Raw genomic sequence first — 121,896 nt, 5'->3', positions numbered from 1 at the left:
TGTAGATCCTTGTTTAACTTTCACACTTTGACTGTTGTAAGTTGTAAATTGTAAATCAGGGTTGCCAGATGATTTTTTTAATTCCCTAGAATGTTTGTCATAATTTCCCTAGATTTCCCTAACAACAACTTGACTTTGACTTGACCACAGATCACCTACCTCCTAACGGCCGGTTTCACAATCTGTGGTTAACCCTAGCGGTCAACTAACCTTTACCCACAGTCTAACTGACAGTTGCTGTTTCACAACCACAGATTCAATCATGGTTAGTTGACCCTAAGTTTTGTTTTATTTTTCTTATGTTGGTAGGAAATTATGGACAATGATCACCAGAAATAACATTTTTATGGAAGAATTATCAAATCAGCTGATCAGTCAGATGAGTTTCCATTGATTTTTATTAGGATAAATTCAATAAATTGTTATATTCCTTTATGTCTATTAATTTGTTGTATATATTTTTTAAGGATTTTATATTTAGTTGTGGAGTTTATTTTGCAGATTAAGGAAAAATAAATGTGTGTATATGTGTGGTTAGGATATTCAGTCAGACTTGTGGTTGATTTGCATAATCATATTTTTGATGTTGATTCTTGCTACCTTGCTTGCTTTAAAAATTCATATATTTTAACATACCTCCTATGGGATTAATAAAATTTCATACATGATGGTTGCATCTTAGATTTTGGACCATAAAAATTACTATGCAAAACTTTTTTGAAGTATCTTTTTTTCGTAAAATTAATATTAAAAATGCTTCCCATACGTGGCCAACTAAAGTACACATACTGTATATTACATGCACATTATACATTTTAAGTTTTGTTTAAGAATAATATTTGTTTTAAGGTCTTTCGCCAATATTGTTAAAATTAAATTGTTAATATAAAAACATGTAGCAAGCAAGAGAATATAGTATGTATTAATAATTACCCCAGAAAGCAAATCATTTAAAAATCGAACAATTATTGGCCGCTGAAATGCTAAACGCATTTAAGTACATCATATAAATTCATATCTGTAATTAATAATTTACGTGTATACACTCTGTCCTGTCAATAAAACGAAATTAGGTTAGGATAACCTCTGGTTAAGAGCTTAACCATCACTCCAAGCTCTGGTTAAAAATTCTGTCGGTTAACCACAACTTCGCCGTTGACCTGATATTGTGAAACACATATTTCGGGGTAACTTCTGGTTATCTCTTAACCACAAGTTAACTTCGACTTGTGAAACCGGCTTAGAGAGTTAAGTGATCTGTGACTTTGACTTCCCTAATCTACATCTACCTCACCTCAACATATTTTTATTTTGGAGAGTTGGAGATTTGAAGAATGAACCAGATGAATATGAATATACCTATCTCGGGTAAGAAAAAAGAAAAAATGATAAAAATTAGTACACTAAACAAATTGATGTAATTCCTATTTTTTATTAGCTATGGAAATAAAAGCTGAAATTAAGAGTGAGTCCCCTGAGGATGACCAACAATACATTATAGAGAGCCAGCTATCCACGTCCCTAGATCTGGAAAATTTCAAGAATGAACTGGAGGAAGACTCAGGTGAGAGAAATAGTAAAAATGTGTAGGTAGGACTTACAATAAAGTAAATAACTTCTTTTTATTAGCTATGGAAATAAAAACTGAGATTAAGAAAGAGTCCATTGAGGATGACCAACAATATATAGAGAGTCAGCTATCCACATCACTAGATGTGGAAGACTTGAAGAATGAACCAGAGGAAGACTCAGGTGAGGAAATAGTAAAAATGTGTAGGTAGAACCAACGAATATAAACTGTCAGCGTTTTTAGCACCTATATTTGTTGGTAGAACTTATAATGAAGTAAACTACTTCTTTTTATTAGGTATGGAAATAAAAACTGAAATTAAGAAAGAGTCCCTTGAGGGTGACCAACAATATATTGAGAGTCAGCCATCTACATCTGTAGATCTGGAAAACTTAAAGAATGAACCGAAGGAAGAGTCAGGTGAGGGAATTAGTAAATATATGTATGTGTAGTTGAAATTCAATAGCATTGTCAGAGTATCGCTTAGCACGTTGACAAACAGTGCATCAAATGTAAAAGCTACATCAATGGAAATTAGATGTTCTGTCCGTCAACGTGATAAAAATGATAGACTCTGGAGGGGTATAGGACAAGAGACAAGTGTAGTTCAATAGTGGTGTGTAATTTTTAAAATAAGGGCAAATAAACACAAATATATACAGTTTGTCTAATTTACTTACTGTTGCATGTCATTATCTACGTTGGAGATCTAAGTTGACATAGTTGCCAAAGTATAAAAAAATCCTGAATCCATTTTAAATCAAATAGGTCACATAATTATTGTGATGTGGATTATACAACAAACAAATTAATATTCGATGTAAATAAATAAAAACTTCACAGATAGAAAACAAGAATTAAGTTATAATCTTATGTTAAAGTAAATAATAAAAACCATAAATATACCTAATAAAACAAATACTTATAGTAAAGAATACAAACAAATAAGAAGTGTCATCACCGCAACTGTCAAATAAATGTTACCAATTTATGCCAAAATGTCAGCTTTGTTCGACTGCAGTTATAGTGTAATCCAAACAAGTGTGCTTTATAAAAACGCTTTATATTCCACTTATACAAATTAAATGAAACAAGTTAGGGTATGTTTCTTAACATGTACATTAATAGCAATCTTCATAAATCAGGTCGAAAATCAGATATAGGTAACTATCTTCCCCTTTCTATTCTTAGTGCTATTTCTAAAGTTTTTGAGAGCATTATTTCCGATTACTTAAGTTATGACTGCTCGCCAATTATAGTGGCCCAACAATTTGGATTTACATCAAAAAAATCAGCAGAATTGGGTCTCATAACATATGTTGATTTTTTGACAGATGCTCTTGCAAGACTCTGTGTATACTGACTTTTCCAAAGCTTTCGACAAAGTTAATCATGAGCTCTTAATTCATAAACTTTATTTATATGGAGTTGATGGCCTTATATTGAAGTGGCTCAAGAGCTATCTTACGCAAAGATCGCAAATTGTCAGGGTTAATCATTACTATTCTCATACCATCTCTGTTGCCTCAGGTGTACCACAAGGATCACACTTGGGATCTCTGTTGTTTAATATATTTATCAATGATCTAATACCCTGTTTCCAAGTAAGTGAAACTTTGTTATTCGCTGATGATTTAAAATGTTTTAAAATAATCACCACTTAGTCTACATGGTGTTATTGATCGCCTATCTAACTTTTATGCAAAATGGTATGTGTTTGAATGCATCCAAATGCCATAGTCTTCTTTTTCATTGAACTTATCATCCAATCATCTTCGAATATAGTATAAATAATCTGACCTTACATTCTGCCTCTGAAACTAAGGATCTAGGTGTGATCCTTGACTCCGCCCTTAGTTATAAATCACACATTTTCAGTACAATACAGAAGTCTATGAAGATGCTTGGCTTTATAAAGAGAACCACTAGAGACTTTACTAACATCTCAGCTATTAAATCCCTTTATTTCTCCCTGGTTAGATCTCATTTTGATTACTGTTCCACAATTTGGTCCCCCTATTACTTTACTCATAAACTGAAACTTGAGGCTGTCCAACACAATTTTCGGAGATATACTGCCACTAAGATGCATGTATACTACGACTATTCTGCATTAGATCGCATACTGAACTTATCCTCTTGAGGTACGCAGAAAACAAAGAGACTTAATACTTTTATTTAAAATTATCAACAGGCTGTGTAACTGCCCCGAACTTCTCTCCAAAATATCTCTATTTGTCCCCAGTCGTTCGATTAGGCAGGTGCAAACCTTTTATGTTTCTTTTCATAGATTCAATTATTCTTACAACACATTTATTCCTAGAACTCTTCGATTAGCTAACTCATTAAATAACCTCGAAATTTTTAATACATCAGTTTCCCGCTTTAAAAATCATATTTCTTCCCTAACTTTTTAATACTTTCGGCCAGAGCTTTTGCATTGTGATTAGTGTTACATGACCTGTATGTATTAGATAACTCAAAACCGTTATACCTTGGAACATTTCTGAATTGATTTATGTGTTATATTTTGTTTGTAATTGTACTATATGTAGGGTTACCATAATTTATTAAAGCCAAATCCGGACAGGGGTAGTCCAAGGAAAAAACATATCCTTGCCCTTGCCTTTTGACACCCCCAAAGTTAGTATTAGTATTATCAGCACAAAGGCAAACTTCTTTTGAATCAATAGAGTACTTCTTAATACATTTTTAAACATGTTCTACTAAAAGATCAGATGTTTTACCCGGAAGTTCATCAAAAAATAAAAGTTTCACGTTGACCGTTAACACCTTCATTTTGATTAAAATAACGAACACATACCGGAGTCAGTTTGATTTCGTTTCTGTTTGAACTATCAATTAATTGTAACCGTAATAAAATTTGCATCTTTGAGATCTTCGAGTAAATTTGTTAAATATGTTTTATTAAATATTTTTTTGGTAAAGAAAAAAATCCGGACATTTCTCATATACTTTCAAATCCGGACTGTCCGGACCAAATCCGGACGTATGGTAACCCTAACTATATGTTATCTTATTCTTTTTTCTTTTTTGTAACTGTACTACTCATAGAATTATTTTTTCTCAAACCATTTTGTTATGTTATATTATGATAATTTAGAACACTGTAACATTTATATCTGAATAGGGCTTGCCCGTGAATAAATAAATAAAATATATAGAACTTTAAAAAATATAGCGAATTTAAAGATTTAGTGATGCATCTGCAATGAGAGTCATTATATTTAATTAAAAGCGTTAAACAGCAGAGGAATCTTTAACAATGTAGTAACACTTCAACCAATACAACATTTTATTCACCAAAGTTCCTCACTGAAGTTTTATGCACAACTGACGGAAGGTATAAAGTGGCACTATTTTCTGCACAAAATGGCTCAGATCCGTGCCAAAATTTAACAAGCCTAAACTTTCACCGCGTCCTGTCGGTATATTTTTAAAGTAACAGAAGTGTCGTTATCATATAAAAATAGAGCAAATAATTACGAAAATTTTGATACCAAAAACTAAAAAATTGATTTTTGCAGTTACATCGGTATCTTTATAAACCGTCGAATTATGTCCTAGTTAATATTAATACAAAGAGGAAATATGCTGACTGTTAAACTGAAAGAATATGGTAAATACTTACAACATTAGTAATTGAAAATACCTGTCTACAGTATTTCTCATGATCATCTTTCAGTGCGTCACAGTTTTTCGATTTCTTTGTAACGCATTAAATTGTATGTGACAAAAAAAGGCACGTCGGTGATTACATTTCGTCGGTGACATTTTTATAACATTTATTCTAGTTATTCTAGCTGTCGATAGATGGCGCCATAATAAAAAAATATTTTTTTTTTAATTAGATAATAATATTACAAATATAATCTGTATAATTTATAAGACTATACAAATCAAAGAAAATACCATTTTATAAATGCAAGAAACACATTTGATTTGTTTTTATTCCAAATTGAAAATAAAATGTGACAACTGTCAGATTTAACTAAAATGTCATGATAGAATAAATGTCATAAATATGTATTATCACGGACTTACCCTTTTTCCTATCATTTGTTACGCACTGAAAAATGATCATGAAAAGGACAATACATACAGTCCATTCGATATATGCTTTTTCTCATGAGGATCTTTCAGTGCGTCACAGTTTTTCGATTTCTTTCTAATGCATTAAATTGCATGTGACAAAAAAACGCACGTCGGTGATTACATTTCGTCGGTGCCATTTATAACATTTATTCTAGTTGTCAATAGATGGCGCTATAATCGAAAAAAAATATTTACTAATTATATAATATATCTACGAATAAAATCTGTTCAATTTATAAGACTGTACAAATAAAAGAAAATACCATTTTATAAATGCAATAAACACAATTGATTTGATTTTATGCCAAATTGCAAATAAAATGTGACAACTGTCAGATTTAACTAAAATGTATATTATCACGGACTTACCTTTTTCTCTATCATTTGTGACGCCCTGAAAAATGCTCATGAAAAGAAGTATACCTAGATACCGTTACTGCACTTCATTTGCGTCATAGCATGTGACGTCACATGGTACCAACACGAAATATTTAAGTGGCAGATCTGTTTATTTTTAGAATCGTTTAGCCTAGTACACTGGAATTACAGCCACTAGACATATTTTATTATACATATAGGTACACTTAGAAATAATATTGGAAGATTTCTATTAATGTAAAAAGAAACATCCCAACTTGTTTCATTTAATTTGTATAAGTGGAATATAAAGAGTGTTTATTAAACACACTTGTTTGGATTATACTCTAACTACTTACTTACTTTCCGTGTCCGGAACACCAACAACTTTAAATTCTGTATTTCCAATGGTTGGCCACATAGATGGCCCTGTCATTTGCTATAATTAAGTCTTGTTCTGTGCAGGTCTCTCTCATCTCTGTGCATGATAGTAGATGCCGGCTGGTCTGAACCGCGCCACAGTCGCAGGTATCGTCCTCCTGGTATCCCCATTTTTTCAGGTTACTAGCACAACGTGAAACGCCGGTTCTTAGTCTGTTTAGCGCTTTCCAAGTCGGATACGGTAAATTGTGTCCAGCAGCCATTTCCTCCGAGGGAGGAAAATGTGTCGCGGTAGCTGACGCTTGCCATAGGTGTATTCGGCGCGTCTCTGGCGCTTCGGGGATGGATCTTGATGTTTTCAGGAAGCTTTTCCGAGATCTTAGTCTGCTTGGCTGAGTTTGGTGGTCATATAAGGGGTGTCTTCGGTCCGTCTCCTGCTTTTTCCGTTCTACCTCTGACGCGACCTTCCTCCTGATAGGTGGTGGAGCAATTCCAGCAATGGGGTATACCTCTTCGATAGGTGTCGGTTTCAGGCAACCCGAGATTATACGGACCGTTTCATTTAGAGCCACGTCGACGTTCTTTGCGTGAGCAGAGTTTGCCCATACTGGTGCTCCAAACTCCGCGGCCGAAAAACATAATGCCAAGGCAGAAGTGCGGAGAGTGTGTGGTTGTGCTCCCCATTTTGTATTAGTTAGCTTGCGGATGATATTATTTCTGGCACTTACTTTCTTCTTGACATCTTGACAGTAGTATCGGTAAGACAGAGTTCTATCCAGACGGACGCCAAGGTATTTTGGCGTCTTGTTGTGTTCCAGCATCTGACCACGCCATTCCACCTCCAGCGAACTTCGGGCATGCTTGTTTCTCAGGTGGAAAGCACATACCTGGGTTTTTGTGGGATTGGGTTTCAGATGGTTTTTATCATAGTATAGTGCTAAGTCTCCCAGGGCATCTGTCAGTTTCACTTCGACTTCATTGAAGGTTCTTCCCTGAGCTGCCACCGCTGTATCATCAGGGTAAATAAATTGCCTTGTTTGTTGGTGTATGGGTTGGTCGTTGGTGTATATGTTGTATAGAATCGGCGCGAGGACACTTCCCTGTGGTAGCCCATTTTTTTAGTCCCTCCACCGACTGTTCTTGGACTGGAGCGTTACGTAGAAGCGTCTATTCTGGAGGAGACATTTCACTAACCTTGTTAGTCGGAAATCCTTTGTAGTTTCGTAGAGTTTTGCGAGTAGCCGTTGATGGTTAACTGTATCATAGGCGGCAGTTAGGTCTATGAACGCTACTCCTGTTATTTCCTTCCGTTCAAAACCATCTTCAATATGTTGGGTGAGATTAAGAATTTGACTGCAGCAGCACTTTCCGGGCCTGAATCCTGCTTGTTCTGGAATAATTTTAGTCTCCACATATTCTGCGATCCGGTTCAGTATCATTCTTTCAAAGGCCTTGAAAAGGTGGCACAAGAGAGATACAGGTCTAAAACTCTTTGTATCCGCCGGATCCTTCCCTGGTTTTAAGAGGGCTACCACTCTAGCTTTTCTCCAGATTTTGGGGATTTGTAATGTACGGATGCAGCAATTCATCATTTTTACGAGCCACTCTACGGTTTTTAGTCCAAAGTTCTTTATTTGCTCTGTTCGTATGTCGTCCAGGCCAGCCGCTTTATTATCTTTCATTTGATGGATCGCGCCTCTCATCCCCTCTAGACAAAAAGAGGTACCTAGAACATCTCTTTCTTCGTCGATATTCCGTTGAGCTCTCACCTTGTTCTTTCTTGATGTCGTCTTACCGTTCATTAGAAGATGATGGGCTATCTGATCGGGTGTGACTTCTGTCATGTTGACTGCCGGAGCAGCGGGATCGTTGCCAAGATTCCGAATCAGCTTCCAGGCACGTCTGCTATTTTGTTTCATGTCCAGACTCGTGACCAGCTTGCACCACCTTTCCGTTCTGTTGGCGGATATCGCATGTAACATTTCCTCCCCAGCCTGTATTATCGCTTCCGAGAAAGGGTCTTCTTCATATAGCTGTTCGTATCTTTTAAGTAGGGGTTTAGATTCCTCATTGAGCCCCGCTATGTACTCAGTTCGACAACCTCTAGGGATAAATTTCCGTGATACTTGCTTTACGATTTCTACAAATTTATCGTAACTCTCTTATACTCTATCGTATATTCTAACTGCGATCGAACAAAGGTGACGTATTGGCATAAATTGGTAACATTTATTTGAAAGTTCATATTTGTTTTTATTCTTTACTATAAGTATTTGTTTTATTATATTTATTCTTTTTATTATTTACTTCAACGTAAGATACACAGTAAACAGATAACAGTAAAACCTCTGTTAACCGAAATAATTGGTGGGGATGCCGTTTTGGATAACAGTTAAAAATAACATTGTTTTTTGTATTCTTCTTGTATCAAATTACATAGTATTGGAGAGATATAGCTACAAAACATCGTTATCAAAGGAAAACACAAAAGAAAATAGAATATTTCTTAAAAAAACACTCTAAACATGTTCATTTTTTCTCAATTCAAGATTTTTTTGTAATTTGACAACAATGTCAACTTAGATCTCTGACGTAGATAATGAGGTGCATCAGTATTTTGACGTGACGTATATTGTACGGACTGAGATCTAAGAAACCTTAGATTACATATTGGATTTATTAAATTTTAAAATAGATGTGACAAGAGGTTGATGTTAAAAGATTTCATTCTAAGGAAACATACAGATCTCTAGTTGAAACAAGGATGTGTGTGTGTGTGTGTGTGTGTTCTGAGAAATATACCAGATAACGGACTGTAAGATCAGGAAGTGGAATTAATTACAATTAACAAGGCCTTCAAGACAGGTGATAGTAAATTTGATCTTGTTTTAACACCGACCACTTTCCACATCAGTTTTAAAGTTTAATAGATACTGTTGTTCTCCTTGTGGCATTTTTTTAATGAACTATTATAAGTGGGAAATAAGCCACAGTTTAACTAAAAAATGATTTTATTAACATTTCGTTTATTTTATTTATTTTAATATACAGTAGAACCCCGATTATCCGTGCTTCTTGGGACCGAAGGGTGGCACGGATAATCCGAACATGTATTTCTTATGTATAATACGTACATATGTACCTACCATAAAAAATAACAAAAAAAAAATAAATCTTTCATTATGAGTCTCTCTTTCGTCATATAGAGTTTCCGTCAAGTGATTTACGATGACGCTATTTTGATAAAACCTCAAAAACGTAACTTGAGTAATAGAAAATCATAGCACGGATAATCCACAGCACGGATAATCCGCACCCGGATAATCGGGGTTCTACTGTATACAATATTTTATTACCGTAATGATGGCGGTCTGATAAGGTTATCACTGATGACAGTCTAATAAGACCAAAACATTCTGAAATTTTTTCAGTTGTTTGGATAATTTTCATTTTATATATATATTTTTTTAAATAATATATGCCATTAAGTATACATTAGAAGTAGTGTTGCCCAAATGCAAGACCAAGACGAGACTTAGACAGTCTTGGTCTTGGTCTTGCGCCAGTACACCTGGTCTTGGTCTTGGTATTGCGCTCCCGGTCTTGGTCTTGGTCTTGCAGCAAGAGTCTTGCAGGTCTCGCAGTTGCCCACTAGCCTATTGCATATCTTAGAACAACGTAACAGAGAGGTACAGGGTTTCTCATTATATTTTGACTCCCACTTATTTTCCTTAATTTCGAGAATACAAAAAAAAAGTTTCAAATAAAAGTTGTATTATTTTTATCTGTACCGACCAACAGTGTAGCAACAGACCAAATTTTGTATACAGGGAGTGCCCAATAAAATGCATCTTCAATATTTCAAATGGGACACCCTGTATTTTTTTATAGTTTTGAGTAGCCCTGCATTTCCTGATTACAAATATATAACATAGTGTAGCATTAGTTTTGTTCTATAATGGCGTATGGTACTACAAAAGGGTAACCATAGGCTATGCAACTGACATTTCAAAATGAAACAATTATTAATTTGTTATAAACTGTCAGTCCTCATACCGAAATGGGTTATACTGCAGATGAAAAAGTAGATATATTCTCAATTTATGTAAAAAATAATAAAAACAAGCAAGCGACAAAAAGAGAATATAGGCTGATTTATCCAGATCGATAGACTCCTGTAAATACATTTTTATATAATTATCGTCATGTCATAAATGAAAAAATGTTTGAACGGAAGAAATGTACTATCGTAGGAAATGATGATGAAGATCTTAATAGTTTGTTTTACTTTGAAGGAAAAAAATTAAATACTTAAATAATAGATGGAATCCATAATAACATTTTTATTTTAGAAAATTCCGAAACTAGTCTAAACAATGCTACTAATGCATTAGAGAAAACCCGTGCGACGATACATAGAGTTTTAAAAAAGCACAACTATAAGCCGTACAAAATATTACCCGTACAAGAACTTACCGATGTTCATAAGAAACAGCGTTTACAGTTCTGTCAAGACATGCTTACAAATTTGAACAATGATCCCAATTATTTTTATAACATTTTATGGACAGATGAATCAAATTTTTCAACTTCAGGCATTTTTAGTAGAAGAAATAGGTATTCGTGGGAACAGAAAAATAATAGAAAAAGAAAAATTAAGCAAATAAAAAAGTCAGGAAGAAAGTCAATAAATGTGTGGTGCGGAATATTTCAAAACAAAATAGTTGGACCATTGTTTTATGATTATAAATTAACTGGGGAATCATATTTGGACACAGTCATTACAGAAGTGGATAAGTTATTAAATCAAAATTATACACAAAATCAATTAAATAGGCAACAAGATGGAGCACCGCCACATAATGTCGTAGCCGTTCAAGAACATTTAAATAATCAAATTAATGTGTGGATCGGCAATAAGGGTACCATTACATGGCCACCAAATAGTCCCGACTTAACACCATGTGATAGCTTTTTATGGGGGTTTTTAAAAGAAAAAGTGTATTTTGATTCAAATACAAAATATTAACACTATCACGATAAAATTCGCGCGGAAATTGAAAATTTAAATGGTCATAATAACACAATATCTGACGCATTAGAAAATTTGAGACGAAGATATTACTTGTGCATTGATAACAATGGAGGGCACTTTGAGCATCTATTGTAATCTTGTATTGTAATGTAGTATCAAAAGCAGTATTGTAATGTAGCATCTATTGTATTGTAATGTAGTATTGTATCTTAAATGTAGTATTGTAAGTCATTAATTTTGTTGACTTTCTAAATAATATTATTTCTAAATAATAATAATAATAATATTTTCTAAATAATAATAATATATTATATTTTTTTCTTATCTTAGTATAGTATAGTAGTACCATACGCCATTATAGAACAAAACTAATCCTACATTATGTTATATATTTGTAATCAGGAAATGCAGGGCTACTCAAAACTATAAAAAAATACAGGGTGTCCCATTTGAAATATTAAAGATGCATTTTATTGGGCACTCCCTGTATACAAAATTTGGTCTGTTGCTACACTGTTGGTCGGTACAAATAAAAATAATACAACTTTTATTTGAAACTTTTTTTTTTGCATTACCGAAATTAAGGAAAATAAGTGGGGGTCAAAATATAATGAAAAACCCTGTACATTTTAAGCTTAAATATCATAGCCATAGTAAAGACTAGCCAAATTAATAAATATCTAAACAACTGACCCCGGGTGGGGTTTGAACCCACGATCTAAGTGATACCTGCCTATGTTAACTAACTAAAGTTAACTAAAACTACCTCTTAAAACCCACAAAATCTCATTTGCATATCTCAACCGGTTTTAGAGCAATAAATAAATAGTCAGTTTGTAAGAAAAATTTCAACACCCCCTATTTGGGAAACGAAACATTTATAAAGTAAACGTTTATGAAGCAAACTGTCATTACTTTTTCGCGCAGAATTACCCATTAAAGTTTGCCATACTTATTTAAAGACATCCTGTATTGATGAAAAAGGTGGCTAGTTAAAAGAGTACCTAACTTTTTTATTATCCAATATACGTGAATGAATAAAAAACATAACGCTAAGAACATATGAGGCTATAGTTGGGTTTTAATTTCAGTATGCTATTGCATGCTTGAAAAATAAGTTAGCATAATGCTAGATTATTCCACAGAGTGTGAAAAAACACAGTTTGATTGGTACACCCGGCATACAATGACAATAATTGATCTGTCTAGCAACAATATTATTACAGCAATATTTATAAAGAATAAGACTACAATATCAAAAAAATCACTTAAATCGGACAACAGGTTTAGGAAATTTGAGACATTAAAATGACCTGTTTTTAAGGTGGTTCGTTAATTTCTTGTAGAAGAGTATATCGTTAAAATAATATTTCGGTATTTTGTTAACACGATATCCGGCATTATCTGTACTTTTGTCTCATATCATTATCTTATGATACTTTTAAATAATAGCCGCGCTGTTTCGGCAAATTTTGTTTAGCAGAGTGACCTCATAGCACAGTCAGTATAAACAATACATAATAGTCTTACTATAATAATATGTATACTGATAATATTTCTGGTGTTTGGATTCCTAGAAAACTAATAATGAAAAAAATTAATTACTTATATACTTATTAAGCATATTTTATATTAGCTAAGGTGACACATTTTTAAAAAGTTTGTATACGATATTTGATATTACTGTAGGCCTCGCAGCGCAGAAATGTTATGTTATGATTAGAAGACGACTATTCTCAAATCGTGGACAATTCATTTCAGAGCGAAGAAGTCGGCTGCTGGGAAAGATTGTACAAAATATTTTATTTTTACAATATAAAAATGACCTCTGAGTACATGCCAAATGTGTCAAGTGTTTTTAATGGATATTTTGATTCGCTATGTATGTTTATGATATTATTCGTAATGCGTATAAATCCAATTTTCAAAAATTTTTTTACAATTTTTATTGTTTCTCATAGAGTATCTAAGAATATAGCCGAACTTATATACTCCCTAAAACGACCCTCAGTTCTAACTGCAAGACCCAAGAGTCTCGCAGGCTTAGTCTTGTTCTTGCTCAAGTCTTGCACGGTAAGTCTTGGTCTTGGTCTTGATCTTGCGAAAACGCAAGAACAAGACCAAGACCGATTTTGGGCAACACTAATTAGAAATCATTTACTTCATTGTAATATTTTTAAGCAATGATATTTTCATGGTACGGCCAACCACTGGGATTTTCCTTTTTATTAGTTATTTTGTTTTATTTGTTTATTTTCATGACACTTGACAAGTTATTGGATAAGTGCAGAGTAAAAAAAATCAGAAGGCAACTCACAAATGCTGTCTCTTAGAAATTTTGACAAACGGTCACTTGACCATCAGCCATCATATTGTATTCTTCTAAATATTATATGTTGTGCTTTGATTATTAAGAGAAAACATATTTATGACATATGACACCCCAAACACAGAATGTTAATACGTTTGTACATATTGTTCGTATTTTATTTATTTAATGTAATACTTTGTACATTACAAAATAGTAAAGGCTATATGAAAATAATTTGTTTTATACAATGTGATGAAAAATGTACTTGATGCCCAGAATATGAGCTATGTAAGACCAAAGAGATAGAGAACACATTTGAAGATGAACAAGTAGTGAAAAGTATAGGCAGAGTTGTAGCTAATGAAAAATCGGTTCCTATTCGTAAAATTCCAAATACAATATTCCAACGTGAAAGATTCAAAAAATGAAGGACTTTTGGAGAAAACTCATTTTAACTTTTTTAAAGTGTTTAAAAACGATTTATTTTTGTTTTTTAAAATAGTTTCTATCATCAAAAGTAAGCAAGTTACACTCTTGTAAAGTAAAATAAAGTTGGCCCCTTTTTTTCATAAGAAAAAATCGGGAAAATCATCCTTAATTAGCATCCCAAATGAAATTAATCATTACCGCTTTATAAGTTGCTTTACTTATGTTTTATTTGTATGATATCGTCGCCTTAGTACTAGTAGAGGATCCGATATAAGGTCGATTTGCACCGATCTGTTTAATAGATAAAAATGATTGGATATGTAATTTAGCATGTTTTTTTTTCTCTCTGATTCTGGCTTTGGTTTAGAACTAGAACCTTTAGCCAAGTAATTGTATAACTTATCGCTAAGTCAGGGGAGTAATGTGTAGTGTGTGTGTTGAGTAAGTGTCTTGTTACTTTGTAAAGTCGACGTCATTGTCTTTGCAAAGAGACGCTAATTGTTTCCGAACGTCTGCGGTCCCTCCGGTGAGTAATTTAGCATGTTAACAATTACAAAAAACAAGGGTTGCCCGATCTAATCTTGTTCTAACTATAATTAATTAATAATTAAAAAATAACATTTTTTTATGAATTTTAAAATAAAATTTTCGACCCGGGCAGATTTCATATTTTTTGGATCATTCTAAATAAAAAACGTCTTTTATATTTTTGCTCTAAAGTTGATCGTTTTTAATTATAAACAATGTAAAACTGAAAAAAGAACGAAAGATGACAATTTTCAAGGCTCAAAAACATAATTAAAAAATATCATTTTTGTAATCATCAAGTACACAAATTCAAGTTCAAACCTTTTTCTATCAGGTCTCGATAAGAATTTTAGCCATGTTTTAGTCTAAAATATATATATTTTTTAATTGTTAATGAGGAAGGTTTCTTATGGGTAGACGGGCATTAACAACTAAAAAACAATGTTTCAAAATGAAATAAGTCCAAAAGACTTATCAAGAACTGATTGAGTAAGGTTTGAACTTGAATTAAGGTACTTCGTAATTTCAAAAATGATATTTTATACTTATGTTTTTGAGCCATGAAAATCGTCATCTTTCGTTCTTTTTTCAGTTTTAAATTATTTATAACTTGAAAACGATAAACTTTAGAGAAAAATTACAAAAGACATTTTTTGTTTAGAATTACCTAAAAAATCTGAAATAATATCTGCCCGGATCGATTTTTTTTTAAATTCATAAAAAATGTCATTTTTTAATTATTAATTAATTATAGTTACAACAAGATTAGATCGGGCAACTCTTGTTTTTTGTAATTGGAACATGCTAAATTACATATCCAATCATTTTTATCGTATATAATATCACAAGAGAGAAAATTTTGCCGGCAATATTTTAGACTGGTATGAAAGTTTGTTGCCTGGCAATTTTCGCGAATTAAATTTTGACTTAAATCACGATTAAATCACAATTAAAAGACGTCAGTCGAGTGATTTTGTCAAAATTTCATAAGCGAAAATTACCAAAAGGCAACGAACTTGAATGAAACCAGGAGAAAATTTTGCCGGTAAATAATTTTCTCTCGAATGATATTCGACAAGACTATTTCACGAGACAATTAATGCACCATATCAATGAAATATAATCTTTATTTATTTGTTATTACCAGACACTTTCGTGACGGATCTGTCATAATTTTGCCGCTGAGAAATCCCGTCGGTAAGGTGTTTTGTCAGTAGGAAACGATGCGTTGCTATGAAGTTTTATCAGTTAAAAACAGTCTAGTGAAATAGTCCATTAAACAGATCGGTGCAAATCGACCTTATATTGTATCTTAGACTATACTATAACTTGTTAACTTCAAAATTGACGTTTTTGAGATAACTAGTTCACAAGATGTATTTTATTTGGCTCCATATTGTGTAAAAACTTGATAACTCGCTCCAAACGGGTTAAATATTTATTTATCATTGACGAAAGTTGATAAAACTCAAATGCCCCTAATATTCAGTGCTAAAACTTGACAAGATAATTTATCAAGTTATTGTTTAATCGAAATAACCGTAAATAGTCCGTTCTTTAACGGTAAAATATTGCAAAACCTCTAAATTTTAAAGAACCGCTTGGATTGACATGAAATTTGGCATACACATAGCTAATAAGTCAAAGAAAAAAAGTGATATTGTGCCGATATGTGCTTTTGCCCCGGCGGTGCTTTTCACCCCCTCTTGGGGGTGAAAAAGTATTCGTCCAAAGTAAGTCCGGAAATTGATAAACTGACTAATTTTAAGTAACTTTTGTTCTATAGGGTTTTTTTTACTAAGTCAATACTTTTCGAGTTATTTGCCAGTGAATATGTTCATTTTTTTCAACAAAATAACCACACCTTTAGACGGTTTTTTGCAAATAACTTAAATAGTACGTATTTTGTCGAAAAAACATTATTAGTAAAAACATAGCCTGTAAGAATTTTTAAAAAATGGTGTATATATCACGTTTCTATACCTAGCAGAAGCAGAGTTATAGCTAATTAAAAATAGGTTCATATTCGACAAATTCCAAATGGAATACTTTTGGATTCGTGAATACGTGAAATAACCAAAAATGAAGCACGTTTCGGGGAAAACTCATTACAACTTATTTAAAGTGTTTAATAAAAGCTTCATTTTTGTTTTTTAAAAAAAATTTCTAGCATCAAAAGTAAACAAGTTACGCTCAAAATAAAGTTAGTCCCTTTTTTTTTGGTAAAAAAATCGGGAAAATCACCCCCTAATTAGTATCTCAAATGAACTTAATCGTTACGACTTTACAAGTTTCTTGACCCGTGTATGTATTGTTTATATGATCTGTAAGTTTCATCAGTTCAAAGTCCTTATTTTTGAAAGGGCTGTAGTTAAAAGGGGTTGAACGAGTCACTCATCACGAATGTACGCAAATTTAGAAACACCAAATCTCAATCAATTTTTGTCTAACAGAAAAACAAAAAATACATGATATTTAGAAAAGCAATGCTGACTTTTGTTGTTTTGCGAGATTTTTGGTATCTCTAACAATTTTTAAGTTATTTTGAAAAAAAGGATTTTTTTCAAAATTAAAATTTTTAAAAATTTTATTTAAAACCAAATTTTTTCCAAAATAAGCACTTTGAATCGATGAAACTTACAGATCATATAAACACAACATAAGTAAAATAATTTATGGAGCGGTAACGATTAATTTCATTTAAGTTGCTAATTAGGGGGTGGTCTTCCCGTTTTTTTTTGCCAAAAAACAAAAGGCACCAACTTTATTTTGAACGTAACTTGCTTAAATTTAATGCTAGAAACTTTTTATAAAAACAGAAATAAAGATTTTTTTAAACACTTTAAAAAAGTTATAATGGGTTTTCCCCTAAAAGTGCTTAATTTTTTGGATATTTCACTTCGAAGTATTCCATTTGAAATTTGGTGAATATGAATCTATTTTTCACTGGCTACAACTCTGGTTTTACGAGGTCCAGAGACCTAACGCGTACAACATTTTTTTCGACAAAATACTTTCTTTTTGGGTTATTTGCGAAAAACCGTCTAAAAATGTAGTTATTTTGTTGAAAAATGAACATATTCACTCGCAAATACCTCGAAAAGTGTTGACTTGGCGAAAAAGCTCTATAAAACAAAAGTTACTTAAAATTAGTCAGTTTATCCATTTTCGGACTTATTTTGGACTTATATTTTTTCACCCCCAAGAGGGGGTGAAAGTCACCCCCAGGGCAAAAGCACACATCGGCACAATATCACTTTTTTTCTTTGACATGTAAGCTATGCGTATGCCAAATTTCATGTCAATCCAAGCGGTTCTTTAAAATTCAGAGCAAAAACCGTGAAATAATGGACTAAAATACGACATACCGCTGGTACCTATGATTAATGTGATTCCTAATACATTTCCAGTGAAAATAATAACTCTTTGATAAGTGTTAGCGATACAATTCTTTTTTATATGCGTGTCCGCGAAGATTATAACTCCCAAAATATTTATAACGAAAAGATTTAGTTCATAATAGATGCCGACGAAAACAATTATTTCCTTTTCTGTTTCTGCCGACGAAAACAATTATTTCTGAGAACTTTTTAGTATTATTAGTCTAAGAGCTAGTGAACCCTCCGACTAACGGTCGTCCTGTAAGGCTAGAAATTTTTCTAGTGATAATTCATAGTACACCAAGGCTAAAAACCATGACCTGGCAGGGATCAGCGGTGCACGTGTATCTACCAGGTGAATCGAAAAGTGCAAATTTAGGGGGTAAAATAAACTTTCTCCTGTAAGGTTTAAATTTAAGTATGTGTTTGAGTAAGTCATGTAGAAGAAATGTGTACAATGACAGGCGATTCTGAAGAGCATAAGACCTTGCCAGGCGAGGGGAAAGATTTGGGGTTTTTCCTAAAATTATTCTTTTTGCGTCGAACAATTTTTTTAAGGTTTTTTGAATCATTCCAAACAGAAAAGGTCTTTAGTGATTTTTCTCTTAAGTTAATAGTTTTTGTTATATAAGCGATTGAAAATTGCGAAATCGGCCATTTTAACCCTAAATCGGACATTTATCTAAAAATTTCAAAGTTGCCAAGGTAGGTAGATATTCTTTAAACATTGATTGATGAAATCCCAAAGAGTTTTTTGCAATACAATATCGGAAACGCCTTTGTTTTTTAATTGCTAAGCAAGCGGGCGCGACACTGTAACACAGTATATAGAGGTTCCACAGTAAAATCACTCTTCTTTCGGCGCTTTGATCTCAGGAAGTAATACCGGCAGTACGCAATTGGTAATTCACCAGTGGTGGATGCGGGTTTTCCCTGTTAAAAGCCGTACGTTTCTATGCGAATAGAAATGCGAGAGTGGGGCAAAAGCGACTGCCAACATTGCGCGGTCGCCATGCGCGAATACAGATTTTACTTCCAATTTTTCGGAAAGTGGTTCTACTGTCCCTCTTTATACTGTGACTGTAGTATAAGTGAGGACGTTTGAGTTGCTATAAATTCATTATCTCGAGAATGGGCAAATTTCAAGAGAAATCCTCAGACAGGTCGATTTTTATTTTTAAATTAGGACTTTTTGGCATATATATAATACTAGTGACGTCATCCATCTGAGCGTGATGACGTAATCGATAATTTTTTTAAATGAGAGTAGGGGTTGGGTGATAGCTCATTTGAAAGGTTATTCAATTCTCTATTCACTAATATAAACATTAACATAATTATTTATACAGGGTGTACAAAAAATTTTTGTTTATTAAATTAACTTTGATTAAATTTGACAAATAAAAGAAAAAAATTTTTTGTAGACCCTGTATAAATAATTATGTTAATGTTTATATTACTGAATAGAGAATTAAATAACCTTTCAAATGAGCTATCACACAACCCCTACTCTTATTTAAAAAAACCATCGATTACGTCATCACGCCAAGATGGATGACGTCACTAGTATTATATATATGCCAAAAAGTCCTAATTCAAAAATAAAAATCGACCTGTCTGAGGATTTCTCTTGAAATTTGCCCATACTCGAGATAATGAATTTATGCAAACTCAAACGTCCTCACTTATACTACAGTGTCGCGCCCGCTTGATTAGCAATTAAAAAAACAAAGGGGTTTTCGATATTTTATTGCAAAAAACTCTTCGGGATTTCATCCATCAATGTTTAAAGAATATCTACGTACCTTGGCAACATTGAAATTTTTAGATAAATGTCCGATTTAGGGTTAAAAATGGCCGATTTCGCAATTTTCAAAATTTTCAATCGCTTATATAACAAAAACTATTAACTTAAGAGAAAAATCACTAAAGACGTTTTCTGCTTGGAATGATTCAAAAAACCTAAAAAAAATTTGTTCGATGCAAAAAAAATAATTTTAGGTAAAACCCCTAATCTTTCCCCTCGCCTGGCAAGGTCTTATGCTCTTCAGAATCGCCTGTCATTGTACACATTTCTTCTAAATGACTAACTCAAACACATACTTAAATTTAAACCGTACAGGAGAAAGTATATTTTACCCCCTAAATTTGCACTTTTCGATTCACCTGGTAGATACACGTGCACCGCTGAGGCCTGCCAGGTCATGGTTTTTAGCCTTGGTGTGCTAGGGATTATCACTAGAAAAATTTCTAGTCTTACAGGACGACCGTTCACTAGCTCTTAGACTATATAATTTTCGTGGACCTACAAACAGAAATGATGTTTTTTGCTGATACTCCTCAAAAAATAATATTTTTCGCTAATACTTTATTAGGGATTATAATTTTCACAATCATATAATCGAAAATAATATTTTTCGCGGCGTTCATTGAAAGTTCTACTCTTCGCCGCATTTTTCGGAGTTATACTTTTCATAGGCGGCGGCAATACACTGAATGCTACAACTAGCTAACTCTAGTTGTAGCACGTGTTTTTCTGAAACCATTAAACTTACCACGTAATTGCTATTTGTTTATTCGGTTCATATTAATGCAAAAATTCGAGAATTGTTAGCAGATCTGGTAACCCTTATGGCAGAGGGCTAATTTTCACCAAAATAATGCTTAAAATATTAGGTTTGTTAAAAAGTTTACTTATATGCAACTTGGCACGACATGCGACATTACCAAATGTTAACATTATGGTAGTGCTAAAAGTTGATAACTTTAATTTTTTGTTATTTTCCATATTGGAAAATAAATTTGCACCGTATTCCTAAATAGATCAGTAGCCAACAAGTTAAGGAACAGTTTTTTAGAGCTGCAGAGTGAATTCCGTATTTACCAACATCATGGTAGCAACACAAATATCTTTAAAATCTTTAAACCCGTTTATCTCAGAACTACTAATTTCGAGTTATCAAGTTATAGGTAGTATTAAGGCGACGATATGTAAGTTTCATCCTTTCAAAATTTTTGAATAAATTTGGTTTTAAAATAAATATTTTTTCATCTGTCAGTTATCACTTTTGAATACTTCCGTTAAATAATGAATGCTTCATTGTACCTCCATCTTCAAAGTGTAGAAGTATACCGGCACTCAAAATCTGTTTGTCCTTCGTGTACTGTATTTGTTAGATACGTCGTCGTTGTAAAGGTAAAACTCACTATGTGACATTTTGTAGTTTTGAGATATTGAGGATTTAAATTTATTTGGACTTATTTTATTTTATAACAAATAGGAACATTTTAAGAATTTGAAATAATTCATAGTAACTTAAACTGTTGCTTTGAATGGTACATTTATGTAAGTAATAGATTATATTATTACCGTCTGATCAAGAGAAATTTTTTTTTCACACTTAATGAGTTTCACCCCTGATGTTCCTAGAGCTTTCACCTATAATTCGAGGAATGTAATAATAAGAAAAAGTACTAAAATTTTATTAAAAAGAGAAATATAACACCAAAACAACATAAAATATTGTAATCATAGTCAAAGTTTAGTCACTCTCACTTTCTTCAGATTCTTGTTCATGCAGAGTCGGCTCTGGAACTCTTTCTTCCTGGAGAGAAGTTACAGAGGGAAATTTCGATACCACTCTTGTAATTCTTCAGGGATTATACCTGTGTCACACAATTTTAAAAGATCTAGTTTCTTCAATTTACTAATAAGGAGTATACTTGTATAAACTTGTTTCATAATAATAGATGTGCTATAATTACCCTTACGTTTTACATACATTTTTTTTTAAATCTGCTTGATGACTATGTTTATAGAATATGACATCTGGGTTTTTCTTCTCGTACTTAAAACATTTTCTTTTAAGCCAGTTTACTGTTCTACCATCTTTGTCTACATTTCTGTTCTTTATTATTTCCTTTGACAGATCATGAAGATAAAAAAAATCGTTAATTCCATTACTTCATAAGAATTCTTTTTGGTAGTTCTTTGAGATCTTGCACTTTTGAATACTTCTTTCCAATCATTCATGAGAAATAGAGATCTGTTCTTTTTAACACTTTCAATAGCAGAATGCATTGAATCACATTCCATAAATGATTGACCGGATTCAAGAAATTTTTGCTCAATACCCTCAACAGTTGGATGATTTTCAACACAACGTAAAAGGGCTGCTGCTACGTGCTTATTGCAGTTTTACATAGTTACGTGCGTTATAGAGCTGTCAATACCCTCCAAATATTTAAGAAGAATGGTTCCTATTTCATTTGTACCTCTCTGTCCGTTAATTTCATTCCAGCATAAACAAAATCCTTTGTTTCCTTTACCTCCTTCGTATACTGCGAGATTGTATACGTATAATTTTCGGCTATAGTACAGTTGCCGTATATTTGAAGGACACTGTAAATCATAATTGTCTAAATACTCTGGGCTAATTAGCAAAATTCATGGAAAAGTTATTTACCAGCAATTTTATTGCTGGAATCGAATTATAAGTTCCTATTTATTAATAATATAGGTACGCAAAGTCCTCAGATAGTGTGCTACTTTTTTTATAAACAAAATGGCGCCGACAAATCGTAATTTTTCATTTATTTCTCTATAACTCCGAAGATTTTAACTTTACAACAAAAACACCCAAATAAAAATTCACCGCAATTAAATTCTGCATAGAGATATGTTTTTCACGGTTTGCTCCGACGAAAATTTTCCTCGGAAAATGCGGGTTTTCCTAACAAAAACTCTAATTTTCAAATAAAGTTTTAGGTAAGTAATTATTAATCAATAATTAAATAACTTGGTGACATCAAAGCTTTCTTGGTATAGATTGTAATGCCAGAAGCCGGTGAAAATTAAACGAATATTTTAGCAACAATTCAATTGTTAATTAACAAATTACGATCGCAATAATAACCAAAATAATCATGATACATTGATCAAACTTATAAAGATTATAAAGATGAGATGCTTATTTAATATTTTATCGACAAAATATAAATTTTTCTTTTTTTTGCATAATCTTTAAATTTTGAAAAAAAAAAGAGTTATAATACGCTGGTCTAATTAGTAAAGTACAAAGAAAGGTTATTTACCAGCAATTTTATTGCTGGAATCGAATTATAAGATCCTATATATTATTAATATAGGTATGCAAAGTCCGCATATAGTGTGCTACTTTTTTTATAAACAAAATGAAGCCGACAAATCGTATTTTTTTCAATTATTGCTCTATAACTCCGAAGATTTTAACTTTACACCAAAAACACTTAAATAAAAATTCACCCCAATTTAATTCTGCATAGAGGCATGTTTTTCCGATTTGCTCCGACGAAAATTTTCCTCGGAAAATGTGGGTTTTCCCAACAAAATCTCGAATTTTCAAATAAATTTTTTGGGCCAGTAATTATTTATCAATAAAATTATATAGCTTGGTGAAATAAAAGCTTTCTTGTTATAGATTATAAATTCAGAAGCCGGTGAAAATGAAACGAATATTTTAGCAACAATTCAATTGTTAATTAACAATTTACAGTCGCAATAACAACCAAAATAATCATGAGACATTGATCAAACTTAGAAAGATTATAAAGGTGTGATGCCTATTTAATATTTTGTCGACAAAATATAAATTTTTCATTTTTTTTGCATAATCTTTAAATGTTTAAAAAAATTGTTATAAACAAATTAACATTTCTCAGAAATTGTTTATTATATTCTAATTTTAAAAAATACTTAAAATGCGTATTTCATAGGTCTTGAAAATGAATGCTTTAAAAAAATTTTCCAACCATTTGCAAAAAAGTTATGAAACAGCAAAGTAAATATACGAATTCTCCGTTGTTTATAATTTGTTTTAATTGTTTCAAAGCTTAAAAGTGAGTCTATGGTACAACCTAATTACTCACAAAGAATGTCGAAAATTAGTGCAATGGTTATATTTTAATCAAAGATTAAAAATATTTTATTTTGTAATTTTTAGCGCAAACGTAGGCCTGATACAGAGTCGGAGCTAAAATGTTCACTCGAAGCGACTGACACGCAGCATACATTATTTATTAAAAGTGTACATCACGCGGCCGGTCGTCGCTCCGAGTGAAAATTTTAGCTACAGTACTGTGTTACTCCACTTTCGCGCGTGTAAATTACAAAAAAATATATTTATAATCTTTAATTAAAATATAACCATTAAACTGATAATCGATATTTTTTTGTAAACAATTAGCTTGTACTTTAAACTCACTTCTACGCTTTGAAAGAATTAAAAAAAATTATAAACACAGTAGTAATCGTATGTTTACTTTGCTGTTTCATAACTTTTTTACAAATGGTTGCAAAAAAGTTTTAAAGCATTCATTTTCAAGATATTTGAAATGCGCATTTTAGCTATTTTTTAAAATTATAATATAATAAAAACTTTCTGAGAAACGTTAATTTGTTTATAACCATTTTTTTAAACATTTAAAGATTATGCAAAAAAATAAAAAATTCATATTTTGTCGACAAAATGTTAAATAGGCATCTCATCTTTATAAGATTTCAAAGCTTGATCAGTGTATCATAATTATTTTGGTTATTATTGCGACCGTAAATTATTAATTAACAATTGAATTGTTGCTAAAATATTCGTTTAATTTTCATCAGCTTCTGGAACTATAATCTAAACCAAAAAGGCTTTTAAGTCACCAAATTATTTAATTATTGGTAGATAATTACTTATCTAAAACTTTATTTGAAAATTAAAGATTTTGTTGGGAAAACCCGCATTTTCCGAGGAAAATTTTCGTCGGAGCAGATCGGGAAAAACGCGTCTCTATGCAGAATTTAATCACGGTGAATTTTTATTTGGGAGTTTTTGTTGTAAAGTTAAAATCTTCGGAGTTATAGAGCAATAATTGAAAAAAACACAATTTTCGTGCGCCATTTTGTTTATAAAAAAAGTAACACACTATTTAAGGACTTTGCATACCTATATTATTAATATATAGGATCTTATAATTCGATTCCAGCAATAAAATTGCTGGTAAATAACTTTTCCCAAAAATGGCCTATTCTCCGATAATCAGCCCAGACTAAAAAAGATTCAATTTCTTTAGCTTTCCTTTTATCAGCATCTTTCTCTCGGTTACTTTCTTCTTTTCTTTTGATATGATCATCATAATTGTCTTTCAATAATTGATCATCTTTGTTGTTAACATATTATGTTAATTTAAGTTGACAACAATCATATAATAAATGACATTCGAGGATACCTTCCTTTTCTTGACGAAGTAAGTCTAAAACATTATTGAACTTTTTATACACATCATCTTCGATTTTTTGTCGAAATTTTCCAACTTTTTCTTGCTTTACAACGGCGTTTTTTCTTTACTTATTTCAGATGCTCCTGAAGATTCTCTAGGAGCGAAAGTATACTTGGACAATAGGGTGGGCCGAAAAATTTTTTTCTGTAAAATAACAACACCTGAGGTCAAAAAAGTTGCGTTGTACTAAAACACAAATTTTAAGCCCAAAATGAGTAGCTAAAAATATTTTTCTCCACTGCCACAAAGGCTCTATATCATTTTAATATAAAACGTCATTGTCTTCTTCTTCTTCAGCCTGTGTTCGTCCACTGCTGGACATAGGCCTCTTCCATTTGCTTCCATCGATTTATACTCTTGGCAATTCTTATCCACTGTTTGCCCGCGACTTGTTTGATATCATCTGCCCACCTCTTCTGCGGTCTGCCTACTCCTCGCCTGTTCTCTCTCGTCATTGTGGTAGTGGAAAAAATAAAAAAAATAAACTTTTTCAAACACAGATCTTCATATATTTTTTATTATCTAATTTTTGAAACATCAGGGTTATTTATTTTGTACCCCAAAAAAAGTTTAAATAAAATCTGTATTGTTGTGGCTGGTTCATGTGTATACGTTATATACTATCACAGTGTTTCCCAAAGTGTGGGTCGCGACCCCCTGGGGGTCGCAATGAGGTACTAGGGGGGTCGCCGGAAATTTCCAAAATAAGACAAAAACACTACTTTGTTAAATCATGTATTTTTATTTTAATAAAGCCGTAAATAAAAATTAACAATTAATTATCAAACGAAACATAAAACTAAATATTAAAAGTCCTTAAAAGTAAAAGAAAAAAATAAAGTCAAATATTACAATGTTAATGAGACCCATGCGCCTGTTTTTTTGAAACTAGTCTTTCAAATCTAGGCTGTGTATTTGAGACACACACAATTACATCGTTTTCAAGTACGAGACGATTTCTCACTTTTGTTTTAATGGCAGTCATAGACGAGAAACTTAACTCACATAAATATGTTACAAATGGAACCAAACATTTTACAGCTTCATTCGCCAACTGAGGGTATTCCTGCATCTTTTTGGTCCAAAATTCGTCCGGGTTCTGGGAAAAAAATTGGAGCTTCAACATTCCATCACTTGATATTTCAATAAGTTGTTCTTTCATGTTTATTGGTATTTCAGCATGTTGAAAGGAATCGGCTAAAAACGGATTCAGTATCCATCTGCAACTGTCGTAACTGTTTTGAATTTCTTCGGGGAAATAATCACAGAGCTGTTGTTTTAAATTAAGCAAAGTAACTTGCATGTCTGCATAAACTTGTTCAAAATTTGTAGCACTGTAACATACATTTTCTATAATTTCCTGAACGCACTGGAATGAATCGAGCTGCTTTTTGCCAAGTGAAGTTGACCATAAATCGATTTTTCTTATAAACCCCTTAATTTTATCTATGGCTGTAATTATATTAATGTCGCGACCTTGCAAATTACTGTTCAAAATATTTAATTGTTCGAATATATCAGCAAGGAAACCTAGTTTCAAAAGCCAAATAGGATCGGAAAATTGATTTTCATATGGGGACTTCTCATCTTTCAAATACATTAAAAGCTCTGCTCTTAAGTTAAATACTCTTTTTAAGACGTTGCCCCTTGAAAGCCACCTTACTTCGGTGTGATAAAGAAGATTTTGAAATATAGCACCTATGTCTTCGCAGATTTTTCGAAAAATACGGGTCTGTAAAGCTTTTCCTTTAATGGAATTTACAACTTTAATGGTGGATTTCATAACACAGTCCATTTCAGGAGGTAAAGCTTTTGACGCCAGAGCTTCTCGATGTAAAAAACAATGTCTCCATGTGGCATTAGGCATTATTTCTTGTAATCTGACGACAAGACCAGATTGATGTCCTGTCATAGCTTTAGCGCCATCTGTGCATATATCAATACATTTTCCCCAGTCAATAACATATTTACTTGTGTGTTTCACAAAACTGTCGAATAAACATTTTCCAGTGGTATTGGTCTCCAATGGGGAACAAAATAAAATATCTTCTTGAATGCCATTATTTGTATCATATCTTACAAACGTAATAAATTGGGCACAGTTAGATATATCCGTGGATTCGTCCATTTGAGGAGAGAAGTACGTGCATTTATTAAGATTTTCCACAACTTGCGCTTGAATATCTTCTGCCATATCACTAATTCTTCTTTGGATAGTATTATTTGACAGAGGTATTGTTTTTAACTTTGCAGACTCTTTTTCACCAATCATTATATGTACCATTTCAACAGCTGCTGGCAAAATCAGATTTTCAGCAATTGTGTGCGGATTACTAGTTTTGGCAACGCGATAAGCAACTTTATAACTTGCTAATAATGCTTTTTCGTTAGTAGTGGTTGCCAATTGAAAAGTATCTTGCTGTTTGTGAAGGACGTTCAGCTTTCTTTCAAAGAATTCTACGGGTTTGTCTTTTTTATCTGGATGTTTGCTATTTAAATGTCGAAGTAACTTTGATGGCTTCATGCTTTCGTTTGACAATACTTCTCCACAAATAACACATTGTGGTTTATTGGAAATAATGGTAAAACCATATGTAAGATATTCATCACTGTAAAGTCTGTTTTTCTTTTTATTACTGCCACTTTCAGACGTAGATGGTTCTGCACTTCTTTTTAAAAACTTATCCATAATTTGTAATTTATCGTAGACGTAAATACGTAAACGGGAATACGTAAGTCGCAAAATATTTACTCATTACTTAATGGACAGCCTAAGTCTGACGTCACAAAATTGGGAGGAGCTTATATTGGCTCCAAACAATTTTGTTTGTAACGTTAAATTGTCATAAGGAATTTTTCATGTATGTGCTTTGTGTGGCATAATAAGACTTCATTTAGGTATTTCGTTAAAGAAACGTGTTAATTAAGAGATTGTTATTCGTTTTTGCTTAGGTAGTTTTTATTTCTTAGTGGTTGAAAATAAACATAACCTCAAAACTGTTTACGTTCTTATCATTGCATTAAATTAACTCACCTGGGCAAAAACGAATAAAAATCTCTTAACTGACACGTTTCTTTAACTAAATACCTAAATGAAAAGTCTTATTTTGGCACACAAACCACGTAAACAATAAATGAAAAATTCCTTATGAGTGTTTAACATTATAAACAAAATTGTTTGGAGCCAAATATAAGCTCCTCCCAATTTTGTGACGTCAAGACTTAGGATGTCCATACCGCTGCATTCGCCACAACGTGCTGTTTCGAACTGAGGTCTCATTGCACATCGCCGCTTATATAAAGCCAAAACGAGGCTACGAGAACGTTCCAGAGTGCCATCTAGTAGCGAAGTAAGGAGTAGAGCCTTCGCGAATATCATGGAAAAGTATTGCGATGTAGACACAAAGATGTCGCGGTGTACAATGTGCAGTCGACTTTTTATTATTTATTTTTATTGTAAATGCTAGTCTGGCAGAAGTACTACTAGTGTACTAGTGGGACAGATCGCAATTATTAAAATAATTGTTGAATTTTTTAAATGTATTTAGTTTGAATTTAAACAGTAAAGTAAAATAAAATTTTAGAAACCATCAGTTGTAAATTAGGCACGCTATTTTTGTCGCTATTTTGGTTTGGGTGATGAGTAGGGGGTCGTGAACAATTTTTTTAACAAAAAGGGGTCGCGCTTTAGATAAGTTTGGGAAACACTGTACTATCGTATACTTTATTTGGCTATGTCGCCACTAAATAATAAATAGACAAAAATTAATTTAGAAACTTACTTAAAAAAATGTGATGATATACTCAAATAAAATATACGATAGTGTAATAAAGTTAACATTACCAATCGTTTTTTCACTTCTAAAATAACGTAACCTTGGACGTCAACGCTTCTGTACTGAACGGTACTGTCGCAAATACAGGCGTAAAGGAGGCATTATATTGTTACCTACTGGAGAATAAAATCGAAAGGTCCTTGCAGTGGTTTGTCTGCCAACAAGTTGCCTATAATACATCTATTTAAACAACTGGATAGCAGTACCAGTGGACCACGTGCATTTTCGTGCCTCTTGGAGAACGACTGTATGTTTGCGAAACTCTATCTTAGCTTCATTTTCAAAAGTAGAATCATCAGCTGACGATTTTCGCAGTGACGATCTTAGTACAGATCAAGAATTTCTGTACGATATTTGACAAAACAGAAAGTGGTGTTTGTTCAGAACAACTTTCTAAGAGACAGCCTGGGAAAATTTACAAATACTAAGCCATTTTAGAATAAAAGTGTATGCGCCCATGTGGTTTTGCATTAAGACTCAACCATCATGACTTTATGGTGCAAGACATATATTGAAGACAATATAACTCTGCGAGCAGACCTCTTCTTAATACCAGAATTAAAAGATATAGTCTACAGAAATATTTAAGGAAAGGGATACTTTGGCAGTCCAGAGAATATTATTTTCGTAAAATAAGATACGGGAACCCCATACTGGGATTTTAAACAATTTTAAAGAGGAAATAATTAAATTACAAAGATAAGCGATATTTCATAGTAGCAGAATTATTTTTTTTGCGCTAAGGAATACTTCGAGATTATCGACTGTCAGAAAGTGTCAGAAAGAAAGAACAGAGCCTCGTGTAGCTACGAAGCTATCAAAAGACCAACTAAGGGAAGTTGTTGAAAATCTCGACACCAGTCTTTTGGCATATGTAACAGCATACCATTGTCACACATAAGCGGTTGAGAGGGCGTATTTTCGTTTACTTTTTGTGTTCAAACTAAAGTTAGTTTTAGCTCAATTTATTTTTTTTGTATCCAAAAAGATCTACCATGCAAAAAAATATAGTTTTTTTGAAAAGTCCTTATTTTTATATAGCTCTGTGGTAGTGGAAAAAATTATTTATCGGCCAAAATACATACTGTGATGGCAGAAATCTTATCAAACACGTTTTTTGGCTCAGGCGACCATAATAAATTAAAAAAAAAACGAATTTGACATTTATTAGATGAGCAGATTTTTTCGAAAAAATGTCATTCTTATACAGCTCTGTGGCAGTGGAAAAAAATAAAATTAATTATAAAACAAAACACTGTGAAGTAAGTTATCTTATCATACATCTTTTCTAGGGTCAGGAAACTTAATTAAAAAAACAAAATAAAAACACATTACTCAACGGCCCACCCTATTGGACAAGATTAAATAAAATTCAGTGCTCGATATGTTAGGCCTAGATCCCGCGTACCAAAAAAAAATTGATTAAAAGCAAGCTAAAAATTTGTAAATAGCTTAACGGTGTCTAGTCGGATAAACTTTGAAGTATGGAAACACTATAACAGGGAAGTTTTAAATGTGGAACGGTATTTTAATTGTGGAACGTGTCATCCTGACAAGTTTAGGATTGTGAAAACTAGCAGGTTGTTTTTTCAGTTTATTCAATAGCAAACTTTATATAACATATGAAAAAATTTTTGTCCGACAAATATATTGTTCGTTTTAATAAGTCCGACACGTAGAACAGTGCAAATGACAGGAATTGTGTTGGTGATAAATAGCAGTCTGATTTTCGCTTGAGAGTTTAATGAAAGGGTAACAAATCAGGGGTGTCATTTCACATTTTGATTTTGGGGCTAGGGGGAGGGGGCAAGCAGTAGAAGTTCTGTTGGTAATGAAATTACTGTATGGTACTATACGGTATTGTACTCTTTTAATTTACAAATTGATACTGTAGTTATTTTGTTCCATAGGTAATGAAATCATTAGTATATATTATAAAGTTTATATTCCTAATTATTACTAATAAATCATTATAGTAATAAAATTTTGTAAATTCCAATATTCTAGGGGGGTGGGGCAAATGCCCCTCCTGACCCTATCAAATGATGCCCCTGTACATTGGATGTTTTCGTAGTCTGACGTTCGAAACCTTTAACCCGTTCCACAATTAAAACTACCCCTGTTCCAGTGTTCCCCTTCATCAAAGTTTGTCCGACTAGACACCGTTAAGCTATTAACAAATTTTCAGCTTGCTATTAATCAACTTTTTTTTGGTACGCGGGATCCAGGCCTATCTGCCTTTTTTTCGTAAAATTTAAATATTTTTTAATTTTTAATTTGTTATTATGATTTAATTTTTATTTCTTAATCAGCTACCTTTGTTGTACTTAACTGATTATCTCTTATTTTGTAAGCCAATTTCTTTATTATAATAATATATTGCTTACGTCAGTTATTTTCTATTTTAGATTTTTCCCAGAAGAACCGAGTGGAAATTCTGAAAACGTTACCTGCATTTTTATGTACTAAAAAACAGCAAACTATTAAGAAGCTTAAACAAAGTCTAAACTGTGAAAAAGCAACATTAAAATATTCTGCTTGTTTTAAAGATGTCTCTAGCATAAATAATTTAAACAAAAATACAATCATTCAGACTGAAGAAGGGCTTTACAAATGTGAAATTTGTTTTAAGCAGTTTAGCGTTGCAGATGGTTTAAAAACGCATTTGAGAGAGCATACTGAAGAAAAGCCTTGCCAGTGTGAAATTTGTTTTAAGCAGTTTAGTAAAGCAAGTGGCTTGAAAAGACATTTGAGAGTGCACACTGGAGAAAAACAGTATAAGTGTGAAATTTGTTTTAAGCAGTTTAGTCAATCGTCTTATTTGAAAAAACATTTGAGATTGCATACTGGAGAAAAGCCTTGTAGGTGTGAAATTTGTTTTAAGCAGTTTGGGAGAGTAGATGAGTTGAAAACACATTTGATAGTGCACACCGGGGAAAAACCTTACAAGTGTGAAATTTGTTTAAGACATTATAATACCACAAATAATTTAAAAAGACATTTGAGAACACATACTGGAGAAAAACCTTATAAGTGTGAAGTTTGTTCTAAGCAGTTTAACTTTATAGATGGATTGAAAACGCATTTGAGAATACACACTGGAGAAAAGCCTTACAAGTGCCAAATTTGTTTTAAGCAGTTTAGTCAAGCGTGTCATTTGAAAAAGCATTTGAGTTTGCATGCTGGCGAAAAGCCTTATAAATGTGAAATTTGTTTTAAACATTTTAGTCAAGCAGTTCATTTGAAAACTCATTTGAGGGTGCATACTGGAGAAAAGCCTTACAAGTGCAAAATTTGTATGACGCAGTTTAGTGAAGCAGGCAGTTTGAAAAATCATTTTAAAGTACACACTGGAGAAAAGCCTCACAAGTGTGAAATTTGTTTTAAGCAATTTAGAATAGGAAGCTATTTGAAAAGGCATTTGAGAGTGCATACTGGAGAAAAGCCTTACAAGTGCGAAATTTGTATGGCGCAGTTTAGTGAAGCAGGCAGTTTGAAAAATCATTTTAAAGTACACACTGGAGAAAAGCCTAACAAGTGTCAAATTTGTTTTAAGCAGTTTAGCGTAGTAAGCTATTTGAAAAGGCATTTGAGAGTGCATACTGGAGAAAAGCCTTACAAGTGTGAAATTTGTTTTAAGCAGTTTAGTCAAGCGTGTCATTTGAAAAAGCATTTGACTTTGCATGCTGGCGAAAAGCCTTATAAGTGTGAAATTTGTTTTAAGCAGTTTAGCATAGTAAGCTATTTGAAAAGGCATTTGAGAGTGCATACTGGAGAAAAGCCTTATAAGTGTGAAGTTTGTTTTAAGCAGTTTAGCTCTGTAGATGGTTTTAAAACGCATTTGAGGTTGCATACTGGAGAAAAGCCTTACAAGTGTGAAATGTGTTTTAAACAGTTTACTAAAGCAAATTATTTGAAAGAACATTTGAAGGTGCACACTGGAGAAAAGCGTTATAAGTGCGAAGTTTGTTTTAAGCATTTTAGTCAAGCAAGTCATTTGAAAAGGCATTTGAGAGTGCATACTGGAAAAAAGCCTTAAGCTTCAGTCGGGCGCAATACAAATCCTAACATGTTCGGCCGCATCTCATCCAGGGTTGAAAAAAGACATGTATTTTTTAATTTTATACAAAACACATCGACGGTTGAAAGGCAAAAGTTACCAAACGCCAATTTGGGCGATATTGAGATATATATATATATATATATATATATATATATATATATATATATATATATATATATATATATATATATATATATATATATATATATATATATATATATATATAAATATAACAAAGGAGCACTCGTAAGTGTAGGGTTTTATCGGTCAAGTGGGTGAAAAAAGAGACAAAGAATTCAGCTACTTCATCTATTTATTGAAGACGTTTCGTCTACTGCTCAGTAGACATCATCAGTTCATCTACAAAAAGAGTGTTATAAGAAACAACATCCAAAAGAGAGGTAAAAAAGCACTAGCGTTACCTTAAAAAGACATGTAGCAAAAGATAAGATGTACATAGTAAAAAAAAACCTTATCCATGAACCAATGTAATGTATAAGTATGTAACATTTAAGTGTATAGTTAATATTTAAAAACTTTAGTACAGCCAAAGACAAGACCATGTGGTAACAGTCACATATAAAAAACAAGTGGAAAAAAGCTGGCTTGCTTTTTTTTCCAAAGTCAAGAATGAACCAAGAAAAAACCAGATTCACACTTCCAAAAATTTAGTAGTGTTTAAGCATACTTCATTTTAACCTTAGGCAACATCATTAAATGAATATAGTGCTAATATGCAACTTCGAAAATTTAAAGTTGAATAGTTACCAGCAGGTCATCCTAGCCCAACGGACACACAAAAGAAAATGGAGTTTGAATTATCAGGTGTAAACTGACATCTCGCCACGAGGCAGGCAACCTTTAAAAAATTTTATAACAAAGAGTGACTGACAACTGCAGCGCAGCGCGGTAAAATTTAAATTGATGTATTTAAAACAGTTATAAAAGTGTTTAAAAAGTGAAAGTAATATCAAGAAGTAATCAAGGGATGTACCTTATACCTCGTAGACAAGAATCACAGTTTATTTTAAACAAGTGAGGGCACTTCACACAATTATATGGAAAAGTGCCTACGTTAGTACTGGTCATCCAGTTACTAACGAATATATAAGATAGTACAATAGTATAACTCCCATATATCGCAGCTCAAAATGCAAGAAAAAATATGCAATAATTTAAGAAAATTTATAAATCAGTTTAGCAAATTGTAATTTATAATTAATATCAATAATGCAAAATTTTATCCTATGGAAAATTTTAAATTGTTCAATCTATTAAGTAACTGTTATTATCAAAAAAAAAAAGTGGGAAAAGCTTGAAAAAACCACCAAAAACTTTTTTACAATAAAATAATTTAAGTGTAATAACATCTACTGATTCCGCAAGATCAATATTAAAAGAAGTGGGAAAAGCCTGAAAACCACAAAAACTTTTTTACAATATAATAATTTGAGTGTAATAATACCAACTAATTCTGCAAAATCAATGCATGGTATATTTGACTCAAGTTACTGATGTCAGTTCTCTTGTTAAGTACATTAGAGGTTTTTAATATGAAACACATCTCTAAGAACTGTCTTTTCGACAGGTTGCGTTCATTGCAAAGGATCTTGGCTTCATCAAAGTCCACCTTATGTTTTGTATCTATTGCATGTTGGGCTAAGGCACAAGTTGGTTTTTTCAAATTGATATCACTACGGTGTGAAATTAAACGTGATTTTAAAGCTCGCTTTGTTTGCCCTACATAACATGCGTCACATTCAGCACAAGGTATGTGGTAGACCACATTAACCTGTTCCAAAGGGGACAAGGGTGTTTTAGTCTTAGAGAACAAATTTCTGACTGATCTTGCGTTCTTAATTGCAATCTTAACAGGAATATTATTATTTTTATATAGTTTAATAAGTTTATCAGTAACCTGAGGAAAATAAGGAAGTGAAGAAAACTGGGAAACAGGAGTCCCAAGATTAGTAGTAGGCAGAATTGTGATGTTAACAGTATTATTCGATATTGATCTAAGTTGGTCACCATTGGGTATGTCGTTCAGAGAAGAACCGTAACTTTGGGAAAAAAGAAATTTATTGATAAGGGATGAAGGGTAGGAATTATCTACCAATATACTTCTGAGTAACAGAAGGGATTCCCTTCGATTAACCGGATGTGTCAACCTATGTAGCCTGCAGCTTAAAGCTTTAATAAGATTTATTTTATATTTAAAAGGATGACAAGAATGGTAGTTGAGAAACCTATTAGAGGCCATTGGTTTCCTATACCAGCTTGTACAGAGTGTGTTATCTCCACTTCTAGTGACACGCATGTCCAAGAAGGGGATACTCTGGTTGTTGGGGTCCTCGAGTTCACATGTGAACTGCAAGTGAGGATCAAACCCATTGAAGATGGACAAGGTGGCCTGAGTCTTGTCTGGTGGTAAGGCTAGTAATAGGTCGTCCACATAACGTTTAACAAAAGGAACTTGAAAATCTAAATAACCCAGCCGGTCAGAAACTAAATCATCCAAAACATAATTCACTAGGATGGGTGAAATCGAGGAACCCATTGGTGTCCCAAAAATTTGTAAATAAAATTTGTCGTTGAAGACCAAAAAATTAGTGTCAAACACTAATTGGAGCAATTCTGCAAACACTTCCCAGGAAACTGGAGAATTAGGTTGGATAATATTCCAATGATTTCTTAGTGAAGTAAGGACACTAGCCAAGGGAAGGTTAGTAAAAAGTGAAACTACATCAAAACTCACCAAAATATAACCATGTGGTAGCTTCAAGTCATTAATAAATTCACTAAATTGAAAAGAGTCAACAATGTTGTAATCATTATTGTAATTATAAGATTTTGACAAGATATCAGTCAAAAATTTAGCAATATGTATATTAGGTGAATTAATTGATGCAATAGATACAAAACATAAGGTGGACTTTGATGAAGCCAAGATCCTTTGCAATGAACGCAACCTGTCGAAAAGACAGTTCTTAGAGATGTGTTTCATATTAAAAACCTCTAATGTACTTAACAAGAGAACTGACATCAGTAACTTGAGTCAAATATACCATGCATTGATTTTGCAGAATTAGTTGGTATTATTACACTCAAATTATTATATTGTAAAAAAGTTTTTGTGGTTTTCAGGCTTTTCCCACTTCTTTTAATATTGATCTTGCGGAATCAGTAGATGTTATTACACTTAAATTATTTTATTGTAAAAAAGTTTTTGGTGGTTTTTTCAAGCTTTTCCCACTTTTTTTTTTTTGATAATAACAGTTACTTAATAGATTGAACAATTTAAAATTTTCCATAGGATAAAATTTTGCATTATTGATATTAATTATAAATTACAATTTGCTAAACTGATTTATAAATTTTCTTAAATTATTGCATATTTTTTCTTGCATTTTGAGCTGCGATATATGGGAGTTATACTATTGTACTATCTTATATATTCGTTAGTAACTGGATGACCAGTACTAACGTAGGCACTTTTCCATATAATTGTGTGAAGTGCCCTCACTTGTTTAAAATAAACTGTGATTCTTGTCTACGAGGTATAAGGTACATCCCTTGATTACTTCTTGATATTACTTTCACTTTTTAAACACTTTTATAACTGTTTTAAATACATCAATTTAAATTTTACCGCGCTGCGCTGCAGTTGTCAGTCACTCTTTGTTATAAAATTTTTTAAAGGTTGCCTGCCTCGTGGCGAGATGTCAGTTTACACCTGATAATTCAAACTCCATTTTCTTTTGTGTGTCCGTTGGGCTAGGATGACCTGCTGGTAACTATTCAACTTTAAATTTTCGAAGTTGCATATTAGCACTATATTCATTTAATGATGTTGCCTAAGGTTAAAATGAAGTATGCTTAAACACTACTAAATTTTTGGAAGTGTGAATCTGGTTTTTTCTTGGTTCATTCTTGACTTTGGAAAAAAAAGCAAGCCAGCTTTTTTCCACTTGTTTTTTATATGTGACTGTTACCACATGGTCTTGTCTTTGGCTGTACTAAAGTTTTTAAATATTAACTATACACTTAAATGTTACATACTTATACATTACATTGGTTCATGGATAAGGTTTTTTTTTACTATGTACATCTTATCTTTTGCTACATGTCTTTTTAAGGTAACGCTAGTGCTTTTTTACCTCTCTTTTGGATGTTGTTTCTTATAACACTCTTTTTGTAGATGAACTGATGATGTCTACTGAGCAGTAGACGAAACGTCTTCAATAAATAGATGAAGTAGCTGAATTCTTTGTCTCTTTTTTCACCCACTTGACCGATAAAACCCTACACTTACGAGTGCTCCTTTGTTATATTGGAATTGACGGTCGTACTCCTTTATGATATATATATATATATATATATATATATATATATATATATATATATATATATATATAATATATATATACAGCGTGATTGATTAGTGCGAGGAAGCTCAGTAGATCTGTTATAGTAAAAATTACAAAAAAAAGTTATTAACAAAAATTGTAGGCAGCTTTAAACTCCACATTTTAAAATTAGTTACAATCTTACAGGGTGTTCCATAAGATGGTGGCAGACCAAACTTATGTTTTTTTAAATGGAACACCCTGTATTTTATTTTAAATTTGAAATCTGCTTCATTTCCACATCACAAAAATGTAAAGTTTTATTATGTTATACCGGGTATTTAAAAAGTTATAACCAATATTACCTGAAAATCGTATCAAGTTTAACTCCCTGTATAATTAAAAAGGAGTATAGGAACATTGATCTATTGCAACCATAGTTTTTTAATAATTGTTAAAAAATATATAAAACATATTCGTTTTCATAATATTCGTTAAATCAAATACAGGGTAAGTCAAAATGCAAGTACATTATTTTCTTGGTAATTTTAAATAGAACACCCTGTATTTTATATTCCTATCAAAAAGTACTACTATCGAACTTCAAATTTTATGAAGTACTCCCTATACCTAAAGTTATCAGTTTTCTAGATATTTTTATTTTTCCATCAAAGTATTAATTTGGTAGATATTTTAACTACGTATTTTTTATGGGAAATAAGCCACAATTTTACTAAAAAATGAATTTATTAACGTTTCGAAGCCCAAATCGGGTTTCGTTGTCAAAATACAAAATACTATTAAAATAAAACAAACATGTTGTTGCTAAGTAAAAAAATTCTTCTAATAATTTATTTAATCTGACTCATTTATATTGGCAATTTAGACGTATATTATACATTTTAAAGTAGAAGACTTTAAAATGATATCGCCAATATTTATGAGTTGCGTTCCTGGGACGACTTTACTAAAAGATAGTTCATTCGATTACATGAAATCAATCCCAACTCAAGAATATCCGTCGCAAAAAAAATCATAGCATGTGATCTGTCTTTAAAAAGACAACCAAATGCAACGATGACAGTAAAATTCTCGCGTTAGAGATTCCATAGTAAATCACGAGGGAAAACCAGGAAAAAACCTCGTGATACTATCCCGGCATCGTAATTTAGTTATTAGTTATTATGTCATCGTTGCATTTGGTTGTCTTTTTAAAGACAGATCACATGCTATGATTTTTTTTGCGACGGATATTCTTGAGTTGGGATTGATTTCATGTAATCGAATGAACTATCTTTTAGTAAAGTCGTCCCAGGAACGCAACTCATAAATATTGGCGATATCATTTTAAAGTCTTCTACTTTAAAATGTATAATATACGTCTAAATTGCCAATATAAATGAGTCAGATTAAATAAATTATTAGAAGAATTTTTTTACTTAGCAACAACATGTTTGTTTTATTTTAATAGTATTTTGTATTTTGACAACGAAACCCGATTTGGGCTTCGAAACGTTAATAAATTCATTTTTTAGTAAAATTGTGGCTTATTTCCCATAAAAAATACGTAATTATAAAAATGCCACAAGGAAATAGCTTCAGATATTTTAACGTTTACCAATAATTCTTGTGAGTTGGCCATTATTGATTTGTCAGAAACTGACAGTTTGACATTATTATTTATTAATTCAGGAACGAAATAACGATACAGAAAAGAAAACAATTTATTTCAAATAAAATTTATAAAAAATAACCGACGGAAAAAAAAATAACACATAGAAAAATAAAAAACAACAGTAATTTTAACTTATCTTACTTAAGTAAGGTGTTCAAAATGACATCCCAAAACATCTATGCATACTTGAAAGCGGTCATTGAAAGAGTTGCTTACATTATTAAGCATTTGTAAAGAAATATTTTGAAAGGCAATTCGGATTCTATTTTTCATATCATCCCTTGTTGTTGGAGGTATTTTGCATACTTCGTTATTAACGTAACCCCAAAAAAATGACTCCATTTTATTGAAATCTGGTGACAATGGAGGCCACCTTACCGGTCCATCCCTTCCGATCCACCTTTCACCAAACTGATCATTAAGTTCACCACGTACTAATTCATTGTGGTACGCAGGAGCGCCGTCATGTGGAAACCACATTTGTTCACGTATATTAAGTGGAACCTCTTCTAGTAATATCGGTAACTGATTTACGATAAAATCTAAGTAAATCTCACCATTTAAGTTATCTTCAAAAAAAAATATGGTCCTACTACATGGTTACCGACAATACCTCCCCGCACATTTAGAGACCATCTTGTTTGACTATGTGTTACTATGTGGTATGGATTACTTGTTGAATCTTAGTGAAAGTTATGTCTATTAACAGAACCGTTTCGATGGAATGTAGCTTCATCACCAAATAGGACATAATCAAAAAAATCTCTGCTCATTAATTTTTTCTAAGTCCCATTCACAAAATACTATTCATTTGTGCTATTCTTGGTGCTTTTGAATATGATAAGGGTGCATCTTGTTTTTAGATAGAACGTTTTGAACAGAGTAGTAACTAAGTTCTTGTTCATTGGAAATACTCCTTATACTTGTGTGTGGGTTTTCTGTATCTGCCATCAACACACTCATTTCATTTTCCTCTGTCACACTAGTTTTTGTTCGTTCATGTTTTTCATAATTCACTGAACCAGTGCGGTTAAATCGATCTTTCAATTTTTCAAATGTATCTTGTCTAAGTTGTCGCCTATCTGGAAACCGTTCTTGATCAAAGTTCATCAAGGTTTTCTGTATCTGCCATCAACACACTCATTTCATTTTCCTCTGTCACACTAGTTTTTGTTCGTTCATGTTTTTCATAATTCACTGAACCAGTGCGGTTAAATCGATCTTTCAATTTTTCAAATGTATCTTGTCTAAGTTGTCGCCTATCTGGAAACCGTTCTTGATCAATTCTAGCTGATAGTAATGCATTTTTATTGCATTCCCCCAAAATCCAGATCATATCTACCATTTTTTCATCAGTAGTAAAATTCATTATTGCTAATTTAAATTAAATTAATTACTGAATTACTAAATAATAATTGTTGCTAATTTACGGTGTAGCCCAATACTGAATTAATAAACAATAATGTCAAACTGTCAGTTTCTGACAAATCAATCATGGCCAACTCACAATAATTATTTGTAAACGTTAAAATATCTACCAAATTAATACTTTGATGGAAAAATAAAAATATCTAGAAAACTGATAACTTTAGGTATAGGGAATACTTCATAAAATTTGAAGTATGATATTAGTACTTTTCGATAGAGATATAAAATACAGGGTGTTCTATTTAAAATTACCAAGAAAATAATGTACTTGCATTTTGACTTACCCTGTATTTGATTTAACGAATATTATGAAAACGAATATGATTTATAATTTTTAACAATTATTAAAAAACTATGGTTGCAATAGATCAATGTTCCTATACTCCTTTTTAATTATACAGGGAGTTAAACTTGATACGATTTTCAGGTAATATTGGTTATAACTTTTTAAATACCCGGTATAACATAATAAAACTTTATATTGTTGTGATGTGGAAGTAAATCAAATTTAAAATTTAAAATAAAATACAGGGTCTTCCATTTAAAAAAACATAAGTTTGGTCTGCCACCATCTTATGGAACACCCTGTAAGATTGTAACTAATTTTAAAATGGGGAGTTTAAAGCTGCCTACAATTTTTGTCAATAACTTTTTTTTGTAATTTTTACTATAACAGATCTACTGAGCTTCCTCACACTAATCAATCACCCTGTATATATATATATATATATATATATATATATATATATATATATATATATTTTATGCTTTTATATACAATGTACTTTATCTCTAATTTCATTGTATTTATCATATACTTATTTTAGCTTATCTTGAAAAAGCAAATAAATTTTGCGAAAGCTCGATAATAACAAAGAGTTTTATTTATCCTGCCCCTAAAAAATAAGTGACTGCAACCCCAAAACAAAACTATTATATATAGTATCAGTCAATATTACCAAACTACTTTATATATATATATATATATATATATATATATATATATATATATATATATATATATATATATATATATATATATATATACACTGTGTCCGTAAAGTATGGAACAAATTCTATTTTAGCTAAACAGAGCATTTTAAGAAATAATCCTGAAACACGTCGATTTTTGATTTTAATTTACCGTATTTTAAAATAATATTCTAATATACAGGGTGAATTACTTTGGAGTAATGACGTCACCGTCATTTTTTTTAAATGGAACACCCCCATTTTGTCTTAATTTTCGGATTACTCTAGCTGAGTTGATTCCAAAAATGTATCACATGTTGATTCAAATTGGTACAGGGTGGACAAAAATACAAAAGTTTTGTGTGTGCTCATATTATTAAATTTTAATTAGATTTCGATATTAAATTAAAATTTTAAATTGAACAATATCAAAAATTAATTAAAATCAAAAATTAAGTAAAATATCAAAAATACAATAAGTATTTTTGATAATATTGTTAATTTAACTAACGCGTTACTTTAAGAACACACACAAAGCTATTGTATTTTTGTCCACCCTCTACCAATTTGAATCAACATGTGATACATTTTTGGAATCAGCTCAGCTAGAGTAATCCGAAAATTGAGACAAAATGGGGGGTTTTCCATTAAAAAAAAATGACGGTGACGTCATTACTCGAAAGTAATTCACCCTGTATATTAGAATATTATTTTAAAATACGGTAAATTAAAAGCAAAAATCGACGTGTTTCAGGATTATTTCTTAAAATGCTCTGTTTAGCTAAAAAAGAATTTGTTCCATACTTTACGGACACAGTGTATATATATGTATATATATATATATATATATATATATATATATATATATATATATATATATATATATATATATATATATATTATAAATACTACAGCATAGGAACTTGCTGAACAACTTCACACAGCTTTTGCATCTTCTGCCCACATAGAAAGGACTCTTCTCATCATTCAATAAGTGTTTTAACCCATTAATGTACACATTTTGAAGTTTTGGTCAAAAAATGATGGAATTTTTTTAAAGTGAATATGTTATGTTTATGTATAATTAAATTGAAAAAAAGTATTTTCAGTGTCGTAGCAGCTTTACCTGGAAATAAGGCGAGTTAATAAATTATATTTTCTTCATAACATATAGGTACAAATAATCTATATAAAATCTCTATAATACAATGCGCGTCAGAGAAAACGAGCACCCCACAAAAATTGATCATTTTTGATGTCTCATATCTCCTAAACCTGTTGTTTGATTTAAGTAATTTTTTAATAACAATATCGCTGTAACAATATTGTTGCTAAACAGGTAAGTTTTCATTGTATATCGTATGTACGAATCAAACTGTGTTTTTTTTCAAAGTTCGCAACACCCTGTGGAATATTCTAGCATTTGTAAAATACTGAAATTAAAACCCAACTATAGTCTCAGATTTTCTTAACATTTTTTTTTGCATTAATCAGTCTATGTTGAATTATACAAAAGTTAGGTACTTTAACACCCAGTCATGTTCTTCATCAGTATGTGTTTCTAAGTCGGCGAACACAGTGGAGGCGGTTTCCGCTTACGGTTAAACCGCGCGGACCCGCTTTTAAACGTTTTCAAAAAGAATGCACGTCTTTAAATGTACACGAACATAGTCAAAGCAGGTCGGCGCGGGCCAACCGCTTCAACCCGCCTGACTGCTTTTACTAGAATGAGCATTTAGTTTTTTCCGCGCGGTTTTATTGTTTACTCGAATGAGAATTTAGTGTATTCCCTCTTTTTGTCGCGCGAGTTCATTGATTTTGCAATGAATATGTAATGTAAATATGTAATTATGTAAATTACACCAGTTTTTAGTTAAACGATACTCCACTTTCTCCAAAATATAATTAAAAGTCTCTTGAGTCATTCTCATATACTGGAATAATCGTTCATTATCTTCTTTTAATTTTTGAACTAGATGATGATATTCTCCATAAATTAATCTTTCTCGATTAATAGGATGTACACCAACTCTCTTTCTTTTCAGTTTAGTCAAAATAGAATCTAAAGCAATTATATCGTCATCGGAAGACGGCATTTTGCCACAAGCAGTAGACGCAACTAACAAATTTGAACGATCTCTCTCGCTTTTACCCGTCTTCACTCTGTTACCATACCCGCGCGCGAGAACCGCGCGGTTTGCCCGTGAGCAGGAACCCGCTTCCACTATGTGTGCCGCCTAAATAAGTGCGACAAACTTTAAGGGGTAATTCTGCATTAAAAATAATGACAGTTTGCTTTATAATCGTATGTCCGCAAATGCTTCGTTTCCGAGATACGGGATGTTAAATTTTTTCTTACAAAATGACGATTTATTTATTGCCCTAAAACCGGTTGAGATATGCAAATGAAATTTGGTATGTTTTAAGAGAGTTATTGCGCGCCATTGGTGGATATACAATTTTTAATTGCATGTCAAAAAATGCGCAATAACTATCTCTTAAAACATACCAAATTTCATTTGCATGTCTCAACCGGTTTTAGGGCAATAAATAAATCGTCATTTTGTAAGAAAAAAATCAACATCCCGTATCTCGGAAACCAAGCATTTGCGGATATATGTTTATAGAGCAAATGGTGATTATTTTTTCATGCAGAGTTACCTCTTAAAAGTTTGTCGCACTTTTTTAGAAACACCCTGTACTGATGAAGAAAATCGTTAGTTGTTAAAGTACCTAACTTTTGTACTATCCAACCTAAGCGAATGAATCAGAAAAGAGAATGTTAAGAAACCCTGAGGCTATAGTTGGGTTTTAATTTCAGTATTTTATAAATGCTAGAATATTCCACAGGGTGTTGCTTACTTTGAGAGAAAAACACAGTTTGATTCGTACACCCGGTATACAATGAAAGTTTACCTGTTTAGCAACAATATTATTATAGCGATATTGTTAAAGAATATAACATATTAAAGAAAAGGCTATAAGGCGTTTTCTTTGACGCGCAGTTTATATAAGGCATAAAATAGTTCTAAGAATAAGAAAACACGATTCTCTTCAGACTGCTTCAAAAGCACTATAACGCTTTGTATAAAAACAAAATACTGAAAATTCTACAAAATTCAATTTGTAGATATCGATTGTCAATGGTTCGGACTTCAAGTTATTAGAAAATAAATCTCATTTTACAATGTCTTATCACTGGCTGGGCAATAAAAAAAGGTATCCATTTACCGTTGTTTAGTACACTAACGTTTCGAATAAAAACAGATTTTTAACAATTCAATAAAATTCAAAGTACCAATTGTCAATGGTTGCTATTGTAAGTTATTAGATAAATAAGTAATATCATTTTACAACGACAACACAGTCTTGGCAATAAAAAAAGTATATATTATGTAAAAGAAGAAGAAGAAATGTAAAAAAGATTTTACCTTTATATACGCTTTTATACAAATACCAACTTCGCAAGTGGTTGAAAAATTGAAAGATTAAAATTTAATGGTCGCTCGTGTCAGAGTCGAGCTTGTACAAAATTGCCAGTAAGGTACGATCGTGTCATAGTCGAGCGCGTACATTAGGGGGTTAAACACGTTTTAAACTGTTCTAAACAAAAACTGTTTTAAACGTAAACGAATGTTTAAAACATATTTAAACAGTTGATTAAAACAAAATGTTTAAAACGAAACAACCCTGATCTCATCTGTGAGATTAAAAATATGTAAATGTCTGCCCTAAACTTAACAAAAATTAGCGAACTGGACTATGCAATTAAAAATGGTTATATTTTTATTTTGAACTGACATTTTTAAATAACCACATAAATAATTAACACAAAAAAACATTTAGACCTCATGATCAGGCGCAAAATTAATCTCACAGATGACTTAGAAAATAATAACAAATGTCATTGAATTAGGGACAGAAACATTGGTAACTATAATATGTTGAAGTGGTAAGCATAGTAAACACCGCAAACAAAATCGGAAGAGATAAACTTAATAATATCGCTTGTAAGTAGAAGTGTAAGAAAACATTATTAATATTGATGATTATGATAGAATAATGAGAGTTTCATTCATTATTATAATTTGCAACAGCTACCTTTGTTGTACTTAACTGATAAGCTCTTATTTTTAAGCCAATTTCTCTCTCTCTCTCTCTCTCTCTCTATATATATATATATATATATATATATATATATATATATATATATATATATATATATATATATATATATATAAAGAAGAAAGATTAATCTTTGCAGATAAGTTAAACAGTAAAGTTTTGAATATTGGGGAAATCTGCAAACCAAAACTCAATGCGTATCAATTGTACGGCCTAACGTTTTCGTGAATGATTATTCACTTCTTCAGGGCTGAAATAAAGAAAATGTTAATTAGCCATATATATTCCATGCAAAATGTTAGTTTTCATTACCAATACGTAGAATTGTAGAGTTACGTTGTTAAGTAATAAAAAAGACGATATGTATAAAAACATATCTCTTTTTGTTTGAAGTAAAAAGAAAACACAACACTTCAACTTGGAAAACCATGGCTATATGGTTACAATCAATGAATTATTTACTCAAGGAACCAATTACACTAGCATATAACTACATTTTATGTTGGAAGTAACTTTACATGTAGATGAGAACAATGAATGTTTAAATATGTCCTTCTTTTTTTGAACTTTCCCGTTCGGTGTTAACTATATTGAGCGCATGCTCATGAATAGACATGTAGGTTCATTTGACCTACGCATAGAAGTACCAAACACCCAATCGGTACGGACAAATATCCAATTTACTATAGAGAAAGAGGATACTAACTTTTCAGTACCCTTTCTAGACATCAGAATGATAAGGGATGCAAACAATATAATTAAAATTGATTGGTATCAGAAACCTACTCATTCGGGCAGGTATTTAAACTACCATTCATATCACAAACATTCCACCAAAGTTAATTTAGTAAAACAGATGAAAAGCAGAGTCATCAAATTATCAGATCCTTCCTTCCATAACAAAAACCTGCAAATACTAACTAAATTGTTCATCTCAAATTCTTATCCAACCACACTAATAAATAAGATCTTGTTTAACACAGTCCATAATGAAGACTTAACACCTTCCCCCGCGACTAACAATGTTGACCTTGATGGCTTAGGCAATGACAGGGTCTCTAATACTCCAACTTTAAATAGATATTTTTCAATACCTTATATCAAAGATATTACTCCGGGGTTGACTAGGATATTTAATAATTTAGAAAGTAACAATAACAACAATGATAATCATTTTAAAATCAATGTGGCTTTCAGATCAGCTTTAACAATTAACAACCTTTTTTCAAAAGTTAAGGATAAAACAGAAATAGGTAAGCTTAGTAATATTGTCTACAAAGTTCCCTGTTCTTCTTGTAACAAATCGTACATTGGTCAAACTTCTCAACTTCTTAAATTTAGGATCACTTTACACAAAAGTGATTCACGTCTTCAGCCCGACCGTTGTGCATTGGCTAAACACGTCCATACCACAGGTCATTCCATGGACTTTGAAAACACCCTCGTTCTTCATCAAGAGAACAATAAATTTAAAAGGGAATTTATTGAAATGTCCTATATCTTCCTTAATGATTCCTCTATTAATGTTAAAGGTGACTTCAAAAATCTGAGTGATATTTATCATCTTTTACTCAGATCAGATACAGCCATAGATCGAATTTGCATGACTCCAACTTGACTGATAATACGTAATTGTCAATATTAATAGTTCTTAGAATAAAAAGTAATTTTTGTTTGCCAATAATCAACAATAATTTTAAAATTTTTAAAAAAAAAAAACCTTTAAATAAATAGAATATGTAATTATGTAACATGACACTTATGTTGCGGTACATCCTCTTGTAATATTTAGATAAATAAACCTTAATATTTTTGTTTAATAATACCTTTTGTCCGTACCGATTGGGTGTTTGGTACTTCTATGCGTAGGTCAAATGAACCTACATGTCTATTCATGAGCATGCGCTCAATATAGTTAACACCGAACGGGAAAGTTCAAAAAAAGAAGGACATATTTAAACATTCATTGTTCTCATCTACATGTAAAGTTACTTCCAACATAAAATGTAGTTATATGCTAGTGTAATTGGTTCCTTGAGTAAATAATTCATTGATTGTAACCATATAGCCATGGTTTTCCAAGTTGAAGTGTTGTGTTTTCTTTTTACTTCAAACAAAAAGAGATATGTTTTTATACATATCGTCTTTTTTATTACTTAACAACGTAACTCTACAATTCTACGTATTGGTAATGAAAACTAACATTTTGCATGGAATATATATGGCTAATTAACATTTTCTTTATTTCAGCCCTGAAGAAGTGAATAATCATTCACGAAAACGTTAGGCCGTACAATTGATACGCATTGAGTTTTGGTTTGCAGATTTCCCCAATATTCAAAACTTTACTATATATATATATATATATATATATATATATATATATATATATATATATATATATATATATATATATATATATATATATTGCTTACGCCAGTTATTTTCTATTTTAGATTTTTCCCAGAAGAGCCGAGTGGAAATTATGAAAACGTTACCTGCATCTGTATATACTAAAAAACGGCAAACTATGAAGAAGCCTAAACAAAGTCTAATCTGTGAAAAAGCAACATTAAAATATTTTGCTTGTTTTAAAGATGTCTTTAGCATAAATAATTTAAACAAAAATACAATCGTTCAGACTGAAGAAGGGCTTTACAAATGTGAAATTTGTTTTAAGCAGTTTAGCGTTGCAGATGGTTTGAAAACGCATTTGAGAGAGCATACTGAAGAAAAGCCTTGCCAGTGTGAAATTTGTTTTAAGCAGTTTAGTAAAGCAAGTGGCTTGAAAAGACATTTGAGAGTGCACACTGGAGAAAAACCGTATAAGTGTGAAGTTTGTTTTAAGCAGTTTAGTCAATCGTCTTATTTGAAAAAGCATTTGAGATTGCATACTGGAGAAAAGCCTTGTAGGTGTGAATTTTGTTTTAAGCAGTTTAGCGTAGCAAGCAAGTTGAAAAGGCATTTGAGAGTGCATACTGGAGAAAAGCCTTACAAGTGTGAAATTTGTTTTAAGCAGTTTGGGAGAGTAGATGAGTTGAAAACACATTTGATAGTGCACACCGGGGAAAAACCTTACAAGTGTGAAATTTGTTTAACACATTATAATAGTACAAGTAATTTGAAAAGACATTCGAGAACACATACTGGAGAAAAGCCTTATAAGTGTGAAGTTTGTTCTAAGCAGTTTAGCTTTATAGATCGATTGAAAACGCATTTGAGAGTGCATACTGGAGAAAAGCCTTATAAGTGTGAAATTTGTTTTAAGCAGTTTAGAAAATCGTGTCAATTGAAAACACATTTGGGAGTGCATACTGGAGAAAAGCCTTACAAGTGCAAAATTTGTATGACGCAGTTTAGTGAAGCAGGTAGTTTGAAAAATCATTTTAAAGTACACACTGGAGAAAAGCCTCACAAGTGTGAAATTTGTTTTAAGCAGTTTAGCATAGTAAGCTATTTGAAAAGGCATTTGAGAATGCATACTGGAGAAAAGCCTTATAAGTGTGAAGTTTGTTTTAAGCAGTTTAGCTTTGGAGGTAGTTTAAAAAAGCATTTGAGAACGCACACTAAAGAAAAGCCTCACAGATGTGAAATTTGTTTGACGCAGTTTAGTGAGACAGCAACTTAAAAAGTCATTTAAGAATACACACTGGAGAAAAGCCTTACAGGTGTGAAATGAAACAGTTTCAGTTTACTAAAGCAAATAATTTGAAAAAACATTTTGAAAGTGCACACTGGAAATCCTAACACGTTCGGGCGCATCTCATATGTGAGATTAAAAATGAATGTCTGCCCTAAACTAAACAACAAAAATTACCAAACTGGACTATGCAATTAAAAATATTTTTATTTTGAACTCACATTTTTAAATAACCACGTAAATAATTAACACAAAAAACATTTAGACCACATGATCGGGCGCAAAATTAATCTCACAGATCTCTTCTCTTCTTCTTTTTGTGTTGACATGACTCTGCATGTTTTTCAATGTGCCTCCAGTTTATCATTCCATCTTTTTCGTGGTCTTCCCACTTATCGTCTTCCTTTTGGGAAACCGTCTCTCGCCGTCCTTACTACTCTATTTGTTGTCATTCGGCGTATGTGGTTGTTCCATTCTACTCTTCTGTTTTTCATCTAGTTAATGTTGTCGTAGTTGCATCTCCGTCGTTTATCTGCACTTCTAGCTCTATCCCATAGTGTCTTACCGTCGATTTTTCGAAGTGTTTTCATATCTGCTGTTTCTAGCATTATTTTTGCCCTTTCTGTATCAGGTCGTGTTTCTGCTGCGTATGTCATTATTGTTGTGATGACTGTTTTGTAAATTCTGTCATTCACTTCTTTTCCGATATTTTTATTTCTCCATATTGTGTTATTCAGGCAACCTGCGGCTCTGTTTGCTTTATTCACCTGATCTTCCACTTCTGTTTCGAGCTAGATAGTGTGATGCCTAGATATTTAAACTCCATCACTTGTTCTGTTATTATCTGACCCTCCAGCTCTAATTTACACCTTATTAGATTTGCTGTTATAACCATGCATTTAGTCTTTTTTTTTTTGGGAAATTAACATGTTAAATTTTCTAGCGGTTATACTAAATTGGTGCAGCATACGTTGTAAATTATCTTCACTTTGAAAGATTAGTATTGCGTCGTCTGCATAGCAGATTATTTTAAGTTGCTTTTCTCCCATTTGGTATCCTCTGTTTGTTCTTACTTTTTTATTATTTCATCCATGATCAGGTTGAACAATAGAGGACTCAGGGAGTCTCCCTGTCTTATCCCATTGCCAGCTTCAATTGGGTCAGTTAGTTCTTTATCTACTTTTACTTTTATTGTGTTGTTCTGGTAGATAACGACCAAAGTGATAACAAACAAACTGAATAAAATTATAACATTAGCAGAAGAACAACAAGCTTTTAGGTCGGGAAGATCATGTACCGACGCTATGTTTATAATGAGGCATGTTCAATAAAAATCGCTAGAATACAACAAACCAGCATACTTATGTTTCGTGGACCTTAAGAAGGCACGTGACAGGGTCAAATTAAAGGACGTTACCGATTTATTGTACGCAAGAGAGGTACCTCTAGGAATCTCACAGATGACTTCGGAAATAATAAAAAATATCAGTGAATTAGGGACAGGAACATTTTTGTCTAATAGAAGACAAGGGTAATTGAGTTCCAGCATGTAAGAGTGTATTGTGTTTGTATTTAATTATGAGGTGTGATAATGGGTGCTTTGAACAAGAACTGTATTTATCGTGGTTCAAATAACATAATCTGTCTTCATTGTACTTGAACGTTTATTTTACTTTAACACGTTAACGGACAGTGCGTCAAATGTATCAGCAAGTGTTGTGACACTATATTTTTTTTGCAAAGTAGAATAGCTCAATTTTTGCTCATTCAATCATTGCTCAATTTTTTTTAGCGCTTATAGTTTATGGAAACAAAGAGCTTTTTAAGATTTTTTGTAAACATATGGACGACGACCATGGACATCGTGTCACATTTAATATGCATCTGTAGATGTAATGTGACATTTTTGATACCGACTTTTTGTCACAACTCGTTATTTTAACAATGCCGTCTATAGACGTTGTGTCACATTACATCAATGGAAATTACAAAATATAAAAATACAAAAATGGTTTTTTAACGATGGTGTAAGGGTAAGGGTTTATCAACATCAAAAATTGAGATCAACACATATTCATTTAATTCTTAAATGTACTAGAAACGAAAACCAAAACATACACATTTGTTTACATTTTTACTGCGTCACCTAGTTTTGTAGAAGCACCAGTCGACGATATTGCATAGTAAACTAATTCATATTTTCGTATGTCATGGCCACGCTGAGTCGACAATATAAACAAACTAGATGTTATAAGTTTGTTTATATAAACACGAAGGTAGGGTGATTCATTCTAGTTCATTCGTATTATTAAAAAAGAACATTCTTAATCCAGATGCTCTAGCAGATGGTTTTACCGCGAGCACATCAACTATTTACTGTGGTCTTTATAGTTGGTAATAAATAAGCAGTTATACATATTGTTTACTTCAGCAACCCCTATTGGTAGGGGGTAACTACCCCCAACTACCCTAAGATGTTTCCCGAGGGTGCATACCCGCATATGGCGATCTAAGACCAGGGACGAACACGGAAACTAGCAGTTTGGAACGAGTATGGGAGGAAAGTCGTCCAAGGATGAACTCCAGGAGAATGGAGTAGTGAACAGCAACTTTATCGTCAAGAGTAAGGAGGTCAAACCCGATACGGAGCTGAAGGTGCTGCTTTACATAATTACGGCTGTTCTGATTCTTAGATTGGCGTGGTCACTATGGAAGGCCCACAGAAAGAACCTCAAAAGGAACATTCACCGTGGACTGGCGAGATCAACAGCGAACATTGACGTTTAAAGTGGTGAGTCCCTATTATCTGTTCTTATGGTATTTCCATGATATAGTCGTAATTCACAATATAATAATAATATAATCATAATTTAAGATACACATAATATAAGTTTTACCTATTTTTATCTACCAATTCTATTTTAATTACCTTATTGGTATTATAGGAATTTTTTTTTTACAAATATCATGGTTATTTATAGGACGCAATGATACATTTTTATATGATTTTTATATATTTATTAGCATATATTTTTATCTTTACCGACTTTTTATCCAATTATTATTTTACCTACTGATTTTTATGACATTTTGATTTGACTACTGATTTTTATGGTGATCTATATTGATTGATATAATGATTTTTATTGCAATTTACTACATTTTTACTATTTTTGACATAATATTTTATATTATGTATTTACTATACCTCGTAAGACTGTCAAATTTATGCGTTCGTTACGAGTACAGGAATAAGGATAGGAAAATTATGAATAAATGAGTAGCAACAAAGTTACTTGGGAAGACTTCGTCAAAATAGTTGAGGAGATTACGCAAGAAGTAATAAGACAAAGTAGAAGAGTCTTGAAGAAGAAAGTACCTAAATCTAAGGATATACAAGAAGAAGTAACGACACAGTTAATTAAATTGTATAACAAATTCACACACTTAACGAAGATAAATTGGGAAGCGCTATCGGAGAAACAAAGAGAAGCGTGCAACAAATATTTTGGAAGAATCAGACACAAAGTTATACGCTCATTTCAAGCTGTAAACTTAAGAACAGTAGTTCCAAGTTCAATACATTAGCCTATCGACAAGGAAATAGAAGAAGAACAAAGCGACGAGGAAGTAGAAGAGGAAAAAAGTGACGAGGAGATAGAAGAGGAAAAAATTGACGAGGAAATAGAAGAGGGAAAAAGCGACATAAAACAAGATATAAAAATATTAAACATGGCTCTGACAATCAACGAATTTTTGAATATTGCAAGCAAGGTATTGCCCAACGAGTTTGATGGAAGCGCAGGGAAACTACAACCATTTTTAGATGCACTAGAACTACTGGGAAAAATAGCAGAAGGACATGAAGAAACAGCGATAACATTAATAAAGACAAGATTGGCCAATAAGGCTAGAAACCTGATAACTACAGAGGATACGATCCCACTTATAGCCGCGGCACTGACGAAAGAATTAAGAGGCGACAATCCGAAAACGATAATAGACAAGTTAGCAAAGAAAGGGCAAGGAAACAAAGATGCAGCAGTGTACGCATCTGAAGTAGAGGAACTAGCGGAACAGTTAAAGGTAGCATACATAGCGGAAGGAATGCCATTGGAATTAGCGAAAAAATACACAACGGAAACAGTTGTAGCAACAATGAAACGAAATGTTAATACGGATAGAGCTAAGTTAATACTGGAGGCAGGTAATTTCACAACACCGCAGGAAGTAGTATCTAAATTTTTATCGATTGATACGACAGAGGAGAACACACAGGGAAGAGTATTCAATTATAGGACGAATTATGAAAATAGGAGAGGACAGCAGCAATACCGAAGAGGATACCATAACAAATACGATAGAGGAAGAAGAAATAACTTCGGACAACGGAACGAAGGAGAAGCAACAGAAAACCAACGGAATTATTCGAACAGAGGATATAGACAATTTAACAACCAAACGTACAGAGGGAACCAGAGAGGAGGACGTAACAGAAACGTAAGGCTACTGGAGTTAGAGGACAGCCATGGGGAACCAGAAAACCAGCAGTTGGGGTTTTGAATGAACGAAGCAAGGAAAGTACACAGTCAGAAGTGGAATATAATATTTACAACTTCGACTTAAACCTTACGAATTTTGTACGAATGAAAACAGGAATCCTAGAAAACACAAATACATTTATCATAGACACAGGAGCTGATACACAGGAGCTGATATTTCAATACTGAAATGTTCACAAGATTTTATGAAGGAACATGTGAAACCAAACACAAAGGCGAAAATAAAAGGAGTAACTAAAGGAGAATTACAAACAATGGGAGAAGTTGAAACAACACTAGAAGTAAAAGGATCTCGATTTGAGCATATCTTTCAATTAGTTGAACCTAGCTTTCCTATTCCAACCGACGGAATCATTGGGAGAGACTTTATTTCAAACTTTCAATGCATACTAGACTATGCTAACCTTAAAATGCACATTAAAGAGGACAACGATCGTTACATTAGTACGAACATTTTGGATAATATAGATAATGACACGATAATAATACCGCGTAGATGTGAAATTTACAGAGTCGTAAAAATTTTTCAAACGCTGAAGAACGACCGGATAGTGGAACAACAGGAAATACAACCAGGAATATTCATAGCGAGAGCAATTATTTCAAGTAATAATCCGTACATCAAAATTTTGAACACAACCTACGAAACAGTAAAAGTAGAGACAAACGCAATCAAAACATTAGACATTAAATTATTCAACATATATAGACTGATCAACGACAGCAAGGATAGGAAAAAGGAATTACGGGAATCATTGAAGTTAGACATTCCAGAGTACATACGCGATAAATTAGTATCTTTATGCGAAGATTATTCAGATATATTCGCCCTAAACATGTAACAACTTCTACGAACAGAAACTGAGAGTTAAAGACCAAACTCCGGTATATATTAAAAATTATAGGACACCTCATGCACAAACAGAGGAATTAAACCGTCAAGTACAAAAACTGAGAGACCAAGGAATAATAGAACCGTCCACATCAGAATACAACAGCCCAGTAGTGCTGGTACTGAAAAAAGCGATAGATGGAAATAAAGCATGGAGATTATGAATAGATTTTAGACAACTGAACAAGAAAATAGTCACAGACAAATTTCCTTTACCAAGAATAGACTCGATATTAGATCAACTAGGAAGAGCAAAATGGTTTTCAGTTATAGACTTAATGTCAGGTTTTCACCAAATACCATTAGAAAAATCATCTAGGAAATACACATCGTTTAGCACAGAAAATGGAGCATTTCAATTTACCAGATTACCTTTTGGATTAAATGTAAGCCCAAATAGATTTTCAAGGATGATGTCAATAGCATTTTCAGGATTAACACCAGACAAAGCATTTCTTTACATGGACGATATAGTAGTAATAGGAATATCCGAAAAACATCACCTAGACAACCTGAAAAAGACATTCGAGACATGTCGAAAATTCAATTTGAAACTTAACCCAGGAAAATGTCAATTTGTTAGAAGAGAAGTAACATATTTAGGACATGATCTTTCTCAGGAAGGAGTATCACCGGACAAAGCGAAATATGCAACGATTGAACAATACCCGACACCTAAGACAGCGGAAGAAACAAAAAGATTTGTAGCATTTTGTAACTATTATAGACGTTTTATTCAAAATTTTGCTGAAATATGCAGACTACTCAACAGATTATCGAGAAAAGGAGTAGAATTTTTTTGGTCAGAAGAATGTGAAAAAGCATTCAATAAGCTTAAATCACCTCTAATGAAGCCACCGATCCTAAAATATCCAGATTTCAATAAACAATTCATCCTAACAACAGACGCATCCAACGAGAGTTGTTCAGCAATTTTAAGTCAAGATTATAACGGAATAGACCTACCAATAGCATACGCATCAAGAAGTTTCAATAAAGGAGAATGTAATAAACCTATAATCGTTAAGGAATTACTAGCGATTCATTGGGGAATTAATCATTTCAAATGTTATTTATATGGAGCACCAACATTTTTAGTCAAAACGGATCATAAACCACTAACACATTTATTTGCAATGAAAGAACCAACTTCGAAACTTACAAGGATCAGATTAGATTTAGAGGAATACGATTTCGAAATAGAGTATATAACAGGGAAAAATAACTATGCAGACAGTCTTTCAAGAATAACATTACATCAACTAAAGAACCTATACATAGACAATACCCATATATTAGCTATAACACGAGCTCAAGCAAGAGAAAAGAAGAAGGAAGCAAGGCAAACGAAGGCAGAAAGTGAACTCGCACTACAGCCAGAAGCCCCCAGACAGACAGTAAGAAAGGTACTAAATAATTTAGAGGCGCATAGACTACCAATTTTGTCCTTTGGAGCAGAACTAATCTCACCAAGGCTGAGCATTAGGGTCAAAAACAAAATAAAATGCAGCAAGAGCATAGCCGCAGGATTCAATCATTTCGATTTAAACCAAATGTTGGCACAGCTTGATAAGCTGGCGGTAGAGAATGCAGTACGTAAAGTAAAAATATACGTAAACGATATTATTTTTAAAGTGTGCACAATTGAGGAACTTATTAAACAAGGAAACAAAATATTGAAGAATGTAGAAATATACATATGTGAAGTACCAGAAACAATAGAAGATGACAAAGAAAAACACAGATTAATAGAAGAATACCATAACCACCCGATGTTTGGAGGACACGTAGGAAATAATAGGCTAATAAAGAAGCTAAAAGCAAGATTTAGATGGAAAAATTTGGAAAAAGACGTAAGAAAATACGTTAAACAATGTCATAAATGTCAAATTAACAAACCGAAAAGAACACATGTCGAAGAATTCGTGATATCGGACACTTCTTCCAAACCATGGGACATAGTATACATAGATACGATAGGTCCATTCACTACGGTGAGTCACGAAATAAATATTTAATTTTGTATCGATTAAAACACAGTAACCAGTTGGTGGCGCTATTAAACAACAATTTTCTTCCTTGCATGTAGTCAGAAAATTTCCCGAAGGGGATGGATGTAAGGGTTTATCAACATCCAAAATTGAGATCAACACATATTCATTTAATTCTTAAATGTACTAGAAACGAAAACCAAAACATACACATTTGTTTACATTTTTACTGGGTCACCTAGTTTTGTTAGAAGCACCAGTCGACGATATTGCATAGTCAACTAATTCATATTTTCGTATGTCATGGCCACGCTGAGTCGACAATATAAACAAACTAGATGTTATAAGTTTGTTTATAACATCTAGTTTGTTTATATAGACACGAAGGTAGGGTGATTCATTCTAGTTCATTCGTATTTTTAAAAAAGAACATTCTTAATCCAGATGCTCCAGCAGATGGTTTTACCGCGAGCACATCAACTATTTACGGTGGTCTTTATAGTTGGTAATAAGTAAGCAGTTATACATATTGTTTAATTCAGCAACCCCTATTGGTAGGGGGTAACTACCCCCAACTACCCTAAGATGTTTCCCGAGGGTGCATACCCGCATATACTTAACAAAAATTAAATTATTATATCTGTCATGCTGACCATCGGCATCTTATAAAAAAATAATAGGTTTGTTCTAGCATCAGTTTCAAACGGTTTGAAACCATCAGCGAATAGTGGACCAGCGCGAGTAGAGGGGATAGCACTGGTGTGGGGGCAGACGGTTTCTGACTAGTTTGACTGTTTGCTAGAACAAACCTATTGTACATTGCCCCATTGCCGCCAATATATCCCTGTAAGTTGGAACTATTAGTCCAGAGAAATAAGGTTTTTGTCGGGACACTTGAGCAGCCAGGTTGCAAATGGATTTTTTGGGTACTTTATACCTAATTCATTATAAATACAAAAATGCCTGTCACAGTTCGAACGAGAATTTTAGTTATTAACAAATAAGGGTCAAAAATGGCAGTTTTTTCGTTTAAATCGCTACAGGTAAAAATAGGGTAATTATATATATTATTTAGAGTATTCGCATTTTAGTAGATCAGCTAAGGTTTAAAATGACACTTTTTGAATTTTGGTCCGATCATTTTTTGCTTCGGAAATTGCAATATAAGACTAAAATTTCAAAAATAAAAAATGTGCTATAACTTTTGCAAAAATGGCCTTAAGACTTTCATATTGCACAAAAAGTTGAGTCAAATATTCCATATATGTAAGGCAGAAAAAATTTTAAGACGATTCGTCAATTAATTTAAATTTTATTCAATTTATTTATCGCAAAGAGTTTTTCGCAATGTTATTGTTCCGAAAATAATAATGATATAGCAATTCTGTGGAAACCACGTGCAAGAAGAATAGTTATATTTTCAAAGTGTTGAAAACAAATAATTAAAAAATCGTTTTTATCACTCCGAAAAAAGTTTAGTAAAATAGAGTCATTTTTGGCTTATAAACAATTTGAATAGCTTTGTTAATATTGACTATAGAGTAAATCTACTTTAGGATTTCAAAAGTTGGAATTTTTACACGAATTTTCAGAAAAAAATTTTTTGCCTAGGTTAGTTAGCCATCAACAAGCTCCGGCGATATTAATCGCAGCATATGTTTGCAGAATCAGTTTCATTTTTTGAGTGCACGGATTTTATTAATTCCCCTCCACCGACCACAAATTAATTCCGTTGGGACGCCATTTTTAAAACTTTATTAACCACTCTGTTGAGGTTTAAAGTTTACTCAAACTTTTACACATAAACTATATATATATCTTCAACTTCAAAATAGCTCAAGTTAGGTTGCTTAATTGTTATAAACAAAGTAGCCGTCAATTAAATAAAAAAGTGGCTAACTTTGACCGTAATTATCTAGGCGAAAAGTTTTTCTTTGAAAATTTGTATAAAAATAACAATTTTTCAAATCCCATTGTAGTTTTAGCCTACAGTCAATATTAACAAAGTTATTCAAATTGTTTATAAGCCAAAAAGTCTATATTTCAGTAAAATATTTTCTTAGTGATAAAAATGACTTTTTTCTAAGGATGCTATACAATGTGCAACTTCTCTCACTACTTACATACATTCAAAACGAACAATTTCTCAGGCTGTGACAAAAGTCGGCCATTGCAGTGAGAAATATTTTTTCTCACGGGTTCCATACGTAGAATCGCGGTTTCCATGGTAACATGCACAATACAAACACAAATATTTTTGCCAAATAAATGTGTCAAATCAAAACTTATTAGAAATTATTTTTCAAAACTGTTCAAATATAACTGGTAACTATAATTTTAAATAAATAAAAGTATATAAGGGATTCCAGACCTGATCCTGCTACCAGCAACTGGTTTTATAAACAGCTCTGAAATATTATTAGTAAAAATCGATAATTAACAAGTTAAAATTACTACTAAAGTGATAATAGTGATTGTTTAAGTGCAGGAAATCATACGTGAGTAAAGAAAACTCTCATTTTGTTTGATTGCATGATAATTAACTGATCATTGTTCTGACTAACCTAACAATTTGGTTAGAATAAAAAGAGCAATTATCAAAATCTGGTTGTTCGTCAACATTTAAATAAAGCAGGTCCGTACTCAGCCAAATTAATGAAACCGAAAAATCGAAAACGACCAAAATGAATAATAATAACAGCAATGGTATTATTGATACTGATAACTCACCAAACACTAAAAAAATATTCCACAGCATTGACTCATTCACCAATAACTTTTCCAAGCAAAGAACAGGGAATTATCTTTTCTGCAATAGAGGGCCTCAAATTACAAGATTACTTATTAGAACTCGGACCAATTGTAGATCCAAAAAACATATTTTCATCCAAGATTTCAAACAACCGTGTTTCTGTATACTTATCAAGTAAATCAGTGGTAAACAAATTTTTAAAAGAACCTAATTCTATTAAAATTAATAACAGTAATACCAGTAAGAAAGCTAGTTACCCCGTCACAAAGACTTGTTCTATCCAACGTAAGTCCCACAATTCCACATAATTTATTGGAAACCAAGTTAAAAACTATTGGATTGCAGCTAATGTCACCCATCACATTCTTACGAATTGGAGCACCTGATCCAGCGTATAGTCACATACTTAGTTTTCGAAGGCAGGTGTACATATCTCCTCCAGAAGATAATTTCCAAATTCCCGAAGTATTAGAAATTAATCATGATGACTCAACATATATCACACATATCTTACAACAGATACATTATGCTATAAGTGCAAGCAACCAGGTCATTTGGCATCACAATGTGCCAGCCTCCAACTCCAAACTCCTACTTCTCCATATACTAAATCACAACAACAAAGTTCCTCTCTAGACAATCCCTCAGACAGCAATAATTCTAGTGAGTCTATATCAAATACTACTAACCTTGAAATGATATGTGAACAAACACCAATTACTCCTATACTCAATGAGCCTAATCACGACATACCCACTTCTTTTGAAGTTCAAACAACTTCAATAACTAATCCTACGACCTCTAAACGAAATGCAACATCTAGTCCAGAAGATACACCAGATATTACTAATTCCTCAGAAGCAAACTCTTACTTTCCAAAACCTGTTCCAAAAGCTCCAAAGAAAAAGTTGAAGTCGGAAGACAAACCCTCATTAGAATTTCGAGAATTGTCCCAAAACATAATCAATTTCATTGACAACTACAATCCAAAGTTCCCACTCGATAGTCAACAATTCACTGATCTGTTAGAGAATACTCACGGTAACAGTGATGCATTAACCATTGCTAAAGACTATACCCAAAATATTCCATCTCTTATAGACATGATAAATGCAATACATTCGCAGGCTGAAGATCGAAAAATGAAAATCAAATGTACTAGACTAACTAATAAATTAACTAAACAAGTGCCCCGACTTTCTGTTTCATCTGACTTAGACAGTGATGTATCACAAAACTAATTATTTAAATAAAAATATAAGTCATGTATAATAAATATTTTACAGTTGAATTTAAACAGTTTTCACACCCGCCTACCCTTATTTCAGGTATTAATTAGGAAATATTCTCCTGATATTATATGTCTTCAAGAAACTAATTTTAAAGACAACAATGTGTGTGACTTGAAGTCATATATCCGTGGCTCTCGGGTAAAAGGGCATATCTATGCAAAATGAAATTGTTCAGGAGACGAAATTGAAAGTTCAACATTTTTCTAAAATCAAATGTGTTACTTTAGCCATTGTTTGGCATATTATAATGAAAGAGAATCTAATAAACTAACTTTTGCTGCATATAAACAATTCATACCTTACTCTAATTTGAAGTTATTAGTAGTTTTCTTCATCAGGGTACTCAGATATATCCTTTTACTCAAATGTAAATGTTATTATGTATGACATATACAATAGTTTGTACTACCTTAATGGTGAAAGGCTGATATTAATAAAACGGATTATTTACTGTTAATGGTTTTTATTGTAATAAAAAATGGAAAAGAAGGTGAATATTATAATTAAATTATTGTGCGCTGCAGAAAGGGGCCATTCATCAATTTCTTCTCCATCCAGTAAGACGTCTTCAACGTTTTCATCCGATGGAATAGACCTATAGTAGTCGTGGAAGACATCGGGTATTAGCGGCAGCATGTCAATGAGGTCCTTCTTCTTATTCGCTGAGATTGCCAGAGGACCAACGTAGGACAGTTCAGGGTTCAGATGGCTGCGGAAACGGCCTCTACGGCGATAGTTTATTGTCTTGAACGACGAATCCGGATCCAGTGCCTCCTTGTAGAGGACTTTTCCTGCCTCTTTTATGTAACGGAGCCACTTTATTTTCCTCCATGTAACTTTTTCCCCGTCTTCGTTTACTTTTTTATTTTGAAGTGCCGACTTGTACAAATCAGAGAATTGGAAAAAGTCTGACTGCTTCATTTCTGTCACAACAAATGGGTTTTTCTTCCCCGTCTGACGAACCAACTGCATCCAGTCGTGCGGGTGATAGATTGGGATATTTGATTTTTTTTTTTTCATTTTTTCTATCAGAGCATGATCAGAGTCACACTCCATATGAGTGTGACCAGGAACTAGAAATTTGTGGTCAATCACCTCTAGAGTTGGATGGTCGTTTATGACAGACATGAACATGGCAGCTACATGCGAGTTCTTATTCTGTCCTCCACATGTGTCTGACCACAAGATTACCCTCTTCACATGTGGTGGAAGATTCAAGAGATGCTTCTGTAAACATGAAGCAATTTGGTTGCCTCCTCTTGCAGCTACTACTTCATTCCACATGTAGCAGTGCACTTGATTATCCGTGCAATCATGCACAATTAAATTAAATACCCACAGTTGCCTTTTGTAGAAAACGACTGAAGTTTCTAGTTGGGGAGTCGGCAAGCATTGCTGCAAATCAAATACAAGTGTTTTAATACACTCATCAACCAAACTTTTATCATTCCGTTTTGCCTCATGTGCTTGATCTGCCATATCGTGGTGCTGCTGTAGCTGGATGTCAAGAGCATCTTTTTCTTTATCCAGTGTTAAAGATATCTTCATTTTTAGTTTGTCACAGGTGTTGCATGTGTCTTTGCTAGGAGATTTAATTGCCAAGTTCAGCCCGTGAAATATCCTTGTGTAAATTGATAGGCTAACTGGTTTGAACATTGCATCTATCTTTGGCTTATATTCGGCATAGCATTTTATTACATATAGTGTAATGCGATGGCAAATACTTTTTTTCTGTGTCCCTTCGGGAATAGTGACTGCGATACGATGGTATCGAGAGTAGGTGACTTTTTACCCTTTCAATTTCGTCATCACATATTTTGTTTGGAGGTGCATGTTTATACCACGCTGGTCATCCTTGGGTATTCCTGATGTACTTCTTCTTCGTCTTCTTCTTCGCGCGACTAGGATTACTCCTGTTTGTCTGCCTCTTATTCCGTTTCAGTTGTTGTTGACTGTACATTGTCTTTCCACCTTTTCGGCGGCCTTCCAACGGGTCTTCTGCTATACGGCTTGTTGTTTTTACACATGTTCGCTAATCTATCGGGTTCCATTCGATTTACATGTTCGTTCCAGTTTTTCTTTCTTGTTTTTATCCACCTGTTAATATTTTGAATTTTGCAACGTTCTCGTATACTTCTGTGCTTTGTCTGTCTCTTAATGATATGCCCGCTATTGATCTTAATACTTTCATTTCGATATTGTTGATTTGTTGTTTCGTCTTTCTTGTATCGGTCCTTGTCTCCGCTGCATATGTTAGGATAGGTCTTACTGTTGTCTTGTATACTTTTATTTTGCTTTCCGTGGTCAGATATTTGTTTCTCCATATGGTTTCTCGGACGCAACCACTTACTCTTGCCGCTGTTGTTGCTTGTGTTGTGGTCTCTGTTCTTATATTCCTGTCAGTAGTGATCTCTACTCCTAGGTAATTGAATTTCATTACTTGTTCTACAATTTTGCCGTCTATTTCTAACTTGCATCTACGCGGCTCTTTACTTATCACTATACATTTAGTTTTTTTCTACCGATATTCTCATATTAAATTTATTTGCTGTGAGATTGAAAGTGTGGAGCTGCCTTTGTAGGTCATCCTCGTTATCAGCAATTAGTACTGCATCATCGGCATAGCATAGTATCGTGATTTTATGCGCTCCCATGTGGTATCCATGTCGTTTTCTGACTTCGTGAATTATTTGATTCATCATCATATTGAATAACAATGGGCTGAGCGAGTCTCCTTGGCGGATTCCTCCTTTTAGTTCTATGCGTTCTGTTTCTCCTGTTGACATTATAACTCTGGTCTTGTTGTTCTTGTTAATTTCCTTAATTAGCCTTATTATCTGGTGGTCTATTTGTTCAGCTTGTAATAAATTTAAGATATCATTTCGCCTCACCCTGTCAAAAGCACTTTTTAAATCTACAAAGCACATGTATGCTGGTTTTCCATATTCAATAGACTTTTCTACTATTTGCCTGATAATAAAAATTGCATCTATTGTGCTGCGGTTCTTCCGCAAGCCTTGCTGTTCATCTGCCATATTCGCTTTTTCCTCGATTTTATCTTTTATGACTGCCGTCAACAATTTTAATGTGCTGTTCATCAGACTAATGCCTCTGATGTACTTTCGGCTACTTTTTTTATAGCGCTTGTTAAAAACTTCGCCGTTTCACCAAAGGTATATAGAAAGCATTTCTTACAAACAGGCTGAAGATTTGGCGGCCTGGTATGATTACCAGGCAACCAAATCGTCGTTGGGATGTAGGTTTTCTGCCAGTGGCCGTTCTGAAAATACTCAACAAACGATAAAATACAACGTGTTTGAGAGATTAATAAGATTAAGTAAAACAAAAATTAATGAAATTACCTTTATTACATTTGAGTAAATGAACGTAAGCCGTGATATCTTCGTTTTTTCACATATATTAAACACTTTATGCTGATTAAATTTGGGTAAATGAAATTATGTCCAAATATCTCCTTTTACTCTAATCATGATTAGTAAATTTTGTGCATCTGATTCCAGTAAACGAAAATATCTCTAAATATCCCTTTTTACCCAAACGTAATTCTTGCATTCTTGGTTAAATATGATTCAGGTAAAGAGAATTATCTACTAATATAACATTTTACCCGAATTTATTTTGTAAATACATTTGCAAACTAAAGCATATCTGGAATTATTCCTCTTTACTCCATTGTAAACGTTAATTTTGTTCAATGACTCCCTTTTCACATGTCAAAATCTAATGGAATTATTTAGATTGTAGAATATATCTTTTACCCAAATGAAGAGCACAAAATTTACTTTATTTTCAAATTTTTACCTCATTTCGGGAAAAATTCGAGATATGCCCTTTTACCCGAGAGCCACGGATATAATGTCTACTATCAAAATAGACAGAAAAATCATGCCAGTGGTGGTGTTGCAATATATACTAAAATCGATTTACAAGTAAACAGAATTACAATTAATACAAACTTAGAAGCAATAGCAGTAACAGTAACAACAGGTACTAATCAAAAAATGAACATATGTAACATTTATATTCCCCTGAACCATAAAATCCAAGGAAATGAACTTTCCGACTTAATTATGCAAATTCCATCACCAACATTAATTCTTGGTGACTTTAACAGCCATAATCTTCTGAGGGGTTCCGAAAAAACTACTAAAAATGGAAAGTTATTAGCAAACACAATCAATAGCCTGGATGTAACAATAATAAACGATGGAGCTAAAACTCGTTTCGACGCAGCTTCTGGAAATTTTTCAGCAATTTACTTGTCTATTTCTGACCCATCGACGTTACTAAATCACACATGGCAAACCGTAGACGATTTATATGGAAGTGATCATTATCCAATAATAGTAACAAAAATTTCCAACCCCACAACAAAAACCAATCCTTTTCAGAAGTGGAAAATTAAGCAAGCCAACTGGAACATCTTTAAAACAAAAATTACCGAAGAAATATCAAATATCTCTCTATAAGTGAAGAAGACATAAACTTAATAGTCCAGGGTAATGAGGTTTTTTTCCATGACACCCGAGCAGCCAGGGTACTGAAGCGTTTTTTCGACAGGTAATACCTATGAGAACAAATTGTAACTATTTCCTGCGTAGGATCTGGCGGCCATTTTTATTTATAAACAATTAACTGTCAAAAAATGGCATTTTTCCCTTTTTTTTCAAATCAATGGAAAACAGTGAAACTTATGGTTTTTTTAGTATAAATATCTTTGAGATTATGGAAAAAGCTTTAAAATTACGTATTACAAAGTTTGATATACGCATTTATTGTTAATATAATTGCGAAAAAAGGTCGGAATTGCAAAAAAAATTAATTTCGCAATATCTATTGTAAAAATTAGTGTACTGGTTTGAAATTTTTTTCAAAAAAGGGTTCTTTGGTGCTTAATGTGTGATAAAAATTTCAAAGCGATTCATTCAATTGTTTTAATTTTATTCAAATTGTTTATCCCAGAGAGCATTTTTTTGCAATAACAAAGTCAGAAAAAAATGACATTAGAACCATTCCACAGGTGTCAAATGAAAGAGCATGAGCTATATTTTCAACTTGGTTAAAAAAAGCGAATAAAAAATGCATTTATTAGTAATACCTAAATAATTATGCAAAAGTATCGTAAATCTTTCCTTATAAACTTTTAATTTTTTATATAAGAAATTATTTATATTATTATGTATCACTTTATCAATCAAAGATAGAGTAAAAATTTTAATTTTTTAATTATAACGCGGGCACATAAATTTGATACACCCTGTATATTGATTTGTAACTATTTAGTAGAAGGTAGCTTTTACGCAATGGGTTTATCCTTAATGAGTTTTTCCCTGAAGACTTAAAGACATTTGTAAATAAAGTGAAGTGAAAAGACAATTTATTTAGGATTATAATTTAAAAAGATTGTTTGTTACGTGAAAGGTAAAATCCACAGGTAGCTGTAATTATTAGTTTTTAGAAAAATAAAGGTAGAGAGATTTGGAATTTTAAGTCTGTTTGTTTAAGCACAAGAATATTTGTATAATTTCCGAAAAGTGATAGTTTGAGTAGAAGTATTGATTGAAAGAATGCCTGGGTTTTTCGAATGAAAATAGGAATGTGGAAAGAGAAATGTTTCTGATTGGCTTGGCAATTTGGAATGGGGAAAGAGAAGTTTGAATGTTGAGACAGTTTGGAAAAGAAAGATCATTGTGTGGCCGGCATCCGAGAAGGGCAGTCGAAAAGTTTTCGCGGATAGTTCAGAAGCAAGTACTAGTGGTTGTTTGATAGTGGAGACTAGCTGAAAAGTGGAACGAGAGACAAATCAAATTAAGAAGAAATACCTCTTTGATTCTGTAAAGTCCAAGAGAGTAAGTTACAAGAATTATAGTATAAAAATTATTTGTGACACCAAGTAAAAAAGACACTTGGGTCTCAGGAGATTATTATTGAGAGAAAGAGAGGAGAGAGTTTTGGAGTTTATTGAACGAGTACTGGTCAAAAGAGGCCTGGCTTGTGTTTTGGAGAAATAGTTGCTGGTATTCTGCTGGATTGATGCTGAGAACGGAGAGGGCTTTGATTGGTAGCCTAACATAATCAACAAGGAAGAGCTGTTTGGGTCAAGAGGAGACATCATTGTGTGTGAATCAAAAAGGTCAGTCAATAACTTATGTGATAGATGTTCTTTATAATCAGAAGTTAAAATTTTTGCGTAAAATCATATGAATTAAGATTCCAACATTTCAAAAATTTAATAGGAAGTATAAGTAGTTTTGCAAATACCTAAATTTGTTTGTTTTATTTTATTTTATTAATGTTATCAGGAACAAAGCGATAAATATTTGTTTGAATTAGATTAATTATATGGTAAAAGTTTCATTTGGACGATTATGCCCACAGGATTTAATTGGTAGACTTTCAGAGCATTGCTTTTGATAATAAAGGTATTTGTATGTGCTTATTTATGGTTTTTCTATTTATTTCCTTTTCCTATTTCATCCCGATAAGGATCAACTAAGAGATACTGAAGCCACGAGAAAGGATAAGTATAACCTAAGATAATTTAGTTATTTTTTATGACAAAAAGGCACCCTGAGATTTTTTCTTCATTTTTTATGTATGATTTGAGTCAATTCAATAATTAATTAAATAAATACTAATTAATATAAAAGTAATAGAAAGCAGATCATAACAATATTTATTACAATTTTTTATCAATTATGATATAAATAACATTACTTGGTAGTTTTGCACTTAAAACAGGGTAAAAAAGTTAATTTTTTTGGAAAAGTTTATTCAAAAAGTTTATAAGGAAAGATTTACGATACTTTTGCATAATTATTTATTACTAATAAATGCATTTTTTATTTGCTTTCTTTAAACCAAGTTGGAAATATAGCTCATGCTCTTCCATTTGACACCTGTGGAATGGTTCTAACGTCATTTTTTCTGACTTATGTTATTGCAAAAAAAATGCTCTCTGGGATAAACAATTCGAATAAAATTTAAACAATTGAATGAATCGCTTTGAAATTTTTATCACATATTAAGCACTAAAAAATCCTCATTTGACAAAAATTTCAAACCTGTACACTAATTTTTACAACAGTTATTGCGAAAATATTTTTTTTTTGCAATTCCGACCTTTTTTCGCAATTATATCAACAATAAATGAGTATATCAAACTTTGTAATATGTCATTTTAAAGCTTTTTCCATAATCTCAAAGATATTTGTACTAAAAAAAATCATGTTTCACTGTTTTCCATTGATTTGAAAAAAAAGGAAAATGCCATTTTTTGACAGTTAATTGTCTATAAATAAAAATGGCCGCCAGATCCTACGCAGGAAATAGTTACAATTTGTTCCTATAGGTATTACTTGTCGAAAAAACGCTTCAGTACCCTGGCTGCTGAAGTGTCACGAACAGGGTATATTTTTGTCTTATTACCTTGGCCTATAACTTTAAAATTGTTTAATAACTTAATCACTGAAGCAGCCACAATTGCAATGGGAAAAACAAAGTACATAAAAAAAAACAAAGTTGTTCCCTGGTGGAATGAAGAGTGTGAATTGGCAATAAAGCAAAGTAAAAAAGCATTAAATACTTTCAAAAGACATAAAACTAATGAGAACTTGATAGAGCTTAGGAAAAAAGGGCATATGCAAAATTAATTACTACCAGATCTAAAAAAGAGTCTTGGAAAAATACGTTTAAAGTATTAACAGGAATACTAACATGTCATCCGCATGGAAAAAAGTAAAGAAAATAGCTGGCGTCAATACACAAAATGGAATAAAATACCTAGAACGAAATGGAAACCTAATTATTCAAAACAAAAAAATTGTAGAAGAATTAGCTGAAACATACAGACAAGAGTCTACAAATGAAAATTACAACAATACTTTTTTACGTTATCGGGAAGAAGAAGAAGCAAATCCAATTGAAATTGTAGCCAGTAACGATGATATAAATACTCCAATTAATAAAACAGAACTGTTAGAAGCTGTCCAAATGTTAAAAAACACATCACCCGGCCCAGATGACTTACCCGCAATATTCCTACAACAGTTACCTAACGAAGCTTTAGACTTCCTATTGAATCTTTTTAACATAATCTGGTGTAAACAAAAATTTCCCGACTTATGGAGACAAGCTATTGTCATCTCTATTCTTAAACCTAACAATCCGGCAACAGCAGCAGAATCATATAGGCCAATATCACTTACATGTTCTACTTGCAAACTGCTAGAGAAAATAATAAATAATAGACTTATGTGGCATTTGGAACATCACAATTTACTCATACCGGAACAAGCTGGATTTCGTCCCTTAAGATCCACTACAGATAATGTTTTACATTTAGAAAGTCAAATTAATGAAGCCTTCTGTAACAAACAGAAATGCATAGCTGATATCCACAAAGCATTTGATTTAGCATGGCGATACAGAATATTAACAAAGCTACAGACTTAGGGAATTCTAGGAAACATGTTGGCATTTTTGAATAACTTTCTAAATCAACGCAAATTTTCAGTACGAAGTAATGGAGAACATCCTACTATTAAGTCTCAGGACAGTGGAATACCACAAGGATCTGTAATTAGCCCTACACTGTTTTTAATTGCAATGAATGATGTTATAAAAAATCTCAAGAGACCTGCACAGGTTAGATTATATGCTGATGATATGATAATGTTCGTCAAAGAAAAAAATATTACTTCCATGGTCAAATTTTTACAAGAAGAACTAAACAAATCAAAAGTTGGTCTAATACGAGTGGATTCAATTTTTCAGCTGACAAGACACAATATTTATTTTTTCCAAAAAGCCTATTCACACTAACATACCTGCCTTAAAATTCGGCACAAAGTTTTTGAAGCGATGTACAGAGATAAAATATTTAGGTTGAACCAGTGGCGACTCGTGATGTTTACAATAGGGGAGGCTATACCTAACTGTAAAATATCTAGACCAATTTGCACTAGCAAAAAAAAATCCGCCAAAAAAATCTAATTTAAGGCCCCATTTTTTTGACCATTTTCTATTTACATTTTATATCATCATAATTTCATAATATCATATCATTTTAAAAATAGTTAGTATAATTGTAAAAGTGTATTACCAGTTTGTGTCGTTTATATTTGTTAACAATTCTATCTCTGTAAGTAGATATGCATATCAAAATAAATACAGATTTGAAGTTTTGCAGTCCATACAGGTTGAAGGTTCACATTGTTTAAGATACTCAACTGAATTTTTTTAATTCTTAAAGCGGCTTAATCTGCGAATCCAAAAACACGGTAAATTACCGATATTTTGCTTTGCATTACAGATATCGGAAAAAGTTATTTAAACAAGTTGTTCCAAATATTATTCTAATCCCACATACCAAATTTCATCACAAAATTCGCACTTTTAGTTTTTTCATTATTTGTAGTCAGGATCCTAAAATCCGCAGAGGAGGCTGCTGGCCGTAAAATCTCACTTGCTCGATCTCCGGGCAGCGTGTGAGTTAAGCGATGCAGCTCCTAAGGGTCTCCTTAAACCATCCTTAACGCTCGCTCTGGGCTACGCGAAGCATTGGCAAGTGAGATTTTCCGGCCAGCAGCCTCCTCTGCGATTTTAGGATCCCGACTACAAATAATGAAAAAACTAAAAGTGCGAATTTTGTGCTGAAATTTGGTATGTGGGGTTAGAATATTATTTGGAACAACTTGTTCAAATAACTTTTTGCGATATCTCTAACGCGAAGCAAAATAACAAAGTAAACAAAACAGTGTAGTGTGTGTAAAAAATTTATGGGGAGGCTAAGCCTCCCTTGCCTCCTCTGACCAGCCGCCACTGGGTTGAACATTCGACCAGACTTTAAGTTGGAAATCACATATTAAGCAGTTGGCGATATCATGTCAAAATGGTATAAATCTTCGTAAATGCTTAGCCAACAAACAATGGGGTGCTGACGGAGATACATTACTATACTGTTGTATAGAAGCCTAATCCGATCAAAATTGGACTACGGATGTATTGCATATTCTTCATCGTCAAAGTCAAATTTAAAAATCTTGACATTATACACAACAATGCATTACGCATAATATCTGGAACTTACAGAACAACTCCTGTTTGCAAGCCTTGAGTGGGAACTTGGAGAGACATCATTACATGAACGACGAAAATTACTTAGTTTATCTTACGTTTCAAAACAATCATTATTACAACCTGACAACCCTTTTCTTATTCAGTCATCGTTATCTAATATCAACATAAGGACACATTTACCATTTCAATTAGGGATCAAAAACATTTTAAACTCTATTGAAATTTTTAACTTTCCCTCAACACATTCAGCAAACGTAAACACGGCATGCGGCACCTTCCTGGTTAATACCTTTGCCTACTTTAGATTTACAACTATTATCATACCATAAATCTGAAACCAATCCACGAATATTTATAAGCAATTATAATAGAATACTTTCTTTTTTCCCTGAATATATCCAAGTTTACACAGATGCATCTAAAACAACTTCTGGTGTAGGATCGTCATTTGATATAAGAGACATAATAAAAAGCTTCAAATTTCCCACAGAATCCACTGTGATAACTGGAGAAATGTATGCAATATACAGAGCTCTAAATCATATACAAACAGTCGAATCAGATAAATTCCTTATTATTACTGACTCAATCAATTCCCTGAAGAACAAAACATTAGTCTTCGTGTGGGTACAGTCACATATAGGCATTAAAGGAAACGAACTAGCTGATAAAAATGTTCGAGAAATAGCAAATTCTCCAAATATCAGACCGATAATGAAACCACTAGCAGAAGATCTCAAACCGTATTTTAAACAAAAGCTTATATGTAATTGGACTAAATGTTGGGAAGAAAAATCTTCAAAGTTGAAAGAAATAAAACCAAATTTTGGACGATGGAATAATAACTCCCCTAGCCGTTTCTTTCAGGTAGTATTAACCAGGCTTCGATTAGGACACAGCAAACTTACACATGAATATCTAATGAAGAAGGAACCTCAACCAAAATGTACGAGTTGTGATGTGCCGTTAACAGTGAAACATGTATTAACAGAGTGTCCCAAATATAGTGCTGAAAGACTAACTTATAACATCCCATCAGTTATAACGGAGATTTTTAGTGTCTGTGCCAGTGAAAATATTGTGAAATTTTTAAGAGACGTAATATTGTACCACATAATTATGTTATTGATGCGGCTTACTTTAAATAAAAAAAGTATATAAATATTAACAATATTAAATACCTACATATATTATGTGTATAATAAGTATTTTATTTCAATTTTGGCATATAATCTACATAAAAGCACCTAAATTATTTAATTTTGAAGTTTGAACTCTTGACAAAAACTCGTCCATAGAAAAAGTACAGTGTACAACACGTGAGAAAACGACATATTTCTCCCTCGCTTGATTCGCGGCACTCGCCTCGTACCTCGGCTCGTGCCAACAAACTTCTGCGCTCGTGAGAAATATGTCTTTTTTTCTCTCTTGTTGTACAATATACTATTTAATGATTTTTTAAATGCGTCGAAAATATGACTTCTTCTTTCATATTGTTTTCACGGAATTGCTATATTATTATTATTTTCTGAACAATAACATTGCAAAAAAGCTCTTTGCGATAAACAAATTGAATAAAATTTAAACTAATTGACGAATCGTCTTAAAAATTTTTGTTCGTTGTGTGGACTGTTTGACTCAACTTTTCACGCAATATGAAAGTCTTAAATTCATTTTCGCAAAAGTTATAGCAAATTTTTTATTTTCGAAATTTTAGTTTTATTTTGCAATATCCGAAGCAACAAATGATCGGACCAAAATTCAAAAAGCGCTATTTTAAACCTTGGCTCATCTACTAAAAGAAAAATATTATAAATAAGATATTTAATTACTCTATTTTTACCTGTAGCAATTTAAACGAAAAAACTCCCATGTTTGACCCTTATTTGTTAATAACTAAATTTCTCGTCCAAACTGTGACGGGCATTTTTGTATTTATAATGTATTAGGTATATAGTACCAAAAAACCCGTTTGCAACCTGGCTGCTCAAGTGTCCCGAACATAGTATATTTTTGCCTTATTTTCCTGGTGTACATAATATGGAAAACTTTTTATTATTAATTTTACGAAAAAAAGTTACTCCTCATAAAAAGTTCTGCATGGTCTAAAACCTAAGATTCAACTATTAAATATCAAATTTTATGAATATTATACGAGTTATGTAAAAAAATACGAATTTCGCTCAGTAGCTTTTATTTTTCACAATATTGAAAATTGTTATTATGAAAAGTTGTTTGAAATTAAGAACTATATTCTAATATGCAATTACACCCTTTTAATTATTTTTTTAAATTGTGCCTTAAATTATAGATACTAGATATATTTTTGAAAAATATTGAACATGTATTTTTTATTTTTTCGATCTGAGGTTCGTTTCAAAAATTTTGCTTTTTTGTGAAACTTTGTGTCTCGCCTATTTCCTGACGCCCCGCTCAAGTTGTCAGATTTTTGAAATACACACTGTTTTGCATGTATTTAACTTACCTTATCTTAATCTAACGATTTCGAGTTTTTCCAAGGATAGAACCCCATGTGATAATCTGACGCGCTCAAGTAACTGCAAAAATCCCCGCTTGCGTTCCCCAAACATTATGAAGTTGGTTTGTAATGATGTTTTATTATACAGCGTGTCTACTTAAGTTGGAAACATATGGGAAACTTTTTTGTTATTCATTTTACGAAAAAAAGTTATTCGTTATAAAAAGTTCTGCACGCTCTTAAACCTAAGATTTAATCACCAGATATCAAATTTTGTCAATATTATACGAGGTATGTCAAAAAATATAAACTTCGTTCAAGAGTAAAGTACCTTTATTTCTCTCAATATCGAAAATTCTTATTATGAAAAGTTGTTTGGAAATAAAAACTAAGATCAAATATGCAATTACATGCTTCTAATTGGAAAAAAATATTTTCCAAATTTTTCTCAAATTTATTGATACTAACTTCGTTTTTATTTATTACACATACCATAACTCTTTTATTATTACTTTTACGAAAAAAAGGTATTCTTTATAAAAAGCTCTATATGTCCTAAGACCGAAGATGCAACCATCAGATATCACATTTTATTAATTTTATACGAGGTATGTCAAAAAATATGAATTTCACTCCTTTATTTACCTTTATTTTTCACAATATTGAAAAGCGTTATTAAAAAAGTTGTTTAGAATTAAAAACTATGTTTCAATATGCAATTACATCCTTCTAATTGAAATATTGTGAAATATAAAGGTACTATAATCTTGAGAGAATTTCATATTTTTTGACACACCTCGTATAAAATTAATAAAAGTTGATATATCATGGTTGTGTCTTAGGTTTTAGATCATGCAAAGCTTTTTATGAAGAATAACTTTTTTTCGTAAAATGAATAATAAACGAGTTATCATATTTGTAATATTTAAAAACGATGTTGGGTATCCATAAGTTCGAGAAAATTTTTTTATTTCAATTAGAAGCATGTAATTGCATATTTGATCTTAGTTTTTAATTCCAAACAACTTTCTATCATAAGAATTTTCGATATTGAGAGAAATAAAGGTACTTTACCCTTGACCGAAATTAATATTTTTTGACATACCTCGTATAATATTGAGAAAACTTGATATCTGATGATTGAATCTTAGGTTTTGGGACATGCAGAACTTTTTATAAAGAATAACTTTTTTTCGTAAAATTAATAATAAAAAAGTTTCCCATATGTTTCCAACTTAAGTAGACACGCTGTATATAATATAATTTATATTTATATATATATATATATATATATATATATATATATATATATATATAATGATTAATAATTATTTTAAAATTAATAAACTTAGAAAATAGTAAATCCGTTTAAGTTTAGGGACATCTAGAACTGGAAAAACTTTAGTGTAAATTTCTTAGCTATTCATTTTTTTGGAAAAATATTTACTGATGTTAATACGTTTTGAAAATAAAAGTGGACCCTGTTGTGTTTTTGTATAAGTAAGAATAATTGTTGATAATATTTGACAAGAGATTATGTAATATAATGATATATGATGAACACCAATAAAATGTTTAAATAAAATGTTACACTTCCCCACGTTGTATTACAATGCTGCAGTATCGACTTGCTCAATATAAGAGCTAGAGCCGAAAAATCATCGTCATAAATAATATGGAGTTTGCCATGTGAAATGTGTCTATTGTATATTGATAATTATGACCCCTTACAGGCTGACACCTCAGTGGATACAGCAAGTGGCAATAAGGGATGAAAGGGGAAAGTTAGTGCAGTCATTAAAGGTTTTCACCTCCTATTTTGTTAAACCTCCATCGATTTGCATGAAAATTGGTGACTAGTTATAGCATACCCCAAGAAATAAAAATGTGAAATGTGTCTATTGTGTATTGATAATTATGACTCCTTTCAGGCTGACACCTCAGTGGATACAGGAAGTAGCAATAAGGGATGAAAAGGGAAAGTTAGTGTAGTCTTTAAAGGTTTTCACCTCCTATTTTGTTAAACCTCCATCGATTTGCATAAAAATTGGTGACTAGTTAGAGCATACCTCAAGAAACAAAACTGATTTGGTGCCAACTTGCACTTTTGCCCTGGGGGTGAATACCACCCCTTTTCGGAGGTGAAAACTATTTTATTAAAAATAACCCCACAAATCGATAGAGGGACAAATTTTAAGCAAAATTTGTTATATCATGAGATCAGAAGAATATAGAAAGTGGGGACTAGAAATTAATACAGAAAAAACAAAATACCTGCCAATAGGTACCGAACTATCGAACATCACATTAGAAAATAATGAAATCATCATGCCCTGCGACCATTACACATATCTAGGAATCGTTTTTGACACAACGGGGAAAGATGATGAAGAAATAAAGAGAAGAATAACACAATCCAGAAAAACAATTGGTTGTCTAAACATCTTACTGTGGAATCATGAAATAGGAAAAAGAAGAAAACACAATATCTACGAATCTCTTAATAAAAGCAGTGTATTGTACGGAGCAGAAACTTGGCGGATAACCGAAAACAACAGAAGAAAACTGGAGGCAGTAGAAATGGACGCTTTTAGAAGATCAGTAGGAGTGTCACGCAGAGAGAGAATACGTAATGATGAGATAAGACAGCGAATGGGGGTTGACGGCTCTCTAACAACAGACATAGAAAGAAAACAGCTGATATGGTACGGACACGTCCAGAGGATGGATAACTCAAGACTCCCTAAAATAATTATGCAATGGGTACCACCAAACCGCAGAAAGAGAGGAAGACCCAAGAAATCTTGGAGAGAGGGAGTAACGAAGGCGATGAGCGCAAGAGATCTTAGAGAGGGTCAATGGGATGATAGAGTGTCATGGAAATTAGGCATCGGACAACGTCGCAAGACGTTTTAAAACCGATTGATATATGTGTTATATCATGTTAAAATAAATCAATACTTTATGAGTTAATAAAGATCAAAGATTTTAATTTTTCGTGAAAAAATGCATGGTGTAAAGTTTTCACAAATAACTCAAAAACTAAGTTTTATCAAAAGAGTTATAATTATCAAAATTAAAGATAATAAAAAACAAAATAGATTTCTTATTCGAAAAACCTTTGAGAATTAATTAAAAGTGAGTTATAGGTGATTGAATGTATATTTTTTTCGGCTAGTACTCAAATCTTAAATTTAAGTATTTACGGAAAAACGATATATTTTATAAAATATATTTACTAAGCACTTGTCAAAGTACTCAGAAATAAGTATTAAGTGAACTCCCGAAGAAGTTGATACCATTAAACATTATGCTACAAACATTTTTCAAAGTTTAGGCTCCAAAAATTGGAGCTTAATTATTATATTATTTATATACGTTTTTTTATGTAAAATTTAGCAAAAATGTATTCGAATATGTGTGAAATGTACCCATTATTGGACACCCCCCAGTTTCTGGACATATTCAGTTTATATTGATAGAAAAGATTCAATTAAATATCGAGATAATATAAAAATAATATTTTACTAACATACAATTAATTAATATGTTCTTTTTATCATCCGTAACTTCACGCATGTGCTCTTAAATAGACGCTATTGTATAGGTACTAGCTACTGTCTTTTCTGAGTCGGCGTTTGTATTGTTTATATATGTATGAGGCCATGAGAGCCAGAGTGGCCTAACTGATTTTAACATTACTTTACATAATCAAAGAAAATCATCAGAAGCTAAAAATGTCCGATTGTTTTAGTAGTTTTATGTTGACCAAGAATCATTATTGGTAAACATATAATTACTAAAACAATCGGACATTGATAGCTTCTGATCATTTTCTTTGATTATGTAAAGTAATGTTAAAATCAGTTAGGCCACTCTAGCTCTCATGGCTTCATATTATATACTCCAAAAAATATAACGGTTTTCAACATGGCAACAGAATACCCTTGCGTGCTTAAAATAAATTGTACAATTGATACAGATACCTACTGCTGTGAAATTAATTAGTGAAAAAAACATTGAAAACTGCAAAAGAAAAATTAAATATTATTAAAAATTGAAATTAAAATTTAATTATTAAATTATAATCCTAACATCATTCTCGAAATTTCTTTGAAAATTATTCTGTTAACTAATTTCAAAATAAATACATAAATAGGGTTTTTTAATTTTCACTTTTTCCTAAAAAATTCTAAAGGTTCCTCTTATTTTCATCATCACTTACTTAGCTTTGATGTTATCAACTTCATCTAGAGCTCACTGGTTAGCTATTCTTGAGTACTTTGACAATTTAAGTATGTATATTTTATATAATGCATCGTTTTCCCGTTATTTAACGATCGATATGCATATCGTACGTATGGATTTGTTACTCGTAATTGTAAAAATTTTCATAACCTGTTTGTACTAACCTCACTATATTATAGTTTAATAAGACCGAAATTAGAATATGGATCAATTATTTGGAACCCAATATACATTCAATATGCATCCACTATTGAGAAAGTTCAAAAGAAATTTTTAAAACATTTAAGCTTTAAACTGACAGGAGTTTATCCTCCTAGAGGTTGTAATTACTTGAACTTACTCAATCAGTTTGACTTTGTCTCGTTAGAAAAGCGTAGAAATCAAGCTTCTGTCATATTTCTTCATAAATTGTTAAACAATAAGGTAGATTGTGCTAAGTTAGTTTCACAAGTTAATATATGGGTTCCTAGATTAACATCCAGACAACAAAATAATATATTTTTATGTAACAGAGCACAAACTAATATTTTGTACAAATCACCATTAAATCTAATGTGCCGTAATGCTAATAAATTAGTAGGTGTTTGTGATATATTCACGTGCAGCGAATGTGAACTTAAAAATAAATCACGGGCACATATTTTGAATGTGTGAAAGTAAGTTATAAATTTATGTATTTTATTTTTTCTGTTTCTTTCTTTATTTTAGTATTCTTTTATTTTTCTTTACTTTAGTATCTTTATTCGTATGTGCTGTTATAAAAATCATTGTAAAATTTGCTCTGTAAATGGGAAACTGTTGGGCAATAAAGGCTATTATTATTATTATTATTATTATTATTATTTAAGCTTTGAATACTCGTACTTAGATTTGAGTACTAGCCGAAAAAAATATATATTCAATCAACTATAACTCAAAGACAATGACGTCGACTTTGCAAAGTAACAAGACACTTATTACTCAACACACACACTACACATTACTCCCCTGACTTAGTGATAAGTTATACAATTACGTGGCTAAAGGTTCTAGTTCTAAACCAAAGCCAAAATCAGAGAGAAAAAAAAAACTATAACTCACTTTTAATTAATTATTCTAAAAGGTTTTTCACGTAAAGAATCTATTCGATTTTTATCATCTTCAATTTTGGTCATCGTAAGTATTTTGTTAAACTTACAGTTTTTGAATTTTATATGAAAAACCGCTTTCCACCATGCATTTGTTTCACGAAAAATTCAAATCTTTGATCTTTAATAACTCAAAAAGTATTGATTTATTGTAATAACTTGATATAACAAATTTTGCTTAAAATTTGTCCCTCTATCGATTTGTGGGGTTATTTTTAATAAAATAGTTTTCACCCACTATAAGGGGTGGTATCTGGTATCCACCCCCAGGGTAAAAGTGCAAGTTGGCACCAAATCAGTTTTGTTTCTTGAGGTATGCTCTAACTAGTCACCAATTTTAATGCAAATGGATGGAGGTTTAACAAAATAGGAGTTAAAAACCTTTAATGACTGCACTAACTTTCCCCTTTCATCCCTTATTGCTACTTCTTGTATCCACCGAGGTGTCAGCCTGAAAGGGGTCATAATTGTCAATATACATACAATGGACACATTTCACAGAAAAACGCCATATTACTTATGACGGTGATTTTTCGGCTCTAGCTCTCCGTCTACAAGCACATTTTTTAATAATCTTAATACAAACAATCAATTACAAACAACGGACATTAAGCTTCGAACATATACAGGTGAGATCATTGAGCCTCTTGGTGAATGCAAAGTAAAATCTACGCTACAAAAATCAGCAGGATACAGGAAGATTGTTTGTCCTACCTATTTTCGTCAGAGAATGGTTACGTTTGTTCGAAATTAATTGGAAACAAATTAACAATTTGGAAACTAACTTCCAGTATTCTGAAGAAATTTTAAAAATAAGCTGACCAAAGCTCTTAAAGATTATAATGATTTGTTTTCTCAAGAAATTGGACTAATTACAAATTATACATATTCTTTTCAACTTCTAGAAAATGCACAACCTGTTTATGATGGAGCTCGACCAGTTCCTTTTGTCCTTATAGAGAAAGCGTTGAAGAAGAAATTGATCGATTAGAAAGAATAGGTATCATTGAAAGAATAACCTCTAAATGGGGAACCCCTGTAGTTCCGATTGTTAAGGGTATAGTGTAAAAGTACGAAATTCATATACTTTTTTTGGGAATTTCTAAAATAAAAAGTACTGTACCAATTGTTTTGAAAATTTGCATGAGCATTTATTATAAAACGAAGTATATGTAAAACAATTTTCACAAAAAAATATTGAAAATAAATGATTTATGCGCCATCTACTGGCATTGTGAAAATAAAAACGTGGCCTCACTGCTGCAGTGATTGGAACTATGTAATAGAGATCATGAAACATAAAATTTCAAAGTGATTATTGAAATATTAGTTATTTCATATACCGTCAACTAGGATTTTTAAAAAAATATTAAAATTTGGATTAATGACGAAGTGTTGAAATTTTTTTTTTTAAATTAGCTAAAACATTTTCAGTTTCAAAAACCGCCAAACTGACATTTTTTATCCGAACAAGAAACCCCTAGTTGATGGTACAGAAAATAACTTATATTTCAATAATAACTTTGAAATTGTATGTTTCAAGATCTCTATTAGTCCCAATCACTGCAGCACTGGAGCTATGTTTTTATTTTCACGGTGCCAACAAATCGTTTAATTTTCAATATTTTTTTATGGAAATTGTTTTACATGTATGTACTTCTTTTTATAATAAATGCTCACGCAAATTTTCAAAACAATTGGTACAGTACTTTTTATTTTAGAAATTTCCAAAAAAGTATGTGAATTTCGTACTTCTACACTAGGATAGCCCAGGGCCGCTTTATCCATTAGGTAATATAGGCAGTTGCATAGGGCGTCAAAAATACTGTACAAAAAAATATTTGTATATAAAATTTAAAATCGAATAACATTTAAGTACATCCATCGATGGAATAGAAGTGGGCATTCATTTCTAGAAGACTCTCCCAGTGCAAAGTTAACGACGTTCTACACCTTCGTTGCGGGGTATGATCTCAGAGGAAAGGGGGGGAAACTTATATGCAAGCGAAAGTTAGTAACAATGCATTTATAGCAGAATACTCAAATCATATGTTTCAGTATTAAATACTTTATGAAAATAAATTATAATAAATTACGGAAATTACGGAATAAATCACGGAATTAATTATAATAAATAAATTAAAAAGAAATGGTACGGTAAACAATTCTCATTTTTTCATATGTTATTCCTTACAAAAAACCTTTAATGTAAGCACAAATAATTAAAAATCGTAAATTTGGGTCAAAAGTTATTAACTTTTTAAGAATTCCCATAAGAGCCCATGTTAAAACTTAACTTTGACCCTTAATAGTAATTAAACGGCACGGTAAAACAATTTTTAAAAAATCAAGTCTTAGTTTTTTGAAGTAAAGTATAACATACTAAAATTTCATGCAAATCCTTAATTCTTTACCGAAGGTGTAGAACGTCGTTAATACCACCTGAAGAATTTTTTGTATCTACCGATCCTGCTGATTGGACAAAGATGACTGAATAATAGAATATTTAATTATGAATCCTCCACAACAGGACCTGAATATTGACTTGTTATGTTCCGCCATTAGAGAGCGTTTGACTGGAATAAACAGATCCATAACAAGGAATCATTTTTTCAGAAAAATGTTGAACGGTGAAATGAAGTTCAGGAATTGGCTACTTTATTCTACATCGAAAAAGAGTGTATATATTTTGTATTCCTTGCCGTCTATATCAGGCGCAACCGACTTCTTTCACTACGAGGTTTCAATGACTGGAAGAATGCTGGCTTCAGATTAAAACAACATGAAGAATCATGTTGACAGAAAACAAAGGACCACCCGGCAAATGTCTTAAGTTTACTCAATCGAGGTAAATTAAAAAACAGAATAGACTGTTCCATAACAAGTAGGTTCAGAAGCGAAATACAATACTGGCGCAACGTGTTGTTGCAACAAGAATTACACTGACCACAGGGGACTTGTCATTAGAGGAGATAATTTAGTTTTAGGATCAGTTCAAAATGGCAACTTTTTAGGTTGTTTAGAACTCGTAGCAGAATTTGATCCTTTTTTACGTAAGCACCTTACTAAATTTAGTCAAGGGCACTGTAATTATCTGTCAAACACTATATATGCGAGGAACTAATAGTTTTGATGGGAAGAAAAGTAAGAAGAACGATTGTTGGCGAATTAAAGCAAGAAAAATACTATTCTATAATAGTTGATTCGTCACCAGACTTGGCTTATGTTGATTTTTTCTGTTATATGTATATAAACATTATGCAGTGCATTGGAATAAGTGTTACCCCTCCCTATTAACTTATATATTTTTATCACATAAGCAAGTATGGTGGTATTTGTATATTGAACTATACTGGAATGGGGTTTGTTTAACAGGAAGGCACTATGTACTCATAACTTCTTTATTTGGTTAAACTAATACCGTATAAATGTATTCAGTTGATAGGTGACATTATTCTGCTCTAACGGCAGCAACCTCTCAAACCTAACTAACTAATTCGACTGACCCACTAATGACTCAAATCTGATCGTGTTCCCATATTTATCAAATATTTCGTTTTGTAAATATGTTTGTATATATTCTCGTTAGTGTGTCAAAATGAATAATCACAACCTTGTTGAGTAAGCAAAACGTGGACTTTAACTAAGGTGTTCTACTTTGCAATTATTATAACAAATATGCGTAATGTTTATTGTTTTATAAATAAATATCTAACGACTACTTTAGTTAATTTAAGGATTTCTAAAATATCTAAATAATGAGATAAATCCCATTATATCATCCCCCTTAGAAAAGAAAATTTTCTGAGCCATGTACCGTGCTTCCTTTTTCCTCCCCGAAGAGAAGAAAATTTTCTTATTATCGTTGTTCTGAAGCTATTTCCTTGTAGCATTTTTATAATTACGTATTTTTTATGGGAAATAAGCCACAATTTTATCATTAAATATTCTTATTATCATCATCAACTGACTACGTTATATGTATAGATTTATACAAATTTTTACAAAAAAATATATAAACAAAATTTACATATATATACAATTTATTTCACTAATTACCAAACATCGTCTATTCTTAGTTATTTCTTTCCTTATGACTCGCGAAAATCTATATTCAGAAATTGCATATTATACTTTACTTTGATTTCAGAGGTTTAAAAAAAATTACAACTCCTTCATTTGAACTTACTTGTTAATTCTACTTCTTTACTAGACCCTTAAGACAAATCTTTTGATGTTCTCCAATTTTTAATATTCTTCTATTAGAAATTATCTCTTTTTCTTATTCTTCTTCTTGTCTGGTACTTCACAATAACTACATATTTCTTCATTTTCTTTATACCTAGTACTTTCTTCATCGTGTACTATTAAACAAAAATCTTCTTCTTCTTTATATTTCTTCATTATTTCTTTATCATTTACTTTATATTTCATATATCTTCCTTCCTATATTTGTATTATTTTCATAGTTCTTCATTTATATATCATTTGCTTCATAAATTCTTCATTTTCTAACCCTTACCTACTTGGTGGGTAGTTTTTCGCAACTTTATATCCTTGCATTTGCTTCCGGTCCTTTTGCACGTCGTTAGTCGTGAGAAGGTTAGTTCCAAAAAGACAAAATTGATAGTTGTGCGCTTAAATAAATCTTCTACATCTTGCATCCCTAACTTCCTGTCTGATCTGATATACTCAGTCTAGGTGAGATCCAGTTAGTTTCAAAACACGAAATGGGTATGCTAATATCTTCTAATTTTCATTTTGTACCTTTTCCTTGACAAGAGTTGGTTTTTATTGTCTAAATTGTCTTTAATTGTATTTTATTATAAAATATTTATACTAAAATTCGACCGATATTTAAAAAATTAAAAAAAAAGTCGGTATCAAAAAAAAATTCAGCATTCAATTATGAAAAAAAATCGAAAGAAAGTGTGAATAAAAATAGACCATATTCTGTTAAAAAAATATCATGAAAATCTCCTACTAATGAAAATCTCCTGAAATATCATGAAAATCTCCTTACATAAAGAAAATTTCAGCTTGCAATTGCTGAGTAATTAATATTAAGTCTGGACGTCCATTAAAATATTTACATAAAAACTACTAATGAGAAAAACCTACAAGAGCTAAATAGTTAATCTAATTTTTTTTTACTAGCTAAATAGAAGTTCAGTTTCTTCACGCGAATAGTCACTTTTACGTCACAAAAATAATCTCTATTTCTTTAATTGAAATACAGTCTTACATGACCTCATTCGAATAAAATAAGTATATCTATATTATAGAAATTTAAAGTTATTTTATATATTATACTAATAATTATATTACTGGAAGCCATACAAAGTATTCTTCTTAAATAGTACTTTAGGGTAGGTAAAGGTAAAGGTACTGTAACTTTTTGTACTGCAGGTACAAAATTCTCTTCAATTATTCTATTTTTCCAGATCTTTTGACATTAATCTTCTTCAAATTATCCTTAATACTTGTCTTTCTCTAGGGTAACTTTTTAAATCTTAATATTTAATCTTCTTTTGTCTTTTTCCTCCGATGGGATTTTCTTTTCCTTTATAAACTCCGTTACTTCAACATATTTTTATAACTTGTTTTGTCTTTATTTTTCTTCTTATATCAGTTCATCATCATTTCTTAACTGACTTTCTTTTCGTCACAAAATCATTGTATATAAATAATTCACTCTCTCACGAGGAAATTCGTTTATTCAATAAAAAACTCCATATGCCATTATGGCAGTAGTTGTGGGCTCTCTCACGAGGACGAATTTTATTAGTCCTATGTACGTGGTATAATCACCTTGTATAAAAAATTATTTCTTTTCCGTAGTCATTTTTAATTTTTCCTTTTCAGGGTATGTTCCTTTGTCTTGTCATATTTATCATAAGTAAAAATCTTTGCATTTACGTGCATTTCTCAACAAAAATTTCCATTGATTGAGACATTTCCGTCTCTAATATAAGTCCTTTATGCTGGATTTTCCAATTTCTGTCCAACATCTTAAAATATTTTCTTTTATCTTTCCTTATAAACATAATATATTGATCGAATACTAATATGTTATATTTTTCAGGCTAATTTTATTTATCATAATAACTTTCTTCGTAAAAATTCGTCGCTTTAGCGAATTCATATGTAGTTCATTCGTTTCAATTTTCAATGTCAAACACGTCATATCATCATAATATTATACTCGAAATACTTAGTTTAAAAATAGTAAATACTGTTATAAACAAAATAACTTCCTTATGCAAAAAGTGCAGAAAAAGCAGAAATACATCAATCGAAATAAACTTATTTACGTACTCGTATGGTTAAAAATAATTATATTATTTCTTACCATATAAAATATAAGAATTGTTATATTTCTATTAAAATAAAACTATCGATTAAGATTATCTAGATATGATATGTATTTCTCAAAAAAAAAATCTTCTAAATTAGTGAAATACTTTTAAAACTTAATAATATACGAAAAAAATTTTACCTAATTTACTTATATTTAAGTGAAAATTAATAATTCTAGTTCTTCTTAAATGATTATATTTATATTATATTAATAAAAAAATTATTCATATCTGTGAGACTGTATATGCAACTTAAAAATAGCTAAAAGTTACTCACGATTAGGTACACATTTGTCCACTAGGCATTGTCCATTTCTTTCCATTTGTCCTCTTGACGTTTGGGCGTGGTCCCAAGTCTCCAAACCTTCGTCCATGTCGACGTCTACCATTTGGACTCGCTTATCGTTGGTCTCTCCAGCTCCATATAGTCCGTCCTATTCCATCTATCGATACCAATTAGTTTGGGGATTGGTACTTTACCCCAAATTTTCTTCGTTTCCTCCAGTTTTTTGCCATATTTGTTCCTGTTGTCTACTGCCTCAGAAGTCCAGTCCGTCTCTCAGGTCGCCATATGGTGGTAACTGATGATTTAACTATACTGGAATGGGGTTTGTTTAACAGGAAGGCACTATGTACTCATAACTTCTTTATTTGGTTAAACTAATACCGTATAAATGTATTCAGTTGATAGGTGACATTATTCTGCTCTAACGGCAGCAACCTCTCAAACCTAACTAACTAATTCGACTGACCCACTAATGACTCAAATCTGATCGTGTTCCCATATTTATCAAATATTTCGTTTTGTAAATATGTTTGTATATATTCTCGTTAGTGTGTCAAAATGAATAATCACAACCTTGTTGAGTAAGCAAAACGTGGACTTTAACTAAGGTGTTCTACTTTGCAATTATTATAACAAATATGCGTAATGTTTATTGTTTTATAAATAAATATCTAACGACTACTTTAGTTAATTTAAGGATTTCTAAAATATCTAAATAATGAGATAAATCCCATTATACTCGGACACTTCGATTTTTAAAATAATCATAGTATATTATAGCATCAATGTTTCGAACTATGCAATCCCTCTTCAGGTGACAGTCATAACTTTGATTTTTTGAGAAAGCTTTTGAGATAGTGATTACAAAAATGTATAATAATTTAATACTTTTTAAGAGCGCAGGCGCAAAATTTCCGTTCTAATGCTTTTTAAGTGACATAAATTTTTTCTAATCCTGAAAAAAATAATAAGTATTTTTTAAAAATTTAAACGCAGTATTAAAGATTACAGTATTATCGATTGTCGAAAGTCTCTGAGAAGATCTATGTTCATTTTAATAAATTACAGGGGTGAAAAACAAAAGAGAAAATTTAGTGGTATGCGTTTAAATTTTTCAAAAATACTTACTAGTTTTGTCAGAATTCGAAAAAAAAAATGAATGCATTTAAAAATAATTCGGCCAAAATTTTGAGCCTACGCTGTCAAAAAGGATTCAAGTATTATATATTTTTGTAATCAGTATTTCAAAAGCTTTTAAATTAGGTGTCACATGATTTACTTTCCCATTTAACAAAAATCAAAGTTATGCCTGTCACCTGAAGAGGGATCGCATAAAGTTCGAAACATTGATGCTACAATATACTATGATTATTTTAAAATCTACCTGTCCGAGTGTTTTACTTATGTGCTAAAAATAAATAAGGTAATAGGGAGGGGCAACACTTACTCCAGCGCACTGTATGTAGTTGTTCCATTTTATCTTTGCCCGTGCGTCGATGTATATAGTATACAGTATACACAATGTATTGTTATGATTTACTTTTTATTACTTTAATATCAATAAATCTTTATTTGATTACTCCAATTAATTATTTAATCAATTATCCAATTGTCGAAAATCATACAAAAAAATTAAGAAAAAATCTCAGGGTGCCTTTTTATAATACAAAAAAAAATATCTAAATTTTCTTATGTTATACTTATCTTCTCTCGTGGTTTCAGTATCTCTTAGTTGGTTCTAATCTGGAAAAAATATTAGGAAAGGGAATTAATAGAAATATAAAATAAGCATACAGAATTGTCTTTTATTATCAAAATCAATACTCTAAAAATCGATCAAATTTAAAACCTGTGGACACAGCTGTCCGAATGAAATTTTTACCACTTAAATTTATTCTAGTTAAAAAAAACAATTTATCGGTTTGTTCGCGTTGACTTTGATAAAACAAGCTAAACAAACAAATTTAGGTATTCGCAAAATTACCTATACTTCCTATTTACTTTTTGAAATATTGGAATCTTAATTCATATGCTTTTACTCAAAATTTTAGTTTCCGAACATAAAAATATCTTTCACATAAATCGACTGACCTTTTGCTTCACTCACTCTGATGTCTTCTCTTGACCCAAAACAGCTCTCCCTCGTTGACTATGTTAGGCTACCCATCAAAGCCCTCTCCGTTCTCAAGCTTCAAATCTATCAGCATACCAGCACCAATTCTCCAACGAGCCAGGCCTTTTTTTTAAACAGTACTCGATTCAAACAGACTCCAAAAATTCTCTCCTCTCCTTCTCACAATAATACAGAATCAAAGAGGTATTTCGTCTCAATTTGATCTGTCTCTCGTTCCACTTTTCAACTCTATTCTCCACTATCAAACAACCACTGGTAATACTTGCTATCTAACTATCCACGAAAACGTTGACTGCTCTTCAGTGATGCCAATAACATACCTACTGAATTCCTCTTTCCAAAACTATCTCAACATTCAAACAAAACTTTCCCCATTCCAAATTCCCAAACCAATCAGAGACATTTCTTCTTCCCCACTTTTTTTTTCATTCGAAAAATCCAGTCATTCTATCAAACAATACTTCTACTCAAAACTTACGACTTTTCGGAAATTATCTAAATATTCCTATCATTAAACAAACATATTTAAAATTCTAAACTTTCTTTACCTTAATTTTCTAAGAACTAATTACTGTGGCTTTTGGCTTCGTGCATAACAAAACACCGTTATAATCTCCAAATACCCTGAACAAGAACAATTATTGTCTATTCATATCACTTTTTTTCTTAATGTGTTTTATTTTTCAGGGAAAAAACTTACTAACGATAAATCACTTCTTAAAAACTACTTATAATAAATAGTTACAAAACAATATACAGGGTGTATCAAATTTATGTGCCCGCGTTATATTAAAAAATATATAATTTTTATTCTATCTTTGATTGATAAATTGATACACAATAGTATATACACATCGACGTACGTTTCTCTTTATGTTTTGACTTTATTTGTTTGAAAATGAATCGTGATGCATATGGGCAAAGATAAAATGAAACAACTATAAGCAACATTTTTCGCAAAAATGGTACATGCTTGACGGGCGGCTACTAGAGAATTGCCTAAGGCGTCAATTGACCTAAATGCGGCCCTGGGATAGCCCCTTAAGAAAGATGGTAGGATTCGTTTGTGTGCAGATTACAAAGTGACTCTAAATCGCTTTATTATAAATGATAATTATCCTTATCCCATCCTCTTCGCCAATTATGTTGTGTTTTTGTATGGAATTTAATACGAATAATTGTTCATAATATTTGACAAGAGATTATGTAATATAGTGATTAATATCTGACAACAATTTCTGAAACATCAAAACAATATTTACATAAAAACACTAATAAAATATTTAAATAAAATGATATTGAACACGCCCAACTGGGTAAACATTCCTTTTTTTGTTGCAATAATTTTTTCTTCCCAGTAAAATAGTTATTTGTATTTCAGGTTTTTCCGGGGAGGAGAATAAAATGAAAACTTTACCTGCACATTCATCTCGTAAAGGAAGCTGTAAGAATGTACCCTCTGAACCAGAAATCATGAATAAAAATATAAAAGTTACGCCTGGACAAAAACCTTACAAATGTGAAATTTGTTTCAAGCAATTTTCCCAAACAAATAATTTGAAGCAACATACGATAGTACACACTAGAGAAAAACTACATACGTGTGAAAGTTGTTTTAAACAGTTTAGCGTAGCAAGCAATTTGAAAACGCATTTGAGGGTGCATACTAACGAAAAGCCTTATAAGTGTGTAATTTGTTTTAAGCAGTTTTCTCGGAAAGACCATTTGGAAAAACATTTGCTAGTGTACACTGGAGAAACGCGATATAAGTGTGAAATTTGTTTTAAGCAGTTTAGCGTAGCAAGCAATTTGAAAACACATTTGAGAGTGCACACTGGAGAAACGCCTTATAAGTGTGAAATTTGTTTTAAGCGGTTTTCTCAAGCAGTTCATATGAAACGACATATGAGATTGCATACTGGGGAGAAACGTTATAAGTGTGAAATTTGTTTTAAGCAATCCTGTCTAGCAGTTATAGTAAAAAGACAGGTTTTTTTGGTGAAATTTTCAAATTTTCCAAACAAATTACGCGTGCATATAAATGAAAACCGCTATAAGTAAGCAGCAGTGTGAGAAAGAGCGTATACCGATAGCTATTTGTGTCCTCTGTTGTAGTTGAGTGAGTCCGTTCGCTCGAGAAAATCAAGTGACCTGGCGATATCCATGTTATTGTGCCTCGAAACGTTAGAGTAATTATTATATATATTATAGTTTTTTAAGTAATTTTTCTTAATTAAAGGAAAATAATACGTACTATACAATAGATTTTGCAAATATGACAAACTTATTATTATAAATATATAGGTAGAAAATGGATAGCACAAAAAAGAAAAGGCCCCCAGTCCCCAGCAATTCCCAAAGTCTTAATCAAGGCAGCGATCAAACAACAGACGGAAGAGGGGGTGCCAAGAATCCCTGGGCAGGACCCGGCTGCCATAAGATGACAATTTGGCTATGTTCTTACAATATTCGAACTTTGTGATCCAAGTATACGCCCCAACCAAAAGCCACGATGAAGAAGAAGTAGAAATATTTTATGATGAAATAAGAACAGCTATAGAAATAAATAAAGCAAACTACGAAATACTATTAGGAGATTTTAATGCTAAATTGGGCAAAAAAGAAGAATATTATGAACATGTAATTGGCAATTATGGCTACGAACAAAGAAACGATAGAGGAGAAATGCTTCTCAATTTCATGAATGACCATAACATGTACTCAATTAACTCCTTTTTCAATAAAAAACCAAGCAGAAAATGGACATGGATGAGCCCCGATAAAAAGACAAAGAATGAAATAGATTATATCTTAACGAAAAATAGAAACCTAGTAAAAGACGTATCGGTATTAAATCAATTTGACCTAGGACGCGACCATAGACTAATAAGAACAAAACTAGTAATAAACAAAAAACTAGAAAGAAAAAGAATACATGAAAAAAGATACAAATGGACATCTGAAGAAATAAAAAATAGTGAATTTAATAAAAAGATAATGCATGCATTAAATCAAGTTAACATGCAACAGATAAACTCCAATGATATTGATGATTTGAATAACCTTATAACCGAAACAGTGAACAAAAGCATTCTGCAACTGAAAAAAACAAAAACAACACAATGAATTAGATAAAGAAATATTACAACAAATAGAAAAAAGGAAGATCTTAAATAAATCTAACAAAAAGGGAACCGCAGAATATAGAGAACTTAATAGGCAGATTAGAAAAGGAATCAGAAAACAACAAAGAAAAGAAGAAGAAAAATTAATAACAACTATTGAAAAAAATAAGAGCCGACCAATGAACTGTCAATACGGATGGAATGGCCATGTCACGGTTCTTAGACATTACCAAATACTATGGACGTTTATTATGGACATTACCAAATACTATAGAAGGGTATTATAACGTCCAACTCCCACAGAAAACTGGCAGCACGTTGCCACTAGCGCCACTATCGGCTTGGATTGTAACTACGTTTTGACAACGTCAAATTTGATGTAAACATTCAAATTTTATTAATTTTTGGATAACGAGCTAATTTTTCTAAATTGTGTTTGTACTTTTACACAAAAATGTCTTGCAAAATGAGTGTGGTGTGTGCTTTGTACGGTTGTAACAATTATAAACAGCAAAAAGAGTACAAATCATTTTTTAGAATGCCAAATGACCCTTCTATAGTATTTGACATTACTACGGTTGCCTAAATCGACTAACCAATGAACATTAAGGGTGAAATTACGTCACGAGAGTTTACTGTCATTTGAATCGTAATATGATTTTTTTCGAATCCTGAGAAAACCAAGTATTTTAGAAAAATTTAAACGCAGGATGCAAGATTACATTATTACCGAGGGCGGAAAGCCCCTTAGAATAAACAAGCAGATTCTATTGAATGAAATATTTGAAATTAAATATCACACTTCTCTTTTATTTTCAGCCCCGTAACTTATTAAAATAAACATTATATAAGTTTTCAGGGACTTTAAGCCCTCGGTAATAATATAGTCTTTCATTCTGAGTTTAAATTTTTCAAAGATATTTATTAGTTTTCTCAGGATTCGAAAAAAATTAATACAATTAAAACACATTGAGAATTTTGACATGCGTCAAAATTTTGCATTAACTCATTGGGTGCATTCAGCAGACGCAATCGCTAACTAATCGATTAGTAATCGATTTGTGATTTACATGCTGAATGCCACAATTTATGTGGCATTCAGCAGAAAATCACTAATCGATTAGTTAGCGATTGCGTCTGCTGAATGCACCCAATGTAAAATTCTGAACTGTTGAATTCCAGCTTCCCTAATAATTATTGTACATCAAAAGACATTAGAAACTATTTGTAGAGGATTGAAATCTGTATTGGAAATAACTGTTAAAATTGGTCTACGTAATTAAACATATTCCAAAATTTTGTAAAAATGTAATACATTTTAGTTTTCAGCCCAAACTTAGGCCACACACAATGCAATAATGTTCACATTTTTGAACTGTCAATATTTTTATTTTATCATCTATTGTTTAAAAACAATACAGTTGATAAGATACCCTCAGTTGCGGAGAAAGGATTAATAATAAAGATTGTTTTATTTAGTCAATGGTGTGAGCACTGTCAGTTAAATAGTAACGTGTGGCCTTACTTTTACACGCATACCTATTGTGGCAAATGTATCAAATTTTTCAAAATTTTGGAATGCATTTAAATCGTAGAACAATTTTAACTTTTGATTTTAATACAGATTTTAATTCTCTACAAGTATTCTCTCATTACTTTTGATGTAAAATAATTAGGGAAGCAGGAATTCAACAATTCAGAATTTTACATTGAGTTTCCTATATAGGGCCCTTTTTACGATTCACCACCCGGTATAAGATAAAATGTGTACTATTTGTCTTATTATTTCATAATAACACAAATAATACACATATATACAATAACACACATTCAATGATCGAAAATCATTTAAAAATATGGGAATGTAAACTCTTGTGACGTAAAGTAAGAAATATAAGTCTCCCCACCACCGTCGGACAAGACGACCGTAATAAAGTCTAATAACCGTGTGGCCATGTCCCATTCAAATAGTGAAGCAAGATTGACACCAACATACAAGAGAGAGGTCCTAGAGAGAGACAGACAAGGTGTTGGAGAATTTGACAGGCCGTGTAATTTGAGTTGCCTATATAAATGGACCCGATTGAATCAGTATTTACAGTTCGTTGAATATTTTAACTTATATTTTAACTTGGCTAAGGCCTAATGCTGATTGGCAGTACATATTTCAAAATTTAACCACTTTTTTGTATTTAGGGGATAAATAGAGTACACAGTGCCATACTTGGTGTTTAGATACTTTTCAGAATTGTTATTTGTATTTATCAAAACAAATACCTACTTTCCTAAAGTATTTGGGAGTGAAATAATTTTAAAACTATTTAAATACTAAATTAGTGACTGTTTTATACAAAGTGAAGAAGTCCTTGATTATGTTTTTATGTTACTTTTATCTTTAGACTTTTATATTTCCCCGATTTAAGTTGATATAGACAACTCAAATTACACGGCCTGTCAAAGTTTCCACCACCTTGTCTGTCTCTCTCTAGGACCTCTCACTTGTATCGTGGCTGCATTAGTAGTTGTCTTTGTGACTCGAGTCTAGATCCTGACCCGAGGATTAGCGGCGTGTAATTTGTGTTGCCTATATAAACTTAAATCGCGAAACGGATCTGTTTATTATTCAGAAAATATTACAACTGTACAAAGCAATGTAACTAATACTACCTACTACTAACTTTGAAACTTGTCTGTGCCTGAAATTTCATCTCTCAGTTCATCTAAAACCGCTTCAAATGGAATTTTTGCAGCTAGTTTTCGCACTTATAGACGTTGCCTTTAGGGCAGATTGCAATTGCGCGCAGCGGTCAGAAAGGAGAGAGACCTAACCCTTCGGTCCAAACCTAACTTGCGGGTATTAGAGTGAGAGAACCGCAGGAGGTATTGACCGCTGCGCGCAATCACAACCCACCCTGCCTTTAAGCACTTTTAAAGGGGCAATTGCATCCAATTTGTCGGGATGCGAACTTTTTACATGTCTTTTTAAATCATGTTTACGTTTATACACCTTTCCGAATTCCACGCACTTATTAATTCTTTCCACACCGAACATTTTCGTTGTCAAGAAAATGAAATACCTACTCAAAAGCAAACACAAACACAGAACTGTGAACAGTAGAAATGATTGAATCCGAAAATTGATCTAACAGCTTCACTGTTTAATTGGTAATTATACAAAGAGTCTACATTCTACCACATCTACTACTATTTTAATATTAAATATCATGCAACCGCAGTAAATATTGGTTTTTATTATCGCTAAATGGTCTTTTCAGCGTTTTAAATAACTCAAAAGGCCCATTTCGTTGATTCAAGTTTATATAGGCAACCCAAATTACACGCCGCTAATCCTCGGGTTGGGATTTAGACAGAATATCTTTGTGCCTATTCCATCCGTATTGATAGTTCATTGGAGCCGACACTAGGACGACGTCAGATAATATCATTAATGGGAAAAGACGAAAATGAAATCACAACTAGAGAAAGCATACTGAAACGAATAGAAGAATTTTACACGGAACTCTACAGAACACATCAACAAGACGATGAAATGAGACCAGCACGGAAATTAATAAGAAATGTTGGATCGGAAATAATGCCAAAAGTAACAATTTCAGAGGTAACTACAGCATTGGGAAACATGAAGAGAAATAAAGCTGCAGGAGAAGATAGTATTACTACAGATATGATATTAGAAGGAGGTAAGGAACTCATTGCAATTGTAACTAAGCTTATAGACAGTTGTTTACACCAGGGCAAAGTCCCTATCTGGAACAACTCTAAAGTAATCTTATTACACAAGAAAGGTGATAATCGAAAGTTGGAAAACTACAGGTCCATCAGTCTATTGTCATACCTATTTAAAATACTGACCAAAGTCATAACTACCCGACTAACAAGAAAATTAGATGAATACCAACCATATGAACAAGCAGGTTTTAGAAAAGGCTATTCAACTTCAGATCACCTGTTAACCACAAAAATATTAATAGAAAAATGTAACGAATACAAGTTTCCAGTTTTTATAGCATTTGTAGACTACGAAAAAGCTTTCGACACTATAGAACACACGGCCGTAATAAACGCAATGCAAAATTGTAGAATAGACGGCAGATATATTAACTTAAAAGAAACTATGAACCAAGCTACAGCTACATACTACCTAAATGAACATGAATACACGAATCCTGTACCATTAAACAGGGGAGTCAAACAGGGAGACACTCTATCACCCAAACTGTTCACCTTAGTTTTGGAGGATGTTTTTAAAAATCTAAATTGGAAATATAAGGGAATAAACATCAATGGCCGCTACCTCAGTAATCTACGATTTGCGGATGACATATTCCTGATAGCTACTGACCTACACGAACTGCAAACCATGCTTTCAGAACTACACACAGAATCTTCTAAAATAGGACTGAAAATGAATTTAAACAAAACAAAAGTCATGCACTCCGAAGAAACGATGACAATAATAAACAACAAAGTTATAGAAAAAGTTGAAGAATATAATATATACTTAGGACAAAAAATAATACTAAATAGGGAAATTCAAACGGAAGAAATAAAAAGAAGAAGAAAGTTAGCATGGGCAGCATTCGGCAAACTGAACTATATACTCAGAAATCAGCAAATTCAACTACATCTTAGATCTAAAGTTTTTGATGCATGCATTATTCCGATATTAACATATGGGGCACAAACATGGACAATCACAAAAAAGAATATGAACATACTCAGAGTCACTCAATACGCGATGGAAAGAGCAATGCTTGGTATATCACTTAAGGACAGGAAAACAAACACATGGATAAGACAGAAAACCAAAGTCACCGATGTGGTACAAAAATCACTAAAATTGAAATAGGAATACGCTGGACATGTAGCTAGGAGCGATCTTAACAAATGGCACAGAACAATTCTAACCTGGAGACCATACGAACACAATAGACCCAGAGGCAGACCTCCTATGAGATGGACAGATGATCTGAAACGAACTGCCGGGAAAAATTGGCTACAAGTAGCGTACAACAAAAAACAATGGAAAGGAAAACTTGAAGAGGTTTATGTTCAGATGTGGACGTGAATGGCTAGAAGAAGAAGAAAAAGAAGGTAGAAAATATAAAACTATAAACTAAATTAATTCGGTGTCCGAATCTTGTACTTCTTCTTCAAACTCCTTATCTGAGCTTAAATGTTCATTCTGTTCTTCTTCGTCAGACTCCCCTCGAGACTCAGATTCCTCTTCTACATGATCTGTAAATAGTTATTATATGGATTTCAAATTAATTAAAGATTAATCAGTGATTAATTAATTGAGTTGCTACGTATTCTCTGTCCTTTTATACGGAGTCGAAGTCTGGACAATTACATGCGCATCTGAAGGAATACTTACCATTGTTGAGATGTGGTGTTATCGAATAATGTAAAAAATATCATGGACGCAACACTTAACAAACACGGAAACATTAAGAAAGATGAAAAAGGCAAAAGAAATACTCAACACTATGAAGGAAAGAAAAATGAGCTAAAATAAATATTCATTCTCTTCTCCTTCGTCAGACTCCTCTCGAGACTCAGTAAATAGTTGTAATATGTATTTATAATTAATGAAAAATTACCAATGCTTAATACTTTTCCTTATATATCCAATCACATCACGTTTTTTATTTCTTAGTGTAGGTATGACCAAAGTAGCTCATGTTTATTTCCTTCGTAGTGTTGAGTATTTCTTTTGTTTTTTCATCTTTATTAATGTTTCCGTGTTTGTTACGTGTTTCGATGATATATTTAACATTATTCGATAACTCCACATCTCAACAACGGCAAGTCATTTTTTAGAAGCGCCCGTGATTGTCCAGGCTTCGACTTCGTATAAAAGGACGGAGAATACGTAGCAACTCAACTAGTTAATCACTAATTAACTTTTAATTAATTCTAAATACATATTACAACTATTTACAGATCATGTAGAAGAGGAATCTGAGTCTCGAGGGGAGTCTGACGAGGAAGAAGAGAATGAATATTTAAGCTCAGCTGAGGAGTTTGAAGAAGAAGTACAAGATTCGGACACAGAATTAATTTAGTTTATAGTTTTATACTTTTCTACCTATATTTTTATAATAATAAATTTGTCTTTTTCTATCATATTTGCAAAATCTATTGTATAGTACGTATTATTTTTCTTTAACTAAGAAAAAGTTACTTAAAAAACTATAATATATTATAATAAATACTCTAACGTTTCGAGGAACACTAACATGGATATCGCCAGGTCACGTGATTTTTCTCGAGCGAACGCACTCGCTCAGGTACAACAGGGGACGCAAACAGCTATCGGTATACGCTCTTTCTCACACTGCTGCTTACCTATAGCGCCTTTCATTCACATGCACGCATAATTTGTTTGATCACATGGCAGTTGGAAAATTTCACCAAAAAAAACTGTCTTTTAGAATATTTATTTTTAATATTAAAAAATACCCTGTCAAAATAACAATTGCACCTCCATGTCCGGAAGGAATGTACATAGTTATGCATGTATAGTTGTGTATTTTATACTCGTTAATAGTATGTATACTAGTACAGATTCAGATGAAATCTTCTGAAGTTCAGATGCATCGCCTGAAAATAATCCTGGGGCGCCCATGCAGTATCTTGCAAAGTTAAAATCGCCCTCAAATCGCCTGGCCTGTTTATTTTCTTTATATTTGAATATTTAAATTTACTTTAAAGTCACGTCAATGATATTTTTTGTAATAACAATTTTTACCCTTTTGTTTAACTTTGGGGGGATTTTTGGGGAAAATAACCGCTGCCCTCCAGCCAGACCGGCATTTTTGTATTAGGCTATCATAGAAGAGTCACCTGAAAAATTTTCAGGTCGCCTAAAATACCTACTCAAAAATGTCTCACAGCTCTTGGGCCATTAATATGAAACGGCATATGAGATGTCATACAGGAGAGAAACCTTATAAGTGTGAAATTTGTTTTAAGCAGTTTGCTAGAAAAGATGGTCTAAATGAACACATAAAAGTTCACACTGGAGTAAAACCTTATAAGTGTGAAATTTGTTTTAAGCAGTTTACTAGAAATAATACTTTGAAAAATCATTTGAGAACGCATACTAGAGAAAAACCGTAAAAGTGTGAAAATTGTTTTAGGGAGTTTGCTAGACAAAGTTATTTACCTAAACACATGAAAGTTCACACTGGAGGAAAACCTTAGAGTGTGAAATTTGTTTGAAGCAATTTTCTCACATAATTACGAGGGTGAATCAAATATAAACCCACCTTTTCGTCCCCGCTTAGCTGAACTGACAATTTGTCTAAATTGTTGGATATAGATAAATAAATTAAATATTTTTATAGCGGTCCTATCTACTGGCCGCTTTACTAGTTACTGTATTGTGTGTTGCGTTCAACGTTTGTTTCAACAAGTAGTTCTTAAAATACAGCCATTGAGTTAACAACGTTTTATTTGTTACTTAAATCTCCCATTTTTGTTCCTCAACTCTACAGTTTACGAACAGGTTATGGGCTCGAAACGATTTAGTGGAAGATTTTCTGGTCGTTCAAATCAAAACAGTGTGTGTTCATTCGATAAAAAGTTAGTCGGTTTGTTGGTTAACAACGTGGTTATTAACAGTATCGAAAATGGCGGTTAACTATCTCGCAAGTGTGCCGCGTTCAACCGGTAGAGACAACTACCAGGACTGGTCGTTCGCGGTTGAGAATGTCTTTGTTCTAGAAGGACTATCAAAGAGTATTGAGGGAACTGAAAAAGACACAACGCTTGTTGCCAATGCCAAAGCTAAGTTAATATTGACTTTGGATCCATCCATATATTTGCATGTGAAAGAAGCTGAAACGGCGAAAGATGTATGGGATAAGCTGAAACAGTTATTCGAAGACTCAGGTTTTTCGAGGAAAATAGGATTGCTTCGAAGACTCATATCGCTAAGGTTAGAAAATTGCAATTCCATAGAATCCTACGTAAATCAGGTGATCGAAACTGCGCAGAAGTTGAATAGGACTGGCTTCCAAATTGATGACATGTGGTTGGGATCGCTTCTCCTAGAGGGACTTCGGGAATAGTATAATCCAATGCTGCTTGCAATTAAACATTAGGGAATATCTATTACCACTGATGTAATAAAATCTAAATTGCTAGATATGCAGATAGACGGCACTAACAGTGAAAAGCAGACAGCTTTTATGTCAAAGTCGAGTGAAGTTAGCACTAAGCATGCCAAAAAAGCTAACAAGAAAGACAAGAAAAACATAACCTGTTTTCGGTGTAAACAAAAAGGTGATTATATGAATAAGTGCCCTAGTGCTAATAATAATGCGTTTAGTGCAACATTCTTAAGTGGAAACTTTAAATCTACAGATTTTTATGTCGATTCTGGATGCAGCACGCATCTTACAGCGAGAAAAGATTGGTTGACAAATATCCGAGATGCAAGTTCGTCGAATATAACAGTGGCTAACAGTGAAAGTTTGGAAGTGAAATGTGCTGGTGATATGATGGTAACCACAATTGTCGATAAAAACAGATTATTAGAGGTTAGCATCAATATAATATATGTTCCTGATCTGACAACAAATCTTTTATCTGTTTCTCAATTGATTAAAAATGGAAATGAAGTTATATTTGAAAATGCAGGTTGCAAAATATACAATAAAAATGGAATTATTGCAACAGCTGAATTGATAGATGGTGTTTATAAATTGAATACTGAATGTATTTCAGATTGTAAAAATTGTTTATTTGTAACTGAGGATACCTGGCATAGACGTTTCGGTCATTTAAATAGCATATATCTAAATAAAATGAAAGATGGAATAGTAGATGGACTGAATGTGACTGGGAAAATTGATATTAACAAGCAAAACTATAGTTTGTTGTGAGGGGAAACAAACGAGATTACCATTTCCAGAAAAAGGTCACAGAGCCAATAGCTTAGTACAGATTATTCACAGCGATGTATGCGGGCCAATGGAAAACAAATCATTAGGTGGCTCCAGATATTTTGTTACTTTCCAAGATGATTTTAGTAAAATCGTATTCATTTATTTTATTAAAACAAAAAAAGAATGTGTGTGTAATTTGTACGCACGTAAGAAGTTATTCTTCAATTATATAATTTCAACGAAGTAAATATACTTAACAGGTTATTTGTATTTCATTTAAATATTAAACTAACTTTCTTATCTACCACTTTCAAAAATTTTTTATTAAAACAACCAAAAGTTAAAAAAAATATGAATCGTCCAGGATTGGAACCCGCGACCTTCTGTGTGCTTCCGTTCTCTGACCCACCGCTCTACCAACTACGCCACGGAGCTTCTTTTAAGTGACACGTAAGTTTCGGATATAATTAACAACACGGTGACAAATAGACATATAAAAATGTTATACCTACATAATATTTTATTATCTTACTACAGAGAAAGACAAATCCAAAAATTATAATAAATAATAAATTGACTAAAAACACTAATATATTCTTTTAATGACTTATTTGCGCTGATACATAATATACATACATACCTATCTTACAAGATTAGCAACTAAACGCCATACTGTCTGTGTGCGCATGCGCGCAGATTTATGAAATTTTACTCTCAATCGCGCCAAAAGAAGAATAACTTCAAAAAGTGAAGTTTTTAATTGTTTTAGGAATTTTAAAGGTATGGCAGAAAACCAGAAGGGTGTCCATATAAAAACTTTGCGAAGTGACAATGGTGGAGAGTTTTGTTCAAAAGAATTTGAAGAATATTTAACTTTAAATGGTATTATACATCAAAAAACGAATCCCTACACTTCTGAACAAAATGGTGTAGCCGAACGTTTAAATCGGACAATCATAGAAAAGGCAAAATATCTGTTGTTTGATGCTAATCTTGAAAACGCTGGACGGAAGGGCCGCCCGAGAACTTTATCGTACCGATCTATTATCGTTATCGTACTAGATACTGGCATTCTATAAAAATAACAAAGTTACTCGTTATTTTGATATTTTAGAAACACCTTGTATACTTTATAGGTACACATTGTAATATTTTATGGTTCTACGCATCATTAATTCCCGCATTTGAGAAAATGTTCGGGGACACACTATAGATTATTGCATAAATCAATAGAATATTAGTCATACTTTCATTTCAAATTAGTCCATTTTTCTGAGAAATTAATAGTTTACAATATTTGCATTTTACTGCATGGATTGTAATGAAATTTTGGGAGTAGCCCAAAGCCCTAATCTCCTAATTCAAAGTCTATCCTATATACTATGGCGCTTTTATCATGGGGGCGGTTCTCACCACTTCTCGGGGATAGAACATTTTTATTTTCGAATTGCATGGAGCAAAAGGAAGAATTTTAAGAAAATTTAAAAATGCGCTCTATAATTTGATCTTATTTTTTTCACCCGTCCAACTTTTTGAAAGTAGAAATAACACTATATTAAGAGGTATTGCAAAAGAAAAACAATGCATTTAAATTCTGGTGAATGAGGGGTTAAATGTATGTACTTCTCATTTTTCCTTAAAATACATTAGTCATATATTTTTTGCACCATATCTCGCTTAGTTTGAATGTAACCGACATTTAAAGGTGCTCGTTTTAAAGACCTTTTCAAACACTACAAAAGCATGAGCACTTTGAGCATGCACCAAAAAACAAACTCTTTTTACCTACCATATCTCTTTTTGTATTATAAATAGAAAATTTACGAAGGAACGAATCTCTTTATTTATAATTAAAAAAAAAATTTATATAGTGTTTTTAGTTTGATGCATAGTTTTTAAGGTATTCACAAAAAACCGTCCGAAAACGTGTCATTTTTAAATGAAAATGGCCAATTTTCAACTACGCATAACTCAAAAAGTATTGAGTTCTCAAAAAAAAGTATAGATCAGTTTTTGCTTAAAAATAGGTTCTCTAGCCACTTCCATGATTATTTTGACCAATAAATTTTCCACCCCCTTGAAGGGGTGGGAATTGCCCCAAGATAAAAGCGCCATAGTATATAGTATATAGGGTAGATTTTGTTTCTTGAGCTATTCCCTACTTACTGTGAAAATATCAAGTACATCGATGTAGTAGGATGGAATTCGGAGCCAAATACCCTCATTGACTGCCCTATAACAGGGGTCACCAATTAGATTTCCTGAGGGTCCGTTTCGAAAACCTATGACACTTCAGGGGTCCGGAGTTAACACTGCCTGTCTGGTTGTTCCAATTCGGTAAACAAATCGGAAGGGTGCAGTGCGAAATTTTTAGGCAGAAATTTTTAACAGTTTTTTAATAAATCCAAAACATGACCTTTTTTGCTCCAGAAAATATGTTTTTAGCATTTTTGGGTCATCTTAAACAAAAAAGATTTTCTGTAATTTTTCTCAAAACTTGATAGATTTCAAGTTTTAAGCGATTTATAAACTGAAAAATGCGAAAATAAGCATTTTCGAAGCTTGAAAATTTATGTGTACATTATTATTTTTGCGGTTGTTAAGTGCCTAAATTGAAGTTTAAACATTCAATTTCAAGATTCTGATAAGTTTTCGGGGTTTATTTCAATTTCGATCATTTGTTATTATTGGCGTATTTAATTATCACATTGGCAATAATTAATTGAATAAATAAATAAATCATTAAGAAAAAAATATGTTAATAATAAATTATAAAACTTTAATAAATGTGGAGTATTTGTTGGGCATTTTTTGCATAAGTACTTATAATATGTATAATAAATGCGACAGAGACGCCCATAAATTTCGATGTGTGGTGTGGCGACTTAAAAGTCGAGTGGATTCGCATAATTAACAATTAAAAAACAACGGTCTATATTTAAGTAAGTCCCGATTACTCGTTAGAATCTTGAAATTGAATTTATAAACTTCAATTTAGGCACTTGGCAACCTGAAAACTAATAATTTACATATGACTTTTCAAACCTGGTAAATGCGTAGCTATTTTCACATTTTTCAGATTTTAAATCGCTTATAACTCGAAAACCATCAACTTTTGAAAAAAATGATTAGAGACCTTTTTTTTTTAAATACAATTTTCGGGCTAAAAGGTAATTTTGAATTTGTATAAAAAGATTGTTTTGGCCGGCATCCCGGGCCCCTTTCGATTTGTTTAAGGGAACATTTTTGAACAGGAATCCACAAAAAACAAACGAATCAGGAAATTTGTCATTCTTTACAAAATTAAATTATCAGTGAGAAAAATGACATTTTTATTATGTACAACCTGTCTGAAGTTTGGAGTGAGTTTGGTGCAACTGATTCTCATTCGGGAGTTGAGATATTCACCTGTTAGCTGAGATCTGTACTGATTTTTAATAAAGTTCATTCTTGATAAAGCGGCTTCTCACACATAAGTTAAGTCAAACATGACAATTTCATGGCCAATCATTTTCAAAATTGCCAAACGCTATATTCTGAATTTAATGACGGTCCGCACAAAAGTAGCTCACGGTCCGGATGCGGACCGCGGTCCGCTAATTGGTGACCCCTGCCCTATAATAATTCTCTGCTATGATCGCGTGAGAGAGGACACACACAAGATTCTAGCAAAATTTCAATTTTCTGTAACTTTTCGAGTTTTTGAGTAATAGCAACGAGTTTTATGTCATTGGAAAGATAATTTTACATTCTTTCAAAATATGTAAAAATATACAGGGCGTATGTAAAATATTAAGATTTTTTTTCATTTCCGGTTAAACCGGAAGCCATATTGTGGGTAAAATGTATTGTGCTAATAGATAACAAAGTACTATATATGTCTGCCAAATTTCAAATTTTAGTTTCTATTACAGAGGTAGTTACGGACACTCGAATATTTTTTTATAAAAAATTCATAACTCCCCTCCTATGAGGAGTTAAGAAATTTGACCAATGTTATTCAATTTACCGATAGGATATCAAAAATATATCAAAAAATAAACAAATTCCTTGGAGTCATTTTTGAGAAAATTTAGTTCAAATTTATGTCAAATTTTGATCCCTTAAGTATAGGCAACCCATAACTTTTTCTGAAAAACGATAATATTCTTGTTATAGCCCCATCTTTAGGCTATATAAATGTTTTTTCAAATTAAATTTATCTTAAACAAGTTTTTAGATTGGTAGGGAAATGTATCGGGTGGGCGGTCGGCCATGCTGGCCGCCATTTTGGATTTGGAAATGTCAAATTCCGTATTTCTATTTACCTATCGATGAGCTAACTTTAAGTTAAATTTCATTCGTTTCGGTCAAAATTTGCAAAAATTGGCCCCAAATAACCCCCCTATTTTGGCCCCCCTTTGAGAGATTTTTTCAAAAGCTTAGTTTCTCGACAAAATTCTCTTAAACTTACTCATACCGAATTTCATCGAAATCGGTCCAGTAGTTTTTGCTGGGCGGTGGCAACATACGTACGTACATACGTACGTACATACTTCCGACATGTTTTTTTATTTGCTTTTTAGACTTAGGGGGACTCAAAACGTCGAAAAAAAGTGAAATCTGAAAAAATTTTTTTTGCACGATCCTATAACTATCTATTATACTCATACTGCGTATGTAGTACGATAAAGTAAAAAATGTTTTGGGCTGAAGCTGTAAACACAGCTGTTTATCTAAAAAATAGATCGCTGGCTTCCGGCTTAAAGAAAACACCGTTTGAAATGTGGACAGATAGCAAACCTGATGTTAGTGGTTTTAGAATATTTGGCAGCAAGGTGGTGGTACATGTTCCAAAAGAAAAAAGATCAAAATGGGAGAAAAAGGCTATTCTACACATTTTAGTAGGATACTCTAAGACTACGAAAGGATACAGGGTGTATAATCCGACCACCAAAGAAATAATAGTAAGTAGAGACATACAAATTATGGAAGACACAAAAAGGTTTGGAGTGAGTCATGTTGATTTAGAAGGTGAACATGGGGCAAGAGAAACGTTAGATTCAGTGGGACATAATACATCATGTCAGGATCAGAATCATCAGGTTGAAGAGAACACATCGACTGATCAAATTGATGAGAGCAATGATCCCGATTATGTATGTGACTTGCCGAATTTGCCAGTGGATGAAATCAGGAAATCAACAAGAATACCTAAGCCAAAAAGGTTCGATGAGTTTGTGACTTATTTGTGCTAGGATAGTGACTGTGATCCGGTTAGTGTCGAGTATGCCATGTCCAGACCAGATAGTAACATATAGTTAGGGGCAGGCGCGGATACAGAGGGGGGTCAACGGATCCATGGACCCCCCTATTGTATTTAGTCTATAAGTATTTTTTAATATTTATTATTTTTTTCTGTCAACCAGAGCTCAATTCTTTTGATACCATAGGTATCTGAGATGACTGAATTTTATCCTTAGAGTAAGCGTGAGTCGTATGGCTAAATCTGGGCAATAAAATGTTTGCGGTACGTCTGACCCCACTATTAAAAATTTCTAGATCCGCGCCTGTTTAGGGGCTATGACAGAAGAACTGCAGTCTTTCGAGGATAACGCAGCATGGGAAGTGGTTGATGTAACTGAAGATGGTTGTGTAGTGAAGTGTAAGTGGGTATACAAGAAAAAGATTGATAACTCAGGTAAAGTGAAATATCGTGCAAGACTGGTAGCAAAAGTAAAAATAAAAATAAAAATCATTTTTTAATAATATTGTGGCTTATTTCCCATTATAAATAGTTAAAATGGTAGCAAAAGGTTACACTCAAAAATTTGGTGTTGATTATAATGAAACCTTTTCTCCAGTCATAAGACATTCTACATTAAGACTTTTATTTGCTTTGTCAGCAAATTTGAATTTGGATATTTTTCATCTTGATGTTGCGACGGCTTTTTTAAATGGTGATTTAAAAGAAAATGTTTTTATGACAGTACCTGAAGGTTTAGAAATTGAAAATAACAAAGTATTAAGGCTCAAGAAAGACATATATGGTTTAAAACAGTCAGCTCGGCCTTGGTATGAAAAAGTTGATAGTATCTTAATTAATCTAGGTTATAAGAAATCTGATTATGAGCCATGTCTATACACAAAGATGAAAAATAATCTAAAAACCATTATCTCTGTTTATGTTGATGATTTTTTTATTTTTTCTAATGATTCAGATGAATCAGATAATTTAAAGTTGAAATTAAATGAATGTTTTAAAGTTCAAGATTTGGGAGAAATTAATAATTGTTTAGGTATGAGAGTAACTCGTAATAAAGAGAATGGTGTTATAACTCGAGACGGTCCTGCGAGTGGAAAGCGATTAGCTGTGTATAAAGTACTAAATTATGAGTGTATTTTAATTCATTAGATCCATTATGTAGTTAAGTTCCATAGCATAGATTACATGTAGGAAACAAAAGCGGTAAAAAACTGTAAGTAGAACTAATTAAATACATTTAATTAATTTAGACAATAACAAACGCCGTCAGCTGAGCCAAAATAAAAAGCAGAAAAGCGACATCAGTACTGATAAGAACCACATTATTTGGAAGCGGAAAGAAAACAGGGCCGGCCTAAGAGATATTTCAAATGCGGTAGACAACATCAAAAATAGAGAAAATATTTTGAGGTTTTAGGAAGGTAGACACGGCCAGCTCGGAAGGCAGGGAAGGGTGAGCTTGAATTGAGTAGGATTCCTTGTAGTAGAGTGCCTTGTGAACTGCACTCGAGGCGCGGTGGATGACTAACCTGATTCCACTCAAATAAAAATGGAGAAACGAATGGAGGCGTTGTTGGAGATGTTACAAGCTGTGCATCAAGAAATAGAAGATATAAAGGAGGTCAATAAGCAGTATTTTAATGAGATGAAGGAAATAGTGAAAGAGAATGAATTAATTAAAGAAGAAAACAAGATACTGAAAAATCATATAAACATGACAAATAATAGATTAGAGAAATTAGAAAACAAAGAAAGGAGAAATAACATCGTAATCCAATGCCTTAATGTCAAGACGGATGAACACAGCATTCTAAAAGAGGAAATGAAAACTTTCCTAGATAACGAGCTGGGAGTGCAAGTAACAGTAGCATATGCTAAAAGGTTAGGCAGTAAAACCTGTTTGATCAAGCTAAGCAACGAGTCTGAAAAATATAATGTCATGAAAAATAAAATCAAACTAAGAGGATACAGACAAGGAAAAATATATACCTATTAACGAGGACATGAGCAAGAAGGAGAGGAATATACAAGGAAAAATAAGAATTAAGGCAAAAGAAGAAAGAAGCAAGGGGAAGAAAGTCAAAGTAAGGTTTCAAAAAATAATAATAGATAACCAAGAATGGATATGGGACAATGATGCGGATAAACTAATACCTGAGATAAGCAACAAATACCCAAGAACAATCCATCCAAAAAACTGATAAGCGAATTGGATGGAGAGACATTGATGACGACCAGGAAAGGACATGGAACATCCAGTAATATGAAAGAGCAAACAACGAGGAAAACTAATAACAAGGAAGAAAAGAAAAATTAAAACAAATGTCAAACGAGAATAGGTACATGTAATATAACCTCGATAACAGGAAAGGAACGTGAATTACCAGAGGAAATGGAAAGGTTTGAGCTGCAGTTGATAGGAGTAAGCGAGACGAAAAAAGTAGGAAATGGAATTGTCGATATCGGAGGGCAGCACATACTATACTATTCCTGAGTTCAGGTAGGACAAAGGGCAAAAGAAGGCGTGGGAATAGTTGTAACGAAAGAAATGAATAGAAGAATAACCAAATTCAAACCAGTATCATTAAGAACCATATACATCAAAATAGAGTTAGAAGAAGAAGAATGTCACATAATACAGGTATATGCACCGGTAGGAGGAGCAGAGCACGAAAAAACAGAACTATTCTATGATGAGATTCAGAAACTTATTGATGAGATACAAGAGGAAAGCAAAAACATCATTTTGCTAGGAGACTGGAATGCACGAATAGGAAATGATGAAAATATGGCATTAGGCTGCTTGGGAAGGTATGGAGAAGAGACGATAAATAGAAATGGTAGAAGAATGATAAGTTTCTGCCAAATAAATGACTTGTTAATAGGTAATTCTTTCTGGTATCAACCAAGAAACGAAAAATATACATACGTAGCAGAAGAAAGAAATGCGAGAAGCATAATTGACTACATAGTATATCCTCGAGACGCAGAACTAACGATACAAAAAATAAAAACAGAGAACGAAGCGGAACTCGGTACCCAAACACAGACTAGTGACAGAAGAGATAAACATGAAACTAATGGAAATAATAGAGAGTCCTCAATATACAAGAATAGCAATACATAAGATGAAAAATATGGAAATGAGGAAGTTATACCAACGAGAGACAGATAAAATATTGGAACAGCATGAAAACAATGGGGAAATATGGAATATGGAAGAGAGATGGAAAAAATTGAGAGACACGTTATGGAACAATGCAAAACAGGTATGTGGAATAAGAAAGAATGGGAAGAATTATAAGAGAACTAGATGGTGGACTAAGGAAATAAATCAAGCTGTAAAAAAGAAGAAAGAAATGTGGAAGCGATACATAAACACAAATGAAGAGCAAGACAGAGACAAATACAGAAGACAGAGAAATATAGTGAAAGAACTAGTAAAAGATGCGAAGACAAAGAGCTGGAAGGAATTCGGTGAAGAATTGAACGAAGGTTTTGGGAATAACAATAAACAGTTTTGGAATAAAATAAGAAGCATGAAAGGAACAAAAAGGAAACAAATAAGAGGAATTAGAAATGAGCGAAATGAATTGAAAACAAACATGCAAGACATACATGATAAATATTATAAAGAAAAATTCGAGGTAAGCAACCAACAAAATGAGGAGAGAGAACAGCAGGCAAGAGAAGAGGATAGAGGCAATCGAGTAGACCAAATTCATATCAAAGATATTGAAGAAGGATTGGCAAAAATAAAGATTGGAAAAGCGGGAGGTGCCGATGACAGATCCGGAGATGATGAGGTACGTGGGAGAACGAGGCAAGCTTTGGCTACTGGAAATAATGAGGGAAGCATGGAGAACAGAAAAGATACCGGAAGACTGGGAAGAAAATTTATTGATACCAATACACAAGAAAGGAGATGCAGCGGAATGTGATAACTATAGGGCTATATGCTTATCATCAGTGGCATATAAAGTCTACACCGGGATAATAGAAAGAAAGCTCAGGAAAGAACTGGAAGGAAAACTAGAAGAAGAACAAGTGGCTTTTAGGAAGGAAAGAGGAACAACATATAATATATACATACTGAGAAATATAATTGAAAGGAAAAACGAAATAGGAGAAGACTTATATATTACGTTTATAGATATTAAAGCTGCTTTTGATTCTATAAATAGAGAAGTAATATGGTCAGTCATGGAAGATCTGCAAATCCCGCAAAAGATAGTAAGCGTGGTAAAAAGTACATGTAGAAACGTACTTGCTAAAGTACAAATAAACGGAAACAGATCGCCAATAATAAACCTAAGGAGAGGAATAAAACAAGGTGACAGTCTCAGCCCAGTTTTGTTTATATTAATAATGGATCTTCTTCTTCAGTGCCTTCTCCGGTCCGGATGTTGGCGATCATCAAGGCTATCATTGTTTTGTTGACTGCTCTGCGAAACAGCTCCGCGGAGGTTATCCCAAACCATTGTCGGAGGTTTTTCAACCACGAGATACGACGGCGTCCCGGTCCTCTACTGCCAAATACTTTGCCCTGCATGACGAGTTGAAGAACTCGATATTTTTCTTCGTTCTGCATCACGTGGCCAAGGTACTCAAGCTTACGTTGTTTTACTAAATTAAGCACTTCTTTTTCTTTTGTCATGCGCTGTAGGACCTCAATGTTGGTGACATGGTCCACATAAGATATTTTTAGTATCCTCCTGTAGATCCACATCTCGAAGGCTTCAATCCGCTTTTCAGTGGCTTGCGTCAATGTCCAGGCTTCAACTCCATACAGTAGCACTGGAAGAACGTAGCACCTCACTATCCGCATCTTGGTTCCCAAACTGAGATCACCGCGGCACAGCAAGGATCTCAGCTTAATAAATGTAGACCGTGCCATTTCAATTCTGGATCTAATCTCTTGAGCGTGGTCCCATTATGAGTTGAGGGTAGTTCCGAGGTAAGTGAATCTGTCGACTCTCTGGATCTCTTCGCTATCTGCCATTAGTGCCCCGGGATCTAAATTTACACGGCTGACAACCATGAATTTAGTTTTCTTAATATTAAGGTTCAGTCCGTGTGTTACGCTCACAGTTCTCACACGGTCTAGTAAGGCCTGTAGATCATTTAGGCTGGTTGCTAGTAATACAGTGTCATCGGCGTAGCGGATATTATTGATGTATTCACCGTTCACTCGGATTCCCATCTCTAGGTTTGTGAGGGCTTCAGTAAAAATTTCCTCACAGTATATATTGAAAAGAGTCGGCGAGAGCACACAGCCCTGCCTTACTCCTCGCATGATCTTCATTAGGTCGGTCAACTGGTCTTCGACCTTGACTTGAGCACGCTGGTTCCAGTATAAATTCATGATGATCCGAATGTCCTTCTTATCTAATCCTACTCTTTGTAGGGCGGTGACCATCTTCTGGTGCTAGCAACGGTCAAATGCCTTGGCGTAGTCAATAAAACAAGCATAGACATCACAACCAACATCGCGGCATCTCTGAAGTAGAACTTGTAAGGTGAAAAGTGCTTCACGTGTACCCATGGAATCGCGGAATCCAAATTGCATTTCACCGACATTTTCCTCGCATTTCTTGTAAATTCTGGCATGTATGATTTTAAGAGAAATCTTAAGTGCATGACTCATAAGGCTAATAGTCCGGAAATCTTCGCACGTTTTCGCAAATCGTTTTTTTGGTATTGTTACAAACGTTGACAATAGCCATTCCTCTGGGATATTACCTGAGTCGTATATGGCGTTGAATAGTTCAGTTAACTCCTTCGTGCTTACTTCACTCATCACCTTAATAAGTTCGACGGGTATTTCATCCGGACCTGGGACTTTACCATTTTTAGACTGTTTTAAAGCTACCTTCACCTCGCTTTCTAGTATTGACGGCCCTGTCATGCAATTTATTTCTGGAAGGTTGCCTCGGTAGTCCCAGAAGAGTTCTTCGATGTACATTTTCCAGGTCACCAGCTTCTCTTTAACTGTCGTCGCCAGGTTCCCGTCTTAGTTTATGAGGAGGTGTGTGTTTCTTCTCTTGTATTGGCCAGTGGCTTCTCGAATCTTTCGGTGAATATTTATATGACCGTGTTTCACTTGGAGCTCCTTTAATTTACATTTTTCTTGCATCCATGTCTCCTTGGCTCTTCGTATTTCTTTTTTAATTGTTTGGTTGATTACTTGGTATTTCTTCGCGTCCCTGTTCTTCTTTAATCTCCTTTGATCCATCATCTGCAGAATGTTATCAGTCATCCATTCTTTATTTTTTACTCTTGTTTTCTTTCTCAGATGTTCTTTTCCCGCATTCAGCACGACGTCTTTGATATAACTCCATTTTTGTTCTACACTCTGTTCTGGTTGTTTAGCGGTTTCTAGTTTTACTCTCATTACATCTCTTACGTTCTGACGAACTACGGGGTCTTTTAGAGTGTCATAATCCAGGTTCTGTTTAGGTTTACTTTTGATGAGTTTCTTTAGTTTGAATTCTACCTGGCCCACTAATGGGTTCTGGTCCGATGAGACGTCTGCTCCTGGGTAGGTCTTCACCGAAGTCAAGCTGTTCTTGAACCTTTTGTTAATGAGAATAAAGTCTATCTGGTTTCTGATGATATTGTTGGCTGTATCTGCAGGTGATTTCCATGTGTAAAGTCGTCTCGGGGGAAGTCTAAACCACGTGTTAGCAATAGTAAAATGTTCTTCCCGGCAAAATTGGATAAGTCGGTCTCCCCTTTCGTTTTTCTCGCCTAAGCCGTGTTGTCCGACAATGTCTTCTATTCTGTTTTTACCGACTTTGGCATTGAAATCACCCATGATGATGGTAAGCTCGTTCTTCTTGGTATATTTTAATACTTTTTGTACAAGTGCGTAGAACTCCTCGATGTCCTCCTCTGGCTTTTCTGATGTTGGAGCGTAGATTTGAATAATGTTGGTATTAACTGGCCTGCTTTGCAGCCTTCATGAGAATGACTCTGTCAGAGGTAGCACGCTGATTACAGCCCCAGCAATTTTTTTGCTCAGAATTACGCCTACGCCATTCCAGTGATGTGGTTCATCATTTCCCGCATAATATACTATATGCTCATCTACACAGCACTGTCCCGAGCCTGGCCATCTCATCTCGCTGACTCCCATCACGTCGATATTTAGTCTTTCCATTTTAATAATGGATATAGTAATGAAAAGCGCTAAAAGAAGGTCAAGGCAATTACAGTCAATAATAGGATACAGGAATTTAGTACCAGTGAGAATGGAGGGATTACTATATGCAGATGACTTAGTAATAATAGCAGACAATAAAGAGAAAATGCAAAAATTAATCGATATCTGGGTGGAGGCAATAGAAAATTTGAAAATGGAGGTAAATGTAAAGAAAACGAAGACCATGATAGTAACCCAAAAGAAAAGGGAAGAAATAAACCAAACGATATTTAGGTGCAAAAATGAAATAATAGAAACAGTCTCGACGTTTGAATACCTTGGAGTAATAATATCAGAGGATGAAAAGATAGAACAAGAAATACTATACAGAACGAAAAAAGCAAATAAGGTATACTATGCACTAAATAAAACAATATTTGGAAAGGAAGAAATAGATAAAGAAATAAAACTGAAGGTATACAACGCAATCTCTGTACCAACTTTAATATATGCAAATGAGACATGGGTAAACAATCCAAAAATAGACAGTACAATAAACGCAGCGGAGATGAAGCAGCTAGGAAAAATAGCAGGAAAAACGAAATTGAACAGAATAAGAAATGAAGATATTAGACAAAGACTGAAACAGGAATCCATAGTAACCAAGTTACAAAAAAGAAAATTAAAATGGTATCGACACATTAACAGAATGGACCAGGGAAGACTACCAAAGCAGGTGATGGAATCGAAAAGATATGGTAAAAGAAGGAAAGGGAGGCCAAGGAAGAGATGGATCGATCAGATTATAGAAATTGGGCAGGAAAAAGGAAAAACACATCAACAAATGAAAGATTTAGCAAAGGACTGCAAGAAATGGAAGAGATGGATAGAAGATGAATAAAACCTCCGACGCTCCTGAGGGGCATAAGGAGTTTCGAGAAAGAAGAAAAGAGAAGTGTTATAACTCCTAGATCAAAAATCCTATATTGAACAGTTATTAAAAAGGTTCAATATGGAGGATTTAAAAGAGGTTTCTACCCCAATGGAGATTAATATAAATTTGAATAGAGATGATAATGCATCTGCTCAAGTGCCTTATCAGAATTTAATAGGTGATCTTATGTATCTGTCAGTTTTGACAAGACCAGACATTTCATATCTTCTAAGTTATCTCAGTCAATTTAATAATTATCATTCAGAAACGTATTGGAAGCATGTAAAACGAATATTAAAATACTTAAAGGCTACAAAAGAGTAGGTATGGTTTAACTTTTTCAAAAAATGATAATTATTTAAAAGGCTATGTAGATGCAAGTTGGGGGAGTAATTATCATGACAGAAAATCTTATATTGGCTACTATTTTCAGTTTTCTGATGGACCTATTGTCTGGGAAAGCAGAAAACAGAATAGTGTTTCTCTGTCAAGCAAAGAAGCGGAATACATAGCAGTATCGGAAGCAGCTAAAGAGGCTATTTTTTTTTTTAAATTTGTTGTATGAGATGTTGGGTATTGATGAAATCGTTATACTATATAATGATAATATGGGAGCTCATAAATTAGCAATAAATCCTGTATTGAATACAGAGAACGAAACACATTGATATCCGATATCATTTTGTCAAAGAAGCTGTAAACAAAGGTTTGATAAAGCTGGAATATTTGGACACAGCTAACATGCCAGCTGATCTCTTGACAAAAAGCTTGAGTTCTGTGAAACATAATAAGTTTTTGAAAGAGATTGGTTTAGTTAAAATTGTGTAAGAAACATTTGATAAATGTTATTTTTTTAATTTGTTTATCTAGTGGGAGTTTTAGATATAGATAAATAAATAAAATATTTTTATAGCAGTGCTATCTACTGGCCGCTTTACTAGTTACTGTATTGTGTGTTGCGTTCAACGTTTGTTTAAACAAGTAGTTCTTCATAGTTCTTAAAATACAGCCATTGAGTTAACAACGTTTTATTTGTTCCTTAAATCTGCCATTTTGTTCCTCAACTCTACAATTTACGAACATAAATTAGTCGTGTGATGGGATGTAATAGTCTAATGCGTGACTGCGTGCTAGTACCGCCTGCGCCTGTTCTCCAATGACGTGCAATCAGTTACTGATGCGATGACTGAGAGAGTGGTGTCATGTTCGGTTGCACAACGCATTGTTATCAAATTCCTTAAAAAAGAAAATATTGGTCCCGCTGAAATTTGGCGAAGATTAAAAAATCAATATAGGAAATCAACACACAGGGAATCAACACAAGGAAATATAGGAAATCAGTACACAAGTGAAATTTTGACATAGAGAAGTTCGTGAAGGACGAGATGCCCTGCAAAACAAAAGTCATCAACGACGTCCAAAAATTGTCCGATAAAGGAGAAAATTCGTTCGTCGGCAGGCAAAGTTTTAGCGACAATGTTTTGGAATTATCGTGGCATTTTGTTACGTGCTTTTCAAAGACTTTTTTCAGTGCTTCACAGTTTTTAGATTTCTTTCTAACGCATTAAGTTGGAAGTGACAGAAAAAAAGGTACGTCGGTAATTATCAGTGATGTGGGAGGGAGGGGATGTGGCATACGGAGAAGTAGATGGGCTCGGTTTCACTCGCAAAAACGCTCCATCCAATATGGCAGAACAACTCTTTGGTAGTATATTCTGCTCTATATAAAATATATAATTATAAAATTATATTACATTCCCAAACAGCACAAGTACATCCCTGGGACGTACCCGGGATGTACCACTAGGACATTCGTACCTCCTGAAGACGTACGTTTCAGGTCCTAAGAAATCCTCGATACGTACCGAGAACGTCCGATGTTACAAAATCATCCGTGCCCAGGACGTCCGACCGAACTCTCCTGGGGACGTCCGACTAAAACCTCCTTGGGACGGTCGTCCAAAACCTCCTTGGAACCTCCGACCAAACCTTTTTAGGGCATTATGTAAAATGTTTTCAGAAATTTTAAACATGGCGTTTAATTACTATTAAACAATGTTGAAAAAGTCTAAAATTATTTTATATAAATTTACTCATATTTTTTAAAGATGAAATCTGCATTTAAAATGAAAAATCACATACCACTATTACCTATATATCAAACAATTTTTTATTAAAATTTAACAAACAATAAGACGTCTTTTTATGTTCCTTCTCCTCCAAATTTTGATAATTCTTTTACCTACAATCGTAGATAAAAGAATATACCTAAGTTCCTACCTTATATAAAAACACTTGTGCCATGATTAAAATCGGGTTTTTGCTGAAGCATTGTATCTAGCTGTACAAATTGTTCCTCTGTCTCTGTTTGCATAAAAAGTTGTTAATCTTTTGTAGAATGAAGAATGAATAGAACCTAACATTCCTTCTATAACGGTTAATCTAATCCCTATCCTATGATTGGCCAGGCAGGGTTCTAGCTTGACATAATATGACACCGTTGCCGTATCCTCAAATTTTTCACAAACATATCCACGTCACATAAAGTTACATTTAAAAATAGCTGCTTCAATAGTTTTGAAGCACCAAAAAAATAAAGTTTGGAAAAGTAAATAGTACAATATCAGTGTAAATACTGGATAGAAAAAACTCAAAAGAGGCATTTTAAATCAAAGTTCATTAAATTGTTACAAAAAAAGATAAATAAAGATCAACTGTATAAATGTTTTTAAATCAAAAGATAATTTAAATTCTTTTTATTAATGATTACTATTAAGATAGTAATTGAAATTTAAATTATTCAGTAGATTATATTCAAAGTTAACCAACACTGTTATAAAAATGAAGATCAACTGATAAATGAAGATAAACTGTATAAGTTTTGTTTAGATTATAAATCTATCTCTATATATTAATCTTACATTGATTGGAATTATACAAGTATCAAACAATTAAAGTATGGCAACACTGCAAATGGCACATAACTGAAGGTTATTAGATCCATTCCTGAACTGGTCTGTATTCGTAATTCCTAGGGACGTCCGTAATCGTACTTCTTGGGGACGTCCGATTAAGGTCCCATTACATTCTGACTTAGCGGGACCTGAAACAGACGTCCTGGGGACATCCGTAATCGTACTTCCTGGGGACGTCTGGATTTGTAATTCCTGGGAACGTCCAATTGAGGTCCCCGTACATTCGGACTTAATTGGGACCTGAAACGGACGTCCTCGGGATGTCATGTGCTATCTGAGTAAATATATAAATAATTAATAATTTTAATAACTAATTAATAACATATTCCCTCTCTCCCACATCACTGGTAATTATATTCATTTATAAAGGCCGCGTCCCACCATCAAATAATTTGATCAAACTGGTTTGAGCAAACTGAAAGTGACAGTGACGTCACATCCTGAGTGTTCATTGTGAATAATAATGAAAAATTTTAATTTTAATTAAAGTACAAACAAGTTAGACAACTCAATACAAAAAATTTGATCAAACTAGACTGATAGTGAGAGCACAGATTTTTAGAATTTCAAAAAAACTGCAACTGTGACGTCACTTTGACGTACTTGCGGAGTTTGCTCAAATTATTTGATGGTGAGACGCGGCCTTAACACTTATTCTAGTTGTTGATAGATGGCGCTGTAATAAAAAATGATTTACGTATTATCTATACGACTATAATCTGTACAATTTATACGACTGTACAAATCAAAGAACATATATACCATTGTAACAAGAATTATACTTGGCAACCCTGCCGACTGAGTGACGTAGGTTCTCCCGACGGCTGACAGCTGACATGGCGGAGACTGCTTCAAGAGTGCCTGATTGTACTCCAAGCCATTGAACTATTAGTTTTAATAATGTAGTTTGTTTCTATTTCTTTCGGTGATTATACCGCTCACAGTAAAGTTTGTGCTTATTATTATTCAACCCCGATGTGCAAGGTGCTTCCCATTATTTACAGCTGAAGTTCGAGTACGAGCAAAACCCCTATAATATATCCTAACTCTCACACCCTAAACCCTCATCCCCTTATGTGTTTGTTCCAACACGACCGAGAACCGTCAGGAAACGGTAACGCTCCTGCGCAGTAAAGAAAATCCGTTCCAACAAAAATATGATCGTCATCGGATCGTTCCTTCCCACTGTTCCAACAAGAATTGTGATCTTTCGGTGACGGTTTCGTGATGATCATTTCAGTAATCGGGCAAATGCATAATGTGCTGGTTGGACTGACTTGAGCACTAGGATTTAATTCTTTAAATTTTTTGAGCCTTTGATCGACTAAAAGCACACAAGCTGTCACCAACAAAAATGACAAATATATGATTACCGTCATGGGACGATAACTGGGCGATACAATTACGAACATGCGCACAACAAACGGTACAAGTAGTTTCGTGACGGTTTTTGGGCCGTCTAAAAGTTCATGTTGGAACAAACCTTATATTGGCGTCCCAACTTCCCACATAACAATTTCATGTTCTTAGTAGATTCATAGAACATACTTTTCAGAAAAAGTATATACTAAGAATATGCGTAATTACCATTGCGAATGTGCAGAGCACATACTGAGTATATACTACATTACAGTACTTAAACGTTCTATGTATATACTTAGAATGTACTACCGCACTTCTTCTCAGTATATACCAAGAATATACTTTTTAGGATATTCTAAGAAGGTGCTATAAACCTTCTATTTATATACTTAGAATGTACTACCTCACATCTTTTAGTATATAGGAAGAATGTACTTTTTAGTATATGGGAAGAATATTACAAGGAAGTGCTATATTGCTCAGAAGCATGTTTTCAGCATCACCGAATCTCATCCTAGGTTCTACTTTCTACTAAATTTACATATTACATATGAGAATGTAGTTAGTACATTCTACAATATTACTTAAAAAGTAAATATAAAATATTATATAAATTTTAGTTAGTTATATCAATATTATATAGGTAAGTAGGTATATATATTTAGTTATTATGTGCATATAAAAATAAAAATGCTGAATATATAAATTTATATATTCATATTCATATACCTATCGTACCCAAATAAATATTATGTAACATATGTATGTAAATAACTAAAATTTATATGTTGCTTATATGTACCTATATACATACTTACTATTTAAGTAATATTGAAGTACCAAAATGAATTTTTTATTTGTAAGTTGACCGCAAACAAAATAAAACGTTTAATTATGCATGTTCCTATTCCTGGTTGAAATACTTGGTCTTCCTCACAACACAGCATAGACATTGTTAGTGTTAAGTGTAGACACAAATGCCAAATGCCTATTCAGTAACTATTTTCATATTTTGTATTTTTCCTTTGTTCCCAACCCCCTACCCGCTAACCCCTATGCAGGTATGCAGCGGTCGTTTCCGCTTTGTTTGTGCCGGTTGTGGGTTTTGGCTCAGCCACACAGCTTACCTGAATGTCAATTCCATGTAAAAATAAAATTCTTCATAAAGGATCGTTTAAACACAGCGATATATCAAACAACTTATCAAGGTCAATCGAGTTGTTGCAACTTATCATTGTGTGTAAACGGTGCATCGCACAACTTATCAAAGTTGGAGTTGGGTTGAAGGTGATATCGCATTGAATCGCAGCGTCTAAACAGTGTTTCAACTTGTCATCACAACTAGTTGCTGTGACTTATCGTTGTGTTTAAACGACGCTTTAAGGATCGTTTAAACACAGCGATAAATCAAACAACTTATCAAGGTCAATCGAGTTGTTGCAACTTATCATTGTGTGTAAAGCGTCGTTTAAACACAACGATAAGTCACAGCAACTAGTTGTGATGACAAGTTGAAACGCTGTTTAGACGCTGCGATTCAATGCGATACCACCTTCAACCCAACTCCAACTTTGATAAGTTGTGCGATGCACCGTTTACACACAATGATAAGTTGCAACAACTCGATTGACCTTGATAAGTTGTTTGATTTATCGCTGTGTTTAAACGACCCTTAAAGGATCGTTTAAACACAGCGATATATCAAACAACTTATCAAGGTCAATCGAGTTGTTGCAACTTATCATTGTGTGTAAACGGTGCATCGCACGACTTATCAAAGTTGGAGTTGGGTTGAGGTTGGTATCAACTTATCACAAGGATCGAGTTGTTTTAATTTATCGTCGTGTCTAAACGGTACAGCGATTTATCATTGGACTTGGGTCGTATCAATTTAGGAGAATCTTACCGTATTAGAATTTATTTACATATAATTAAATAATGTACAGGGTGATTGATTAGTGGGGTAAAGCTACGTAGATCCGTTATAGTAATAGATAGCAATAAAAGTTAATAACAAAAATTGTAGCCAACTTTTAGATTCACATTTATAAAATTAATTAGAATGTTACATAGGGTGTTCGATAACATAGTGGCAGAAATCATAGAGCAAAACAGCGAAACCAAACAAGTTTGATTTCTCCGCTCGCACTCTTTGTTATTTTTCCGAAAAATGAATCTCGATGTCCTGATATCTGAAGTGTTTCAAAGAAAGCTGTTTTTGAATCAGTAAGATTCCCTATTCAGATGACGACGATGGCTTTTTAAATTTATAACTTTATGCAATTTTATAATTAAATAAATATTATGTAACTTAATAATTATTATTAGTTCTACGTTCTACAGTGTGGCAAAACCAAATGGAATAAATTCATTATTTCGTAAACCGACGACTAAAAAATCCGGACATATTTTTAAATTATGATTTTTTGGCATTTACATACTAGTGACGTCATCCATCTCGAAGCTGAAATAAAAAATATACATGCGGACCAATGTAAAAAAGGTCATTTCATTGTTGTCTTCTTACCGGCGTGAGAAATACAAAATAAGATTTACTATTTTATTTGGACATAAGTCACAATTCGAGTTTGAAATCAAGTTTACTTGACGTTTCGAGTTTCACTTCGGAAATCGTTATCAGTATATAAAAAAACATTCATAAATTAAAAATTTAACTTTTGTTTCTGGTGAAGCAACGCAGTTGGAACAAGCAGAATATTATAATTATTGTCACCGGAAAGCGAAAAAGGTAACGCACAACTTGAAAGAACTTATATATTTCTAACTTCGTTTCTGGTGAAGCAACGCAGTTGGAACAAGCTGATATATTATAGTTGTGTCACCGGAAAGCGAAAAAGGTAACGCACAACTTGGGAGAACCTATAGATTTCCAACTTGGTTTCTGGTGAAGGAACGCAGTTGGAACAAGCAGATATATTATAATTGTGTCACCGGAAAGCGAAAAAGGTAACGAATAACTTGGAAGAGCCTATAGTTTTCTAACTTCGTTTCTGGTGAAGCAACGCAGTTGGAACAATCAGATATATTATAATTGTGTCACCGGAAAGCGAAAAAGGTAGTCCCTGAAAACTATAGGTTTTTCCAAGTTGTGCGTTACCTTTTTCGCTTACCGGTGACACAATTATAATATATCTGCTTGTTCCAACTCGTTGCTTCACCAGAAGCGAAGTTAGAAAACTATAGGGTCTTCCAAGTTGTGAGTTACCTTTTTCACTTTCCGGTGACACAATTATAATATATCTGGTTGTTCCAACCCTGTTGCTTCACCAGAAGTGAAGTTAGAAAACTATAGGTTCTTCCAGGTTGTGCGTTACCTTTTTCGCTTCCCGGTGACACAATTATAATATATCTGCTTGTTCCAACTCCGTTGCTTCACCAGAAGCGAAGTTAGAAAACTATAGGCTCTTCCAAGTTGTGAGTTACCTTTTTCACTTTCCGGTGACACAATTATAATATATCTGGTTGTTCCAACCCTGTTGCTTCACCAGAAGCGAAGTTAGAAAACTATAGGTTCTTCCAAGTTGTGCGTTACCTTTTTTGCTTTCCGGTGACAATTATAATATTATATCAGCTGCTTTTTCCAACTGTGTTGCTTCACCAGAAACAAAGTTAAATTTTTAATGTATGAATGTTTTTTGTTGATATTTTCAACTCAGGCGCTCCAAAACCAACAAACCACTCGCAAACCCGTCCAAATACGTATTGCGAACCATCAAAGCTTTTGTTGAAAAACCGACAGAAGTTGACGTGCCTGATCCCTTGATCACGCATTTTTAATTACTTTTTCTTTTGCGTAGACAGACGAATAGGGAATGTTGTATACAAATTAAAGTACGGTAATGGTACTTTTTAATAGTGATATAAAATACAGGGTATCCCATTTAAATTTTACTGAAAAAATAATGTACCTACCTACTTGAGTTTTAACTCACCCTTTATTAGATATAAAGTAAATTAGCAATATCAATCATTTTTAAAAATTTTGACAATAAATAAAATATGGCATCAATAAACCATTGCCGTTGTGCTTATTTTTATTTATACAGTGAGTTGAACTTGTTACGATTTTCATATAAAATTGGTTATAACTTTGTAAATACCCTGTATAACATACCCAACCTTTATATTTTGAAAGTAACAGGATCTATTTGTTTACGATGAAAACTAGTTATAATTCATTGAAGGGTCTAAAAGGGTCTAATGTACACAATGGTCTCCTCTTCAACTTGTTGTGGTCAACTTATCGCAGCGTCTAAACAGCGTTTCAACCTCAACAAATCACAGCAACTTGTCATCACAACTAGTTGCTGGACTTATCGCTGTGTTTAAACGCCCCTTAAACGGTGCATCGCACGACTTATCAAAGTTGGAGTTGGGTTGAGGTTGGTATCAACTTATCACAAGGATCGAGTTGTTTTAATTTATCGTCGTGTCTAAACGGTACAGCGATTTATC

General features: G+C 32.7%; 1 protein-coding gene across 3 annotated transcripts; it reads left to right on the top strand.

Moving 5' to 3' along the window:
- Positions 1-456: 456 nt before the first annotated feature.
- LOC114337465 (zinc finger protein 845-like) lies at positions 457-89,372 on the top strand. 3 transcript variants are annotated; one of them, XR_007698725.1, is made up of 6 exons: positions 457-1,368; positions 1,439-1,564; positions 1,630-1,752; positions 1,868-1,990; positions 48,311-52,285; positions 89,099-89,372. XR_007698725.1 is itself a non-coding variant. In XM_028287906.2 (5 exons), exons 1-5 carry the CDS (start codon positions 1,335-1,337, stop codon positions 33,282-33,284), a joined length of 2,037 nt encoding a protein of 678 aa, XP_028143707.2. In that variant the 5' UTR covers positions 457-1,334; the 3' UTR covers positions 33,285-33,468. The 3 variants fall into 3 exon arrangements, 2 of the variants coding, with proteins under 2 accessions (XP_028143707.2, XP_050509584.1); XM_028287906.2 differs by lacking the exons at positions 48,311-52,285; positions 89,099-89,372 and adding an exon at positions 31,654-33,468; XM_050653627.1 differs by lacking the exons at positions 1,630-1,752; positions 48,311-52,285; positions 89,099-89,372 and adding an exon at positions 31,654-33,468.
- The last annotated feature ends 32,524 nt before the right edge of the window (positions 89,373-121,896 follow it).

Source organism: Diabrotica virgifera, chromosome 6 (genome assembly GCF_917563875.1).
Source record: "Diabrotica virgifera virgifera chromosome 6, PGI_DIABVI_V3a".
NCBI lineage: Eukaryota > Metazoa > Arthropoda > Insecta > Coleoptera > Chrysomelidae > Diabrotica > Diabrotica virgifera.
The sequence above is the reverse complement of the archived record's forward strand: the minus strand, read 5'-3'. Positions and strand labels throughout refer to the sequence as shown.

Bases quoted from the DNA above. Each gene is read 5' to 3' on its own strand.
- LOC114337465 (XM_028287906.2), top strand. From the start codon at position 1,335: ATGAACCAGATGAATATGAATATACCTATCTCGG. The intron at 1,369-1,438 runs GTAAGAAAAAAG...ATTTTTTATTAG, and splicing joins TATGAATATACCTATCTCGG to CTATGGAAATAAAAGCTGAA. The intron at 1,565-1,629 runs GTGAGAGAAATA...TCTTTTTATTAG, and splicing joins TGAACTGGAGGAAGACTCAG to CTATGGAAATAAAAACTGAG.